Source organism: Mesoplodon densirostris, chromosome 19 (assembly GCF_025265405.1).
Source record: "Mesoplodon densirostris isolate mMesDen1 chromosome 19, mMesDen1 primary haplotype, whole genome shotgun sequence".
Taxonomy (NCBI): Eukaryota; Metazoa; Chordata; class Mammalia; order Artiodactyla; family Ziphiidae; genus Mesoplodon; species Mesoplodon densirostris.
The window spans coordinates 47,998,899-48,102,209 of record NC_082679.1 but is presented as its reverse complement, the minus strand read 5'-3'; the positions used below and the strand labels follow the sequence as shown (position 1 = coordinate 48,102,209).

Below are 103,311 nucleotides of genomic sequence, written 5' to 3'. Positions count from 1 at the left end.
AAAAAAAAAAAAAAAAAAAGGGAAATCATGAAGTGTTAGATATCAAAGACATATCAACATCAAAGGGAGACTTTCTCCTCAAGGACTAAAAGAGAATTGAAAGGAAAATAATTGTTTCTCTATGTGATTTAAAAACACCTACTACCAGACATAAACTCTGGGGAACATGTCTTAGAACATTTTTTTTTTAAGATATAACTTGCACTTAGCTGAGTGCACAAATCTTAAATGTAGATCTTGATGAACTTTTACATATGTATATACCAGTGTAATCACCACCCAGCTCAAGATATAGAATTTTCCAGCAAGGCCAGCACCAGGCTTTAAATGTAACAGATAAAGACTGTGTCCTCATGGAATTTATAGTTAGCTCCTCCTGATACATATACCAAATGCTTAGTATGGTGCTAGGACATGGTAGGTGGTCTCTTTCTTTTTTTCTTTTTTGCCTATCTATCTATATATATTTTCTATTAGTTTTCTGTAAAGAGTGTGTCTTATTTGTGAGTTAAAAACCAGTCTTGAGGGGGAGGAGTCAAGATGGCTGTGTGGGAAGACGTGGAGTTAGCGTATCCCCACAAGTAGGGTGCCTGCCGGCTGCTGGTGGGGAACTCTAACCCCCAAGGAGACAGGAGGAACCCCACAGTGAACCACTAAGATGTAGGGGGAGTAAGGGGGAAGGAGAAGTTGAGGCCAGACAAGATTGGTGCCCCTGAGGCCACGGAGATCAGGAGAGGCAGTGGGGAGAGGAGTGTAGGGTGACTGCTCCGCCCACTCGGACACGGGGAGCCTGCTGGGCTCCCAGGTGAGGTCCCCTGCCCTCTGAGACCAGGGGTGGGGGACACGCTTGGGCCCCTTCTGTTCCTTGAGCCTAAGCACCCCCCCCCACAGCCCCAAGGGTTTTCCAGCCTTGTGGGTCCTGAGCATTGGTCCCGCCCACCGCCCAAACCTCACCCTTGCTTAGGCTCTGCTTTCCACAGCCAAGGCCTTTCCCACCGCCCTCCTTTTTTTTTTCTTTCCTTTTCCCTCCTCCTCTTTTTTACTATTGTGGTATTGATGTACCTTCTGGTTGTTGATTCATCTATACTTTTATTTTTACATTCTTTCTAACATATCTGTTAGTTTCCTAGCCTAATTTTATTTTTTACTTTGTTATTTTTCTCTCTCTCTTTTTTTTTTTTTTGCCACCCCACGTGGCTTGCAGGATCTTGATTTGCCAGCATGGGGTCGGGTGGAAGCTCCTGCAGTGGAAGCTCTGAGTCCAAACCACTGGACTAACAGAGAACCTCAGACCCCAGGGAATATTCATCAGTGTGAGGTCTCACAGAGCTCCTCATCTCAGCACCAAGACCCAGTTCTACCCAATAGCCTACAAACTCCAGTGTTGGAAGCCTCAGGCTAAACAACCAGTAGAACAGGAACACAACCTCACTCATTAAAAAAAAAAAAAAAAAAAAAAAGAGAGACGGCAAAAAATATGTCACAGATGAAGGAGCAAGGTAAAAATCTACAAGACCAAATAAATGAAGAGGAAATAGGCAATCTACCTGAAAAATAATTCAGAGTAATGATAGTAAAGATGATCCAGAATCTTGGAAATAGATTGGATTTATTCCATTTAAATAGAATGGAAGCACGGATTGAGAAAATCCAAGAAATATTTAACAAAGATCTAGAAGAACTAAAGAACAAACAAACAGAGATGAACAACACAATAACGGAAATGAAAAATACATTAGAAGGAATGAGTAACAGAGGCAGAAGAACAGATAAGTGAGCTGGAAGACAAAATGGTGAAAATAACTGCCAAGGAGCAGAATAAAGAAAAAAGAAGGAAAATAATTGAAGACAATCTCAGAGACCTCTGGGACAACACTAAACACATCAACATTCAAATTACAGGGGTTCCAGAAGAAGAAGAGAAAAAGAAAGGGTCTGAGAAAATATTTGAAGAGATTATAGTTGAAAACTTCCCTAACATGGGAAAGGAAATAGTCACCCAAGTCCAGGAAGCACAGAGAGTCCCATACAGGATAAACCCTAGGAAAAACACACCAAGACACGTATTAATCAAACTAACAAAAATTAAATGCAAAGAAAAAATATTAAAAGCAGCCAGGGAAAAACAAAAAATAACATACAAAGGAATCCCCATAAGGTTATCAGCTGATTTTTCAGTGGAAATTCTGCAGGCCAGAAGGGAGTGGCAGGATATACTTAAAGTGATGAAAGAGAAAAACCTACAACCAAGATTACTCTATCCAGCAAGGATCTCATTCAGATTCGATGGAGAAGCCAAAAGCTTTTCAGACAAACAAAAGCACCACCAAACTATCTTTACAACAAATGCTAAAGAAACTTCTCTAAGTGGGAAACACAAGAGAAGAAAAAGACCCACAAAAACAAACCCAAAACAATTAAGAAAATGGTAATAGGAACATACATATCAATAATAACCTTGAATGTAAAGGGATTAAGTGTCCCAACCAAAAGACACAGACTGGCTGAATGGATACAAAAACAAGACTCATATATATGCTGTCTCCAAGAGACCCACTTCAGACCTAGGGACACATACAGACTAAAAGTGAGGGGATGGAAAAAGATATTCCATGCAAATGGAAATCAGAAGAAAGCTGGAGTAGCAATACTTGTATCAGATAAAATAGACTTTAAAATAAAGACTGTTACAAGAGATAAGGAGGGACAACTACATAATGATCAAAGGATCAATTCAAGAAGAAGATGTAACAATTATAAATGTTTATGCACCCAACATAGGAGCAACTCAATACATAAGGCAAATGCTAACAGCCATGAAAGGAGAAATCGACAGTAACACAATAATAGTAAGGGACTTTAACACCACATTTACACCAATGGACAGATCATCCAAATAGAAAATAAATAAGGAAACACAAGCTTTAAATGACACAATAGGCCAGATACATCTAACTGATATTTATAGAACATTCCACCCAAAAGTGGCAGAATACACTTTCTTCTCAAGTGCACATGGAACATTCTCCAGGATATATCACATTTGGGGTCACAAATCAAGCCTCGGAAAATTTAAGAAAATTGAAATTGTATCAAGCATCTTTTCTGACCACAACACTATGAGACTGTAAATCAATTACAGGAAAAAACTGTAAAAAACACAAATACATGGAGGCTAAACAGTGTGCTACTAAATAACCAAGAGATCACTGAAGAAGGCAAAGAAGAAATTTTAAAAATACATAGAAACAAATGACAACGAAAACATGACGACCCAAAACCTATGGGACGTGGCAAAAGCAGTTCTAAGAGGGGAGTTTATAGCAATTCAGTCTCACCCCAAGAAACAAGAAAGGGGCTTCCCTGGTGGTGCAGTGGTTAAGAATCCTCCTGCCAATGCAGGGGACACAGGTACGATCCCTGGTCCAGGAAGAACCCACATGCCACGGAGCCACTAAGCCCATGTGCCACAACTACTGAACCTGCGCTCTAGAGCCCGCGAGCCACAACTGCTGAAGTCCATGCACCTAGAGCCCATGCTCTGCAACAAGAGAAGCCACCGCAATGAGAAGACAACGCACTGCAACGAAGAGTAGCCCCTGCTTGCTGCAACTAGAGAAAGTCCGCATGCAGCAATGAAGACCCAACACAGCCAAAAAAAAATAAAATAAGTTTTTTAAAAAAAAGAAACAAGAAAAATCTCAAATAAACAATCTAACCCTACACTAAAAACAACTGAGAAAGAAGAACAAAGAAAACCCAAAGTCAGTAGAAGGAAAGAAACCATAAAGATCAGAGCAGAAGTAAATGAAATAGAAATGAAGAAAGCAATAGCAAAAATCAATAAAACTAAAAGCTGGTTCTTTGAGAAGATAAACAAAATTGATAAACCCTTAGCCAGACTCATCAAGAAAAAAAGGAAGAGGACACAAATCAATAAAATTAGAAATGGAAAAGGAGAAATCACAACTGACACTGCAGAAATACAAAGGTTTATAAGAGACTACTACAAACAACTATATGCCAATAAAATGGACAACCATGTAGAAATGGACAAATTCTTGGAAAGGTACAATTTTTCAAGACTGAACCAGGAAGAATTAGAAAATATAAACAGGCCTATCGCAAGCAATGAAATTGAAACCATAATTAAAAATCTTCCAACAAACAAAAGTCCAGGACCAGATGGCTTCACAGGTGAATTCTACCAAACATTTAGAGAAGAGCTAACACCGATCCTTCTCAAACTCTTCCAAAAAATTGCAGAGGGAGAAACACTCCCAAATTCATTCTACAAAGCCACCATCACCCTGATACCAAAACCAGAAAAAGATATCACAAAAAAAGAAAATTATAGACCAATATCACTGATGAACATGGATGCAAAAATCCTGAACAAAATACAAGCAAACAGAATCCAACAGCACATTAAAAGGATCATACACCATGATCAAGTGGGATTTATCCCACGGATGCAAGGATTCTTCAATATATGCAAATCAATCAATGTGATACACCACATTAACAAATTAAGGAATAAAAACCATATGATCATCTCAATAGATGCAGAAAAAGCTTTTGACAAAATTCAACACCCATTTATGATAAAAACTCTGCACAAAATGGGCATAGAGGGAAACTACCTCAACATAAAGGCCATATATGACAAACCCACAGCAAGCGGGTGGGTTTGTCATTGGTGAAAAACTGAAAGCATTGCCACTAGGATCAGGAACAAGACAAAGATGTCCACTCTCACCACTCTTACTCAACATAGTTTTGGAAGTCCTAGCCACAGCAATCAGGGAAGAAAAAGAAATAAAAGGAATACAAATTGGAAAAGAAGAAGTAAAACTGTCCCTACTTGCCGACTACATGATACTATACATAGAAAATCCTAAAGATGCCACCAGAAAACTACTAGAACTAATCAATGAATTTGGTAAGGTTGCAGGATACAAAATTAATGCACAGAAATCTCTGGCATTCCTATACACCGACAATGAAAAATCAGAAAGAGAAATTAAGGAAACACTCCCATTTACCACTGCAACAAAAAGAATAAAATACCTAGGAATAAACCTGCCTAAGGAGGCTAAAGACTTGTACTCTGAAAACTATAAAACACTGATGAAAGAAATCAAAGATGACATAAACAGATGGAGAAATATACTATGTTCTTGGATTGGAAGAATCAATATTGTGAAAATGACTATACTACCCAAAGCAATCTACAGATTCAATGCAAACCCTACCAAACTAGCAATGGCATTCTTCACAGAATTAGAACAAAAAATCTTACAATTCATATAGAAACACAAAAGACCCCAAATAGTAAAAGCAATCTTGAGAAAGAAAAACGGAGTTGGAGGAATCAGGCTCCCTGACTTCAAACTATACTACAAAGCTACAGTAATCAAGACAGTATGGTACTGGCACAAAAACAGAAATATAGATCAATGGAACAGGATAGAATGCCCAGAGATAAAGCCATGCACATATGTGCACCTAATTTATGACAAAGGAGGCAAGAACATACAATGGAGAAAAGACAGCCTCTTCATTAAATGGTGCTGGGAAAACTGGACAGCTACACGTAGAAGAATGAAATTAGAACATTACCTAACACCATACACAAAAATAAACTCCAAATGGATTAAAAACTTAAATGTAAGACCAGACACTATAAAACTTTCAGAGGAAAACATAGGAAAAACACTCTTTCACATAAGCCACAGAAAGATCTTTTTTGACCCCTCTCCTAGAGTAACATAAATAAAAACAGAAATAAACAAATGGGACTTAATTAAACTTAAAAGCTCTTGCACAGCAAAGAAAACCATAAACAAGACAAAAAGACAACCATCAGAATGGGAGAAAATATTTGCAAATGAAACAACAGACAAAGGATTAATCGCCAAAATATACAAACAGCTCATGGAGCTCAATATCCAAAAAACAAAACAATCCAGTTAAAAAATGGGCGGAAGACCTAAATAGACATTTCACCAAGGAAGACATACAGATGGCCAAGAGACACATGAAAAGATGCTCAACATCACTAATTATTAGAGAAATGCAAATCAAAACTACAATGAGGTATCACCTTATGCTGGTCAGAATGGCCATTATCAAAAAAGCTAGAAACACTAATGCTGGAAGGGGTGTGGTGAAAAGGGAGCCCTCCTACACTGTTGGTGGGAGTGTAAACTGATACAACCACTATGGAAAACAGTATGGAGGTTCCTTAAAAAAGTAAAACTAGAACTACCATATGACCCAGCAATCCCACTACTGGACATATACCCTGAGAAAACCATAATTCAAAAAGAGACATGCACCACAATGTTCATTGCAGCACTACTTACAATAGCCAGGATATGGAACCAACCTAAATGTCCACTGACAGATGAATGGATAAAGAAGATGTGATATATATATATATATATATATATACACATACACACACACACACACACACACACACACTGGAATATTACTCAGCCATAAAAAGAAATGAAATTTAGTTATTTGTAGTGAGGTGGATGGACCTAGAGTCTGTCATACAGAGTGAAGTAAATCAAAACGAGAAAAACAAATACTGTATGTTAACACATATATGTGGAATCTAAACAACAACAAAAATGGTACTGATGAACCTAGTTGCATGGTGCAGGACAGGAATAAAGAGGTAGACATAGAGAATGGACTTGATGACATGGAATGGGAGAATGAAGCTGGGGCGAAGTGAGAGTAGCATCGACATACATACACTACCGAATGTAAAATAGTTGGCTGGTGGGAAGCAGCAGCATAGCACAGGGAGGTTGGCTCAGTGCTTTGCGATGACCTAGAGGGATGGGATAGGGAGGATGGGGGGGTGCTCAAGAGGGAGGGGATATGGGGACATATGTATGAATATGGATGATTTGCTTTGTTGTGCAACAGAAACTAACACGGTATTGTGAAGCAATTATACTCCAATAAAGATCTATTAAAAAAGGAAAAAAAACAGTCTTATATGAACTTACTATTTTCCAGAATGTCTAATCCAGAACCTATCAATCAAAACCAGAAAGAACAACTTCAGGATCTCCCTTTGGATATAAAACCCAGGCCTGAGAAGATGAAAGTGTCCAAACAGAAGAATCCAGGAACCATTCTGTCAGAGATGCAAACAATTCTCTTGATTCCCAATTTCCACCTGGACCCCACTAACCTGCATTCTGTAGGCCCTGCAACAGCCTTTACTTTCACACCCTTATACACAGTAGCTGAGAACACCAAAGCCGATTTATATGCCCTCCTCAACAGCAAGACAAAACATCACCAACAAGTCTTTAAAAATTTAAAGAGCCTGATAAAAAGTCCTCCATTCGGCATCTGCCATGAAGGAAATCGCCTCTGGCCTGTTGGGCTCCCCCCTTTCCCAGACACCTCCTGTACAAACACCCCTCCCCATGGTTTCCCTTAAGCTGCTTGCAGGAGGATGCTATGGCGCCTTGCTGGGGGAGCTGGAGGAAGGGGAACCCCTTAAATTCCGATGAGCAAAACTAAGGAGTTGTTCTTCGAGCACGTTAAGGATCAAAGCCTGAGATCTGAAGCTTTGGCAAGAATACAGCCACCTGTGGGCCTGGGTGGGCCCGAGCAGGGAGGCCCTGGATAGCAGTGCCAGGTGCTATGCACACTGGGCTGAGCCTGCCTGTGACAAGGCAGATGTCAGGACTGGCCCGGGAAGATCAGGTCCCCAAGCGGATGCTGCAGAAAAGGAAGGATTTGGAACCATTGTAATTAATACAGGAATTCGGGTTGGGGCTGGGGAGGCAGTAAAGAATAAGGAAGAAAAAAACACTTATATTCTCACCAAACCAAATTAACCAAAGTTGGCATTTTAACTTCTTTGCTTCTAGTCTTTTTCCTATGCATAACTTTAAAAAAATTATACAACTAGTGTCTTTTTGTATAATAAGAAAAAAGAACATTGTGATTAAAGCAAAAATCCTTCTTGGACTTCCCTGGTGGTGCAGTGGTTAAGAATTCACCTGCCAATGCAGGAGACACGGGTTCAAGCCCTGGACCAGGAAGATGCCACATGCCATGGAGCAACTAAGCCCGTGCACCACAACTACTGAGGCTGCACTCTAGAGCCCACAAGCCACAACTACTTAGCCCATGAGCCATAACTACTGAGCCCACGTGCATAGAGCCCATGCTCTGCAACAAGAGAAGCCACCGCAATGAGAAGCCTGTGCACCACAACGAAGAGACCAGTTCAAATTCAAAGGGTGGGAAAAGAGACCCCACATTTTTAAAGGAGGGACTGCAGAGAATTTGTGGTCATTTTTAATCCACTGAAGTAACCATCCTTATATGTATTCCTGGTGCATAGGGAGTGTGTGTGTCTCTAGATTGTGTACCAAGAAGTGGAATTGCTGGAACTGGATTTTTCAATTTCAGTTTTTTAACTACTCGCAGAGTTTTTTAAATTGATATATAATTCACATACCATAAAATTCACCATTTAAAAAATTATTTATTTATTTATATTTTTGGCTGAGTTGGATCTTGGTTGCTGTGCGCAGGCTTTCTCTAGTTGCGGCGAGCGGGGGCTACTCTTCATTGCAGTGCATGGGCTTTTCATTGCGGTGGTTTCCCTTGTTGCAGAGCACAGGCTCTAGGTGTGCGGGCTTCAGTAGTAGTGTCTGGCTTCTTAAACTTAGCATAATGTTTTCAAAGGTCATTCACATTGTAGCATGTATCAGGACGTCATTCCTTTTTTTGGCTGAATAATATACCATTTTGTTTAGCCATTCATCAGTTGATGGACATCTGTGTTGTTTCTGCTTTTGGACTACTATGAATAATGCTGCTATGAACATCCATGCACAAGTTTTTGTACAAACACATTTTCAGTTCTCTTAGATATATACCTCAGAATGGAACTGCTGGGTCATATGGTAATTCTATGTTTAATTTTTTGATGAACTGCCAAAATGTTTTCCACAATGGCTGGACTATTTTACATTTCTGCCAGCAATGAGTGAAGTTTCCAATTTCTCCATATCTTTGCCAACACTTGTTATTTTCCATTTAAAAAAATTAGCCATTAAAAAAAATAGCCATCCTAGTGGGCGTGAAGTAGTATCTCATGATTTTGATCTGCATTTCCCTAATGTCTAGTGATGTTGAGCACCTTTTCATGGGCTTGTTGTCCATTTGTATGTCTTCTTCGGAGAAAAGTCTGTTTGAATCCTTTGTCCGTTTTTTTTTTTTTTTTAAGTAATACTTGCTCATTGGTTTATTTATTTATTTATTTGTTTTTTGGGTTTTTTTTGGCTATGTTGGGTCTTCGTTGCTGTGTGTGGGCTTTCTCCGGTTGTGGTGAGTAGGGGCTACTCTTCGTTGTGGTGCATGGACCTCTCATTGTAGTGGCTTCTCTTGTTGCAGAGCATGGGCTCTAGGCACGCGGGCTTCAGTAGTTGTGGCACGTGGGGTCAGTAGTTGTGGCACGTGGGGTCAGTAGTTGTGGCTTGTGGGCTCTAGAGCTCAGGCTCAGTAGTTGTGGTGCATGGGCTTAGTTGCTCTGCGGCATGTGGGATCTTCCTGGACCAGGGCTCGAACCCATGTCCCCTACATTGGCAGGTGGATTCTTAACCACTGTGCCACCAGGGAAGCCCCTTTGTCCAGTTTTAAAATGGGTATTTGTCTTTTTATTGGTGAGTTGTAAGAATTCTTTATATAATCTAGACCCTAATCAGATATATGATGTTCAAATATTTTCTCCCATTCTGTGGGATGTCTTTTTGTTTTCACAATAGTGTCCTTTAAAGCACAAAAGTTTTTATTTTGATGAAGTCCAATTTATCTATTTTTTTCTTTGGTTGCCCATGCCTTTGGTGTCATATCTAAGAAATTGTTGCCTAATCCAAGGTCATGAAGATTTACACCTATGTTTTCTTCTAAGAGTTTTACAGTTTTAGCTCTTACATTTAGGTTTTCAATCCATTTTGATTTCGTTTCTGTAGATGGTGTGAGCTAAGAGTTCAGCTTCATTCTTTTAGATATTCTGTTGTCCCAGTACCATTTGTGGAAAAGACTATTCTTTTCCCATTGAGTGGTCTTGGGACCTTTGTTGAAAATCAGTTGCTACCATTATAATATCAAATAGTAAGAATGATAGCATCCTTGCCTTGTTCCTGGTTTGGGAATAGTTCTATTGTTTCACTATTAAGTTTTGTTTCAAGACTTCCCTGGTGGCACAGAGGTTAAGAATCTGCCTGCCAATGCAGGGGACACAGGTTTGAGCCCTGGTCCAAGAAGATCCCACACGCCGCGGAGCAACTAAGCCTGTGTGCCACAACTACTGAGCCTGCTCACCTAGAGCCCGTGTTCTAGAATAAGAGAAGCCACCGCAATGAGAAGCCCGTGCACTGCAACAAAGAGTAGCCCCTGCTCCCCGCAACTAAAGAAAGCCCAGGTGCAGAAACAAAGACCCAACACAGCCAAAAATAAATAATAAATAAAATTTTAAAAAAAGTTTTGTTTCATATGGGGAGATATATCAAGAACAGGAATTTCCCTTTAGTTCTGGTTTACTACTGTTTAATCATAAATAAGTACGAGTTTTATCATCTACTTTTTCATGCCGGTATTGAGATGATCACATTTTTCTCCTTTAACCACACAGTGTGGTATATTACATAAATAGATTTTTTTGCTGTTGAAATGCCCCTGCATTCCTGGGATAATCAACTGCAGTTATTTTCTGCTTTGACTTCCTTTTCTAGTTCCCTGTCTTAGAATATGCTTTGGAGGGGCAATGGCATTTCCTGTCTGGGGTCCTCATCAAAAGCTCCAGTTTCTTAGCTGAATGTTCTCCTAGGAGCTTCCGGAAGCTTGGATTTGCTCATTAGTGACTCGGGGTTGGGGGGTGGCAAAGAGGCTCAAGGGCAAAGCCAGTGCTTTAGGCTGTGTGAGTATTTGCTACAGAGGAGCCAGGTGGGGGCAAGTAGCAGTCTCCCAAAGTCACCTACTCTTGTCCTTAAGCAACAGAATTCAAATTTTCTATCCTTATCTGTAAAGTTTATTCTGTCTCATAAACAATTTTTCCTGTGAAAAGTATGACTTTAACCATTCTGGGACTTCCCTGGTGGTGCAGTGGTTAAGAACCCACCTGCCAATGCAGGGGACACGGGTTCGAGCCCTGGCCTGGGAAGATCCCACATGCCGTGGAGCAGCTAAGCCCGTGCACCACAACTACTGAGCCTGTACTGTACAGCCTGCGAGCCACAACTATTGAGCTCGTGTGCCACAACTACTGAAGCCCGCGCACCCTAGGGCCCACATGCCGCAACTACTGAGCCCGCGTGCTGCAACTACTGAAGCCCACGCGCCTAGAGCCCGTGCTCCACAAAAGAAGCCACTGCACTGAGAAGCCCGTGCACCTCAACGAAGAGTAGCCCCCACTCGCCACAACTAAAGAAAGCCCGCGCACAGCAACAAAGGCCCCACACAGCCAAAATAAATAAATAAAATAAAAAAGGTAATTAAAAAAAATCATTCTGTGTTTTGAGCGCTTTCTATATGCTAGGCCCTGTGCTCAGTGCTCTTTACACATTATTAACAATAATTCCAGCTACCATTTACTGATCCTTTACTTAGTTCTAGGCACCATACTAATTGTTCTACAAAAGTATTGCATTTAATCCTCTTAACCTCCCTATGGGGTAGATATTATCATCTCTTATTTACAGATGAGGAGACTGAGGCTGAGAGAGGCTAACTTGCCAATGGTCATAAGACAGAGCAGAGGTTCAAAATCAGTTTGTCCCATTGCAGAGCCTGTGCCCTTAACCACCGCTGTACATGCTATGGGTAATTAATTAGCTTTGTCAGCCCAAACTCCCATGATCAGTATTAAGTACTGACAGTTCCCTGTGACCAGCGCGTGACGGAGCCTTGCCAAGTGTGATTGGTTGGAGTCATTTGTGGTCTGATTGGTCTCAGTGTCAGGCCGTGACACTTGCTCACATGAGGTGGTCTGCAGTAACAGCTCCCTTAGGGAAATCAGTGTGGGCATTTTCAAAAAAGCTTTTAAAAAATAACAGCTTTGAGATGTAATTCCCCAACTTAAAGTGCACAATTCAGGAAATTCCCTGGTGGTCCAGTGGTTGGGACTCTGCACTTTCACTGCCAGGGCCCAGGTTCGATCCCTGGTCTGGGAACTAGATCCCGCAAGCCATGAGGCACAGCCAATAAAATAAAATAAAAGGTTTAAAAATAAACTAATGAAGTACACAATTCAATATTTTTTGTATAGTCTCAGACTTGAATAATCACCATAATCAATTTTAGAACATTTTCATCACCCCCAAAAAGAAGCTCTGAACACATCAGTAGTTATTCCTCATTTTCTCCCAAACTCCCCACTTCCAGGCAACCATCAATCTGCCTCTGTCTCTACAGATTTGCCTATCCTGGATATTTCATATAAATGGAAATATATAATATGTGGTCTTTAGTAACTGGTTTATTTCATTTTGAATAATGTTTTCAAGGTATATCCATGTTATAGCATATGCCAGTACTTCATTTCTTTTTATTTTCAAGTAATACTCCATTGTATGGATACACCACATTTTGTTTATCCATTCCTCAGTTGACGGATACTTTTTGGCTATTGTGACTAATACTGCTATGGATATATAGAGAGACGTTTTTAGGTGCACATATGTTTTCAATTCTCATGCTTCATTTTTTATGTGGCATTATTTATTTTAAGGCAATCTTTGCCCATATCCAATTCAACCTTTTACAACTGAAAATGCTCAAGAACCACCCATTTTAATGAACAGCTGAAAAATGTGCTGGCAGTGGGTTCACTTACCAACTACAAGTATGTGAATGAGGTGGAAATGGTTTCCCAAGCAGGGATCACCTGTCCTGCGTTCAGGGGCTGTTAACTGCACCGTGGATTAAGTCAGACCCTGGCACACCAGAGGCCCAGTTACCTTTGAGGTAGAACCCCCTCTGGCCCTTGTAGCTCATCCTAGCGATTCCAGAGTTAGGCTTCGTTCTGCTCCTGCTGCAATCCTCCCCATCTCAGTAACGGAAATTCCGTGCAGGTGCTCAGGCCATAAACTTTGAGGTGATCCTTCTCCCCTCTTTTCTTTCTCTCACATATCAATCCAGCAAATCCTGTTGGTTCTACCTTCAAATTATGTCTAGAATCTGACCCCCTTTCACCCTGGATTATGGCAATGGTCTCCACTGGCTCCCTGCTTCTGCCTGTCCCCAATCTGTTCTCTCCACGGCAGCCAGATGACATCACTGCTCCTCTGCTCAAAACCCTCCTATGGTGTCCATCCTCCTCAGTCCCTGCAAATGATTACAAGGCTCCATGAGCTCTGACCCCCATTACCTCTCAGATTTCTTCTCCTACTTCCACCTCATTCATTCTTTTTAGCAGCCAGGACTTGAAACTGTTCCTCAAGCTTGCCAAGTATACTCCTGTCACAGGACCTTTGGCCATGCCGCTCCCGCTGCCTGTCACAGATCACATTTCTCCCTCAGATAGCCACAGGGCTCCCTCCCTCATGTCCTTCAAATCTTAGCTCAACTTCCACTGAGGCCTTCCCTGATTCCCTATTGAAAGCTGCACCCCCATCACACACTACTTTCCAACTCCCTCACCCTGCTTTATTTTTTACCTTTGCACTTCCCATTTTCTAATGTAATATATCTTTTTATTTATTTTGATTTTTAAATTTTATTTATTTATTTCATCACACTGTGTCTTAGTTGTGGCAGGCGGGCCCCTTAGTTGCGGCACATAGGTTCCTTAGCTGTGGCATGCAAACTCTTAGTTGCAGCATGCAGGATCTAGTTCCATGGCCAGGGATTGAACCTGGGCCCCCTGCATTGGGAGCACAGAGTCTTAACCACTGCGTCATCAGGCATGTCCCCTATATACATTTTTAAAAATGTTTACTGTTCTTCCTTCCTCCTACACTGCCATCCCCACCCCTGCCATGTCAGCACAAGGAGGGCAGAGATTTTTGAGTGTTTTGTTCCAGAGTATGGAACAGTGCCTGGCATGTAGCAGATGCTCAATAGATATTTAACCAAGCTGCATGGTTGGCTCAGCCCATCCCAAGTTGCTCCCTTTCCTCCACTTCTCTCTCCTGATGCAAATAGGACTTGGGCACACTCTGGTTCTTTGCTCCCTGCCCCAAAATCTCAGGCCAACTAATCTCTGACATGGAAGTAGCGTCTGAAAGTTCCTTTCAAGCTGCACTTTGGGTTAACATTGACATTCGAAAAGCCTCACATTTGTGTTTATCATCTGCCTCTCCTGTGGGCATGCCAGGTACACAAGAGTGACTAAGACTATCATATCCAGAGCCTCCTTCTGAGGAAAAGGCCCTGGAGTTCTTTCTGCATAAATTTCTGTGGACTAGAACTTGGGCTCATTCATTCATTCACAGGCAGATCCACGTTTCAGGGGGCTGAACAAGGTACAACTGGGGAGGTCCCCTTAAGGAAAAAAAAAAACCTCACAAAACTTCAAGTAAAATAATTAGATACCTAAATTAGTATTTATTTAGAATAAGAAAATAAATCACTACAAACCACAAATTTTAAAAAGTGATAAATACCACAAACATTCAGAAAATATTATTATTATTATTATTTTTTTTTTGCGGTACGCGGGCCTCTTAGTGTTGTGGCCTCTCCCGTTGTGGAGCACAGGCTCCGGACGCGCAGGCTCAGAGGCCACGGCTCACGGGCCTAGCCACTCCGCGGCATGTGGGATCTTCCCAGACCGGGGCACGAACCCGTGTCCCCTGCATTGGCAGGCAGACTCTCAACCACTGCGCCACCAGGGAAGCCCCAGAAAATATTATTTTTATTAATTGATGGTGTCGACACCTTTCTCTGATACCTTTTTTCATGCACTTTTTGGCTGCAAACTCTTCAGTCATCTCTTCATATGACAATGATTTTATAATGCTCCCTGTTGAGTTTCCTTCTCATTTTTGATGAGTGAAGTTTTATTCTTTTACATATATTAAAATTTTAAAATGTATTTTATAATTAAAAAACGAGTAAAATTTTAGAGCTTCCCTTGTGGCGCAGTGGTTAAGAATCCGCCTGCCAATGCAGGGGACAGGGGTTCAAGCCCTGGTCCGGGAAGATCCCACATGCCGTGGAGCAACTAAGCCTGTGCGCCACAGCTACTGAGCCTGTGCTCTAGAGCTTATAAGCCACAACTACTGAGCCCGTGTGCCACAACTACTGAAGCCCACACTCCTAGAGCCTGTGCTCCACAACAAGACAAGCCACCGCAATGAGAAGCCTGCACGCTGCAACGAAAGAGTAGCCTCTGCTCACCGCAACTAGAGAAGGCCCACACACAGCAACGAAGACCCAACACAGCCAAAAATTAATTAATTAATTAATTAATTTTTTTAAATGAGTAAAATTTTAGATTGTCAAACTTGGGAAAATGCCTACCAGATTTCTTTCATATGTAAGATGAATAATTTCAGGGCACTTTGCATTTTCTTGTGCAGTGACTAATCTTTTTCTTTTTTTTCAATCAAACAATTTTAATCAAGTTAATAGTAAGCAGTAACGGTGCAATTACACAAAAAGCCCTATATTTTACACGTTTAAATTGTTTTTCATTGTCTTTACTTGCAAGGTATCGAAGGTGGGACCCACTCCTGAATCTTCTTTCTAGTGGTGGAATAAGGTATATATTGTTGTGGAGTGCCACTCATGTTGAATTTATGGTTTGTCCAAATGAATGTACAAGCAATAGGTGGTTTTGTTGTTGGAGGATCATCAGTCATACAGTGAAGTCAATGATACCATTCAGGGGGCACCATGCTTCCATCCACATGCCAGAATGTGGTTTTGCCATTCATTTCAGTAGTATATATAAACCACTGGTGGTAGCAAAAAAACTGCTTGCTGTCTTCATAGTATTTATTTCCATTTTTGTCTTCCCCCACTAATGTACCAACCCTCACATCATTTGTCCTGAAGAAAATCTGTAGATAGCCATGGAGGCTGCCCTGGCCACTGACCTGCTGCAGTCCACGCTTAGTGACTTAATCTTTGAATTGATTATACTCATCATTAACCAGTTGAACACTGATGTCCTCATACGCATGTTATAAATTTTAGGTTATTTTCATCAATGTCTGTCTATTATGTCAAACAGCAAGAGATTTAAACACAGAAACTCTGATAAATTTTATTTCACCAGATCCTCATAAAAAAGAAAAATGTATGGTGTATTTGTATGTATATGCTGTGTATCTGTTCATTATTATTGTGTAACAAACTGCCCCAAAATCCAGTTCTTAAAACAACAAATATTTTATTCACTTATGTTTCTGTGGGTCAGCAATATAGACCAGGATCAGGTGGATGGTTCTTCTGCTAGGGGTCAGTCATGCAGCGATAGTCGTCTTGTGGCTGGACTGAGGCTGGATGGACTGAGATGGCCTCACTCTTATGTCTGGTGGTTGGTGTTGGCTCTTGGTTGGGTTCCTCTCTCCATGGGGTCTCTTATCCTCAGGAAAGCTGGTTTGGGCTTCTTTATACAGCAATGGGAGAGCTTCTTTATACAGTAAAGGCTGAGAGCAGAAGCTGCAAGGCCTCTTGAGGTCTAGGCTTGAAACTCCCACATCATTTCTGCCACATTCTATTAGTCAGAGCAAGTCACAAGGCCAGCCCCAGACAAGAGATGGGGACAGACTCCACATCTTGAGGGAAAGAGCAACCATGTCACACTGCAAAAGGCATTTGTGTGGTGACACGAAGAATTACTGTGAACATCTTTCCAAATGATCTACTACACATTGCGTTACTGAGTATATTCTTGACAGGAAAGCACTTCTGTTTTGACTACACAGTGATGAGAACTAAAATTGTCTGCTTACCATTTTATACGTCTGATGAATGGAAGAATTTCCCACAGACTAGCTTCTGCTTCTCTACATTTGAAATCTTGTTTTCTCTACCACCACATACTTCTAGTGCCAGATGCCAAAGGATTTGCTCATATCGCAATAGGACCTCTGGCCTTGCAACCTTACATTACAACATTGGGCAGCTGTAGTATTTCTGGAAACCACTACTGTACCAGGAAGGCTAACACTAACTTAACTATACATGGAAGTTACTACAAACCACATAAACGTATCTCACTAAACGCAACTCAACTTCCTCTTAGTGACTATATCCCCCAGATGCCCAGGTCTATGCCAATGCCACCCAACAGGAGCAACAGTACAACAGAGGCGAAGTCAGAGTGGAAAGAAACAGAAAACTTAACCAATTACAGTTAAAATATCTTACTTTTGTAAATTTTCAAAAAAAACATATGACCATGTGAACAGGTCACTAGGGCCCTTTCCTGGGTCTTAGGAAGGGCTTGCATTAGTGGGCTTGAATTTAAGCTTCATTAGTTTCTTGGTAAATACCTGTGGTAGGCAAGATAATCACCCCTCCAAAGATGTTTACATCCTAATCCCTGGAGCCTGTGACTATGTTACTTTTCAAGGCAAAAGGGACTTTGCAGATGTGATTAAATTAAGGATATTAAGAAGGTAAGATTATCCTAGATTATCTGGGTCAGCCCAATGTAATCACAAGGGTCTTTATTCATGAAAGAGGGAGGGCCCGAGATGGAGAAGGAGATATGATGATGGAAGCCATCAGAATGATGCCCTGTGAGGAAGACTCAATCAATCATTGCTGGCTTTGAGGATGGAAGGCAGTCATCATGCAAAGAATGTGGGCAGCCTCTAGAAGCTGGACAAAGTAAGGAGATGAGTTCTCCCTGACAGCTTCTCTGGCAAGAATGCAGCCCTGCCAACACCTTGATTTTAGCCAGGCGAGACATGTTTTTTTTTGGACTTCTGATCTCCTGAACTCTAAAATAATAAATTTGTTCTAAGTCACCAAGTTTGTAGTAACTTGTTACAGAAGCAACAGAAAACTAATACAATACACTTCTGCTTTCATTCATTTAGCAAAACTATATCGAATACATTCTATTTGATGGGTAATAGGCACCGGAGATCCTGGAGTGAATAACCAGATGAAGTCCCCGTCCTCATGGAGTTTATATTTTAATGGGAGAAAACAGATAAAAAACAAACAAAGAAAAATGTAATATGTCAGGTGGTGTTGACTGCTGTGGAGGAGTCCAAAACAGGGTAAGAGAGCTAGAAATTGATGGAGCTTGGGGTTTGGGTGGGGATGAAGTAGTGGGCTCTAGATGACCAGGGAAGGCTTCTTCAATAAAGTGACATCTGAGCAGACACGTGAAGTGAGTTATGTGAGTCTCTGGGGAAGACTATTTACACAGAGGGGAGAGTAAGTGCAAAGGGCTTGAGATAGGAAGCCAATTCGTTTATTTAAGGGACAGAAAAGAGGCTACAGTGGCTGAAACAGGGTGAACAAGGGGGAGAGAGAAGAGGGCCAAATCATGTGGGGTCTTGAGGCCACAGTAAAGATTTTAACTTTTACTCTGAGTGAAATGTGAAGTCCCTGGAGTCCTTTGAGCAGAGGAGTGATGGGATTTGACTTCAACTCTAAAAGGATCGCTCACTGCTGGCTGGAGAACACAGTGGAGGGGAGCCAGGATGGAAGCAGAGGGACCAAGGTGGAGGCCCCTGCAGTAATCCAGGCAAGAGATGATGCAGTTTGGCGCAGTGTGGTAGCAACGGAGGTGGTAAGTATAGGCGTCTGGATACATTTTGAAAGTAATGATATATAATTTGCTGAAGGATTAGATGAGAAAAAGGGAGGAGTCAAGGAACTCCAAGTTTTTTGGCGTGAGCAATTGGAAGAACAGAGGTGACATTTACAGAGATGAAGGCTGTGAAGGGGAAGGTATAGTGGCAAGAGCGGTGTTTCAGTATCTATTGCAGCAAAAAAAAAAAAAGCGCAAACTTAGTAGTTTAACAACAATTTATGATTTCTCTTGACGACATGGGTTGGCAATCTGGCAGTTCTGCTGATCTTGCCTGGGATCAGTCAAGTGGTTGAGTTATCTGATAGCCCGTTTGGGGCTGGAAGGTCCAAGACGGCCTCCTCTACATGGCTGGAGCCAGGACCAGCTGCTGGCTGGGGTGCCTCACTCGGCTCTCCACACGGGCTCTCATTTTTAGTGAGGCCAGCCTGGACTTCTTTGCCATGGTGGCCTCCGTGTTCCAGAATGGGAGAGTAAAAGCTGCAAAGCCTCTTATGGCTTAGGTTCTGGAATTTATACTCCATCACTGTCTACTGATCAAAGCCAAGGTACTAGGCCAGCCCAGGTTCAGGGGTGGGGAGTGTGTGTGAAGAAATTAATGCTCACACTGCAAACAGGCCCGGACACAAGGGAGGTGTGATTCACTGGGACTATTATTATAACAACTACTACAGTGAGGAATTAGTTTGTGGGCACATTAAGTCTGAGATACCTTTTAGACATGTGGGTGGAGATGTCGAGTAGGCAGTTGGATAAATGAGTCTGGAATAGAGGAGATAGGTTCAGGCTAGGGATAGTATAAATTTGGGAATAATCCTATAGTAATCGGATCCATGAAACTGCAGGAGTTAAACAAGAGGGGGAGTGTAGATAGAGAAAATGTTTTAAGAACTAAGTCCTGATGCATTTCAACCTTAAGAGATGAGAGACCAACAAAGATGGACAGATGAGAGACCAACAAAGTCGACTAAGGAGATAAGAGAAAATGGAGGAGAGAGTGCCATTCTGGAATTAAGGAAATAAAGTTTTGTAAGGAGCAAGGAGTAACTTAATGGAGTCAAATTCTGCAGCTGACAGACTGAGCAAGATTAGGACTGATAAATGACCACTCCATTTCCTACAGTGGAAATCACGGGTGAGCTTTATAAGAGACATTCTGGCGAACTGCTGGGGCAAAAGCTTAATTGCAGTTGGTAAAAGAAAAGATGGGACACATGGAGACACATGTTCAGACAAGCTTTTCAGGAGTTCTGCTGGGAAAGGGAGCAGAGAAATGAGATAAAAGCAAGAGGGAGATGTAGGGTCAAGATAGGAATTTTTTCCCAACATTTTATTAATGAAAAATTTCAAACACACCAAAAAGGTGAAAGAATTTTATACATTGAACACACAGACCCACCACCTGGATTCTTCTGCTAACACTTTCCTATACTTGCTTTATCACATATATGTCCATCTATCTATCTATCCAGCCCCAAGATAGGTTTTAATTTTTTTTTAACACTGACACATTACAGCAAGACTGAAGGTTTCTGGGAAAATTCAGTGGGTGGAGCAGACTGATGATGCAGGAGCAAGTTAGGGGAAGGATTATGAACACAACGGCCTGAGTGGGAAGGAAGGGCTGGGATCTAGCGTTAAGTAAGCGGTTGGCCTTCAAAAAGGAGCACAGACAGAACAGTTATTGTTACAGGAATGAAGGCAGGGCACAGGGGCATAGATGCTGGAAAGGAGGTGCGTGAGGGTGTGGGAGCTTGTGGAAGTTCTCTTCTAATGAAGTCATCAACTGAAAGTGAACACAGGGGGCAGAGGAAGTGTTGTGGATTAGAAGAGAAAGGAAGGGGCTTCCCTGGTGGCGCAGTGGTTAAGAATCCGCCTGCCAATGCAGGAGACACGGGTTTGAGCCCTGGTCCGGTAAGATCCCACATGCCAAGGAGCAACTAAGCCCACGTGCCACAACTGCTGAACCTGCACTCTAGAGCCCACGAGCCACAACTACTGAGCCTGCGTGCCACAACTACTGAAGCCCGCGCATGTAGAGCCCGTGCTCCGCAACAAGAGAAGCCACCGCAATGAGAAGCCCACGCACCGCAACGAAGAGTAGCCCCCACTCACCGCAACTAGAGAAAGCCCGCATGCAGCAACAAAGACCCAATGCAGCCAAGACAAATAAAATAAATAAATTTATATATAAAAAAAAGAACACGAGAAAGGAAAAAGGTGTGAAATAACCTTCTAGGAGAGTGGGAGGGTGAATGGTCTAAGAAATACAGGAAGGGGCTTCCCTGGTGGAGCAGTGGTTGAGAGTCCGCCTGCCGATGCAGGGGACATGGGTTTGTGCCCCGATCCCGGAAGATCCCACATGCCGCGGAGCGGCTGGGCCCGCGAGCCATGGCCGCGGAGCCTGTGCGTCCGGAGCCTGTGCTCCGCAATGGGAGAGGCCACAGCAGTGAGAGGCCCGTGTACAGCAAAAAAAAAAAAAAAAAAAAAAAAAAAAAGAAATACAGGAAGATTGCCAAGCGACCCCGGGGGTGTTCCATCTGAAGTTAATGGTCAGGCATTTGAAACAAGACAAGTTTTTGAGTTTTCCTCAGCCCTATTCAGCTGCGTGGGTGCAGGGTCAAAGAGTTGGATTTAACAATTTTTTTTTCCAAGTGAATACAGCAGAGGGGCAAAGAAGTTGAGGATGTACATAAAAGAATGACAGTAATGCTGGACCATGGAATTTAAGCCACACAAAGAGGGAAGTGAGGAAATAAGGGTAAGAGACAATGGAAAGGTGGTGGGATAAATGGATGGCAGGTTCCAAAAGGGTCAAAGAATTGCTGGAGTTGGAATAGTAGAAGAGCGGGCTGGAACTGGAGGTGGCAATTAGTAAGCAGGATGCTTGAAACAGATTATGGAGGGGCTGAAACTATTGGAATGATAAGGTCAAGGCTATGGCCCATGGGAGTGAGTGGCTGAGGTGAGGTAGAGGAAAAGTTTATTGGGGGAAAAAATCAGGGAACTGAGCCGTTTTTTAAAACAGCTTTACTGAGATATACTTCGCATAGCATATAATTCATCCATTGAAAGTGTACAATTAAATGGTTTTTAGCATATTTACAGAGTCGTGCCAATCCATCACTAAAATCAATTTTCAAACTTTTTTTTTTTTTTTTTTGCGGTACGCGGGCCTCTCAGTGTTGTGGCCTCTCCCGTTGCGGAGCACAGGCTCCGGACGCGCAGGCTCAGCGGCCATGGCTCACGGGCCCAGCCGCTCCGCGGCATGTGGGATCTTCCTGGACCGGGGCACGAACCTGTGTCCCCTGCATCGGCAGGCGGACTCTCAACCACTGCACCACCAGGGAAGCCCTCAAACATTTTTATTACTCCCCAAAGAAAGCCATACCCCTTTACCATCAATTCCTATCTCCCCACATTCCCCAGCCCCAGGCAGCCACTACTCTACTTACAGTATCTATGGATTTGTCTCTGGACATTTTATATCACTGGATTTTATAATATGCAGTCCTCTGTGACTGGCTTTTTTCACTTAGCATGATGTTTTCAAGGGGCATCTTCATTGTTAATACTGGAATGATTAAACAATTATGACTTTTGGTGTTGGACAGAAGGACAGTGATCCAGAAGTTAAAAACCTTCAGGGCAAGAGGAGTGACCCAGTGTCTGTAGATGTCTGCCATAAGGAGGATGGCACAGTCTGATGAAATCAGAGTCAGCTCAGAAAAAGAGAGGTTTACGCCGGGGAGTCCAATGAGAGAAGATGACAAGGCTGGCTATAAGGAACCAGAACGAGAAAGTCAAGAACCAAAGTTGTGCCCCCAGGGCTACCAGGCTCTCTCATGTCTGCCTCTCCTCTGGCCACCCTTCCCTCTCCCTCACCTCACCCGCCATGGCCTCCGAAGCTCCGACACTCCACAGCCTTTCCTTTCACGCATGTTACGTTGTCACCTAATTGACTTTATCTCCAGGTCCTAAATTTCCAGGACAGGGAGTATGACTGGCTTGACCCAGCTGGTGTCCCCCTGGATCTGTTGTCCATTCCCGGTTCAGTCAGTCATGGCCTGAGTGGTCATGGTGGGGTCAGGAGACAACACGGCAGCTCAGGCAGTGGGTTGCGATCCTCTCAGAACTGATGTGACTGAGGAGAAGGGGAGCAGCCTCACTGGCTCCCGGAGGAGCACAAACACCAGAGAAGAAGGCAGGGCGGCTGCGCTCAGACGTCCCCAGTGATGCTGCGGTGGAGCTCAGTACTCCATGCTGCCTGACGGATACCCTAGCCTGGGGAGCAGTTTCTGGCTCTTCCACACCTCCCCGTCCATCCCGGCAATAAACCCTCACTGCTCCCACACACTCACCTGGGCATGCAGGATTCTGCCTTGATGCCTGAGAAAGCCTGACTAATACACTCTCCTCTCACAAACCAGTGCTGGGGGATTTGCTGAGGCCCTTTCCTCTCATTTCACAGAAACTTCGGGAGAGAGAAGTTGAAGTCAGTCCAACCACAACCCTGCCAAAGCCCCTGAGCTGATTCTCATGGAGAAGACAGTGAGAGAGAGAGAGGAAAATAAGAAAAGAGGAAAGGACTCTCCAAATTTGGGGGGAGGGGGAGGGGTGGAGGGTTATTTTTAGAAGGTATTATGATTAAAAAATAAATATACGACTCCAGCCAGTTCCAGCTTTCCACGTGGGAGAAGGGAATTGCCCAACTCCAGTCCACCCTAGCCATCATGTCCCCAACTAAGGGGGGAACAACTAAGAAGCACTTGAAGTTCACAGTCCAGATGTACTGGCTCATGGAAAGACTAAGACCTAATCATGGGACTAGGGACAGAATGCTTCTCCAAACCCCACACGCTACCACCTCATAGCCTATTTACAGGAGTTCCTTCTACACAATACATCATGTCCATACATATATATATATATAATATATATATATAGTATATATATATATATATACTATATATATATAGTATATATATATATATATATATATATATATATATACTATATATATATATATAGTCTCAAACTAAAAGGCAAAAACATAGTTTGAGGGACTTCCCTGGTGGCACAGTGGTTAGGAATCCATCTGCCAACGCAGGGGACATGGTTTCAACCCCTGGTCTGGGAAGATCCCACATGCCGTGGGGCAACTAAGCCCGTGTGCCACAACTACTGAGCCCACATGCCACAACTACTGAAGCCTGCGCACCTAGAGCCCGTGCTCTGCAACAAGAAGCTACCACAATGAGAAGCCCCAAGCACCGCAATGAAGAGTAGCTCCAGCTCACCGCAACTAGAGAAAGCCCGTGCGCAGCAACGAAGACACAACGCAGCCAAAAATAAAAATTAATTAATTTTAAAAAAAGGAAATGGATGGAGAAAGATATACCATACTAACACTAATCAAAAGAAAGCAGGGGTAACTATATTGATTTTGGACTTCAGAGCGAGGAAATTTATCAGAGATAAAGAGGGGCATTGCATAATGATAAAGGGATCAATTCTCCAAGAAGATATAACAATCCTTACCATATAGATCCTAACAACACAGCATCAAAATATGTGAGGCAAAAACTGATAGAAATGTAAAGAGAAATAGGTGAATCTACTATTATAGCTGGAGACTTCAACATTCCTCTATCAGAAATAGGTCCAGCAGGCAGAAAATCAGTAAGGACATAGTTAAACTCAGCAACACCAACAATCACCATCAATATGATAAATATCTATAGACTACTTCATCCAACAACAGCAAAATATATATTTTTCTCAAGCTCATATGAAACATTCACCAAGACAAACCACATTCTGGGCCATAAAACACATCTTACTAAAATTAAAAGGATAGAAATCACACAATGTCTGCTTTCAGATTCCACGGAATTTAACAAGAAATCAATAATAGAGAGACAGCTGGAAAAACCCCAAGTACTTGGAGACAAAACAACACATTTCTCAATAAGACACAGGTCAAAATTCAAGATAAATTTTAAAACATTTTGAACTAAATGAAAATGAAAACACAACTCATCAAAATTTGTGGGATGTAGCAAAATTTGTGCTTAAAGGGAAACTTACAGCACTGAATCATATGTTAGAAAAAAAGATTTAAATTCAATCATCTAAGCTTTTACCATAGGAAACCAGAAAAATAAGAGGAAATTACTGTTTTGTTTTGTTTTGTTTTTTGCTGCGCCACGCGGCATGCGGGCTCTTAGTTCCCCGACCAGGGATCGAACCCATGCCCCCTGCAGTGGAAGTGCAGGGTCTTAACCACTGGACCACCAGGGAAGTCCCTAAGAGAAAGTTAAATCTAAAATCAGGAGAGGAGAAGAAATAATAAAAATTAGGGCAGAAATCAATGAAATTGAAAACTGGAAATCAATAGAGAAAATCAACAAAACTAAAAGCTGGTTCTTTGAAAAGATCAATAAAATCAATAAACTTTTAGCTAGACTAAGGAAAAAAGAGAGAATACAAATTTCTTATATTAGAAATGAAAGAGGGGACATCACTACAGATCCCTGGGACATTAAAAATAATCAAGGAATACTATGAACCAACTCTATGTCCACAAATATGATAACCTAGATGAAATGGACCAATTCCCTGAAAGATACAATCTGTCAAAACTCACACAAGAAGAAGTGGGCAATCTGAATAGGACTATATCAATTAAAGAAATTGAGTAAATGATTAATAACCTTTCAAAACAGAAAGCATCAGACCCAGATGTATTCACTAGTGAATTCTACCAGACATTTAAGGAAAAAATTATGCCAATTCACTATAATCTCTTTCAGAAGATAGAAGCAGAGAGACTACTTCCTAACTCATTCTATGGGCCAGCATTAATCTAATACCAAAACCAAAGACATTACAAGAAAAGTACAGAACAACATCTCTTAGGAACACAGACTCAAAAATCCTCAACAAAACATTAGCAAATTGAATCCAATAATGTATAAAAATTATACATCATGACCAATTGAGATTTATCCCAGGTATACAAGGCTGGTTCAACATTTGAAAAGTAATTAATGTAATCTATCACATCCACAGGTTAAAGAAGAAAAATCATATGATAATATCAATAGATGCAGAAAAAGCATTTGACAAAATTCAACACCCATTCATGAGAAAAATTCTCTGTAAACTAGGAATAGTGGGGAACTTTTTCAACTGAATAAATAATAACCACAAATCATCTGAAGTTAACATCATGCTTCATGGTAAGAAACTTTAGGTTTTCCCACTAAGATCAGGAACAAGGTAAATGTCCCCTCTTACCACTGCTTTTCAACATCATACTTGAAGTCCTAAATAATGCAATAAGACCAAAAAAAGGAAATAAAATGGATACAGATTGGGAAGGAAGAAATAAAACTGTCTTTGTTTACAGCTGACATTATCATCTATGTAGAAAATCAAGAATCAAGGAAAAAAATTCTGGAAATAATATGTGATTATAGCAAGGTTGCAGGGTACAAGGTTATTATTTTTTTTTAAGTCAATCACTTTCCTATATATCAGCAATGAACAAGGGGAATTTGAAATTAAAAACACAATACCATTTACATTAGCACCCCCCGCAAAGTGAAATACTTTGGTATGAATCTAACAAAATACGTACAAGGTCTAAAAGAGGAAAGCTACAAAATTCTGATGAAAGAAATCAAAGAAGAAGTAAATAAATGGAGAGAAATTCCATGTTCATGAATAGGAAGACTCAATATTGTCAAGGTGTCAGTTCTTCCCAACTTGATCTATTGATTCAATGCAACCCTAATCAAAGTCCCAGCAAGTTATTTTGTGAATACTAACAAACTGACTCTGAAGTTTATATGTAGAGGTGAAAGACCCAGAATGGCCAACACAATATTGAAGAAGAACAAAGTTGGAGGACTGACACTACCCAACTTGAAGACTTAACATTAACCTACAGTAATCAAGACAGTGTGGTATTAGCAAAAGCACAGACAAATAGATCAACAGAATAGAATAGACAGCCCAGAAGTACACCCACATAAATATAGTCAACCAACCTTTGACAAAAGAGCAAAAGCAATACAATGGAGAAAGCAATCGTCTTTTCAACAAATGATGCTAGAACAACTGAACATCCACATAAAAAAAAAAAGAATATAGACACAGACCTTACACTCGGCACAAAATTTAACTCAAAATGGATCACAGACCTTAAGGTAAAATGCAAAACTATAATCTAGTAGAAGACAACATATGAGAAAATCTAGATGACCTTGGTTTGGGCAATGACTTTTTAGATACAATACCAAAAGCATGATCCATGAAAGAAAGAACTGATTAGCTGGACTTTATAAAAATTAAAAACTTCTGCTCTGTGAAAGACGCCTTCAAGAAAATGAAAAGACAAGTCACAGACTATATTGCAAAAGACTTATCTGACAAAGGACTGTTATCCAAAATATACAAAGAACTCTTAAAATTCAACAACAGGAGAACAAATAACCCAATTAAGAAATGTGCAAAAGATCTGAGAAGATATACAGACAGAAAATAAGCATATGAAAAGATGTTCCACATCGTATGTCATGAGGGAAATGCAAGTTAAAACAACAATGAAGGGCTTCCCTGGTGGCGCAGTGGTTGAGAGTCCGCCTGCCAATGCAGGGGACGCGGGTTCGTGCCCCGGTCTGGGAAGATCCCACATGCCGCAGAGCAGCTGGGCCCATGAGCCATGGCCGCTGAGCCTGCGCATCCGGAGCCTGTGCTCTGCAATGGGAGAGGCCACAGCTGTGAGAGGCCCACATACCACACACAAAAAAACACACAAAAAAACCAAAAAAAAACCCAAAACAAAACAAAACAAAAAATAACAATGAAATACCACTACACACCTATTAGAATGGCCAAAATCCAGAATGCTGATAACACCAAATGCTGACAGGATGTGGAGCAACAGAAATTCTCATTCATGGCAGGTGGAACCCTAAGGGCAGGGGAGTCTGGGAACTGTAGAAGTCAGCTTTCCTACATCACCAACTAGAAGAGGGTGAAATGACCCAGGCTGAGAGAGCCAATCCATAGTATTCACTTCACCCTCCATAGAGGTGGTACCAAATTACACTCCCAGCAACACAGGATCTTAGCAACTCTTTGAGCTTTGTCAATTCAATAAATGAAAAACATTATCTTATCGTTTCAATTAGCATTTCTCTTATTTTTGGAGAGGTCGAGCATCCTCTCTTACAGACCATTACAATGTGCATCTCTGTGAATAGAATTCAGTGGGAGTGCTGCCCCCTGCAGTTGTGCAACATGGTGGGCCTGTAATATAGTTACATACAATTTGAATTTCCTTCTGTGAATTCTTTAGATCCTTTGCCCACATGCTGGATTTTTTTTTCATGATATATTTAACTGGAAACATACATGGGACCTGAACATATGGCATCTTCAGTGCAAGTTTTCCAAAACTACACCTTACCTAGTGTGATGGTTAATTTTGCATCAACATGACTGGGCTAAGCCCAGATAGCTGGTAAAACATTACTTCTAGGTGTTTCTGAAAGAGATTAGCATTTGATCAGTAGACTGAGTAAAAAAGATTGCCTTCACCAATGCTGGTGGACATTTATCAAATCCATTGAGGACCTAAATAGAACAAGAAAGCAGAGAAAGAGTGAATTTGCTTTCTGCTTGAGCTGGGACATCCATCTTCTGCTGCCCCTGAACACCTGAATTCCTGGTTCTCAGCCTTTGGATTTGGACTAAGAATTATACCATTGCCCCTCCCCACTCCTCCCCTTCTCAGGCCTTTGGGTTTGGACTGGAACTACATCTCTGGCTTTCCTGAGCCTCCAGCTTGCAGACAGCAGATCGTGGGACTTCTTGGCCTCCATAATCATGTGAGCCAATCTCTCATCGTAAGTCTCATTCTATACACCTATACCTATCCTATTGGTTCTGTTTCTCTAGAGAACCCTGACTAATACGCCTAGTGACCTAACAACTTTTTTCCCTTTGTGTCATCTCCCTCCCCGGAGATGGTCCCAGTGAAGGGTAGGGAGAAACAACCTCAACTTGAAATGTCACAAGCATTTCAAGTTCTGGAGCTCTAGAACTTTAAAATTAAATTGTATTCAAAGTGCTTCTCCCACACAGGTTTACACGAAATTCTACTTTGCCTCCTGCCTGCTTCAGATTTAATTATGAATCATGCTGGATGGACGCATGAGGACATGGTGTGCCTAGTGAGCTGGGCAGCCGTTCCCTCCTGCTGGGCTTGCGTTCTTGTGGTTTATAACGACTTCTTAGGTGAATAATAAACTCACGTTCATGCCAGGCCTTTTGGTCTTTGCTGATGACCTATAGAGCCCAGAAGCCTGAGATTTCAAATTCATCAGCAGGCCTTTTAAGCCTGGTCAATCAGTCAGGCCACAGAGAGCCACAGAAAGTACAAGCTGTTGGGCCTCCCTGGTGGCGCAGTGGTTGAGAGTCCGCCTGCCGATGCAGGGGATACGGGTTCGTGCCCCGGTCTGGGAGGATCCCATATGCCGCGGAGCGGCTGGGCCCGTGAGCCATGGCCGCTGGGCCTGCGCGTCCGGAGCCTGTGCTCCGCAACGGGGGAGGCCACAACAGTGAGAGGCCCGCATACCGCAAAAAGAAAAAAAAAAAAAAAAGAAAGTACAAGCTGCTGATGCAGAAGGACCCAAGCACTCAGAGGACTACACCATTTGCCTAGAAGTGTGAGGTTGAAATTTTTTTCTCTTTAAAATGTCCACTTGCTACGGGGCTTCAGGTGCTCAGTGGCAAGGCCAGCTAACAAGGAGTGCACTTATGGACTTTCCTCTAAGCCCTCAACTGATGCACCAAATTCCATCATTAGGTATTCATTCCTTTGGCTTAAACCTTCCCACAGAAACCTGGCACTCCCTCCTGACTTGCTGATTATTTTTCACTTGGTGAGGCTCAAAGTGTCCTAGGCATTTTTAATCCCTTCCTCTCTTTGTACCCTCGTCCCCTCCCCCATCCAATTAATCACAAAGGCACCTTGATTATTCCTTCAGAGTGTCTCTGGGGAAGGCCTGCTGGAGTTAGAATAGTACTGGTTGTATGACCTTGAGCAAGTGATTCAAACTCTGACCTTCAGTTTCTCCATCTATAAAGTGGAGCTAACAACATCCTACTTCACAGCGTTTTTAGTAAGGATGAAAAATAATTCATGATTTTATTAAAACACACACAACACCACTTCCCTAGAAGCCTCTTTGGCTGACTAGTGTCAAGCCTAGTGATTTATAATATTCTTTGTATATGTTATAAGATGTACAAATAATGTATGGTTTTATAAAAATGAGATCATATTCCATATATATATATATATATATTTTTTTTTTTTTTTTTTTTTCCTTTTTGCGGTATGCGGGCCTCTCACTGTTGTGGCCTCTCCCGTTGCCGAGCACAGGCTCTGGACGCGCAGGCTCAGCGGCCATGGCTCACGGGCCCAGCCACTCCGCGGCATGCGGGATCTTCCCGGACCGGGGCACAAACTCGCGTCCTCTGCATTGGCAGGTGGACTCCCAACCACTGTGCCACCAGGGAAGCCCCATATTCCATATTTTGAAAAGAGAAATGTGGCCCAAGTTGTTCTTTTCTGTTCCCTCCTCCACGACCCTAATTCAGGTCATTATTCAATTCTGCAAGAGCTTCTTAACTGTCCTTTCTATAACCAGCCCCCCTCCCCTGCCCCACCTGAAGTTTCCCTCTCTCCAAAACACCCTCCTCCCCGCTGCTGCTGCTCAGATTAATTTTTCTAAAACACTCTATAGATTATAACTTCCTCATGCTCAAAAACCTTCAATGGGTCCCACTGCCTTTGAGTACCGAGTCCAAACTCTTTAGCCTGGCAATGACGGTTTGGGACTGATCCAAACCTAGTCCAGTTCAACAAGCATTTCCCCAGTGCCCACCGTGTGCCAGTCTCAGGCTTGGCACAGGGATGGGGATTTGGCCATGACTAAGACTTAGTCTCCTCCACCACCTAGTGGGGAGGCAGACAATGAACAGATATTTTCTGTAATGCATGGTAACGGTAGGATAAAGGTAATCCCAAGGAGCTACAAGAACTTGGGAAAGCATCTACCTTTCTGGTCATGTCCTCAACTCCTCTCATCCAAATCATCCCTATTCTGTGTCCTGCACGTATCATGGCGACTCTTTACCCCCAGGTGGGTAGGGCCTGGTGACTCAGATAACAACATTGAAAAAACACCTGCTGTCCATTATTGCTTTTGTTTATTCACCATTGCCAAGACTGCACACTCTTCAAGGGCATCAACAGCAGAATAGATAAATCCAAGACTGCACACTCTTCAAGGGCATCAACAGCAGAATAGATAAATCAATTGATACATGCACCTCGAAAACTGCACAGTAATGGGAATGAATGGGCTGCAACGACATGGAACAACATGGGTGAATCTCATGGACAAAATGTTGAGTGAAAGAATCCAGACACGGAAGAGTACATAGCATTGTGATTCCAGTCACATATATTTGAGTACAGACAAAACCAATCTATGGTGTTAGAAGTCAGGACACAAAAGTTTCATGAAAAAATGCTTACTCTTATTACGTATGATGGGTTCTATTGCTTTTCTGTTCTTTTCTTTTTTTTTTTTTTGCGGTACGCGGGCCTCTCACTGTTGTGGCCTCTCCCATTGCGGAGCACAGGCTCCGGACGCGCAGGCTCAGCGGCCATGGCCCACGGGCCTAGCCGCTCCGCGGCATGTGGGATCTTCCCGGACCGGGACACGAACCCGTGTCCCCTGCATCGGCAGGCGGACTCTCAACCACTGTGCCACCAGGGAAGCCCCTGTTCTTTTTTTTTTTTTAAGTGTTGGTTATCACTCACTGAATTGACCCAGTGAAGGATCAAAACCTACAATCTGGGGTTTCCCTGGTGGCGCAGTGGTTAAGAGTCCGCCTGCTGATGCAGGGAACACAGGTTCCACTAGGTACCACTAGAGCATTGATGCCTGGTGTGGAGAGTTCAGAATATACTTGTCAGTTGAGGAAGTAGGAGTATCATCTGCCAGTTTTGAGGCCAGGTCAAAGTGGATTCAAAGGCCAGCTCCACCAACTATCTATGAGGCCTTTGGATGATTTATTCCACCTCCCCGAGCTTCAGTTTCCTCATAGGGTTGTTGTGAAGATCGAACAAGATAATGTAGGGAAGGGGCTGAGCACACGCAGCTGTTGAGGATTCACTCACAGAGTGAATATTCAACAACTAGAGCTCAGTCATTCTTAGAGCTCAAGGCACGTCCTGGGCTCTGCTGAATCCTGCCTCTGCTTCCCAAGGCTGAGAAGGAGATGGAAACCAGGCCAAGCGGGAGCATGATTTCAGATGAGGAACCATGAAATGGCAATTACAGAGTAAAACCTTAATTATAGTTCTTTGGGAAAAGAAGTGAGGAATGCAATCTGGTGGGCAGAGGGGAGGGGGCTGAGGAGGAGGATGTGGGGGGAGAGGAGAGACAGAGAGAGGTCCAAGAGGGAAAAGCTGAGCCATCAGATTGATGTTTTGTTGTTGCTCTGATTATAAAATTACTGCGTGTTGACACAGTTTAAAAAATACACAGATTGGGCCTCCCTGGTGGCGCAGTGGTTAAGAGTCCGCCTGCCGATGCAGGGGATACGGGTTCGTGCCCCGGTCCGGGAGGATCCCATATGCCGCGGAGCGGCTGGGCCCGTGAGCCATGGCCGCTGGGCCTGCGCATCCGGAGCCTGTGCTCCGCAACGGGAGAGGCCACAACAGTGAGAGGCCCACATACCGCAAAAAAAAAAAGAAAAAAAAAAAAATACACAGATTGAGGGCATTATGCTAAGTGAAATAAGTCAGACATAGAAAGAGAAATAACATGTGTTCTCATTTATATGTGAAATCTAAAAACAAAACAAAAAACCCAAACTCATAGATACAGAGAACAGACTGATGATTGCCAGAGGTGGGGGGTAGGCGAAATGGGTGAAGGGGGTCAAAAGGAACAAACTTCCAGTGATACAATAAATAAGTCATGGGATATAATATACAGCATGGTGACTATAGTTAATAATCCTGTACTGCATATTTGAACATTGCTAAGAGTAGATCTTAAAACATCTCATCACAGGAAAAAAATGTGTAACTATGTGTGGTGATGAATATGAACTACACTTATTGTGGTGACCATTTAACTTTATATACAAATAGCAAATCATTATGTTGTATACCTGAAAGTAATATAATGTTAATGTCAATAAAAACAAAACAAAACCAAAGCAAAATACATAGACTTTTCCACTCATAATCCCATCAACCAGATATTATGGCTGATATTTACATGAGCCTCAGTGTGTGCCCACACTCTCACAAACGCTTCATACTCCCATGACTCATGTGATAACCCCATGAGCAGGAACTGGTAGTCCCACTGCATAGGGGAGGGGTGGAAACAGGAGCACAGAGAATTTAAGTACATCACCCAGGCTGTCACATCTGGTAAACAGCAGAGTCTGGATTCAAATCCAAGCTACCTAGTGCCTTAAGTCTTGCATGTCACCAGCAGGGCACAGCACCACCTGGGCACAGCTGACACTTGGTGTATTTCCTTCCATTCTCTTTCACTTCCTGGAAACTGTACCACTATTTTATTACTTTTTAAAAGACTATTTGAAAAATCAGTACTATTTTATTTTTAGTACTAATCCCAGAAGAGTGAAAGTTTATGTGGCTGTCTTCCCCTTCCCATCTTTTTTTGTAATTTGTAATTTTGATATGTAGTCAGCCCTCCATATCCATGGGTTCCCCATCCAAGGATTCAACCAACTACGGATTGAGAATATTTGAAAAAAAAAAGTCCAGAAAGTTCCAAAAGCAAAACTTGAATTTGCCACATGCCCAGCAATTATTTACATGGCATCTACACCGTATTAGGCATTATAAGTAATCTAGAAATGACTTAAAAGTATATAGGAGGATGTGAGTACATTATATGCAAATAGTGAGCCATCTTATACAAGGGACTGGAGCATCTGTGGATTTTGGTATCTGCGGGGGGGTACTGGAACCAATCCACTGTGCATACCAAGGGACAAGTGTAACTTCAAACTTATAGAAAGGTTGAAAGACTAGTACAAAACGCTCTCAGAAACTCCTTACCTATATCAACCAGTTGTTTACCATTTGCTTTCTCATTTTCTCTCTTCATATAATTATTTATATGTGTGTATGCATTTTTCTGAACAATTTGACATTAAACTGGAGACATTATGGTCTTTAACCCCTAAATGCTTCAGTGTGTATTTCCTAAAAACAAAGCCATGCCCATCCATAACCACAGTACAAAGAGCAAACTCAGGATATTTAACATTGTAACAATACTATTATCTGTAGTCCATATTTAAATTAATCAATCAGCTGTGTGTGTGTGTGTGTGTGTGTGTGTGTGTACATAATTTTTTTCCCAGTCCAGGATCTAAACCAGAATCCTGCACTGCATGTAGCTGTCCTATCACTTTAGCCTCCTTTAAACTGGAATAGTGTCTCAGTCTTTGTCATTCTTTCTTTTTTTAAATGAAGTATATTTGATTTATAATATTGTGTTAGTTTCAGGTGTACAACACAGTGATTCAATATTTTTGCAGATGACACTCCATTATAGGTTATTTCAAGATAATGGGTTTAATTCCCTGTGCTACACAGTATATATCCTTTTGCTTTTTCTTTGTCTTTCTTGACCTTGACATTTTTTATGATCCAGGCCAATTATTTTATAAAATGTCCCTCGATTTAGTTTCCTTTTATTCTTTTTTCTGTGCAAATGTATACATCAAAATTTTTTAAATTAGGATCATATAGTACTGCTATGTTTTTAAACTTTTTATTGAAGTATAACACAAATACAGAAAAGTGAGCAGATCCTAAGTGACAATGAACACACGTGCTACCAACACCCAGAATAAGGGACAAAACATGACCTGCCCCCAAAGAATCTTTTTGACCTCCATCAGTCCCTAACCCCCAACCCAAGGGTAATCATTATCTTGACTTTTAAAACAGAGATTAGTTTTGCCTAATTTTGTGCTTTATATAAATATATTCAATTTTGACTCTGCCACTTTCTCTCCTAAAAGAGAGAAGTTATTATTATTATTTTTTTTTGCGGTACGCGGGCCTCTCACTGTTGTGGTCTCTCCCGTTGCGGAGCACAGGCTCCGGACGCGCAGGCTCAGCGGCCATGGCTCACAGGCCCCAGGGAAGCCCAAAGACGGGAGTTATTTAACTTATTTAAATTCACAAACGAGGCTGCTGTGAGGACATAAAGGTACCTGGGAAACCCCTGCAGAGCACCAAACACATGTAAGTTCACTATTGCCGTTATTGTTAATGTTATCAATCTTTGCCCTGAATTAAAGTATGAGGAAATTATAAAATCTCATGCTGGCGTCATTATTGAAGTCAAGAGCATGAGCTCTTAAATAGAGGGATCTTTGGCAAAAGAAAAGCGAGTCAGGGTGAAACAGCAAACAACGGAAAATAAGGGTTTGTGGAAGGGTATAAATAAGAAGCAAAATGTTTCCAGGTTGGACCAGCCTTATTCCCAAATTTACCTGATTATAGGACTCATCTGGAGAGTTTCTTAAAATACAGATTCTTATCAATGGGTCCGAAGTGGGGCCTTGGAATCTGTATTTTTAAAAGATGCTCCTGGTAATTCTTATGATCAGGCAAGATTTGGAAACAGTAGATTCTAAGGAAAGTGGAAGAGCACAGACTCGCTCCCTGGGATGGCTGGGAGGAGTCAGGTAACTCAATGTGGAAACAGTCATCATCATTCACTAGGCATCTACTAGGTATCAAGTACCAAGCTCAGCATGTTCCTACAGTATTCATTTAATTGTCACAACAATCCTAAGAGACAGAGATTACTGTCCCAATTCTACAGATGGCCTCACAGTTAAATGACTTGCCTGAGATAATGTACAGGAAGATATCCAGGTGTCTCCAATTTCAAAAGTCTTAGGAACTACCCTAAACTGACAGGTCAGAATACTCAGCTCCATCCATTATGACAGGTCATCTATTATGCATGTGAGTAACACCATACTCATCACTTTACAGTTTTCAGAGCACTTTTAAAAAACAGTGTTATTGGGGTATAATTTATGTACCATAAAATTCATCCATTTTAAGCCCGCAATTCAATGTTTTTTAATATATTCACAGAGTTGTGAAACCATCACCATGTTCAATTTTAGGACATTTCCATCACCCCACAAAGAAACCTTGTGTCCATTTACAGTCACTCTCCATATCCTCCACAGCCCCTGGCAACCACTCATCTCTTTCTGACTCTATGGATTTGCCTATTCCGGACATTTTGCATAAATGGAATCATACAATATGTGGCCTTTTGTGTCTGGTTTCTCTCACTTAATGTAATGTTTTCATCCATTTTGTAGCGTGTATCAATACTTCTTTACTTTTTATGGCCAAATAGTATTCCATTGTATAGATGTGCCACATTTTATTTGTCCATCCATCAGCTGATGGACATTTGGGTTGTTTCTGCTCTTTGGCTATTTTGAATAATGTTGCTATGAACATTTGTGTACAAGATGGACACGTTTGCATGGACATGTTTTCGTTTCTCTGGGGTATGTACATAGGAATGGTATTGCTGGGTCATATGGTAACTCTACATTTAGTCATTTGAGGAACTGGGAGGGTCCCTCAATGGCTGTGCCATTTTACCTTCCCACCAGCAGTGTATGAGGGCTCCTTTCAGAACACTTTTACAAATACAAACAACCCCAGAGATAGGCATCATTACTCGTATCTTCCCGACAAAGACACTGAGGGGCAGAGAGGGGACGTGACTTCTCTGCTATGAGGACTGGGCTCCAACCCTGGAACTGCCCTCCTTCCTTCAGGAAACCTGACTTTCAGGCCAAAACAGTAGGTCTTTGAGGGGTGATGAGGTGATGGGCAGAGAGAAAGAATCTGTGGGTACAAAGCCTTGCTATGGAGATGGAACCTTCAGTTTTAGGAATGGAGACATCAAAGCCACTTATGTTTTTGTTTTATTAGGCAACAGCCAGAGCCAGGTTCTCACTAATTAATGGTGATCAAAGGAGGCTGCCAAGGAGTAAAAGAAAGCTAGGCCCTCACTTCCCCCTCAGCTTGCATGAGCCTGGGCCCTCCTGCAGGACTCAGTTTCTCAATCCAGAAAATGGGGCTAGATAGGAGCTCTCATCCCTTTATGCTCATAGGCCAGGACCTGGCAACCTGAGTCCTGTTCCAATCAAGGCAGCATATCCAAGCTGCCTCCACCAAACAATAATTAATAATACCAACACACAGTTCAGGGGTCGACAAACATTTTCTATAAAAGACCAGACAGTAAATACTTTAGGCTTGAAGGCCAAATGGTCTGTCATACTCCTCAGCTCTGCCACTGTAATGCAAAAGCACCACAGACAATACATAAATGAATGAAAGCAGCTGTCCAGTGAAACTTTCTTTGTGGACAGTGAAATTTGACTTCTGTGTAATTTTCACGTTATAAAATATTATTCTTCTTTTGATTTTTTCCCTACCATTTTTTCCCTACCATGAGAACATAAAAACCATTCTTAACTCCTGGACTATATAGAAACAGGTGTTGGGACTTCCCTGGTGGCTCCGTGGTTAAGAATCCACTTGCCAATGTAGGGGACATGGATTCAAGCCCTGGTCTGGGAAAATCCCACATGCCGCGGAGCAACTAAGCCCGTGAGCCACAACTACTGAGCCCGTGCACCACAACTGCTGAAGCCCATGTGCCTAGAGCTCATGCTCCACAGCGAGAGGAGCCACCACAATGAGAAGCCCGTGCACTGCAACAGAGAGTAGCCCCCGCTCGACCCAACTAGAGAAAGCCTGTGCTCAGCAACGAAGACTGAATGCAACCAAAAAAAAAACCCAAACATACAAAACAGGTGTTGCCTCAAAATGTTAAACATAATTACTATTTAACCCAGCAATTCTGCTAAGTATATACTCAAATAAATGAAAACATAAATCCACACATGTGTACATCAAAGTTTATAGCTATTCATAACAGCTAAAAAGTAGAAGAAAAACACCAATGTCCATCAATTGATGAATGGATAAACAAAATGTGGTATAACCATACAATGAAATATTGTTCAGCCATAAAAAGGAACCAAAGTTTGATATATGCTACAATACGGATGAGCCTTGAAAACATGCTAAGTGAAGGAAGCCAGACAAAGATGGCATATGTATGATTTCATGGATATGAAATGTCTCTGGAAACAGAAAGCAGAGGAGTTGTTGCCTGGGGCTGAGGGGACTGGGGCGGGGGAGGGTGATAACTAAAGGGTCCTTTGGGGCGTGACGAAAAATTGATCATGGTGATGCTTGCACAACTCTGTGAATATACTAAAATCTGCTGAAGTGTACATTTTCAATGGGTGAATTGTGTGGTATTTGAATTAAACCTCAATAAAGCTGTTAAAAAGGAACCACAGAACTAATGCCGTAGTTTGTTGACCCCTGACATAGCACACAGTTGCTTAGCCTCTCACAAAGCACCTTTCCTCACTTTATCACAACCAGCCAGTCATTTGCCCCTTCAACGGCTGAGAAAGCCAAGGCTCAGAAATGGGACTGACTAAGACACAGGTAACCAATGGTGAGATGTGAGCAGAACCCAGGTCTTTGGACTCCCTGTCCAGTGCTCACTGCAGCACAGACTTTCCCAGAGTTACATTCAGAGACTGGGTAAGTCACTCCTCAAAGCCCCAGGGGAGAGGAGATGACAGGAGGGGACCTCTCCCTAGACCTGTCCCTCCCTGCTGCACCTCTGGCGCCAGCTTCCTCCTCTCTGCACCCCCCTTACCGCCCCCTACCCGCCCTTCCCTGTCCCTTTCTCTCCTTTCCTTCTCAGAACCACTGGGCAAGGCTGTTCCTTCTTACATCTCACTCAGGGTGCTGGGAGGGCTGGGCGTGGGGAGGAGGACAGGGAGGCTTCTCCAGAAATTCAATCCATGTGACGTATTTCGAAAAGGGTTCCAAAAGGGTGAGGAACCAGTCCAAGGTCACACAGCAGATATCAGACCTTTGACTTCCTTGATATTTTTGAGAATGAAAAGAGAGAGGGTTTGGGGCTTGGGTAGGGTTTGAGGTGAGCCAAGCCCCATCCCGTTCCTGATTTTTCTCTACACAACATCTCCCCCACAAAACTCTCTCCTCTTTCATACTTTGAAAGGCACCGACCACTACAAGAGGGCTTTTAAAAATATTAATTGTAGAAAAAAAATTAATTGTAGAAAAATCAGGAAATACAGATAAAGGGAATAAGGATCATCTTGGTCTCACTCCTCAGATGTAAACATGGAGGTGACCATGGGGACTATTTCAGGTGACTCTCGAGCCAGCACCTGGCTTCAAATCCTGGCTTCATCACTCACCATCTGCGTGACCTCTGGCAGCTCATTTCACCTCTCTGACCTCAGTTTCTTCACCTGTAATATAGGAATAATAACAGCACCTACTCAAAGAGTTGTGTGACAATTAAATGAGGCTATAAAAAGCACTAAAAACAGTGTATGGCCCATAGCAAGCACTCAATACATCATTGTATTTTCCCAGTGATTTCCTTCATACGTATTTTTTTCCTAGAAAAATGAGGTAATTCCGTATCCATCATTTTATAATGGATCCCTCCCCTCGCCTCACCTTAACTGAATTATTAACATCTTTCCCTAGCATTAGAAATCCTTCTATAGAACATCTGTTTGTTTTTTTTTTTTTTGGCCTCGCTGTGCATGGCTTGTGGGATCTTAGTTTCCCTGCCAGGGATCAAACCCGGGTCCTTGGCAGAGAAAGCACAGAGTCCTAATGACTGGACTGCCAGGGAATTCCCTAGAACATCTTTCTTAAGATAGCATTTGCATATGTAGTATTCCATCTCCTGAAGTGAGATACTTAGGTGTGATTTTTGTTTCCCCACCACCAAACACGTTCCTCATCTTTGACCAATTACTGCTTCAGGACAAATTCCTAGGGAATTCGTTGAGTCAAAGGATGTGCAGGCATTTCAGGCTTTTGGCACATAATCATCAAACTGCCCCTAAGAAAAGTTATGAAGTTTCACTTCCGCCAGCTTGGAAAAGAAGGCCCCATGCTCTCCAATGCCTTGTCTCCTCTTATCATTTAGAAACATCATTTCCAACTTGACCCAAGAGAATTGTTTGCCGCCATATTTTAATTTGCAGTCCCAACTCTTCCTAATGGAACTCAGTTTAGGCATCTGCTCAACCCCATGACTCCTCTGGGTGGCCCTGGACTGGTCATCAACCTCTCTGAACCCAGAAATCTCAGTTATAATTCCCAAATAAACCCTTGGTTTCTTAAATGAGATAATATATGTAAAAATTCAACCCCAAGCCACGTTCTCATTATTTGAAATAGGCTGTAGGGGTTTCAGAAACAAGGATGGCATTTCAGGAGAGCCCTGTAGGTAACTGTGGTGCACATGGGGAAACTGAGGCCTGGGAAGGGGAAGTCTTCCCAATAAGAAAAAGTCAGAAACATCTAATAGAAAAATGGGTGAAAACACAAATAGGCAACTTAGAGAGGAAACCTAAATGTGTGCTACTAGGCAAAGAGATGTTCAAACTCATTAGTTATCAGGGAAATACAAGCCAAACAAAGAGGAGAAACCAAGTCACGGACTAGCAAACATTAGGAAGTTGGATAACACCAAGTGTTGGTAGGGTGTGGGGAAATGGGACTCTCATGCGGCACTGCTGAGTGTAGACTAAGACCCTGAAACCCAGTAATTCCACTCCTGGACAAATATCCCAGGGCCCTTCCCACAAGGCTGAGGATGTTCACGGCAGCTGTTGTCTGTGGTAGCTGGGAGTAGGAGATAAATTGAATGCCCCTCACTGGGAGTAAATATGCAAAATATGGTGAAGGCACATTATGGAACCATTACAATTATGCAACAATTCAAAACAGCTAAGCAGACTGTGAGTCAACAAAGACCTGTGAGCCAAATGTGACACATCACCTGTTTTTGTACAGCTCGGCTCAAGCTGAGAATGATTTTTACATTTTTAAATGGTGGGGGGAAAAAGAATATGTTGTGACACATGAAAGTTAGATAAACATTATCTCACAAGGCTCCTGTGGGTCAGGAACTTGGGAACGGCTTGACTAACTGGCTCTGGCTTGGGATCTCTCATGAGGTTGCAGTTAAGATGTTGCTGGGGCTGTAGTCGTCTGTAGGTTTAACTGGGGCGGGAGAATCATTCAAAATGGCTCACGTACATGGCTGGTAAGTTGGTAATAACTGTTGGCAGGAGGCCTCAGCTCCTCTTAGACCACTCCATAGGGCTGCTTGAGTGTCCTCATAGCATGGTAGCTGGCTTCCCCTAGAGTGGGTGATCAATGAGACAGAAAGAGGATACTGTGATATCTTTCATCCCCTAGCCTTGGAATTTGCACACTGTTATCCTTGCAATATCCTATTTGTTGAGTAGGGTCACCTCTATGCAATGCAAGAGGGGACTGCTCAAAGATATGAATACCAGGAGTTTCTTACTGGCTACCACAGTAAGAAACAGAAGTGATTTATAGTAGATCCTTTTTAATTAAAAAATTAAATTCACATTCACAGGAGACAACACAATACATTTGACAAAGCTACACAAATTCAGAGGTATTTTATTAAACGGAATGGGGGAGGAGGGTAATGGGAGTGGAGGATAGGGACAAAAAGAAATGAATGAATGTGTGAATTAATAAAACCAGAGAGAAGCCCTGTGCAAACCAATTAAGAGAGTGGGCTAGGAACTGAGATGATTAATTCAACTCCCTTTACTCAAGCCCCCATGGTAGCCAACCCCCCCCGCCAAGAAAAAAAAGGGACAGTAAGAAAAGTTTCCTTGTCCAAGATCACAAGAACTCAGCCTCCCTCATCAAGTACCGCTCTCTCTGCCTGACACACCTTATTCAATTCATGGTTGACCTCCAGGGTCTTCAGAGAGCTCCAGTTCCTGGTTAAATAGAGAAGATTTTTGCCTGTGGGAAGGGGTGTGGGAGTAGAACAAGCCTGGGAAGAAAAGGCCTAGTTATTACCCAAATAGTGGTGCTGGTGGATTGCTCACCCTTCCTGCCAGGGTTCTCCTTCTCTGGAGACAAAGGGCTCTCAGAGCATAGAGCCCTGTGAACACCCCCAGGTCCAGCCTGTGAGTGGTGGGAGAATCGAAACTCTCATTTCTATAAAAATATATCCTGTGGTTCTAGGCCTCGTGACTTCTTTTATTTCTTTTAATCTTCGTAAGCTCACCATGCAAGAATTGTTATTTCAAGATGCCCAAAGAACTGAGTTAGATTGTTTTTAACTGTTTTACCTCTCTGTAAGGTCATTCATTCATTCATTCAGCAAATACTTATTGAGCACCTACTACGTGCCAGCATTAAGGATATAGCAGTGAACAAAGCAGGCAAAGCCCCTGTCCTCATGAGGGGTGGGAGTAGTGGGAACAGATGTTAGACAGTAAGCAAATAAAAAATACAACATGTAAACTAAAATGGGTTAAAGAGGCAAAAAGTCATTGTGTTATCAGGGAAGCCTTGTATTCGAATCAAGACCTGAAGAGTAAGAAGGAGCCAGCCCAGTGAAGAGCAGTTTTGGAGAAAAAACAGCAGGTGTAAAGGCCCTGAGGTAGGAATAAACTTGTGTTTGAGTTGATTAGGGGGGCAGGCAGGGCTCAGATCAGAGAGGTCCTTGTAGCTCTTTGTCAAAAGAACTTGGGCTTTATTCTGAGTGTGAGATGGAACTGACTCCACCATTATTAGCTACATGACCTTGGGCAAATTATTTCATTCCTCTGAGCTTAGTTTACCTACCTATAAAGTGGATAATATTGGGTTGGCCGAAAAGTTCCTTCGGTTTTTAAGTAAAAATAAAAGACACATTTTTCATTTTCACCAAGAACTTTATTGAATAACGTATTCACCATTTTGTTCCACTACCTTCTGCCATTTTTCAGGCAACTTCATAATTCCATCTTCCCAAAACGTTTTATCTTTTTGAACAAAGAACTCTTCCAGGTGTCTTTTACAGTCTTCCAGGGAATTGAAAATTTTTCCATTAAGAGAATTTTGTAAAGACCGAAATAAATGGAAATCTGAAGGTACAATGTCTGGTGAATATGGCGGATGAATCAGAACTTCCCAGCCAAGCTGTAACAGTTTTTGCCTGGTCATCAAAGAAACATTCAGTCTTGCAGTATCGTGATGGAAGATTACATGTTCTCTGTTGACTAATTCGGACCCTTTTCATCAAGTGCTGTTTTCAGTTGGTCTAACTGGGAGCAGTACTTGTTGGAATTAATCGTTTGGTTTTCTGGAAGGAGCTCATAATAGAGGACTCCTTTCCAATCCCACCATATACACAACATCACCATTTTTGGATGAAGATCGGCCTCTGGTGTGGTTGTTGGTGGATCATTTCACTTGCCCGGCGATCTCTTCCATTCCACATTACCGTACAGTATCCACTTTTTTTTTTTTTTTTTTTTTTTTTGCGGTATGCGGGCCTCTCACTGTTGTGGCCTCTCCCGTTGCCGAGCACAGGCTCCGGACGCGCAGGCTCAGCTGCCATGGCTCACGGGCCCAGCCGCCCCGCAGCATGTGGGATCTTCCTGAACCGGGGCACGAACCCGTGTCCCCTGCATCGGCAGGCGGACTCTCAACCACTGCACCACCAGAGAAGCCCCCAGTATTCACTTTTCATTGCCCGTCAAAATTTGTTTTAAAAACGGAACATTTTTGTTACGTTTAAGTAGAGAATCCCATGTGGAAATATGGTCAAGAAGGTTTTCTTCGCTTAACTTAGGTGGAACCCAAACACCAAAGCGATTAACGTAACCAAGTTGGTGCAAATGATTTTCAACGCTTGATTTGGATACTTTGAGTATGTCGGCTATCTCCCGCATAGTATAACGTTGATTGTTCTCAATTAATGTCTCGATTTGATCGCTATCAACTTCAACTGGTCTACCCAACTGTGGAGCATGGTCCAGCAAGAAATCTCCAGCACGAAACTTCAAAAACCACTTCTGACACGTTCGATGAGTCACAGCACCTTCTCCATACACTGCACAAATCTTTTTTTGTTTCAGTTGCGTTTCTACCTTTCTTGAAATAATAAAGCATAATATGCCGAAAATGTTGTTTCTCTTCCATCTTCAATATTAAAATGGCTACACAAAAATTCACCATTTTTAAAAGTTTTTTAAAAATGCTGCCACAATATAATCTAGAAAAATTGTTTTGAATGAAGTTAAAGACAACTAAGCCCTACTAGAGTCATCTTACTGAAACCGAACGAACTTTTTGGCCAAACTTTTTTTTTTTTTTTTAACTTTCCCATCACATTTTAAGATTCCCATGAGGAGGGAATCAATTACTGGTAACTGTAGACAATGGGCAGAAAAGATGGCTTCAGTCGATCTGAGTTACTCCAGTTTTCTGCATCTTCTGCTACTCTGCGGCCCCTTCTACCCTTCCTCCTCCTACTGCTGTGGCACCCTATCTTCCCCAAAGCCCCTTCCTTTATAGCTCTACTTGAGGTCTCCCTCTGTACTGGATTCCCCTCCCACCAGCCCCCATCTTCTCCACCCTCTCCCCGACCCCCTCCCCTCCCTTCAATTTGACCTACAAACACTTCCTATTTCTAGCCCCGCCCACTTTCTGGAACTTCTCCATCCGCTTCCCCTCTCTTCCCCACACCCCTCCAAATTACCCCGAAGCTTTCTCTAGGACCTCTCACCAAGCTGTTTTGCCCTTTCTGCTACCTCCCAAGGAAACTATTCTTTAAACTGCCTTCCTCCACTCCCTACCCCCGGAGTAGTCTTTCCAAACCGTTCTCCCTCCTCCCAAAGATTACTCTTTAAACGTTATCCCTCTACCACCCTCATTTTCCAAATCGTTCCCTATTTTCCCCCCTCAATTCTTAAGTACTTCACTCCTCCAGGACCCGACTCCACTCCACTCTTCTCTCGTCTCTCACTCCGCCCACAAATGAAGCTGGATCACTCTCCAGACTGTCTCTTCCTTCCAACCACTCTCCCAATTACCGCTCCCAGCAGCCTCTCCCCCACGACTTAAAATGTCCCCTCGAAGAAACCTCACAGTCCTATCCCCGGCTAAGTCCCCTTTCTGATGTTCCCGCTACTTCCTGGGTTCCAGTTCTACCCCACTCTCGCAAGCATCCCGTGCTGGGTTCCCTCCCCACCCAGGGAAGAACCCCTTTCTGCACATACCTCGAGGTTCCGGCCCTCACCGCCCCTGTCTCCGTCCTCCGCCCGCGCTCGGCCACTCCTTCCGCCCTTCTCCCGCTCTGCCCTGCTCGCTCCTTTCCTTCCCTCCACCTTCTGACTCCACATTGCTCCCTTCTCCAAATTCCCGGCCCTCCTACCAGGGGCCCCTCTGGGTCGCCCTCACCTCTGCACGGCCCTCCCCATTCTCCTCCCCCTTCCCGGCCTCCCCTCCCCCGCCCGCCGCTCCCCCGCTCCCCGCCCCTCGGCTCGCCATTCTTCTCCTCGAGCCGCGTGTCCCAGCTCCCTAGTTTCCCGCTCCCTCGCACCCTCGCCCCCATTCCAGGCTCGGCCCTCGCTCCCTGCAGCCTGACCTGCAATGGCGGCCAACAAGCACGGGGACACGCAGAAACGGGCGACAGCCGAACCTCCCGCCGCCGCCGTCGCCGCTCCCGCCAGCACTTCCCGGGCAGAGCACCCTAGCACGCGCGCACGTGGGGCCAGGGCGGAGAGAGGCGAGCGCCGAGAGTGGCGAGCCGGAGAAGGGGCGTGGGGAGCGGGGATGGATTCGGGGGGAGGGGAGTTCGAGTGGCGGCCTGCTCTAGGTCGGTGACCGCCGATTCCCATGTGCTGAGGACGCTGGGGGCTACTCCGGAGATCCCCGGAGATGGAAGGAGCGATGGAGCCCTCGTGCGCCTTGGACGCACTCTTAGCCCGGCCCCACCAAACACGCCCGCTTTGCGGGCAGGTTCCTCACCTTGAAGGGAGCCGAGTAAGGGGCGACCGGGGCGACCGTAATGAGAAGCCCACGCACCACAAGTAAGAGTAGCCCCTGCTCACCGCAACTAGAGAAAGCCCACACACAGCAACAAAGACCCAACACAACCCCCACCCCCCCGCGCCAAAAAAAAGAAGGCAGTAGGGAGGCCAGTGTGACTGGAGTGGAGTAGACAAAGGGCAGAGTGGTGGCAAGTGATTAAAGGGGTGAAGTGAGGATTAAAGTAGATAATGAATGTTAAGCTTTTTGAACCTAGCAGTTGCTTAGTAAATTAAAGCTTTTTTTTTTTTTTCTTTAAGAAACTACATTTTGGGCTTCCCTGGTGGCGCAGTGGATAAGAATAGCCTGCCAATGCAGGGGACACAGGTTCCATCCCTGGTCCGGGAAGATCCCACATGCGCCACAGCTACTGAGCCTGCGCTCTAGAGCCCGTGAGCCACAACTACTGAAGCCTGTGCACCTAGAGCCCGTGCTCTGCAACAAGAGAAGCCACCGCAATGAGAAGCCCCCGCACCACAATGAAGAGTAGCCCGCTCACTGCAAATAGAGAAAGCCCTCAGGCAGCAACAAAGACCCAACACAGCCAATAAATAAATAACTAAATAAACATTAAAAAAAAAACCCACTACATTTTGTTTTTTAAAAATTTGTGAAATAATCTCAGGTGTACACACAAAAAAGGGAAAACAACATAATGAACATCCATTTAACCATGACCTGCTCTAATAAATAAAACTCATCAGCTATGGTTGAAGCTTCCTATGCACCTGACCCTATATCCCCACCCTCTGCCCCAAACATCACTCACTGAATATAGTGCTGATCATTCCTGTACACAGCTTTATATATTTACTCCATGTGCATGTATCCATAAACAATCTCCAGTACTGTTTTTCAGGTTTTAAATATATATATGTATATATACACATATATATGCATATATCTGGTAAAGGATTAATATCCAGAATATATAGAGAACTCCTAAAACTCAATAACAAAACAACAAACAACCTGATTCAAAATGAGCAAAAGATTTGAATAGACATTTTCCCAAAGAAGTCATATGAACGGCCAATAAGCACATGAAAAGATACTCAACATTAATGATCATTAGGGAAATGTAAACTAAATGTAAACTAAAACTACAAGATACAACCTCACATCCATTAGGATGGCTACTATCCAAAAGCCAGAAAACAGGGACTTCCCTGGTGGCGCAGTGGTTAAGAATTCGCCTGCCAATGCAGGGAACACAGGTTCGATCCTGATCCCACAAGCCGCAGAGCAACTAAGCCCGTGCACCACAACTACTGAGCCTGAGCTCTAGAGCCCACGCTCCTAGAGCCTGTGCTCCGCAACAAGAGAAGCCACCGCAACGAGAAGGCCACGCACCGCGACAGAGCATCCAAGAACCAACGCAGCCAAAAAGAAAATTAAATTTATTAAAAAAAAAAAAACAGAAAACGATAAGTGTTGACAAGGATGTGGAGAAACTGGAACCCTTGTGCACTGTTAGTAGGAATGTAAAATGGTTCAGTCGCTGTAGAAAGCAGTATGGAAGTTCTTCAAAAAATTAAAAATAGAATTACCATATGAGCCAGCAATTCTATATCCAAAAGAATTAAGTATTATCCAAGACCCTCTTCAGGGTCTTGAAGAGACATTTGTACACCCATGTTCATAGTAGCATTATTCACAATAGCTAAAACATGGGAGCAACCCAAGTGTCTGACTGATGAATAGATTACCGAAAAGTGGTATATAGTGGGTTGGCCAAAAAGTTCCTCTGGGTATTTCTGTACGGTGTTACAGAAAAGCCCGAAAGAAACTTTTTGACCAACCCAATACACTCCACAGAATATTATTTGGCCTTAAAAAGGAAGGAAATTCTGTAATATGCTATAACATGGATAAAACTTGAAGACATTATTCTAAGTGAAATAAGCAACTCACAAAAAGAAAAATACTGTATGATTCCACTTATATGAGGTATTTAGGGCTTCCCTGGTGGCGCAGTGGTTGAGAATCTGCCTGCTAATGCAGGGGACACGGGTTCGAGCCCTGGTCTGGGAAGATCCCACATGCCGCGGAGCAACTAGGCCCGTGAGCCACAACTACTGGGCCTGTGCGTCTGGAGCGTGTGCAAGAGAGGCCGCGATAGTGAGAGGCCCGTGCACCGCGATGAGGAGTGACCCCTGCTTGCCACAACTAGAGAAAGCCCTCGCACAGAAACGAAGACCCAACACAGCCCAAAATAAATAAGTAAATATATGAGGTATTTATAGTAGTCAAAATCATAAAGACAGAAAGTATAATATTGGTATAATTGACAAGGGCTGGAGAGAGGGGGAAATGGGGAGTTAATGTTTAAAGAGTATTGTTTATGATAGGAAACTGTCACATGTAGCCCAGTGATCAAACTTAGTGTCACTAATATAGTCCAGGCCTACGTGATGGGCCTCCTGATACGATGTAATGGGAAAAAGATAACATGGCCTATGCAGTATTTACACAAAAGTGAATTTCTTGAATCTAATCACAAAGAATAAATAGGCGACAGATTCAGATTGTAGAATCTTCTACAAGACAACTTCCCTGGACTCTTTAAAAATGTCATGAAAGGGCTTCCCTGGTGGCGCAGTGGTTGAGAGTCCGCCTGCCGATGCAGGGGACACGGGTTCGTGCCCCGGTCTGGGGGGATCCCACATGCCACGGAGCGGCTGGGCCCGTGAGCCATGGCCGTTGAGCCTGTGCATCCAGAGCCTGTGCTCCGCAATGGGAGAGGCCACAACAGTGAGAGGCCCACATACCGAAAAAAAAAAAAAAAAAAATGTCATGAAAGAAAAAATGAGGTGACCATTGATCAGGTCCTGGATCACAAACCAAACAAATTTACAGCTATACAGGACAAAACTGGAATAATTGGGGAAATTTAAATATGCAACTGCATATCATTTAATTGTATTTAGTTATATCCATGCTGAGCGTCTTAGGTATGATAATGGTATTGTGGCTGCGTGTGAGAATGTCCTTGATCTTAGGAGATGCAGCGTGAAGTATTTTACGTGTAAAGTGTCAGGATGTCTGCAAGTAGGTCTAAAACGGTTCAGCCAAAACAAAATAAAATGTGTGTGTAAATAACCTGGCAAATTGGATTGACAGTGAATCCAGATGAAAGATATATGAATGTTTGTTGATTGTACAGTTTTGAAAAAACGTTTCTGTTGGTTTGAAATTTTTTTGAAGAAAAAGTTGTGGGAAAAAAACCCACTTTGCCCACGGAGGTACTGAGCCCCTCCTGCATTATTTATGACAGGGTTGCCTGGGATTTGCAGGTCTCACCACAGCTGACGCTGATGCTGATCGGCCCTATTGCCAGGTGTTCCAGATCTCTTCCCCTCAGGTGCATCCCTTGTGGATGGAGTATATCGTTATTTAGATGCTGCGAAAATTCCAGCATCCTTTAAAGGCGGGAAGGGAAAGAAGAAAGAGGAGAGGAAGCCGGCAACAGGCTCACCTGGTGCAAGTTCTGTGGCCTCCCGGGCACCCCCTGCGGTGTGGCACCGCCCCCTCGTGGCCACCGGCATGCACGCGTTGTCCAGGCCGGGAGACGGGCAGGAGGACCCTGCAGCACTCGCTCCCACCAGGACGCGCTCGGGGAGAGTTCCCCGCCAGGGCAGCACCCCCACAATCCCAGTTTGTTCACCTTGGGACCAAACATTTTTTTTTTTTTTTTTTTTTTAATGTTTAATTTTTTTTATTTTAAAAATAAAATTGAGGGCTTCCCTGGTGGCGCAGTGGTCGAGAGTCCGCCTGCCGATGCAGGGGACACGGGTTCGTGCCCCGATCCCGGAAGATCCCACATGCCGCGGAGCGGCTGGGCCCGCGAGCCGTGGCCGCGGAGCCTGTGTGTCCGGAGCCTGTGCTCCGCAACGGGAGAGGCCACAGCAGTGAGAGGCCCGCATACAGCAAAAAAAAAAAAAAAATAAAATAAAATAAAATAAAATAAAATAAAATTGATTCATAAAGTGCAAGGAGAAACTATTTCTGTCCAGTTCTCTAATTTCATCTTCAACAAGCGACTCCGGCAAGATCCCGGCACTGAGGGCGGAGAGAGTGAGGCGAGCCTGGCTTCGGCTGGAGCCCCGCGCCGGAGAGACGAGGTGGCTTCGAGGTGGACGCCCGGTGGCCGGCGGGGACCGACAGTGCAGGGATCTCAGGCCAGGTCCAGCTTCTTCTGCGTCGCCGCCAGCTTGTCTTGCAGCCTCTTCTTTCTCCAGTCCAGGTAGCGCCGCCGCAGCCGGTGTGCCTGCCAGCCCACGAGCACTCCGGAGGCGAAAGCCACCAGCACGGACAGCTGCAACGTCCTCTCGGACACGTTCGCCATCGCGGCTCCCCGGGACCAAACATTTTAAAGAACACCAACTACGAGGGGGCATGGAGCAAAGTCCTTTACAGATATTAACTCAATCCTAGCATAATTCCCAACAGGTGGGACAATGGTAGCCCCATTTAAAAGAAGTTTGCGCCAGGTCACTCAGAGCAAGAAGTATTGACCGTTTTTAGCTGTATAAAAGATACTTGTGTCTCCATTCCTGAAAGATTTTGCTATATACAGACTTCTAGGTTGACAGATATTTTAAGCACAATGAAGATTTCATTCCCCATTCGCATGGCTTCCACAGATGCTATTGGGAAGTCAGATGTTACTTCTTGAAGTTAATTGGTCTTTTTCTCTAATTGCTTTTAAGATTTTATTTACCTTTTATATTCTATTGTTTCACCGTGATGTATCTGTTGTGGACTTATTTTTATTTATGCTCCTTGAGTTTCATTGGGCTTCTTGAATCTGTAGCTTGGTATGTCTTTCATATAGCCTGTTCTGTATTCTCCTTCTGGGAATCTGATTAAATTTATGTTGGGCTTCCTACCCAATGGCTTAAGGTGTTTTACTTTGCTTCTATACTTTCCATCTCATTGTCTCTGTGCAATAATAGTTTCTGGACAATTTCTTCTCACCGATATTCCAGTTCATTCTTTTATGTTTAATTTGCTGTCAAACACATAGCTGTTGTTTTTTTAAATTAGTTTTAAAAAAAAACAATCTATTTGGTTATTTTTTCTAAACTGCTAGGCCAATTTTTAAAGCTTGTTTTTGTAGATCTTTTCAACCTTGTCTTTTATCTCTTTAAAAATACTAAGAATTGCTATTTTATACTCTTTCTCTGATAATTCCAGAAGTGTTTGTGTCTGTGTTTGTTGTCTATTAATTCTGCATGTTCTTTCACGATTTCTTATGTCCTTGTGTATCTGGTTATCTTTGAGAATGTGCTGGAAGTTACTAAAAAAGAAGTGTGTGTGTGAATACTTTGATGTCTAAGATGATAATACATTTCTCTAAGGATCATTTTCATTTGCTTTTGTCAGACACCGGGGCACACCACTAGGTCAATGTTATAGAGTTTGAAGGCTGAGGATCTCTACACCTCCAGGACAACCTGAATTTGGGAAACATGTCTATGCCAGGGCTTATCTCCAGTTTAACATTTTCTTTAGGGTGTCTTCATTTGGGGTCCCAGTTCAAATGTTGGGTGATTATTTAGACTCCCAGCTTTCAACACTTTTACATTTGTACCCCTTATACTGCAAGTCCACCAACTTTACTGCTGGCTTTCACGTGTCTCTTTCCACCAGCAAATGCCTTCAGGCAAAAGCAGCTTTGAGTGTTGGGATTATGACCTAGTCTCTTGCTTCTCCTAGAGTCTGATCCTTAATTCTTCACTCTCCTGTTAGCTCTTTTCAATGCTTTTCTTTTTTCAACGTTTCATCCACCTTAAGTTATTTTCCATGTAAGAGTTGGTCCTAATTACCATTACCATGAGTGTAACCCTTCACTCAAGGCTTCATTATTCTCCCTCCAGCCTAGCTGCACAGGACGCTTCCTGTACCGAGGAAGAGGGCAGACGGGAGGAGAGGGGAAGAGGAGATGGTGTTTCTGGTTTTATGACCGTGTTTCGGGGGAGTAGAAACTTACAGCCCCTCAGGAAAAACCACATTTTTTTCAGAAAGGGGAACTATTGTTACCTTAAGTTTCTCCACTTACCTAGACTACCTCATATGATTCAACGTCTCCCCAAATTGTCCAGCAGATCACGTGATAGGAGATGGCAGTATCCGGCCACTAGGCAGAGCCGGGGTGGGGGAGAGAGCGCAAGGTCCCGGTCTGGCGTGTTCTAGCCATGGGGCGTGGGTGGTTGGTGGCGGCCACGGGAGGAGCGTAGCCTGGCCCCGGGAGCAGGGTGCAGGGCAAATACCTCGCGCGCGCTCAAGCTCTTGCCTCCTCCGCACTTTCTCAAGAGGGAGCGAACGCCAAGCGGCACGCATTCGCCTCTGCGCATGTCGAAAATGACTATAGCACGCGCCAGGGCCACGTTCCTCTCCCACGAGCGCCCCGGTCAGTGGCGGAATACGTCAAATCAGAAGCCGAAGCGCACCACCGCCAAGGCTTTCGGGAAATGTAGTCTGCAGCCGCGTAGCGCCTGGAGACCTGGGAGGCTGCTCCCTTTCCAAGCGGGTGGCCCGCACTAGGTGGACTACACTCCCTACCCAGCACTCCTACAGTGTTAGGGGACGCAAGTGGGCTTCCTTTTTTTTTTTTGGCCCAGAGGCATGCGGGATCCTAGTTCCCCCACCAGGGATGGAGCCCCTGTCCCCTGCAGCGGAAGCGTGGAGTCTTAACCACTGGACCCACAGGGAAGTCCAAGTGGGCTTCCTTTGACACCTCTTTAAAAGCCACATCCAGATCTTCCTATTATTAAGTCTAAATTTGGTGGTATAAGCCTAATCTGTCTGGTGTCACCATTTTAAACGGTTTTCTCGCCCTCGCCAGGCTATCAAATCCCCTTTAGGAGCTCATAACCTGAGAAAAAGCAATTTTGTGCTTACTTACGGTTATTAAAACTTAGTCTAGACCAGTTCAAAACTCCAAATTCATACCTGATTCTTAGATGCCCGCATGCCCAGCCCGCATGGGTCAGGTGAAGGCTAAGAAGGAAGGTGCTGGTCTGCTGTGTTAGTCCTGTTGGGCCCAGGGCCGGTGGTCTGCCCCAACAGTCGGCCTCCTCACAGGGAGATGCGTGCCGGCCTGTGGGCTGCGTGCAGCTTCACCCCAGCCCACTATATTCATTCAGAGAGGGGTAGCCTAGTTCTCTCCTCACCTCCAACCCCTCTCCAGGTGGGTCACCCTGGGACACAGAGCCATTGCTCCTGCCCACCCTCTGACTTCTTTCCTCCGGGGAGCTCAGGCCTAGGGTAAACTTATCTCCCAGTTTGTAAGCACAGTCCCAGCTTCCCATCTGGTTAGCTCCCCCTTGAGAATGAGCTCAATGGTCCTGGTTTAGCTCATCAGTAATACATATGGTCACCCCACCCAGGATCCACTGAAATCCTGTCTCGTGACCTCTGACGGCAAAGAAATCGGAGAGAGTGGGCCTGTCCTTTTTTTCCAAGGCACAGCACAAAGGCGGATGCTCAGAGGCCTTCACATTCTGCTGGTGGGGTTACTCCAGCAGAACACCCCTCCATTCAGAAATCTCCAGACAGTTGCAGGCACCTGTCTGTTAACAATCCTCTCCACCTCCTTACCACCGAATACACACTCTTCAGGCGCACGTGCAAGCTCTCCTAAGAACTCCAGGTAGTAGCCCTGAAGTGAGTGTGGTTTTGCTGGAGATAAAGACAGCAAGCTCCAGTGATGTCAGATGCCCCCAATATCTCCAGTCATTCTCTTGGTGCTTGATTCCCCAAGCCCTGTGGGGAGGGCCAGGGGCCTCACCCTACCACCACAAGGATCCTCTCCTCTGGATCTGACCCTGTTGCACGGTTATATGTCAGTGGGGGCCTAGGAATGAGAGGTTGTGAATTTCTCACTTCCTAGTGAATCCTGTGGGAGCATGTGCCCAGTTCTTGTGGTACCCTTTAGAATGTAGGGGAACATGACTTTTTTCATCTTTCAGGCTTTATCAGCAATTCTAAGCCAACAGAAAAGTCCACGCCAAAACTCTGTGACAACTCTTAACTTCTGAAAATGAGTATTAAAATTCAAGAACAATTGGTAATTGCTAGTTTCTTAAAGCACACGGTAAAACAAAAACCCCATTAATTACTACAACTAATACTTATCTGGTCATAGCAGAAAAAAATGCCATCTTTATATCAGGTCCAAATTTCTTGGCTCCTTTATCCATTAAAATGTTTGTCCAAAAAAAAAGTGTTTTTCCAAAATTACAGGGCTTTCACTACAATTTGCTAGCAAAAATTGGTTCTTTCCTTCCACCAACTCCTGCCGATAATCACCTACGTTGCTTATCTACAGGAAGCCCTCTGTGCCCCTGCCCTCCCCTTCTTTTTAATTATTCCCTCAAATGGCATTTCTAGAGAGGGGGAACTACTTTGATTTTGACAGTACCAAGACTGACCCTTTCTTGGGCTTGGATCAGACTTCTCACTCTTGGGAGCATGAATGCCCATCATTCCTTCTCCTAAATCCTTCAGACATGCTGGATGTACAGGTCAGACAGGCTCATGGTACAGAAGGGAACCAAGGAGGTGGCTTTGTGTGAGAAGGGACCAGGTAAGAGCAGGGAGGCAGACTAACTGTAAAAGAGTTTAACATTCACAGAGACACATACAACAAATACGCATCAGCCTCTTTTAACAAATATTAATATTTTGACAGATTTGCTTTTTTTTTTTTTTTTTTTTTCGGTATGCGGGCCTCTCACTGTTGTGGCCTCTTCCATTGTGGAGCATAGGCTCTGGACGTGCAGGCCCAGTGGCCATGGCTCACGGGCCCAGCCGTGCCACGGCATGTGGGATCTTCCCAGACCGGGGCACGAACCCGTGTCCCCTGCATCGGCAGGCGGACTCTCAACCACTGCGCCACCAGGGAAGCCTCAGATTTGCTTTTTTATTAAAAAAAATTTGTCTTTTATCCCTTCCCAACCCTTTCCCCTCTAGCTACTGAGGAAACCACCACTCTGAAGCTGGTATTTTACACCTTGTGGGTTTTTGTGGGGTTTTTTTGCAGTACGCGGGCCTCTCACTGCCGTGGCCTCTCCTGTTGCGGAGCACAGGCTCCGGATGCACAGGCTCAGCGGCCATGGCTCACGGGCCCAGCCGCTCCGCGACATGTGGGATCTTCCCAGACCGGGGCACAAACCTGCATCCCCTGCATCGGCAGGCGGACTCTCAACCACTGCGCCACCAGGGAAGCCCTGAAGCTGGTATTTTAATACTTTCCTACTTTTACTTCATATGAGTTGATAAAAAAATAGGTGATATGGATTTTTAAAAGTTTTATCACACTGTATGTAATCCCTCTGCAACTTTATTTTCAATTGTTTTCAATGTTAGCCTTGTTAGTACATGTACACTCAGTTCAACCATTCATTAAACATTTGAGTATCTCCTGTACTGGGTACAGGGGACTGAACAAGATACGGAAGTTGTTGTTCTCAATCATCAAGCTCCTCAGTTGTTATTTTTATACTTTTCTGTAAATATGTTATGCTTCAATAAAATTTACACCTCCCAAAATCTCTACTCTCACAGAGCTTACCTTCTTGAGAAGGACACATAATAAACAAGTAAATGTCAGGTGGTGGTAGGTATTATGGAGAAAATGAAGCTGGGAAGGGAGGTGGAGCATGCCATGCAGGAGGATTGCCTTTTTTTTTTTTTTGGCCATGCCACAGGGCTTGTGGGATCTTAGTTCCCTGACCAGGGATTGAACCTGCACCCTTGGCAGTGAAAACCCTGAGTCCTAACCACTGAACCACCAGGGAATTCCCGGGGATTGCTATTTCAATAGGATAGTCAAAGAAGGGTTCACTGAACAAAGATCTGCAGGAGGTGAGGAACCAAACCAGGTGACATCTAGAAGAAGAGGATTCCAGGAAGAGTCAATAGCAAATGCAAAGCCTCTGAAGTGGAAGCTTGCCGTGGGTGTTTAAGTTACTGCAGAGAGTTTGGTGGAGCCGTAGTACAGTGATCAAGAAAGAAGATGAGTGGTGAGTCAGACAGATAATACAGGAGGGTGGCAGGTGGTGGCAATACTGCATAAGGCTTTTACTTTAGTCTTTATTCATGAAGTGGAGAGCTATTTGAGGGCTTTGAGAAGATGAGTGACACAATCTTAGACTTTTACAGTGTCACTCTGGCTGCTGAACTTTGAACATAGAGAGGCACGGGTGGAAGCAGGGAAACCAACTAGGAGGCTATTTATTGCAAATATCTGGGCCGTAGATGATGATGGTGACTTGGGCTAGGATGGTAGAGGCAACAAGAAATGGCCATCCACATATATCCTGCAAGTTGGCAGACAGAACTTACTGAACCTTGGACGTGGGCTGTGAAAGAAAGGTATCAAGAATGGTTCCCCAGTTTGGGGCTTGAGCAACTGGAAGGATGGGGTTGCCTTTTCCCAGATGGGAGGGCTGAGGTAGGAACATGCTTATGATGAGGGTGGGAAGGGGAGATCATGAGTTAGTTCATCTTTTGACATATTAAATTTGAGATGTCTGTTAGAAATCCAAGTGGAGGTGTCAAGTAGGCAGTTGGTTATGAGTATGGAATCTTGGGCTGGAGATAAAATTTTCAAGCAGGTATTTAAAGTCTTGAGAGATGAGAGCCCCAATGAGGGTGACTGTAGAAAAAGAAAAGAGATCCAAAGATGGAGCCCTAGAAGAATTCCTATGTCTAGAGCAAGGGAAGATATAGAACTTGGGAGAAGTAGCTGTCAATAAAGTATAAGGAAATCTAGGTGTGATAACCTGGAAGCCAAGGGTGAGGAAGTGATCAACTGTACCAAATAATGCTGACAGGTCAAGTAAAAGGACTGAAAAAATACGACTGGATTTAGCCACATGGAGTCCATCAGTGACCTCTGACAAAAGCAGAAACAGGGCTTCCCTGGTGGTGCAGTGGTTGAGAGTCCGCCTGCCGATGCAGTGGACACGGGTTCGTGCCCCGGTCTGGGAAGATCCCACATGCCGCGGAGCGGTTGGGCCCGTGAGCCATGGCTGCTGAGCCTGCGCGTCCGGAGCCTGTGCTCTGCAACGGGAGAGGCCACAACAGTGAGAGGCCCGCGTACAGCAAAAAAAAAAAAAAAAAAAGCAGAAACAAAGACCTAATTGGAGGGGGTGCAAGAGAGACTGGAAGGAGAGGAATTGGAGACAATGAGTATTAGACACCTCTATTGAGGAATATTCCTATTAAGTAGGAAATGAAGTGGCAGGTGGAGGGGGATACAGTATGTGTGTGTGTGTATAATATTTAAATATATTTACAAATATAGATTTAAGATGAGAAAAATCACGTTATTATGCTGATAGGAAAAATTCAGTAGATAAGAAAAAAAAAGATGCAGGAAAGAGGACAACTGTAGGAATGATGTTCTAGTTTATGAACAGGATCTAATACACCAGAGAGAAGCTGGTCTTAGATAAGAGAACAAAGTGTCAACCACAGTAGCAGGAACGAAAGGAAGAGCACAGGGACAAGATGCACGTAGGTGAGTAGTTACCTTCTGATTGCTTTTATTTTCCTGTTACCTAGGAAACAAGGTCACCAGCTGAGTGAGGACTGGGGCTAAGTGCTGGAGGTTGAGAAGACAGAAGCTATACAACAGTACCTTAGGAGACTGGGACAACGACTGGACTAGGGAAACAAATGCCTGAGGTTAGCAGTCAGGGATTTAAAGTGGGACTAGTCACTGTGGCTCTGTTTCCTGCAGCCACATTTAGCTGCATGGGTACAGGAGCAGAATAGGAGAGTTAGAATGTTTTTTGTTTCCAGATGCTCTGGTTCCTTTACTGAAGTACTGTATTATATTAAGAATATGCCACGGTTTATTAACCCATTCACTTACTGCCAGACATTTGTGTTGTGTCCATATGTTTACTATTTCAAACACTGCTGCAATAATCATCCTTGTACATGTCTTTGTGCTCACATGGGAGTACTTCTACTCTACCACATAGATCTAGAAGTGGAATCAGTGGGTCATCAAGTATGCTTAACTTCAATTTTACCAAATTACTCCCCCAAATGATTATACTAATTAACCCTCTCACTAGCAGTGTATAAAAGTTCTCATTTCCCCCCTGCCAGACTTCTAAATTTTCTGCCAGCCTAATGGATATGAAATAGTATCTCACTGTTTTCTTTTGCAGTATTCTGATTTCAAGTTGAGCATCTTTTCATTTTGAAAAGCCAGTCTTCTTTCTCTATCAACACATCTCCACTATACTGCTAACAAGACTATATTAAGTACCTATTGTGTGCCTGGCATTGTGATAATCAAGGGAACAAAAAAAAAGTTAGCAAAATAGATGTGGACTCTGCCTTCCTGGCACTCACAATCTATTGTGGGGTGGGGAGAAAACCAAATAATCAAAAATACAAATTGTGGTAAGGTGAAGGACATTAACAATAATCCATGAAAATTTAAAAGGAGACCAATTTAGCCAGGCAGTCATTAAAACCTTCCCTGATGTGACATTTGCATTTTTAACAGATAGGAATTAACTAGTTCAGTATGTATAAAAGCCCACTGCAGCTATAAAGAACCAAGCATCACCAGCATCAATATGCCTAATAACTGCAGAATTGTTTTATCATCCATGCTGGCACAGAGAAGTGCTAGATGCTCTGGCAGACATAGTGCCTGCCCTGGGGCCCTTCCCCACACACACCTGGGCACCAGGAGTGGGAGACTGGTTTTCTCTTGTTTCCCTTTTGCAATTTTGAAGCTGCACTATTATAACTAGTCTATTCTTGCATGAATCTCACACCTGGTTATACTTACCTATACATGCTGACCCAGTAATCCCATTTTGGATATTTATCTCACTCTGGATATTTTAAGAAAAAATTCTATAGAAAAAAAAAGTGGGGGGCTTCCCTGGTGGCGCAGTGGTTGAGAGTCCGCCTGCCAATGCAGGGGACACGGGTTCGTGCCCCGGTCTGGGAAGATCCCACATGCCGCGGAGCGGCTGGGCCCGTGAGCCATGGCCGCTGAGCCTGTGTGTCCAGAGCCTGTGCTCCGCAACGGGAGAGGCCACAACAGTGAGAGGTCCGCATACCGCAAAAAAAAAAAAAAAAAAAAAAAAAAGAGGGTGCTTAAAAAGGTGAAAGTATTCAATGTCATTATTATAAAACCAATGCCCCAAACTATCCAAATATTATTGCAACAGCAGGGAGTTTGTTAATGGGATCATGAGACTGTGTAGCAACATGAAAAATATTTATAAGAAAGTTTTTTATTTAAGTATGAGACAAGATTTTATCTACAGTCTAGGCAAATGCAAATAACTGATATATTAAAGTGTGAGGGTGTGGGTGAATCTGGGGGATTTAATTTACTGAAACAGTCAAGAAAAACACTCCAAGGCCCTTCATCATTTTGCTTCCACTTGGTCTCCTGTCTAACCTATCACCATATCCCTTCATCCATTCACCCCCAAACGACACTGTGTTACATGCATCTCTTTGAACATAACACGGCTCTGGAGACATGAAATTTAGAGGTTAAGAGCTCTGCCTTTGCAGCCAGGCAGTTCTGGGTTCCAAGTCTGAATCTGCCATGGGCAGTACTTTACCTCTCTGGGTTTTTCTCCCCACTATAAAACAAAGATATAATACATGCATTAAGTTTCTTTAATGCAAGCAACATAAATATAACAAAGGGGGACTCATTCAACTGATAGTGGGGAGCCCACTGAATCCCAGAAGAGCTTCAGAAATTGAGCCCAGTCCAAGGACCTCAGGAATGAGAAATGAGAACACCATATTGGCGGCTGCATCCTCTCCTGCTACAACAGACCCCCCGGCTCTGGTAAGGAATCAGGCTCCAGGCAACTTTAGGCCTTCACCTTACCAGCCTAGCAACCTCAAATTAAAGTATCCTTGCTAAGTCTATTTTGAAAAAATTCTGTCAAAGGACTCTGATTGGCTCAGTTGTTCCTGGAACTATCATTGAGCCCCAGGATGTCCTGACTTGTGTTCCTGTGGTCAGTACAGCAGGGATTGTTACAAGAGGAAGAGTGGGGGAAAAGCTGGGTAAAGACAAGACACCACAAGACCTATTAGGGGACCTATAAGGATTAAATGAAATGATGGCTATAAAATACTTAACACAATGTCTTTCAAGTAGTAAGCAATCAATAAATGCTATTAACTCACCTGGCTGTGATGAGTTTAGCAGTTAATCCCTCTTCCTTGATGCACCACTCTTTAATCTTAGCCAAGTTCTGAAAATGGAAAAAGACAAACTGACTCCCATTCAACTAAGAAGGCTATTTATTGAAATAATACAACGATGTTACAAGGATGTATTTTATATGGCCTAGAAGCTGGGTGTTCATTAAGTGCATGGTGCGTGGTTGCTGGGACTAGAGAATCCTCTGCTCAATCAGCCATACATACATCCTGGGCGCCCTCCCTGCCAATGATGATATGCTGAGATCCAGAGACTGGTTGGATCTAGGCCAGGCTGCACACACAAACCAGTGGTCTCCTTTGGGTCTTCTGGAACTAAGTCTTTATAAACTTCCACAACAGCTGCGTAGCACTCAACTGGTTACAATTCATGCCATTCTTGCAAACAGTCCACTATGGGGATCCCCAATCAACAGAAAAAGGAGTTCCTGATAGGCATCCTAGCCAATCAGTAGAGGAGGTTCCGAGTAGAACTGCCCATTGTCAAACTATGTATCAGACAACACAGGTACGGTCTTGGCATTGTGGTGTATGCTAAGCGTGGAACATCATAAACAAGGTATTTTTGAATGGTTAAAGTCTTGGAAGGGCAGATCTGCTATAGAGCATCCCATCTTGCTCCACATATGACAGACTCACTGGGCTGGACTTCCCACATTTCAGGCCCCAGGCGCATTTTTCCTGCAGAGAATTACGAAGGATGTTTGGGAGCTGCCTCATGTTGTCCAGGATGAGACAAAAATGACGGATACTGCCACCTGACATGCAAAGCCAGTAGGAAAGGTTCACCATCAACACCACCCCATATCACTCCTCCCCAGGATTCATCATTAGGGCAGGAAATTTTGCTTATCTTGGGGGGAACAGAGGCTCTTTCATGAAAGGGGTCAATTTCTACAGTTGCTTCCAAATTTATCTGCACTACTGGTGTCAATGAACAGACATTCTGGAAATTCCTTTAGAATAGGCCATGGGAGGCTTTAGGGGATATTAAGGATTAGAGTGGGCTATTGAAGCTTTACTGATGGAAAAGCACCACAGAGCCATAAAAGTTAATTTTTTAATGGTGAAAATTTCCTTGGCACACAAAATGACCCATTACATGCTGATTCCCTAAACTGATTTAAAGGCAAATTTTATGGCAATGGATAATCTGATTTATACTTCTCTACAGTAAAATTAATTTGAGGAACTTTTTTTTTTTTTTTGCGGTACACGGGCCTCTCACTGTTGTGGCCTCTCCCGTTGCGGAGCACAGGCTCCAGACGCACAGGCTCAGTGGCCATGGCTCACAGGCCCAGCCGCTCTGTGGCATGTGGGATCTTCTTGGACCGGGGCACGAACCCGTGTCCCTGCATCGGCAGGCGGACTCTCAACCACTATGCCACGAGGGAAGCCCAATTTGGGGAAATTTTTTTCTCTGAGTTCTGTGTTGTTTTCCCATTGATCAAATCAATACAGGAAGCTTGGGGCAGTGCTTTTTCATGGGAAGATCACGAAAAGCACAGTAGGAAGACTTAATAATTCTATGAAACTGACATACCTTAGCTGAAGTATGATACTTGGGAAAAGGAAAAAAGTCATTAGTAGTTCAACTATTTACAATTTCTGTTAACATTTTGGTTTATAAGCTTCCAACAAGCTGCTTTAAATAAGTGTGTGACAAATTTGCATATGTCTTGCTGCCTCTTATGCTTTTATGAATTCCCAAAGTATTCAACTCCTGAGTGCTCATTAAATTATTTGTGCATCTGATTTATTTTAAAACTTATTTTAAAGCCCTGAATTCCAAAATATCTTTTCAGTGGCAAGACCATGGGGCTGAAGATCCAGGAGACCTGCATTTTCCACCCAGCTTTGCCGCTATAAACTGTATCATGCTGTGCAACCACTTCACATCTTTGGCTTTCAGTTTCTTCATCTGTACAATGAAGTAGTTGGACCAGCTGATCTAATTCTTTGAATGGTGAATTCCTGGAGGTGAAACTGGTTTCCATGGTAAATTTAACATAAGAGCTGCAGTTGAATGCAGCTGTCAAGCAATTTAAAAATGAATTTTGGTCACTACCATGTGAGTTTTATTTATTTTTTAAAAAGGCTGTAAACAGAGTTACAAGTTAAATTGTTGAAAGTTGGTGATCTCCTGCAAACATATATTCAAAAAGATTTACAAAGTCCAGTATATAGGCATACCATTTCTAACAGGTTATATAAGATGTTTGTAGTTGTTTTTATACCTCTGTAATCAGATCTGAGAATGCGGCTTTTGTTTAGTTTTTTCCTGTTTTTTTTTTTTTCTCTTTTTTGGCTGCGCCACATGGCATGCAGGATCTTTGCCGACCAGGGATCGAACCTGTGCCCCCTGCAGTTGGAAGCATGGATTCTTATAACCACTGGACCACCAGGGAAGTCCCAGAGAATGTGGCTTTTATTAAAAAAACACTGTCTACTAGCACAGAGCTTTCTCCACACACAATGTGCACACATACACACATACAATTCACTACATTCTCAAGCTTTCTCTCCAGTAAGAATCCTCTGATACTGAATAAGAACAATATTTTAGCTAAAGCTTTTGGCACATTCCCTCATGTCAAGGTTCCTAGAGTTTATTTCGTGTATGAATTCTCTGATGTTTAGTAAGAGCTGAGCTTCGACTGAAGTTTTTCCCACATTCCTTACAAGCATAGGGTTTTTCTCCAGTATGGATTCTCTGATGATCATGCAGATTAGTTTTCTTTCGGAAAGCTCGCCCACATTCATTACATTCATAGGGTTTTTCTCCAGTATGAGTTCTCTCATGCTGAATGAGGGATGAACTCTGACTGAAGGCTTTACCACAGTCGATACATTCATAGGGTTTCTCTCCAGTGTGGGTTCTCTCATGTTGAGTCAGTGATGAGCGTCGACTGAAGGCTTCTCCACATTCATTACATTCATAGGGTTTTTCTCCAGTATGAATTCTGTGATGCTCTATGAAACTCGTACTCCTTTTGAAAGCTTTCCCACATACATTACATTGATAGGGTTTCTCGCCAGGATGAGAAATAGATTGTTGACTAAAGGCCTGCTCACAACCATAGGGGTTTTCTCCAGTGTGGATCCTTTGATGGTCGGAGAAGTCTGTAATGTGACTGAAGTCTTCCCCACAGTCATTGCAATGATAGGATTTCACTTCAGTGAGAGTGTTTTCATCTTGAATAAGAGATGAGCTCTTGAAATCTATGCTGTAGTTATTGCTTTGGTAAGGTTTGCCTCTCTTATGAATCCTCATGTGTTTATAAAGGGATGGGCTCTGACCAAAAGCCCTCCCACATATGCTACATTCAAAAGGTTTCTCTCCTGTGTGAGTCCTCTCATGCTGGACAAGGGAAGAACATCGACTAAAGGCTTTCCCACATTCCTTACATTGGAAGGGTTTCTCTCCACTATGTGTCACCTCATGCTGAGTGAGGGATGTGCCATGCCTAAACGACCTACCACACAAATTACATCGATATGGTTTCTCTCCAGTGTGAATTCTCTGGTGTTGAACAAGGGAGGAGCTGCGCTGGAAGGCTTTCCCACAGAGACTACACTGATAGGGTTTCTCTCCAGTATGAGCATTCTCATGCTGACCAAGGGATGAGCTATGCCTGAAGGCCTTCCCACACACATTACATTCAAAAGGTTTCTCCCCAGTGTGAATTCTCTGATGCTCAGTAAGTTGTGTCTTCCAGAGGAAGGTTTTCCCACAGTCAGTACATTCATGGTGTTTCTTTCCAGGATAAATTCCCTGATCTGTACCGTTGGGGAAAGTTCCATCTCCTTTATGAGTTTTCTCATGTTTAGTCAGTGATGACCTATGAATAAAGGCTTTTCTACATTTATTACATTTATAAGGTTTCTTTTTTGCAAGGATATTATTCTGACTGAGTAAGTCTGAATTATGTCCCAAATTGCTCCCAAGTGTATCACATTCATTAGACCTTGGAGGAATGTTCAGTTGTGTAACCAGGTCTGTGTTCAATCTAGAATTTTCAACAAATTTATTTTGCTCACAAGCTTCCTCTGGTGTGATTATTTTCTTCTGGGTGGATGCATCTGGCCCCAAATGTCTCTTCCAGTTTTCCTTGTGCCTATCTAACTGGCCATTAACATCCCAAGTGTCTTCTAACGTGGCACATGAGGGATCATCTGTGCTAAGGGATACTTCAGATATGCTCTGCTGCAGATTTGAAGATTTGGCTTCAGGCCTGGTCCTCCAGTCTGAAAGAAATCCAAAGTGCAAAAGTCCCCTATTCCCTCCTGTTAAAACAAACTGCTACAAGAATGAGGAAGTGAAAGAGATATAAGTTATACATTACTCTCTTTTGAAATTAGTCCTGTAGCTACAGGAGAAGACCCAAAATGGAGGAAGGAAGAGTGGAGAGAGGTGACAATGCAGACTGCAGATCCAGAGAGAAGAATAAGTCCAGAATGAGGAAGCCCATGTAGGAGGGCTTGTTAGGGAGTGGGGAACAGGTGAGCAAGAAAGAGTTAGGCACAGATACAAATGGAATAGGATCATGGTCCGTCTTGCAGAGTCTTATCTGCTATCCACGCCTCCCGTCCATTTTACAAACTGCCACGGAATCTATCTTCCTAATATATTCATTTCATAATTTCTTTAAAGTCACCTCTGAGGCTTCAGATCTTCAAACCCTGCAGAGAAAATCTGCAGCCAGTGATCTAACTGAAATGATTCTTTGACATAACTCGAGATCAAGGGCTATACTTCCCAAAGAGAAAAAAAAAGTAATATTTCAGGAGGCAAATCATCCTTGCCCTTACACACGGAGCTGTGGTTTTAGTCTCTTTGAGTTCTGATTCTACATTAATCACCTCTCTTAACCAAAAACAATTTATTTTAATCTGCTTTAAGAACTGATCTCTAAACCTCTGTTTAACCTCAGAATACTAATAGCAGAAAATTAATGAATGTCCAGGTTCTAAGAATGGTAACCTTTTAAAAACTAAGGGGAGGGAGGTTTCTGGAATGATGGAGATGTTCCATATCAACAGAAGTTTGGGTTGGATGGGAGAATGCACTTGTCAAAATCAAATGGATGGTACATATAAAAGAGGTATATATTTCACTGTATATAATATTTTCTAAAAAAAAAAAAAGAACTATGAACAAATATTGAACTCTGGTCAATGATATACATGCTGAAGCATGTAGGGGTGAAATGTACTCATGTCTGCAACTCACTAGGAAATGCATCAAAGGTAAGACAGATTAATAGACAGACAGACGAAGAGATATGTGATAAAGCAAATATAACAACATGTTAACAACTATAGCACCATGGTGGTAGGTATATGGTGTTCACTGTATAACTTTTTCAACTTCTCAAATGTTTGAAAATTTGCATAATAAAATATTAGGAGGGGAACCCCCCCCCACCCAGTAACTAAGGAGCCCTAAACTCCCAAATCCCTTACCCTGGAACAAGACTCAATTCTAAATTTCTGAGGACAGAGAATGCTTTGTATTCCTTTTAGAATCCTTGTCAGTGGGACATTCAAGAAATGTTTGTTGAAATGAATGAATGAGAAAGTTCTCTCCCAGCAAGATTCCATAACAATCAATCAAGTAATTTTCTGACTGCCTTCTATATGCTCTGCAATACAAATAGAAAATATTTAGAAATATAATAAATAGACTCTCCAGGAGCTTAAAAATCTAAGAATAAAAACAAGACTCAATCTTTTGACGACTTATGAAGAAACCCATCAGATGGCACATATTAAATCTGAATTTGTGTGGTAGAGATGATATAAATGATATTTGTGATCAGGGAAGAAACAAATAAATATATTAGCATATATTAAGTTTTATGGATTAGACAGACCTTGAACTTAAAGAATAGATGGTTTTGGATAGGCACAAAGTATTATCTAATGAGGGAAACTATATGCTACTTACAGAGAACATCAAGAAAAAGTTCAACCTAGGTGGAGCTTTTTTTAGCAGGAATAGAAAGATAATACTGGAAGCGATGATGGGGACCTTTAAATCAAGGGAGTTTCTGCTTCCTATAATGAGGTACAGGGAGTAATAGCAAAGTTCTTTCAGGGGTGGCTGGTTTAGGAAGATAAAGCATTAAAATCCAATATGGTCCATGAAGTGATGAATAGATAAACAAAATGTGATATATCCATACAATAAAATATTACTCAGCAATACAAAGGAATGAAGTTCTGATACATGCTACAACATGAATGAACCTTGAAACATTATGCTAAGTGAAAGAAGCCAGTCACAAAGGGCTACATATTATGATTCCATATATAGAAGATATCCAGAATAGGCAAATCCATAGAGATAAAAAGTAGATTAATGGTTGCCAGGAGCTGGGGGGTATGGGGAATGGAAAGTGACTGCTAATGGGTATAACATTTCTTATTGGGGTGTTGAACATGTGCTGCTTAGATAGCGGTGATGGCTGCACAACTCTGTACATATCCAAAACAACCACTGAAATGTACACTTTAAAAGGGTGAGTTTTATGGTATGTGAATTATATCTCAATAAAATTATGATTTAAAAAATCCAGTATGGATTACAAAAAGATAAGATTGAGTGAGCAATTTCAACTGGGAATTATAATAATCTAAGTCTGGGGTTTGGTTTAGGATGTCACCAGTCCAAGTTAAAAGGGAGGAAAACCTAAGATACTTCTCAAAGGAGGAAAATAACTTGGGTTGAAAGAAAAAGACTACACTGACTATGGTGTCTGGCCTGAGGGACTGGAATCCTGGTAATTTCTAATGGGCAAGGGGAGAAATGGATAATGGGCAATGTAGCAAAATGTGCTGACTGGAGATGCAAGATGATTAATTTAGATTTTACACCTCTATTAAGAATGTTGTGAAGAAAAAAGAAAAAAGAATGTTGTGGGACTTACAAGTGGAGGGGTCCTGTGAGAAGAAAATAAAAGTGACCAGGGTACAAGTAAGGATGATTCTGAGTCTACAGCACACAATAAAGAGCTGCAACTACCAGAAAGCAGGCACCCTTTTATAGGGAGGTAATATAGAAAGAAAGGAGAGGAAGCCAGAAGGCAGGCTCCTTAAGGTAGATTCACTAAGAGGGAAAAGCAAGAAAAGCCAAAGACCCAAAGCCAAGAAGCATTGAATGAGTGGGGAAACCAGGAGAGGATGATACTCCAGGAACTGTGGAGGGAGGAAATGAATCAAATGGACAGGAGTGCAGGACAGAAGGAGGATGGTGATGCTCGCCAGAGAGGTGGTACAGGAGTGCAGTCAGGGAAAGAAGTCTGGAGGGAGGGAGGATCAAGGTTATGGGTATTTCCTACAAGTCTGGGACATCCGACAGTGAAAGCAGCAAGAAAAAACAAGGAGGAGACATGGAAGTTCAATTAATGTCTGAATGAGTAAGAAAACAGATCTCTGAATAATGAAGGGGGACTGAGGACACCAGAGGAGAAAATAATCCACAAGTAGGGATATAGGATAGGGAGAGATGGTATTCTGAGTGTAGGACAAATGGCTACTTTCAGAATGGAAAAAGAGGTACCTTTTCTTCCAAGACCTACCAGCAGCAAGACACCCTAATGGAGAAGGGAGACATATAGAGGTGTCATCCAGGAGACAGCCCAACCTCTTCTACAGGTCTAGGCACTCCCAAGGCAGCAATCTGAAGGTGCTGCCCTCTCCCTCAGCTGTGCCATTGTCCTACATGCTTGATTCTCCCTCATTTACCTGGACAGAAAGGTCTTTGGATTTCTCCCTCTGCTATCCATGGCTCTTCTCCTTGCTCCAATTTGAAGATCACCTCTGGCTTGGAAACTTGATATCCTGCTCATGGGTAAATACACAAGATTTGGTTGTTTGTGCAAGTAGACAAAGAACCCTCTATAAGTCAATACTAGGCCTTGATCCTCAGGAACTCTGAAGGGAAAAAATGGTGCAACTGAGGAGTCATGCAATCAAATGGCCTATTTCCAGTTCTGCAAAAGAAAGACCTTTTACCTAAAGAGTAGGCTCAGAAACCCATAAAGCTGGGTCCCAGCAAGATGAACAAGCTCTAACCCTGTACACTCTGCTCACAGTCACCCAAACTATGAGTCCCACAACCTTAGCAACTGAGAAGGGAAAGACCCACCAATACATAGACAATGAGATGTGGTCCTTACCAAGAGAAACCAAGTGGCTATAGTTCTCCAGCATCACATCCCTGTACAAGCGCCTCTGAGCGGGATCCATGTGGTGCCATTCTTCCTGGGTGAAGTTCACAGCCACATCTTTAAATGTCACCAATTCCTGTAGGAACACATTCCTGCTCAAGTAGGGATCAACCCCACAAATGTTCCCATGGCAAAACTGGGAACCTACTGTAGGGTATATCACAAATGGTGATCACACGTGTGATATCCTGAGGGGGCAATGTTGGGTTAAATATACTAGTTGTTACACAATTTTATAGAGAATCTAATACGGCAGGCAGGAAAGTCATGAGGGGCAATGTGTCCCGCAATCCTGTAAGCCTACTTAGTTTTCTTCTTGTTCCCTTCAAAGCCAAGCTTTTCCTATACAATCACCAATTCCTCACTGCCCATGTGCTTCCTTTGGTACAAAACCCCAATACAGCAGGGAATAAAAAGTGACAGCCCTCCTTCACCCCCATCACCAATCCCACAAACTCCCTGCAAATAACCATTGTTAACAATTTGGTGTATACACTTAACAGTCCCTTTCCATGTTTCACACACACACACACACACACACCATACACACACACAGTCTTGCTTTGTGAAATATCATATAAATTGTTCTACATCCTGCTTTCCACATTTAGCTATGTATCTTGGAAGTCTTTCCTTAGTGCTATGTATAATTTCACCTTATTTCTTTGAATTGCTTCATAGCACCCCAGAGTATAGCTGTACCATATGACACCCATTGCCTAAAACCCATAGCACCCCACTGTATTAGGAACAAGATTCAAACTCCCCCCTCACTCACTGGGCTCTGGCCATGCTGACCTTGCCCTGAATATATCAAGTCTGTTCCCACTCTGGGCCTTGGGATCACAACATGGTTGACAACCAGTCAACCTAAACCATGTTTAGGTCTCAGGTCTAGCATGGCGGCCTCAGAAAAGGTGTCTTAGCACCTCCCTCTAATTTACTATGCATCATATTACCATGCTTAATTTTTCTCCTAAAACAGGTATCGCTCACTGTCCGAATTCCTGCCACCTGAACTCAGGAACCAAATAGATTCAGATGAAAAAGGACACTTGTACTTCTAATCGTTATCTGAGATTTGTTAGTTTTTCTGTCTCCCCAGTTGCAAGTCCCGTGAGAATAAGGACTTTACCTATCTTATTCACAGCTATATGACCTCCAGTGCCTAGACCGATGCCCAGCACATAGCGGATGCTTAGAAAAACTTGGTGAGTGAATAAATGGACCAGTTCTTATTATTAGATATTTGGATTAGTTCCAATATTTTGCTATTACAATTACTGCAATACATACTCTTTGTGCAAATATATTAGAATTCCTGTAGGCTAGCTAGCTAGAATTGGAATTTCTAGGTCAAAGATTTTTTCGTGCTTTACTCCACTCCAATCACTTCTTCCTCACCACCCACTGAAACTGGCTGAGGACCCTCATGCCTCTGAATAGTCAGTTCTGATGCTCACAGGTTGATTTCTGTCTTGCCTCACTAGGCCTTGTTAAGCCATGGGACACCTGTCACTATGCCCAGCTTGAAATGTCTCCTTTGGTCCTGGTTAGATTTCTACCTCAAGAAGTACATAATAAAGTATGTAAAGACAATCAGCATGAAAAGACACTGAAAGCAGAGCCATGAGTTCGCTGGAGCAGTGAGGGAAAGTTACATGAAGGTTTCTACCTTATTCCATGCCCTCCTCCCATGTGCTTAGTTATAGCTGAGTTGGACTTCTGTTTCCTGGAAGATATAATTCTCTCCCCACCCTCCCATCCATCTTTCCCTTGCTAATTCCACACTTCGGGTGTAGGTTAGCAGATCTTCAGTGAGGTTTTCTGATCCCCCAATGGAGGGTCAATCCCCATATCATGTGCTTTAAGTCACTTTGCGCATCCACAATTGAAATAGACCTAATAATCTACTTAATGCTTGTTTTCCTAGTTAGATGGTGAGCATCATGAGAGCAGGGACTCTACTTTTCCTTTTTTTTAAACTCTAGAATACCAATGTCTAGCAAGTACCTGACCCAACACTAAATAATCTGTTTCCTGAGTTGAACCTTAAGGAGATGGCTGAGATCTGAATTTTAGAGAAAAGGAGAGTGGCCCCATCTCCTACTGAGTGAGGTGCATGACTGCATCCATACACAACAGTGGCTCCTCTGTATCACATTTCTGCTCAACACTGCGGCTGTGTCCCCACAAGAACAGAGAAGGGTTGAAACGTGGCAGATTTTTCTGACAGAGGTCAAGGATCTGACTGTGCCAGGTAAGATGATACTAGATGCTAAAAAAAAAAGACACTAGATAAAAAGACACTAGGTGCCTGGCTTTACCATATGCACCATGGCAGAATAAAAATGCAAAAGAAAAACACTGCAGTCCTTGAATAGGTTTCAGTTTATTTTAAAATGTGTTATTAGAGCACGATATGAGACAATACATAGTAAAGTGGGTGCTACCAGCGTTCTGGGCAGGGAAAACTGGGTACAGGAGAGAAGCTTCAAGGTAGGCTATGCACTGGGCCTTAAGACGTAAGTACCATGAGGATGGGAGAAAAAAGAGTGGGAATCCAGTCCAGGGACTGAGAAGTTAGAGAAGGGAGGCTGGATTTGGGATGCAGATGGCTAGCAGAGAAAAGGTTTGGACTAAGGCAGACATTTTAAGTTAGGCTGTGAGAAATAACACCTTTCCACTCCTACTCTGTCCTCTAAACTTACAGCCCCTTTGGTTTAGGAACACAGAGTTGGCAGCCAACCTGGATTCCTTTGCTTCACTGGTTCCCCGTATTTAACACATGGCGTCCTGACTTTATTCTGCTTCCCCAAATAGGTTGAACTAATGTTAAAGAATGTGCTGACCGGTAAACAAATGTCTAGTCAAGGCAACTCATTTCTCGCCCTGGCAGGACAACTAACTTCTGTTCTACTACTCACGGTCCCACCAACTCTTTCCTGTGTACTATCAGAGTCACTTCTCTAAAACAAATTTGATCATGCATACAAACCTTTAATTTCTTCCCACTTTTCCCTATTCTTACTGCCCTCACCCTAGTCCATATCACCATCACCTCTTACCTGGACCACTGCTACTATCTCCTACCTTGTCTCTCCTTTTCCACTCATGCCCCACCCCTCCCAAGTCTGTTTTCCATATAACTACTAGACTCATCTTGTTAAAACCTTTCAGAGCAAGTTATTCCTCTGCTTAAAAGCCTCCAATGGCATCCCAAGTAAAAGCCAAGGTCTCTATGGTAGCTACACAGCCCTTCACAATCTGGACCCCCACTATCTCCGACTTCATCTTGAACCTCATCCCCAACCTACTGCTCTCTTACCTTTACTCACCCTGCCCTCCTTACAACTCCTGGAATGTACCACACATGCTTCTGCCTTGAGGTCTTCACTCTGCCTGTTCCTTGACTTGGAAGCCTCTTCCTGCAGATATGCATGTGGCTCCCCACTCACTTCCTTCCGCTTTTTGTTCAAATGTCACCTCACCAGAGCCAACGTCCCTGACCACGCTATATAAAACAGCGCCCCCCTCCAACCTTGCACTGTCACTCTCTGTTCTTTTCCTTTTTCATAGTCCTTACACCTGACGTGTCATATTTTATTTGTTTACAGTCTGCATCCCACAGCAGAATGTAAATTCCAGGAGAGAAGGAATATTACCTATTTTCTTTATGGCTGAATCTCCACTGGCTACAAGAGGCCGGGCACATAGTGGGTGCTCCATAAATATTTAATAAATTTTCCTTGAGATTAAAAACTAGACTCCTTAGTGTGAGCTTCTGCGCTCTTCCAACCTAGTCCTCACCTTACTTCTGCAGCCTCAGCTCTGGCTTCTCTTCCCCTTGTACACCATGATTCAGTGTGCAGAACACTTACACCTCCTTGAAAAAAAAAGATCTCTTCTCTTCTGCAAGTGCTGCTTCAAAATGTTCGGCCTTCCCTCCTCTGCCTGCTAACACTCTCCCACCAAGACTCAGTCAAGTTCTCTCCTCAGGGGCTCCATTTCTACCTCCAGGTCTAGGCTAACCACCACCCCCCCAGCTCCCCTCCCTAGGCCTCTCTTCAGCACAGCTCGTAAGACACTACCTTATGGCAACTGTTACCTATTGTTCACTGTGCTTTTAGAGGGTCAAGACCTTGTCTCAGGCGCCTTCGAATCTCCACTGGCCAGAACCATTTTGGTACATAACGGACAGTCAGTGGTCTGCAAGATTAAATAGGTAAAAAATGTACTCTGAGATTCTTGGTGTGAGTTAGCCACTCTGAATCAAATCAACTTTAGGGCATCCAATGCAGGCCACACCTCAGACTGTATTAAAATGATCCAGTGATGTCTTTTACTTCTTTTTTTTTTTTTTTTTTGCGGTACGCGGGCCTCTCACCGCTGTGGCCTCTCCCGTTGCGGAGCACAGGCTCCGGACCTGCAGGCTCAGCAGCCATGGCTCACGGGCCCAGCTGCTCCACGGCACGTGGGATCCTCCCGGGCCGAGGCACGAACCCGTGTTCCCTGCATCGGCAGGCGGACTCTCAACCACTGTGCCACCAGGGAAGCCCCCAGTGATGTCTTTTAAACACTGCTTACCCTTCTTCCAGGTTTAACTGGACCTCATAATCAACACCTTTTAAAAATTAACAAGGGGCCTCCCTGGTGGCGCAAGTGGTTGAGAGTCCGCCTGCCGATGCAGGGGATGCGGGTTCGTGCCCCGGTCTGGGAGAATCCCATGTGCCGCGGAGCGGCTGGGCCCGTGAGCCATGGCCGCTGGGCCTGCGCATCCGGAGCCTGTGCTCCGCAGCGGGAGAGGCCACAACAGTGAGAGGCCCACATACCGCAAAAAGAAAAAAAAAAAAAAAAAAAAAAAAAAAAAAAAAAAAAAAAAAAAATTAACAAGAAGTATTAAATGTTCCCCTTCCTCATGCTGACATAAAGAGGACCTTGGCCAAATGTGATGGAGCCCAAAGCAAAGAACTGGAAACAGCATATTCTAAGTTAAGAAGTTAAGTGTGTAATATCCTTGGGCAAATCACAGACCTCCTGGAGATGCAATTTTCTCATCTATAACATGGATTCCCTGAACTGAAGAAATAAGAGTTTTAAGAGCAGAAGGGTGAAAGAGTACATCCAGAAAGGACACGTCCAACTATAAAAAGACACGCTCCTCCAACTCTAGCATATACCATCCCTGCAGGAGAAATCCCCTAAAACTATAACTCAGGAAACTTTGAAGTTTTGCAACTTTGCAAAGCTCAAAACCAGAGCCTGGGGCTTCCCTGGTGGCGCAGTGGATGAGAGTCCGCCTGCTGACGCAGGGGACACGGGTTCGTGCCCTGGTCCAGGAAGATCCCACATGCCGCAGAGCGGCTGGGCCCGTGAGCCATGGCCACTGAGCCTGCACATCCGGAGCCTGTGCTCCGCAACGGGAGAGGCCACAACAGTGAGAGGCCCGCATAGCGCAAAAACAAAAACAAAAACAAAAACAAAACCAGAGCCTGGCAGCTAATGAGTAAAAATAATCTAGTTATTTAAATCACATATTTTAAAATATTGTATTTATACTACATATAACATTTTTATTTATATTTAATATAACTATTAAATACATTTAATTTTTATGTTATATACAATTATAGTAATATAAAAACTACCCCCCTCTAAGACCAAGTTACTTTAACCAATTAGAATACATTAAATTTACTGGGATACAGTGTGGCATTTTCACTCAAGTACTCGGTGCTCTATGATACTGGACAATAACAGTTTGGTAAGGTGAGAGTTAAGAGCATCCCTAACAAGTGCGTACAGAGAGAAGTAACATGATTACTGTTAGCCTTCACACACATACACAGATGCCCTACTGACGCTAATGGCATCATCATCTACAGTATCCCAGCTGGAAACCTGGACCTTACCCTTGACTCTTCATTTCTCCTTTATGATGTAGAATTACCAACAGCCTCAAAAATGTCTCCTACATTCAGTCCCTTCCCTTCATCTTTCAAACCCAGCTCAAATCCTCCCTTGCCAACAATGCCATTGGGCCAGGCAATGGCCTAATGGTCTAGATCTATGCTGTCTAATATGGTAGCCACTTGCCACATGTGAATACTGAGCACTAGTAATGTGGCTAGTCCAAATTAGGACGTGCAGTTAAGTGTAAAACACTGGATTTCGAAGACTTAGTACCAAAAAATATATAAAACATCTCATTAATAATTTTAAAATATTTATTCATGTAGAAATGATAAGACTTTGGCTATATGAGGTTAAATAGTTTGCATTACTAAAATTAACTTCCCCTGTTTCTTTCTACATTGTGGGCTACTAGAAAATTTAAAATTATCCATGTAGCTTATGTTTGTTTTGGACGACACTATTCTAGGTTGTTCTAGATCTCCACCTCAGGCTATTCTCTCTAGGTGACAGAATCATCTCTCTCTTAAATTCTGCCTGCTGCCACACACCCCATGCTTCCGACAAGTGGACTCTTTGCCCTGATTACATCATTCTCTTCCATGTTTCCTTGCCTTTGTACATCCTATTCTGACCATCATGTACTTTCTTCCCTCAGCTCTACAGGATAAATTCCAAGTCATCCTTCTAGAACCAGTTCAATGGTCCCTTCCCTTCTGAAGCTTTTCCAGATCCCTGCCACCTTTAGTAATTTGGTCCACATCTCAATTTCAGAACTATAGCTACATTTTCATGTTTTTCTCCCTCAACAATTTCTCAAACTCCTTTTCATTTCAGTATTTCCAAAACTAAGCATGTTGGAATTTTCCACAATCACAGGGGCAATTTGGAAAAACTGGCCATGCACGAAGGGCCCTACCAGGCAACATTTAAAAGCTCCTTACATGATTCATTATAAAAAAGCAACAACTAACAGTTATTGAGCATTCACCGCAGGCCACGCACCCCCTCACTAAATTTTCTCACTGAAGCCTTACTGCCACTCCACAGGAAGCAGGTACCTTCTCCTGACTGGTTCTGAAGTGTGACCCTGGTTAAGAATACCACCCGGCACAGAGCAGGCATTCTAAAAATGTCTGCTGAGTGAATGAATAGAGTCTGGGTAACTCTTACCAAAGGAAAATGAGGAGTCATTTTGAGGATTAAAAAAAAATTACAGATTAGTGAATTCTATTCTTGGATTATAAATAGTAGGGGCAAATGGCAAAACAATGGCATTAACAGCCAAATCTAAAAGCTGGCTCCTCTTAAATACTGGATGAACAAAAAAACCTCTGACAAATATACTACAAGAAGAAATAAAAAAATAAATCAATTTAAAAATAAGGGGAGGGACTTCCCTGGTGGCACAGTGGTTACGAATCCGCCTGCCAATGCAGGGGACACGGGTTTGATCCCTGGTTTGGGAAGATCCCACATGCTGCAGAGCAACTTAAGCCCATGCGCCACAACTACTGAAGCCCGTGCACCTAGAGCCTGCGCTCGGCAACAAGAGAAGCCACCACAATGAGAAGACCGCGCAACGCAACGAAGAGTAACCCCCGCTCGCCACAACTAGAGAAAGCCTGCACACAGCAACAAAGGCCCAACACAGCCAAAAATAAATAAATAAATAATAAATAATTTTTTAAAAAAATAATAAAATAAAAATAAGGGGATAAACCAGTAAAATACCCAGCAGTGTATTAAGAAATGTGAAAGATCTTAGTGAAGTGGATAATTTTTAAATCCTAAATCACCAATGTTGACACAAAAAAGGAGAGAAAATAATTGAGGAAGAAACAGAGAAAACTGTTCCCAAGTCATCCTCTTTATAAAAATCCTGGATCTAAATGTTTTATAGGTAAATTCTTTCAAAAGACAGAAAAGGATGAAAAGCAATCTGAATGTTTCTACAAATTAAGGATGAGCATGCCACCAAAACCTGCCAAAGATCTCTCTCGTAAAAAGAAATTTTTTTAAATTATCTATTATAACCAATGGGATTTTATCCCAGTATTATTTGTAATAGCAGAAACTTTAGAAGCAACCTAAATGTCCTCTGAGAAACGGTTAAATAAATTTTAGTATATCATACAAAGCAGTATAATACAGCCATAAAAGTGATTTAAAAAAACAAAAGAAAAATCCTCATAAAAATTAGATGAAATTTAAAATGTTGGAATTGAGGGGACTTCCCTGGTGGTCCAGAGGTTAAGAATTTGCCTTCCAATGCAGGGGACCCAGGTTCGATCCCTGGTTGGGGAACTAAGATCCCACATGCCATGGGGCAAATAAGCCCGCATGCCACAACTACTGAGCCCACATGCCACAACTACTGAAGCCCGCGCTCTAGAGCCCACGAGCCACAACTGCTGAGCTCGCATGCCACAACTTCTGAAGCCCATGTGCCTGGAGCCCATGCTCTACAACAGGAGAAGCCACTGCCAGGAGAAGGCCACCCACTGCAACAAAGGGTGGCCCCCGCTCGCTGCAACTAGAGAAGGCCCACGCGCAGCAACAAAGACCCAACACGGCCAAAATAACTAAATAAATTTATTAAAAAAAAAACAAAACTCTTCAGTGAAAGTCACACTGTTTCATGAAATTGCTTTATTAGAAAATTAGCATCACTGCAACTAGAAAAATGACATTTTTGCTATGTGAGGAGAAGAAAATGCAGAAAGTATAAAATCACTGCCTGGGGTTAAGTGGTTATTAACGTTTGCTCATGTGACACCCACTTACTGTGTGCGTACTTTGGAGCGAAGGATGAAAGGAGTCAGGTGGCCCTTCTCTAGAAAAGCAGAAAGCCCAATATGAGATGGATGGGTAAGCACACCACTCCATATGACATGAGACACTACTATGACATGTGTACATAGGTGCTACAGGAATGCATAAGAGAGGCACTTGACCTTACCCAGGGGAAGGAGGGTCTGAGCTGAAGCTTAAAGACCAGCACCAGTCAGCTCAGCAACAGGTTAAGAAAGGGGACCTCTGTATGGAGGGAGCTTGAATATCCCTGGCTACAAACATCCTGACCTGGTTCAGCAAGTGGCTTGGTTTCCCTGGAGCATCTCGTCTGAGTTTGTGACCTGAGCCAGCTTTTGCTGGGTCTGTTCAATCCTGATGACCGAACCACAGAGCTCTCTTGGGATCTGAAGTCAGTAGTGACCAGGGCCTGGTCCCTCTGCATTTCCTCCCCTTCAAGATAGAATACCAAGAAACCTGGTCTCCATAAGCAGCTTTTTCTTAAAAAACTTTCCCCATTTCTTACTTTTCTGGTGGCTTCAACTTTAAGAATGGTAAAAAAAAAAAAAAAAAAAAAAAAAAAGAATGGTAAACGCCTTTTCAAAATCCTAGCTAAAAACATAGTACACATATAACGAAAAAAAGAATGCATAGTGTTTACACAGCTGTAGTTACTAACAATCCATAGATCCCAAGGATTTTGGGGGGTATTCCGCCCAGCCCATCTCTGCTCCCATTCCCCTCCCACTGTGGGACCACTTTAGTTATTTGTTAGCTAAGCCCTGGGAGAAGGCCTCAACCACACGAGTCCCAACTTTTAAACTCTTGCTCCTGCACATCATTCACAGCCATCTTTAAAACTAAACTGTACAGTTCCCTGCTCAAAAACATTGGCTCAAGCTACAATAGCCTCCTTGCAGCTCCTTGAACACACCAGACACACATCCCACTGTTCCCTCTACCCAGAACACTCTCCCCCAGACCTGAATGTTGTTAACTCCCACACTTCCTTCAAGTCTGCTCAGATGGTATCATCTCAATAAGGATAAGGCTTACCCTAACCACCCTATTTAAATTGCACTCCTTGGACTTCCCTCGTGGCCCAGTGGTTAAGAATTTGCCTGCCAATGCAGGGGACATGGGTTCGATCCCTGGTCCAGGAAGATCCCACATGCCGCGGAGCAACAAAGCCCGTGCGCCACAATTACTGAGCCCGTGTGCTGCAACAACTGAAGCCCACGCACCCTAGAGCCCACAGGCCGCAACTATGAAAGCCTGCGTGCCTAGGGCCCATGCTCCGCAACAAGAGAAGCCACTGCAATGAGAAGCCTGTGCACCGCAACAGAGTAACCCCCACTCGCCACAACTACAGAAAGCCTGCACGCAGCCACAAAGACCCAACGCAGCCGATATAAATGAATGAATAAATAAATAAATAAATAGCACTCCTACCACAAGCCCCAGTTCCCTACTCAATCCCCCTTATCCTTCTCTTTTATCTTTTTTTAAAATAAATTTATTTTATTTTATTTATTTTTGGCTGTGTTGGGTCTCCGTTGCTGTGCGCGGGCTTTCTCTAGTTGCGGCGAGTGGGGGCCACTCTTCGTTACGGCGCGCGGGCTTCTCATTGCGGTGGCTTCTCTTGTTGTGGAGCACGGGCTCTGGGTATGTGGGCTTCAGTAATTGTGGCTCGCGGGCTCTAGAGCGCAGGCTCAGTAGTTGTGGCTCATGGGCTTAGTTGCTCCATGGCATGTGGGATCTTCCTGGACCAGGGCTCGAACCCATGTACCCTGCATTGGCAGGCAGATTCTTAACCACTGTGCCACCAGGGAAGCCCCTACCTTTTATCTTTTTCTAGGGTACTGATGCCTTCTAGGATATCATACAATTTCCTTACTTTATTTTTTGCCTCCTCCTTCTAAGATGTAAGCTCCATGAGAGCAAAGACCATTATAAATTTTGTCCACTAATGTATACCAACCACTCAGAGAAGTGTCTTAACACATCATAGGGGTTCAATGACTATCTGCTGAATGAATGTATGAATGAATGGATTACCAAGGCCAAAGAGAAAAAAGTCCAAACGCCCTTGTATTCTCGTCTATGCAGTGCCTGCAGCCCACACCCACTGTCACACAGGACAATGGTTTCGGATATAGGCCCCTCATCTTCTTGCCTCCCAACCCCTGACCCACAGTCCATCAGCTCTACCCCTACCCCCTTCATTTTCACCTGCTTAGACCCTGCCCCTATTCAAAGGTGAAATCTCCACTGACTCTTCCCACAGGCAGAATTTCCTCTCCCTTCTGCACTCACAGCAGTCCCTGGATCTCTGCAGCAACACTTGACACCACCTTTCTGGTGCTATACTTCTGCATGAGGCTGTCCTCCCCCACTAAATTAACTTCCTGGATAAGTAGTCACATGACTCAACTGCTCATCTTTTGCATTCCTCTGAGGGCCAGGCTCAGAGAAGGGGAACCACTGACAAAGGGAAATTTCTCCCTGAAAAGCCCCATTTGTAGGGCCAGTGTTCTGTTCTGTCCTGTCCTCCATCCCCAGTCATCATCTGCAGCCTGAGTTAGGTAACCCAAGTGAACAGTCAGGCCATTTCCATGAGAATATAACTGAGTGCTTTAGGGAACACAGCTTTAAAAGTGAAGTTTAAAGAGGTCCCTAGGGCTTCCCTGGTGGCGCAGTGGTTGAGAGTCCGCCTGCCGGTGCAGGGGATACAGGTTCGTGCCCCGGTCCGGGAAGATCCTACATGCCGTGGAGCGGCTGGGCCCGTGAGCCATGGCCGCTGAGCCTGCCCGTCCGGAGCCTGTGCTCCGCAACGGGAGAGGCCACAACAGTGAGAGGCCCGCGTACCGCAAAAAAAAAAAAAAGAGGTCCCTAAAGTTCACTGCTCAGAACACATTCATTTTCACCATCAAAAGGCAACTCCACCCCCACCATGCAGAAATGATCAACACCCCCATGAGGTGTTAAGTGAGTTAAGTCATCTGAATTCTCAAAACCTACTGAGGAAACACTTTATACAGAAAGGTGCTGATGACAGTGATTTGCTCTGGCTCTCCTCAAACAAAATAACTGTTTTGTTCTAGTACTGTTACTTGTCTTACTCCTTAAAGCTCACCCCTGTAAAACAAAAACATATAACAAGAAGTAAAAAAATATAAAGGCATTACATGCTGTGTTTAATTTACTGTGGACTGCTTTTAAAGAACATTGGTATTTTTACCTGATTTGTTTCACACCCTGGCAACTAGAATCTGTGATTTTTCCTTAATTGTAAAGAGAGTGTGGATTAAAATACCATCTGAACTTTGTTATATTTTCACTGATAAGAGTCTGTAAATCAATGGGTAAGCTCAGAGTTGTGATGCTTCTAGAAAATGCCTCCTGTCTCACAAGAATAAATGGGTTCACAAATCAGCGTTATGTTAATTAAGTTGAAGGCCGGACATCTGGGGATGTGCATTATTATACCTCTGTTAAAGCAGAAAAAAACATGTAAAGCTACGGGACACGCCCTCCCTTGTTGTTTTCCTCCTTGCCCGGGAAGAGCCCATCTCCAGCCTCTTCCTAGGCAAGTCCAGACAAGGCTTCTTTGGTCCCTTAAGGTCTCTCTATGACCCCTGTGTCAGAAGCTAGGGCTCCTCTCTCCTTCACTCACAGTCACTTTCCCCTCTACAGTTTTCTATTCTGTCACCCGACCCTCTAGATTCCTAATGGACAGAGTTCAAGGAATTGACTTGGCCCTCAGGATTCTCAACACTGACACTTCCTAATACATCCACTCTTAACTCCTCCCACAAGACCACCCCGCCCTGGTCCCCCTCCTCCCCACAGTGCAGCCCTCCTTTGGGGAAGCCCTTTCCCCCCAGCTCTGGACACCTTGGTTTTGCAAGGCTAGGAGGCTCCGAGGGGGCAAGCAAGCCAGAAAGGAAGGTCGCTCAAGCGGAGAACAATGACTACTCCAAATACGCCCCGGGGTAGGAACGGGCTGCTCACCTGGGGCCTGGCTGTCGGAGGCCTTGGGGCCATTCCTGCGTCGCCGGGCCCGGCTCCTAGACAGGGTCTGGGGAGACAGGAGAGGGCCCACTCAGCCAGCTGTAACTGCCAACCGCACCGTGCCCCGCCAGGCCCGGCCCGCCTCCGCCCCGCAGCCACTTCTCCAGGGGAGAGCGGTGGGGAGGTGCGCGGGCCCTGCCTGGGCCTGCCTACCCCAAACTAAAGGCTCGCCGCCTCCTGGACACCCTCCTTCGGCCACGCCCAGTCCCACCCGCAGGATGGTGGGCGCGGCCGAACGCAGACGCGCAAAGCCCGTGGGAGGTGCCGCCCCAACCCGCGCACTCGGAATCACCGCCTCCTGGGGACTACGAATTTCGAGACCTCAGGCCCACCCAGGGCTCGGGCCGGCTCCTCCAGCCCCCGGTGCAGGTTCAGTCCTCTGCAACTCTGAAGTCCGAGGGGCGGCCTTCGCCGCACCTGGGCCAGACAATGGCCGCAGCGGCGGGGTAGAGCCGGAAGTGCGCCTGCGCATGCGGAGCTTTTCTCCCGTAACCGCCGAGCCGCGGCGGGCGCGCGACTACACTTCCCAGCGGCCACCGCGCATGGGTCCCACGGAGGCTGCCTGGTAGGACGCTTCGCTTTCCGAGGCGCACCGGTGGGGACCGCTATCCGGGCCCAACGGGTCGGAGGGTGGGGCTTGAGTACTCCTGCGTCCGCTTATTCCAGTAACAGTCACTGAGCGCCTTCTCTGTGCCAGGGCCGTGTTGCTAGGGGCGGGATACTGCGGTAGATCGGGCAGGAAAGATCCTGCTTTCTGGGAGCGAGTATGCACTCCTGTAGACGAGGCCGACAAAAAAAAAAAAAAAAAAAACCGTAAACATATCAACAAGATAATTTCACGTACTGACTTCAGCTGTAGGAATAAGACAGTGAAGGGAGTGGGGCAACGTTGCCTCTTCTATGCCGTCTTCACCCGTGGGTCACTACCAAAGGTTTGGACACTGACTCCCCAGACCACATATATAGAATATTACGGCTAAGATACTTGATGAAATAGTTGATACTACAGAAAGAAAAAAAACAAAAAACCTCAGATGAATCCGTAGCCTCCCGAACAGTATTCAAAAGCAAACTGTGCCACTGCCATGTTATTTCATTACTTGGTATCCCATTGCTCAGGATTTTGTACTTGGGGAAATAAATAAATGATGGAAAATTTCAACACAAAGAATTAGGTTTATATAATTATGGTTTTTTTTTTTTTTTTTTTTTTTGCGGTACGCGGGCCTCTCACTGTCGTGGCCTCTCCCGTTGCGGGGCACAGGCTCCGGACGTGCAGGCTCAGTGGCCATGGCTCACGGGCCCAGCTGCTCCGCAGCATGTGGGATCTTCCCGGACCTGGTCACGAACCCGTGTCCCCTGCATCGGCAAGCGGACTCTCAACCACTGCGCCACCAGGGAAGCCCTATAATTATGTTTTATATATCACAAATATTCTAAAAACTTCCTAGACTTACACTTGATTTTTTAACATTAGAGTATCACATATTCACATGGTAGAAAATGATTGCAAGTAAATGTTCTTTTTGTTACATGCTTTATCAAGAGGATGGACATTAAAAAAAAATAATGCTTTCCACCACTGCCGCCTGAATATAATGCTGTGGAACAAACAGAAGGCATCATTCAGAAATATGAATGAGTGGACTAAGGAGGCCTCTCTGAAGCAGGAACTCAGTAGACTGAGACCTAATGAGGCAACTGCTGGAACATGAGGGAGAAAAGAATTCCAGGCTGAAGGAACTGAGGGTGCCAAAGCCCCACGGTGGAAACAAACTTGTGTTTTAGAAACTGATGCCTAATGTAGCTGTAGCAGAGTGAGGGGGAGGGAGAGTAAGTGACATAGAGGTAGGACAGGTAGGCTGGGGTTTGATGGAGCAAAGGTTTTTAGAGGCTGTGATAAGGAGTGTGGATTTTACTTTGAATGTGATGGGAACCACTGGGTTAGCAGGAGCAATGGGTCATTTACTACTATGAGGGGATAAGAGAAAATTTCCCTGTTGTCCCAGAATTGGTAACCAGGACTCAGAGCTGAGATTAAATTCTTCTGCATTCGAAAGAGAGACAAAATGGTGTTTTTCACAGAACTAGAAAAAATAATTCTAAAATTTGTATGTAAATACAAAAGACCCCAAATAGCCAAAACAATCTTAAGAAGAGCAGAGCTGGAGGTATCACACTCCCCCTGATTTCAAGCTACAGTCATCAAAACAGTATTGGCACAAAAACAGACACATACATCAATGGAACAGAATAGAGAGCCCAGAAATGAGCCCTCACTTATATGGGCAATTAATCTATGACAAAGGAAACAAGAATATAAAATGGGGAAAAGACAGCCTGTTTGATAAATAGTGTTGGGAAAACTGGACAGCTACATGCAAAAGAGTCAAACCGGATAATCTCTCACACCATGCACAAAAATAAATTCAAAATGGATTACAGGCTTAAATGTAAAACCTGAAATCGTAAAACTTCTAGAAGAAACCATAGGCAGTACTCTCTTTGACATAGGTCCTAGTAACATATTTTTTGGATATGTCTCCCCAGGCAAGGGAAAGTAAAGCAAAAATAAATAAATGGGGCTACATCAAACTAAAAAGCTTTTGCCTAGCGAAGGAAATATCAATAAAATAAAAAGACTACCTACTGAATGGGAGAAGATACTTGTAAATGATATATCCAATAAGAGGTTAATATCCAAAATATACAGAGAACTCGTACAATTTAACATCAAAAAACCAAACAACTAAATTTTTAAAATGGGCAGAGGATCTGAATAGACATTTTTCCAAAGAAGCCATATAGGTGGCCAACAGACACATGAAAATGCTGTCTGTTGAAATGAAAATGAGTGATGCTCAACATCACTAATCATCAAGGAAATGAACATCAAAACCACAATGAGATATCACCTCACAGCTGTGAGAATGGCTATTATAAAAAAAACAAATGACAACTGTTAGTGAGGACACTGAGAAAAGGGAACCCTCATGCACTGTTGGTGGGAATGTAAAGTGCTACAGCCACTATGAAAAACAGTTGGAGATTTTTCAAAAAATTAAAAATAGAACTACCATGATCCAGCAATTTCACTCCTGGATATTTATCCAAGAAAAACAAAAAACACTAATTAGAAAAGATATTTGTACCCCTATGTTCATTGCAGCATTATCTACAATAGCCAAGATATGGAAGCAACCTAAGTGCCCATCAACAGATGAATGGATAAAAATGTGGTATATATACAATAGAATATTAGCCATAAAAAAGAATGAAACCTTACCATTTTTGACAACATCGATGGACCTAGAGGGTACTATACTAAGTGAAATAAGTCAGAGAAAGACAAATACTGTATATCACTTGTATGTGGAATCTGAAAAACAAAACAAATGAACAAACATAAAACAGAAACAGAGTTATAGATACAGAGAACAAACAGGCGGTTACCAGAGGAGAAGGGGAGGGGGGAAGAATAGGTAAGGAAGATTAAGAGGTACAAACTTCCAGTCCCAAAATAAATGAGCCACAGGTATAAAATGTACAGTGTGGGGAATATAGTCAATAACAAAGTAATATCTTTGGGGTGATGTAACTAGATTTATGTGGTGATCATTTGAAATGTATAGAAAAAATCACTATGTTGTGTAAGAGGAACTAACATAATGTTGTAGGTCAATTATACTTCAAAACCGAATAAACAAACATACAAACAAACTCAGAAAAAGAGATCATATTTGTAGTTACCAGAGGCAGGGAGTAGGGGGAGAGGAAATGGGATGAAGACAGTCAAAAAGATACAAACTTCCAGTTATAAGTAAGTACTAGGGATGTAATGTACAACAATGAGCCGTATAATGAACACAGCTGTATGTTGTATATGAAAGTTGTTAAGAGAGTAAATCCTGAGTTCTCATCATAAAATCTTTTTCTATTTCTTTCATTTTGCATCTATATGAGATGATGGATGTTCACTAGACTTATTGTGATGATCATTTCATGATGTAAGTCCAAATATGCTGTATACCTTAAACTTATACTGTGCTGTATGTCAATTATTTCTCAATACAACTGGAAGAAAAAGACAAAAAAATTGGGGCTAGACACTCTCAGGTCTTACAGAAGCAGACCGTGTTCTAAATTTGCCCTGCTTCTATTAACCATTGCCTCAACACCACCCCTCTTTCCCAGGCTGTATGAGGAGACTAGGATGGGAAAGAAAAGGAAGAATTCTTCAGAATAGCAAGCCCTCCGCCTAGTGGAGAATGCGAGGCTCTACCCTCACCCCAAGATGAGTGTGAGAAAGAAAACACTGAGAGCACCCAGAAGAAGGGGAGGGTTTATAAACTACCCCAAGGCCTCCCCAAAGCAAGGGAAAGGGGAGTTAGAGAACAGGCTGAGTGTAAGGAGAGTAGCCTGAATTTTCATTATTTGTGTAGTAAGTGGATGCAGTGGAAAACGACTGGGCTTTAGCCCCCAGGGGAGGTGGGGGATGGGTGCAGCTCACGGCAGAGGCTGTGTAATTACATGGGTATGAGAAGAAGCTGAGGAGGTTAGAAGAGGTTGAAGCAGAGCCAGATCTCCCAAGTCTGGTATTGGTGGGTTTCCTCTAAAGAACTCACAAATGCACCCCCATTTCTGCCAGTGTGACTTCATAACTTTAATGCTGGATGAAATATTTTAAAAATCTTTTAAAATGGATTGGTGAGGGCTTCCCTGGTGGTGCAGTGGTTGAGAGTCCACCTGCCGATGCAGGGGACGCGGGTTCGTGCCCCGGTCTGGGAGGATCCCACATGCCGCGGAGCGGCTGGGCCCGTGAGCCGTGGCCGCTGGGCCTGCGCGTCCGGAGCCTGTGCTCCGCAATGGGAGAGGCCACAGCAGTGAGAGGCCCGCGTAACGCAAAAAAAAAAAAAAAAAAAATGGATTGGTGAGTTAGAAAATTGGTGAGAAATACACAGAGCCAAAAATGAAGCAAAACTGATAACTTAGAGTGGTGGACAGCTCACTGAAAACTAGTTTTCACCTGGAAATCATTTGCCAAATGAGGCAAACTTGAGCTTTATTTTTCATGGTCCTGTAAGCAAATCCTGTTAACTCAAATCCCATCCAAAGTAGGATATCTAATAGGAGACACACACACACACACACACACACACGCACGCGCGCACACACACACACCTCTGTTTGGGGAGCAGAAGATGCGAGACTCAGCAGGACTTTGTCTTTAGCAGGGCAGAGGCTAAGTGCTTTCCATGTTACCTGCTCTGTCTTTTAATGCCCACTTGGACTTGACCTTCAGCTCCTCACTCGGCCCACCGTGGGTCCAGGTTTCTGGCTGGGGCCTCTCCCATAACACAAGAATATCCAAGTTCCAGTCACTTTAAAACGTTCGTTAAAATGTTCCACCCTCTGGGTTCCACGAAAACTCCTCGTGAGGGGAGATGGGACCCGGCGAAAGTAGCTCGCCCAAATCCGACCCTGTTAAGGCAGAGAACCAGCGATTCCCGGGGCAACAGGGAACTCGGGTCGGCTGTCTTCCGGGCACACTCTAGCCAGGAGGACAAGACGGGGGCGCTGAATGGGGGTTGCGTAGCTTCAGCCCTCCACTGAGAGATCTTTGGCTAAGCTTCGAGTGGGACTCTGGGGAAGCGAGTCTCAGCGCTCGGGTCCTCCTCTTCAAATATGACCAAGCACCTGCTTCAATTTGGAGCTTCCAGGGCGTCCTTCGGCAGCGCGCTGGGCTCGAGCGCCACCTGCCTGCCACTACGACCCTCTACTGCTGTAAAGTTATTGGCATAACAATAACTCAGATCCTGGCAGTTTCCACCTGGCTAGGTGCTTTACATACACTATATCAACTGAATTTAACAACCTATTAAGTATTCTCATCCCAATTTTACATGTGAGGAAACAGGTTCAGAGAATTTAAGAAACTTGCCAAGGTCACTCAGCTACCAAGTGTCAGATCCTGGATTCAAGTGGCCTCTTGTGTCAGGCATGCTCTTGACCCTGTGCACATATCCTCCTATGTTACAGTTGAGTTCCTGGTGATCCTGTCCCAAGGGCCCTCCAGTGGGTTCTTCTGCCTGCCTCTGACACTGTAGGTTCATCAGAGTTTTTCCCCAGAGCTCTCATGCCCCTCTGTGGACCACCCACCCACTAGTCTTCAGGCCAGAGCCTGGCTGGCACTGAGACTCACCTGACGATCACTGTGCATGCAGGCCACCACACCGGCACTTTAAACTGTACCACCAAGTTGTTTCCTTATTTCTAGTAGATTCAGGGGCTGTTTTCATTAATTAATATGCTAGGGACTCCCCTGGTGGTCCAGTGGGTAAGACTCTGCACTCCCAATGCAGGGGGCCCAGGTTCGATCCCTGGTGGGGGAACTAGATCCTGCATGCATGCCGCAACTAAGAGTCCGCATGCTGCAACTAAGAAGCCCATATGCCACAATTAAGGCCTGGCGAAGCCTGAATAAATAAATGAATAAATTTAAAAAATATGTTACCCCATTTAACATGCTGTAATGGACATCTTTTTTCCCCCTCTGCCCAACATCCCTTCCCTCATATCTCAGTAACAGCACCCCCTTTCTTTGGGAGAAGTTCTTCTCCCTCCTCTATGAAGGGATGGGAGATGGGGGATTGGAGAAGGGGATGGGAAAGGGGAATGAGAGAGAAAACAAGAAAGAGAATTTTGTCTGTGTGATTCCTACATTAGCTGGACTTGGGTGTGCAGCTCTATCCCCGCTGTTCCATAGTTTGATCACATGCACCAATAATGTCCTTTTTGTCCTATGCCAGTTTAAAATGGCTTCTCTGACTCTTGTAACTAGAGTCCTAGATGATACATTACGCTAACCACCTCCAAACTCGAAACATTCAAAACAGAATAAAGCTGCTCACTAGTACAGTTTTTATTAAAATTCTTATTTTGAGTTAATTATAGACTCACAAAAATGTACAAAAAGTAGTACAGGGAGGCTCCATGTACCCATTATCCAGCTTCCCCCATAATGGCATTTTATGTAACTATAACAAATTACCAAAACCAGGGAAGTGATATTGGCACAATACAATTAACTAGTCTACAAACCTTACTTAGATTTTACCTATTTTGCATGCATTTTTTAATGTCCTAGTGTATAATTCTATGGCACTTTATCCTATGTATAGAATCATATAACCATCACCACATTCAAGACACAAAGCTACCATCACCACAAAAGAACCCCCTGTGCTGTCATAGTGATACCTGCCTCGCTCCCTTCTCTAACCCATGACAACCACTGGTCTGTTCTCCATCTCTACACTTTTGTAATTTCTAGAATGTTATATAAATGGAATAATACAGTATGTGACCTTTTGAGATTGGCCTATTTTTCCACTCAGAATAATGCCCTTGAAGTCCATCTAAGTCGTTGTGTGTATCAACAGTTGATTCCTTTTTATTGCTGAGTACTATTATATTGTATGGATGTACCAGTTAGTCTCTGGTTCAATCTAATGAAAGTTCTTTACTCAGACAGATGGGGTAGGGAAGGTAGAAAAGGGAAAAACTGGACACTCAGTCCCCCAGACACACACAGTTAGTTGTGAGCATCTGGGGCCTTGTCACAGACACCCCATGGTGACATCTGATAAGGTTTGATCTTGGTCAGTTTCTTGACCATTACTGACCCTGCCAGCCAACCCTCAAGTCAAGCTTGAAGCCTCCACAAGCCCCCAAAACTGTTTTAAATTCAACAAAAGTTTACTGAGCACCTGCAGCCCAAATTTTCTGCACCCCTGCTGCTCCAGATTGCCTCACAAAACCTCCCTGGTGGTCTCCTGCCACCCCGAGCCAAGCTGAAGGGACCCACAGACTCTTGGTTCATCCCTGCTGTGGTGACTCAGGCCAGAATCAAGTGATGTTACCTGAGGGACAATGTAGTCCCTGCAAGTAACAAGGGTCAGGGGTCAGGAGACCTCACTTTGGCTCCTGGCTCAGCCATCTGGCTCTCCCAGACAGGTTCTCCTCAGGCCAGTCACTTGCCTCCTTGTTTATTAAGTCTCCTCATTTGTCAGTTGATGGGATGGGCCCTAGGAGTACCCTAGCATCCCATCTTTGCCCTGACCCTGTGGCCTAGTCTGTTTGATCCCAGGCTCCCCTCATGGGTTTGGAATCATGAAAAATGTCTACTCAAGGAAGGCTCTCCCCAGATACCTCTGTACCCCCTGAGACCAGGATGTTCAATGACCTTGGGATATGGTTGGTTGTGTGGGGAGGTTTATCCCATTGGGCCTTCCAAGATGCAAATGGCATCTGAGGGCTCTTGCAGCCAAACAAGGGGCTTTGCTTAGAGATCAGAAAGTAGAAAAAATGAGCCAAGAACAGGATAGAGAAGGAGGGCAGAGAAAGAATGAGGGACTAGAAAGGAAACAAGATTACTCTCACATGATGTTTACTGAATTAACTATGTTTGGATTTGAGAGTTTTTTCCCCATCATGATAAATGTCTAGAGGCTATTTCTTAATGTCTTTGAGTTTTTAAAATAAACTTGCAAGTTAACTAACTCTCAAATATTCTCGTGGAGGTAGTTTTTGTTCATGGCTAATGTCCTCCAACATTGCAACCAGATACATGAACCCAAGGGACCTGTCAGGGGCCCAGTTAGAGAGACATCTGGCTGCCAAGCAGTCTCTCACTCCAAGAAGTCCTTACCTATTCGTGTGCCCAGTTAACTGGGCTGAGTTCATGAAATGAAGGCTTTGCTTTATTATAGAGAGTGATGGGCTTTGAGATCACTTGGGCCAGCTTCTTCATTTTATAGAAGCAATAGAAGCCCAGAGAAGGAAAAGACCCTAATTGGAGAAGGAAGAAAATGGTACAGGAAGGAAAAGATGCATGTGACCAGCTAAAGGAGATTCTTGTTACACTGTAGCATTATGTATATGCATACACACATGTGTGCTTAAAACACTTTAAATTAAAAAATGGTAATAAAAAAATTAGAGCACATTGCCAGATTGGTCTTTGGTCATTTGCATACTTTTCTTCCTTTTTTCCTCCAGTTTCTCTTCAGCTCTATTTACAGGACTGCTGTTGTATGGTCTCCAACAAATGTCTTTCCCTCTCTGGGTTTCTATTTCATCTTTAAAATGAAGGATCTGGTTTGGCTGATCCAAAGCCCCATTTTAGTTTTCTTCCACAACTGCTATGCCTGGCGCAACCGGCAAAAGTGTGACCTGGGTGGAGGTGAGAAAACATGAAAGTCATCTGGGTCCTTTGTCCTTGCCTGGAGCTGATGGCCACAGACCCGCGAGCATTCGCAACACCCTGCTTGGGCGTTCTCCGTACCTCCCTGCCAGAGTCTAGCGATAACGCAGCAGCTGGCTCCGCGGTTACCATGGCTACCCGCCAGCTGGCTTAGCCTCTGTTTCCCCCTAGCGGACATTCAGGACACCTACAGCTCTGTCATTTTTCCCTTGGGCGGCGTGCTCCGCAGGCAGCTCTGTCCAAGGAGGCGGCTTTCGTACAGGTCCCTCTCTGCTAGGCCCCGTCCTGAGCCTTGGCTTCAGCGGGCCCGCTCCCCGTCCCGCCGGTCCAACCACTCCGCTTCTCTGCCCTGGGGCCATGTTTGTCTGGCTTTGCTGCCCAGGCCCAATAACCCTAACCACCCACCCCTCCCAGCCAGAGTTCTGGGAACTTAAGAAGGGCTCTTACCCAGGGCACTTCCAGAATCCCTCTAGAAAGTGCAAAAGTTCGATGTGATATGAACTAAAACACTCTTCCCTTGGTCAGACCCCACTCCCCGACCCTGCCAACAGCCCTTAATTCAGACCTCAGCTTCTGGAACCGCTTTTCCAGATGGACTTTGTCCATCCTTAGGATGGGATGCCATAGACAGGACAGCCTGGCCAGGATCCAGGGAGGCATCAGTGTAGTAGGGGCACCACCAGAGCTGGGGATGGCAGCTTCAGTTGGGAGATGGGCAGGCATATAAATGACCCAACATGGGGCTGGGGTGGGCCGTGACAAGGATGGTGGCACAGGGTGTGCTGGGAGCATGTGTGGGGAAGGGGGGACTCACCCCAGCCTGAGCCAGAAAGAAAAACTTCTTGGGGGATGCGATGTCTGAGTTGAAGCTCCAAGGATGAATAGGCACTATGGGCTGCAGTAGAGATTTCAGTGATAGTAATAGCGGACTGGGAGGTCTTCAGTGTATGCCTTCCTTAGGGTGTTATTTCTCATCAGGGTCCATGGATCCTGTGTCTCTTCCTTGTCCTCTTCCTCTTCTCACCCTGTCCCCTCTCCCTGGGCAATCTCCTCCAGCCCCATGATTATAACCAGCACCGCTCTGCTACATGTGGTCCATTCTACCTTGTCACACGCAGTCCCTTCCACCTGGACTTCCCTTGACTTACATGCCTAGCTGGGGAACCCATCTTTCAAGACCCACATTGATATTCACTCCTTTTTGGTGCCTTTTCAGAACCAACCTTTCAATCATGCTTTCATTCTACAAACTTCTATTGAGCATCAAGTATTAGGTCCAGAATGTGTCCCTACCCTGTAACTTTCTGTTCACTTGTCTGTCACCCCAACTGACCAGGATCTCCTGGGGGCAGGAGTAGGCAAGACTGCGTCTTTTTAATCCTCAGGTTTTAAGATTCGCTCCCTGAATGAATGGATGGATGGGTGAAATGAATTTAAGTACAGCTTCTCCTTGTAAAACAACCAGAAACACCCCAGTTAACAGAGCTGGCACTCTCTGACTCCCAGTTCTGTCTCCTGACATTGTCCCAAAAGAATCTGGCCATATGTTATTAAATTAAAGTGAATTAAAAATTTCTTGAAATAACCACAGACTCCCCTGCTCCCCTAAGCCTGCAATGACCAGATTACATCTCCTCCAGGCACAGAAGTTTGACATTTCATTGCAAAGTCATTTTCTTCTCATTTCCTTATGTTGCTAAAATATTCTATTTCTCTTCACTTCCCCTTTGTGTTCCCATTACTCACGTTTAGTTAAATTTATCTGCTGCCACTTAATCATCTGAGATAGGCTTACTGGTGTGGACATTCTTAGGGCACTGCCTTCCAGACCATCTGTCTCCTCCAGGGCCACTCTGAAAACAGGACCCAGATCCCTGCCCCAGGGCTTCTGGGCTGACTCTCAGACCCTAGGTTTGTGCCCAAGACAACTCTGACTCGGGTCCTCCCTCCCTCCTACACCTACTGCTTTCCTTTCCCCAGCTTTCTCATCTTCTGTTTCCTGGGGCATGTTTTTCATTCTGCCTCCAATCCTGGCACCTCCTGAAACCCCTTTGGTCACCCTGAACAAGGGGCCTCACAGTTCATCTCTCATTGGGCTCCCTGAGTAGGTCCTTAACAGGACAGCATATCCAGCAGGGCAGCCAATGTGGGGGTTGTTTGGTGCCTGCTTGGGACACTGCCACATCCACCATGTTTCTGTGGCTGTCCGGGACACCTTTCTTCTCACCTGCTCACCTACCCTCATAATGTAGGGGTGGGGAGTATTCTTTTCCCTGGAGACAGTTGGCAAAGACCAGGAAGGCAATTTTGGCTTGGAGTGGAATCCCAGTTTCTCTTCTCAATAACTGTGTCACTTATGGACCTGGGATTGCCCTTGGGACTTAGGGCTTAGAACTGCTTAGGACAGGGGCAGTCAAGGCCCAGTGGCCACAGAGCCCTTTCCTCAGCCCTGGGAGGCAGGATCAGGAGCCTGGGATGGCTGCCATTTACTGGGCATTTGCAGTGTGCTGGGCTCTGTGGGCATATCTGGAGAGTTGGTGCTGTGAATCTCCTCTTCCCAGGAGGATAGTGAAGGATGCTTGTTCCTCACCTCAAGCCTGGGGAAAGGAGCTTCTGTGAGACCACGCAGAAAGCTCAAGACATGTCCTTTGGAGCTTCAGGGACACAGTGAACTGGGGCGACTCATGCCAGAGAAATCCTGACGGCAGGAGACAGGCTGGCCAGATGGCTTAGCAGTGCAGCTAGGAGAGCAGCCACGTCGGGATCTGCCTGCATGCCCAGAGATCAGGTGGGCAAAGGAGGAGCGAACATTTCCAGAGGATGAGGTGGCTGCTGACATGAGAGAGCCAGCATGGGGTTGTCTTATAGCCTGATCAAGAAAGCCTCCAGGAGGAACAAAAAGACATCAGCCAAGGGGTTAAGAAGGGGTCAGAAGGAGATTTAGCTTAGATTTCATCCAGGGGCTAGGGAAAAGGTAGCTCCATAAGTACATTTAAAGGACAAAGGGAGACAAAGAGAAATTGTTTTATAGTTAGTTCTATTTTATGAGTCATGTTTGTAAGGCTGTGCATAAATTACCTTACTTTTTTCTTTAATGAAATGTACTTCATTCTTGTGGCAATTCAAAACATATTCATCTTTCTAGAACAAGATCATATCTCCAGTCTACACTCATCTACATTTTCTATGATCTCTGGTTGCATCTAGGTTAAAAAGATCTATTATCTTTATTATTTCTGAAATAGTCATGCCCTCGAACTCTTATCTCAATTTTCACAGCAACCCTGGAAGGGAAGGGCTCCTGTTAGCCCTGTTCTACTTCTGAGGATCAGAAATTCAGAACAGGGCTCAAGGGTACACAGGAGTAAGTGGCAGAGTCAAAGTTTAATTGGAAAAGTCAGGCCTGGTAGGGGTGCCAATAGGGGAGGAGGGGCTTCCCCAGCCCTCCCCCAAATCTCCATCCCCACCGCCATTATTAAGTATGAGCAGCTGTTGTTTAGATGCCCTACGAGGAGGTTCTGGGGTGGGGGGGCCTCCTGACAAACACCTATAGGACAGTGGCCCTGGCTGCCCAGGACCTTGGTAAGAGTGCACGAGCCACTCTGTCCCCTGGAGACCCCCACGAAGGAGCCAGAAAGGGGTCTCCTTGGTTAAAAGTGGCTCTCAAGCTACTGGGTCAAGTGTCATGACTAGAATTAGTGAATCCAGAGTCATGCTTGTGTGAGTTCAGGTTTTGGGGGGAGCAGGAGCCAAGGGTTCATCTGCAGAGAAGGGGGTGCCCAGAGCTAGAAAATGGGTGAGCAGCCCCAGGTCCAGCACCATGGAGATGCTGCCTGTGACTGGACAGTTCCCAAGAGGCCTGGAGGGCTCTCACATTTGGCTCCAGCTCAGGATTTCCCTGGATCCCTGCAGGGACACAACTGCCCCTTGTAACCTTGGCTGTTGATGGTTCTATTCTCACATCAATACATCCCCAACTAAGAAACTCTAAAAAACTGGATTTCACGAAAAACTTACAATTCCCTGCATGCACTGACCCACACCAGATTCCTCCTTTCTTAATGCCACTTACTTATCACTACTATGTCTCCAAGAATGCTACATACTCCCAAGAAGACCACCAGCCCTGCCTTGGTCTCCTAGCCTCCTTCCTGCCATATTGTTTCTTTGGAATAGATGGAGAAAAATGGGAAGACTGGCCTGAAATCAAGCCCCTTGATTTCACGTGGCTGTTGCTTGCAGTAGGAACAGAATGAAGTCCCATGGGTTTTTCTCAGCCCAACCACATCTGCCCGGCAGGTCAGAGATGTCTGCCAGGGGCTCAGATGCAGCTGATGTCAGACTGGTTCTGAAGGAGGGGTCTTGCATTTCACCCTTTACTGGGACTTCATGGGCGATTTAACATGACTCTGGTAGAGGCCACATCGGGGGTCCAGTGGGTGTTACTTTGAATCAGAAGCTCCTCTTTCATTTTTTCCACTGAGGGGGTTTCAGCAGGTGTTGAAGAGCCTGAGGCAGTAGAGGGTGAGATGCACTAAGCAGCATGTGTCTGGCATCTAATTTGATTTGACTTGTTTTCCTGGCCATGCGAACCCACAGCCAGGAATAAAAAGCACAGGCTGCGGGGGTGACAGCTCCCTGCCTTGTGTCCTTAGCTCCCTCCAGCCCAAGGGCTCACTCTACAGCCACAGGGCCATGTGAAGGGAGCATGGCCAAGGACTCCTGCCAGGCATACACAGCATGGGAGATTGGTTTTGATTATGTTTGAAAAGCCCCAGAAAAATCTCTTCCCCAAACTTTCTACAATCAGGCAAGGAGGTGATTTATTAAGCATGGGTCAGACTGGGCCAGCTCTCCTGGTTGGCTAAAATTGGCCTAAAAAATAAATTGTGGTTGTCAGATCCTAAATTAAATGGTTCAAATACTACTGTAGCTGATTAAAGAACTTTATTCAATTTCCTCTTGACCACATGCTCTTCTGTGAGGGCAAGAGAGATACTGTTTCTGGAAGAATTGCAATGTTTGGAGACTGTTGATCTAATCTAATGGATGATGTTTATTAAATATGGTTCCTTCTCCCTTGTTTGACAAAAGGTGAGACTAAAGAGGGAAGAGGAAATGACTTACTGTTTGTTTTACTATGAATGACCCTCCCTCTGCCAGGCCTCTGGGTAGGAGACTCCACAGTGAACCAAGCCGGGTGGCTGAAGAATTTTTAAGGACCCTTAAAAGACCTCTAGGCAACAATAACAAAGGTCAACAAATGAAACTCAAGCATTAGTAAACAGATAAAAATAATTAATGAATCTGGGACTCTAGCAGACAGTCTAATAGTGGTGCCTGCATCACCCAGGGCACTGGTGGGAGAGACAGCCTTGTGCCGGCCCCCTTAGTGCCTTCCCTTCTTGGCCCTGCTGATTGGACCCAGAGGGGACCATGACCCAAAGCAACCAATCCAGAGACATATGATGTGCCGTGGCACAAAATAGGTGAGTGAGCTTGGGAACATGAATGAAGAAGTCCAGCAATGAGGCAGTTAGCAGCTGGTGCAGGCACAGAAAGGAGGAAAGGGAGAGGTCAGGAGATGTTCAGATCAATAGTGTGTTCAGATACATGAAAGCAGAAACTAGCGGGAAACAGAAGCTAGGAGACAGGGAAAGGAAACTCAGAGTGAAGGAGATACAAAGGAGCTGTTGGTCAGGAGAGAGAAGAGAGCAAAGCAAGCTCAGAGAGAGACTGTGTGACCCTGGGAGAGACATGGAGAAGAAACCAGTGGCCCCCAGAGTGGCCCTTACTCTCACCTGCCCTCTGTGCCAGGCTCTGGCCCAGTTTGCGCTCATCTTGAAAACCCCTTCATAAGCTGGTCTAAGCAGGACTCAAAAGAGCCCAAGAATCAACAGAAGTATTCAGCGCTGAACAAAAGGGTAGTTCACCATATGAAACATAAGCAATTTTTAGAGGTGATTCATCTAATCAAAGGGATGTGATGAGGCCATACCAGTGGGGAAGGGAATGGCCTTTCGGCCACAGCAAGGAAAGTGGCAGGCACTGGGAAAGAACTGGGTTCGCCTCCTCTGGGGCCACCTGGTCTCCCCCTGACCTTACTCTGGGCTTCTGTCTTTGCAGGAAAGGAGACCATGCAGACAACAGTTATGGCCTGGCCCTTCTACCCCAGGGCAACAGACAGGGGGCTCACTGAAGGGAAGTTCACTTCTGAATTCTAGGTGCCGCCAACATCTAGTGAAGCAGAGAGACCACAGACGCCTGGGCACCCAGGATCCCGCCGGGGCCCATCAGTATGTGCAGAGTGCACTCATCCCCGACTCCCTCAGGCCCGTGTGGGCTGACCTCTCGGAGTCTGGGATATGGGTTAGATGGTCCCTCCTGGTAATCAAACCTCTCTCATTGCATTTTACAGGGCTGACTTTTGCTGCCATCCCAGCTCAGAGGGCCAGAATCTGGGTTAGTTATCTCCACTTAAATATTAGTGGGGGCTTCCCTTCCACTCCTCCAGATCATCCAACCCTCTGCTGAGACTCACAGGGACAGTTGTCACATGGGACCGGCTGCAGGGAAGTGAGCAAATGCCCAGGGCAAAAAACAGGTGTTATCCTCACTTAATGGTTAGCAGGCAAGTCTTCCCTGAACACCTCGTATGGCCCTGGGCACTGGCGATGAACCAGGGAGGCCAGGAAGGAGCCCACCACCTCCTGTCCACGTGGACAGCACCTTCAGCACTGGCCTCAGGGACTTGCCCTCTGCCTGGAATGCTCCTCTCACTGATAATCACGAGGCTTCCCTTTCTTTAGGTCTCAGCTCAAGTGTCACCTTCTCAAAGAGGTCCACCTGACACCTGATTTAAATAGCCCTCCCTCTCCCCCTTTCCCTGCTATTTTTCCCCATGCACTACTAGCTTACCTACCATAGAATATTGTCTCATGTTTACTGTTTGCTTCTCTCTCCCCACTGGAATGTAAGCTTAATGTTTTGTGTGTTTTAGTATCTATTCCCCTGCACCCATAATAGGGCCTGGCTCACAACAGGCATCCAATAAATACTTACTTGTAGAACAAATTAATTTACTGAATGAATTGTTTTAATTTATACTTTGTTTTTTAGCCAGAGTGTATATTTACCATATGTTGAGAATCAGTCTGGTGCAGTGAGTAAGGCCCTAAGACTCTGGTGCCAGGCTGCAGGGTCAGATACTGGCCCTGCCACTTACTGTATAACCTTGAGCAAGTCACTTAGTCTCCTGTGCTTCAGGTTACTCTTCGTGGAATGGGAATACTTCCTAGTAGCTCTGTTGAGAGATCTAAAGGAGCTGATGCATATAAGGGCTTGCAACAGATCCTGCCTATGTAAACATCAGCTTAATGTTTTATTGGGCGTTTGTGTTTCATCTCAAATGCCGCTGTTCCTGTCCTTTGCCCATTTTTATGGGGGTACTTTTCTAGTTGATGGGTAGGTTGTTCAAGCCAGCGCCCTCCTGGGCGTGTGCTGAGCATTCGGGGCTCTCACCGCCTCCAGGGGGCGCCCGGGGCCTGCGGGCGCAGGGGCAGAGAACTCCAGATCGAGCTAAGACCTGGGTGCACATGGGTTCGTCCCCCTCGTGCCAGATCCTCTTCCCGCTCCCCCACCCAAGGATAGTGAGCTGAAGCGGGCACCGGCGCGGGCGGCTCTACGCGTCGTCTGGGGAGCGCAGCCTCCAGGATCGGTCCCGCTTCGACCTACCTCTGTGTGTGATACCTCGAGCTTCCAAACCGACGCTGGAGGGTTTCACCGCCTACCGCGCCCACAGCGCCCCTGTGGAAGCAAGCAGGGATGCCGGCCCGAGGGTCTCGGAGGACGCCCCCTGCGGGCTGCCTGCATCTCAAGCAAAAGGAAGCCCTGGTTATTTTACTCTGAAGAATTTGTATATTAACACGTCTTCATGGGTATCTCGGTGTGACCCGAGGAACTAGGGACAGAAGCAGTGGTGGGGTGGGGCGGGGTGGGGGGAGTGGGAGGGAATCCGGGGCCAGGTTTCCAGCCACGCTGTCTAGTAGTGTCACCAGGCAGCAGCTCCCTGCCCAGGCAGGGGCCTTAGATGGCAGTACCTGGGAGTGAGAGGTGGCGATGATGAGCTTCAGGGGCCGGAGAAGGAGGTAGTGGGATGGCCACAGTGTCCCAGCTGGAAATGAGGGGACACAAAATCCTCGGGGCTGCTGACCAGAGACCTCCTGCGGGGCGGGGGGCAGAAGATGAGAGAAACACAGAGTGCTGCGTGTGGCCAAGACTGTACAGGGTCCAGTCTGGACATGGCAGCCTGGATATGGCAGAAAGTGAGGGGCATCAAGGAAGCTTGTGACCTGGACGGTGGGATGGGTCGTTCACACCTCATTAAAGCTACCCAAAATGAAGGCAGGTCTTTGAAGTGGGAAAGGGTGATCAGGGCCCAGAGCAAGGGCTGGAAAATAGGGGGGCAGCATGAAAGAGCGTCAAAGGCTGGGGGCTTTGTTCAAGGGCACAGGAGCCATGGTCTCCAGGAGTATGGGTGGGGGCGGCTGGAGAATGAGCGGCAACCCCCAGCGGCTGTGGGGAAGCTGTGGTGGGAGGGGGCAGGTTAACAAAGCCGATGTTAGAAGAGGCGAGCATGTTTCTATGGGGATGGTGCCTGTGGTGGGAGGATTGCAGAGGGGAGCAGGTGAGGAGATATGAGACTTCACTGGATGGGAGGGCAAGATGGGGCAGCCAAGGGTGTGAGGGTGGGAGGCTGGGAGGCTGGGCAAGCCCCAAAGCATCACAGGGCCTCTGGATAGAGCCGGGACAGCAGGGGCCTCGCTCATGCTCCAGACCTCAGCTGCTGCTTCGTAGGACCCATCTCCTATTAAGAAACCCTGCAACTCAACAGGTTCTTAAAGGGAGGGAGCCCTGGGCTCTCAGCGCACACCCAGGAGCCTCACACGTGAGAAAGCTCCGGAAGCATTTAGTGCTTTAAAAGGCCCACTGCTCGGCATGTTGGCCCCATTAGAGGGAACGTTTTATCACAATGGAGACACAAGTAGGTTGCCTGATGGTAATTGCTTTTCTAACCCATAGAGAAAATGCATCACAAACCCACCACAATTAAGTAAAGTGGTCACATTCCTCTTTTTTTGATTTAGAGCTATTTAGAAATATTAGCAGCTGACTTTGCTTCCAGGTTTTTTTTTTCCCTCAGCTGAACCTTTTTTTTCTTTTGAATCCCATTAAATAATCTAAGTGCTCTAGGAGGGAAGAATGAAAAGATGTTTGCGTTTCCAGCTCTGCAGCCAACCATTGCTCAAATAATACCCTCAATGCATAACCTGGGAGTTTAATATCCTCAAATATTTATAATTATGCAGAAATAGCCCTAAAAAATGTTCAGCTCACTCACAGCTGGATAATTATCGGCATCCAACGTTCACAAACTCAGGGCTGCTTCTCAGAGTTCGGTGGCGTCCCTCTGCCACCCAAGGCATTCTGGGTATGTGGAATCAGTGGGCAGATCCCTAAAGGGGCAAGGAGATGGCCTGTAGAGCTCTGGCTTTCCCTAGCACCTTGCAGCCCCCTCCCCTGCTAGGCTTGACTTCCCTTTTCCTCTCCCAGAGCATGAAATGTCCAGATGTGGAACGCAAATGGTACCCAGCCCCACTGGTCATGAGGAAGAGCCAGTGTTTTGTACAAACACACACAAAAGGAGGACTCAGTCATTCCCAAGAAATCCTTTAGTCAACTCATGGATGAAGTCCCACATCCAGGAGTGTCCCATGGAGTCTCAGATGCTGCCTGAAAAAGGGTGCCATGATCAGATAAGCATGGGAAGCTCTGCACACTCTATGGCCCTTTGGAGAGGCACAATGCACACCCTATATTAATACATGTCCCTTTTCCTATCGTCTCCCCTGCTGCTCTCTCTGCTCCATGCACATTTCCAGAAGAATATCAAGAAAACTATTTTCCCTGCATAATTACCCACCTCCTCCCCACCCACCTACACACATCTTTCCTGCTTTGAAGTGGCAGCTGCTCTGATTTCCTTAAGTGGACTGCACTCTGCATTTACCAGTCAGGTGGAGTTAAATTGAGGGAGCGCCAGACAGGCTCGGGGGGAGGGACCTCGGCACCAGCCTTCCCCTCACCAGACCTGCTGCCCCTTGGCTTCTCTGTCTGCAATGAGGGCCCTTTCTCACCTCCCCTGGGCTGGGGGTGCAAGGCTGTCGCTCCCTGAATGGGTCACCAACCAGCTGCCTGGTTTCCTTCCCTTGAACAAGGCACCCCCAGTCTTGACCTTGCAACCTGATTGGAAATTTCTCTTTAGTGAGATCAGCTAGCATGCTCTCAGATGGAGGTTACAGAAAACCCAACCCAAACTACAATAGAGTGCGTTGGCTCATGTAACCTCAGAGTCCAGAGGTGGCCGAGGTTCCAGCCGAGCAGGGCACTGGCTCCACCACTCTGGAATTCTCTCAGGCCTGTCTGCCTCTGGCTCTGGACCTCATCCCCAGCCTGGCCACACTCAAGGACACAAATGGGTCAAAGCTGCTCCGAACCCATGTCCCCCATGTCCATGCTCTGACCATCCAGAAGAGTCAGTAGGTCTTTCTCCATATGATCAAGAAAACATGTCGCAGGGGCCCTTCAAAAGTTCCCCTGGTCTGGTTGATCCAGCTTGGGTCTGAGGTCCATCTGTTAGCCAATCACTGTGGCCAGGTGGACGGGTGTGCTGACTGGCTTCACTCAATCAAGGCCCACCCCTGAAGCTGGGGGAGGCTGGGAAGTCCACAGGCTGCTGGGGGAAGGATGCGCATCCAAATAAAATGTGGAATAGGGCACCAAGGGAAGGGAGAATGGATGTCAGAGGCCCACAGCAGCAAACATCCTTTTCTCTGGGTAACTTGTAATCGAGTCCCCTCACCTTCTCTCTCTGAGAAGCAAAGATGAACCTCTTTCTCTGTGCACCTCAATAAAGAGCTTTCCAAGTAGGGACCTTGCCTGTCTTGTGTCCCAGGCGTCTAGAACACTGTCTGGCCAACCAGGTGCTCCACCAGTATTAGTGGGAGGAAGGGATCAAAGGGAGGGAGAAGCAAGGAAGCCAACTCCCCCCTTGCTTGGTGCATTGGCTCTGGGGCTCTGGGTGAGTGGATGGACTGAGTCAGCCTTGGGATCAATGGAACTGGCTGGCTGGGGGTCCAGGGCCCAGAGTGACACACACCCCCTTCTCCACAGGCCTCGCTTCCGAGATGGCCAGGAGGTGGGAGAGCTTTCACCGACCAAACTGTGTGCACCTGGCATGTAAATATTCCACTACCCAGGCTGCAGGGGCAATTCAGTGAAATTCTGGAAGCATTTGTGGAACATCTACTTAGGCCAGGTCCAGGAATGGGCAGTGCAGAGCCCAGAGCACGTGGACAGGCACAGTTAGTCTATGCCCTGTGGGTGTACAGCCTGGTGGATACAGGTCACGACAAAGCCAGCACAAAATTAGTGGGAACTCCATCACCAGAGGTGGGAGGGGCCCCCTCACTGAGTCCTCTGTATCACCTCAAGCCTCTCTCTCAACAGCCAGGATGAGCCCCTAGGTGTCCTCATATAGTTGCTGGGTGTGCTGGACACTTTCCTTTTATAAACACATGATTTGTGACAAATCAATCCAAACCTGCATGTTTTCACCTTAGATGCTAAGGCTTAAAGGAAAGAGCACCTCCCCAACTTTCCTTATGAGGAAGTTGGTACCTTGGACAGAATGTTCAGCTTCCTTGAGAACTCTTATTAGTAAGATGAATAAATTTATTTCTTCAGTAAAATAATGTGTTGCTCCAAATTTCTGAAAACTGCCTTAATCTCTATGCCTAATTCCAGAGTGGATGTGTGTTCAATGTCAAGGGTCAGTATAGACCCCAGGTCAAGTGTTGGGGCAGCAAGAAGGGATCCTGTGGCCTCGCAAAGCCAGCTCCCATTTGCCAAGAAACAAAAAGAGGAATAAAATAAGAGCCACGTGGAACCCTGTAAAATATGAGATGCAGTAGGGACTTCATTAATAACCTTCTCATGTAGTGTGGAGCGTGTCCAACATTTTTGTTGAAACTACCTGGCAACCCTTCCCTGGGCTGACTCATCCAGTGAGACCCCCTAGAGCCCTTGGGTCTGGGAGTAGCTGGGTCACCTGAAAAGGGGCACTCTTGGGGCTGGGATCCATGGTGTTCGGTGGAAGTCCCCATTAGTCACCCCTGGAGGGCACTGCTTCTCCCTCCCAAGCTATTCTGATTCAATCATCAGACTGAAATGTATTCATTCACCTTGCAAATGTGTGCTGGGCACGTACCATGTTTCAAGTTCTGTTCTATGTGCTGGGTCTGAAATGCTGGGCTGCCTAATTCTCAGGACAGTCACGCTGAAAAGGGTCTCCGTGTTCTCCCACCTTTTCTCAGCCCTAATGAGGAGGCGCGGCTGGGAAGAAGTACCAAGGAAATTTCCAATCCAGGCTTCTCCCTGGGCAGACTGTGTTGCTAGAACACACGTGGGCTTTTCTCACTGATGTGTCAAGCAGGCAAGTGCATACCTGATGCCATCCACGTTCAAGGCTGCCTTACCAGACACTGGGAGAGCATCCCTAAATAAATCTCATAGGCTTTGGTGGGAAGAATCCCCAGTGACTCTCAAGTTCATCTCCCTTGTTTGATGGGTGAACAAACTGAGGCCCGGGGAGGCTGGAGGTTTGCCGAGGAAGCCATTAAAGCAGGATGGGGACAGAGTGGTAAACTGAAAACCGAGTCCTGGACTCCTGAACCCCAGGGCAACATTCCTATCAGAT

At 44.5% G+C, this 103,311-nt stretch overlaps 2 protein-coding genes and 1 pseudogene across 10 annotated transcripts; all 3 read right to left on the bottom strand.

The window, feature by feature from the left end:
* Positions 1 to 15,695: 15,695 nt before the first annotated feature.
* On the bottom strand, positions 15,696 to 45,286 carry LOC132479678 (NADH dehydrogenase [ubiquinone] 1 alpha subcomplex subunit 12-like; annotated as a pseudogene).
* ZFP90 (ZFP90 zinc finger protein) lies at positions 39,115 to 81,681 on the bottom strand. Of its 9 annotated transcripts, XR_009530566.1 has the most exons (6): positions 81,170 to 81,428; positions 68,399 to 68,525; positions 67,965 to 68,060; positions 60,180 to 60,247; positions 41,160 to 41,263; positions 39,115 to 39,346 (listed from the first exon to the last, which is right to left on the bottom strand). XR_009530566.1 is itself a non-coding variant. In XM_060083201.1 (5 exons), the coding sequence occupies exons 2-5, from the start codon at positions 81,200 to 81,202 to the stop codon at positions 62,818 to 62,820; spliced, it is 1,902 nt and encodes a 633-aa protein (XP_059939184.1). In that variant the 5' UTR covers positions 81,203 to 81,236; positions 81,512 to 81,681; the 3' UTR covers positions 62,271 to 62,817. The 9 variants fall into 9 exon arrangements, 7 of the variants coding, with proteins under 7 accessions (XP_059939188.1, XP_059939184.1, XP_059939183.1 ...); XR_009530567.1 differs by lacking the exons at positions 39,115 to 39,346; positions 41,160 to 41,263 and adding an exon at positions 59,569 to 59,617; XM_060083201.1 differs by lacking the exons at positions 39,115 to 39,346; positions 41,160 to 41,263; positions 60,180 to 60,247 and adding exons at positions 62,271 to 64,463; positions 81,512 to 81,681 and having other exon boundaries at positions 81,170 to 81,236.
* LOC132480879 (mitoregulin) lies at positions 49,960 to 50,326 on the bottom strand. The gene has a single exon (XM_060085403.1). It carries the CDS (start codon positions 50,320 to 50,322, stop codon positions 50,152 to 50,154), a length of 171 nt encoding a protein of 56 aa, XP_059941386.1. The 5' UTR covers positions 50,323 to 50,326; the 3' UTR covers positions 49,960 to 50,151.
* Positions 81,682 to 103,311: the final 21,630 nt, after the last annotated feature.

Excerpts from the sequence above, each read along its gene's own strand:
- LOC132480879 (XM_060085403.1), bottom strand. The coding sequence starts at position 50,322 with ATGGCGAACGTGTCCGAGAGGACGTTGCAGCTGTCCGTGCTGGTGGCT.
- ZFP90 (XM_060083201.1), bottom strand. The coding sequence starts at position 81,202 with ATGGCCCCAAGGCCTCCGACAGCCAGGCCCCAG. Across the intron at positions 68,061-68,398 it reads TAGCCACTTGGTTTCTCTTG|GATATCAAGTTTCCAAGCCA; the intron begins GTAAGGACCACA and ends ACCCATGAGCAG. Across the intron at positions 64,464-67,964 it reads CCAAAGACCTTTCTGTCCAG|ACTGGAGGACCAGGCCTGAA; the intron begins GTAAATGAGGGA and ends GATTTCTTTCAG.